The sequence below is a fragment of the Aplidium turbinatum genome, chromosome 15 (genome assembly GCF_918807975.1).
Source record: "Aplidium turbinatum chromosome 15, kaAplTurb1.1, whole genome shotgun sequence".
In the NCBI taxonomy this organism is placed as follows: Eukaryota; Metazoa; Chordata; class Ascidiacea; order Aplousobranchia; family Polyclinidae; genus Aplidium; species Aplidium turbinatum.
The window spans coordinates 7,573,127-7,693,467 of NC_137486.1; the positions used below are offsets into that span (position 1 = coordinate 7,573,127).

Below are 120,341 nucleotides of genomic sequence, written 5' to 3' on the forward strand. Positions count from 1 at the left end.
GCTTTGGCACCAAGAATTGTCGCACATCAACATTATTGTTGCTTGATTCGTCTTCACCATCTGATTGATCAACAAATCCCTCTTTGAAATCACCCATATCCATATTTTCAATTGTGTATTTCGATAAACAACCTCTAATTGATAGAATCTTGTTAACAGCCATCCTCTTCACATCTTCATTTCCATCTGCTAGCTTGCTGAACAGCATGTTTTCAGGATGAGCAAAGAATACATTTCTTTGCACAGCCTTCAGTAAAATTTCCCTGTCTCTCTTATTTGGAAATTTAATAATGCTTTGAACGAGGCCAAACAGATTTGTTGCACCACTTGTAATTCTCTCGCTTAACTTGAAACCAACTTAACTGGAAACATACTTTTACGCAAAATTCAGTCAATAATTAAAGTTTTGCAGATGGCTTTTCGACTTTGAAGACATAATACCACATTATTCTGCAAGCGAGAGTCAACCACCGGAAGTGAAATATTGGCCCAATTTCCAGAAGTTCCAAAACATAGTCCACATGCCCGAGAATAACCGCCCAACATATTTTGTAGGCATAATGCTGATCAGTGCTGAGATTATCCACAATTTCATTTGTAAGCAACGGACAATTTTGGTTTAAAATGGGCTTAAACTTAATAACTGGCCAATCAGATACACTTCCATTTAACTCCTTTTCAATTTTTCTAGAAAAGGTATCTGGGCTTTTTGTCATTCCATCCAAAGCCATAAAAACATGACGTAGTGGCAACTCAAACTATGGATATGGGTGATTTTGAATGTGGATTTGTTGATCAATCAGATGGTGAAGACGAATCAAGCAACGATAATGTTGATGTGCAACAATTCTTGGTGCCAAAGCTAATCTTTAAAGCAGAGGAATATTTTAAAATGGTCAATTTAAACGTGGTTGACATCTATGAACCTCCGGCAATCACACACTTGAATAATGATCAGCTTGAAGAAGTAAGATCCACCCCATTGTGTCTGCTTCGACACCAAGAAACATTTTGCTTCTTAATGGACTAATATTATGATGATTTAAATACCTATATACTATTCTTGTAACACTTTTTTATAGTTTTACTGTACAATTTTTTATATGCATGTATTTCCTCGAAGCTGGCTACTGTTGCTTTAAATTAAACTTCCTGCAGATTGAACAATTGTGGACTGCGGGGGGGATGGTGGCAGGTCAGTCGAATTGTGGCTTAGCTATGGTTTGATTGTGCATTTTTAATTTTAATTTAAATACCTAGATATGTGCTCTTCTAAATATCCTGTTCCATGTGTAAGTAACTCTCTGTAATATTGATGAATGTATAACAATATCAAATTAAAAGATAGTATTCGCTTGCTTCAAAGTCCGCTACAATATGCTAATGCTAAGGACGGTATGGTATAGTAGGCCTGTATACCAACAAACTAGGTAACCAACCATAACCATTCAATTAAAATAGCCAAGTTTCCCATCTGTCCAAATATGTAGACTCCAATAATTGAACAAAGTGTAGTAAAAAAATGTATTTAAGCATCAAATAAATGCAATTTCATCTAAATTTGCCCCGGAAAATGGAAAAAATCTGTTTTTTTGGAATATCTGCCCAATAGATGCATTTAGAACAAAATGTTGTTTTAAAGCATATAGGAACATAGCTGTTCTGCAACTTTTAAGCCTACTCTCAGCTTTCTAGGAGCATTATAAAAAAAGTTACGCTGTTTTTATGGATTTTAACCTTTGCGTGATCCATGGGGCTGGGTGGCACGCTCGATTTTGGGTGCCACGTCAAAAAAATAATTTTAAAGTCAATATTAGACCTTATGACAGTATGACACCCTTTTTTTTTTACTGCTAACCACTCGGCCACTGCTGGACTGGACCAGTCAAGACAGCAACCTTGCAGACTGAGCTTTGTAGACTTTTGCAACTAATAAATGTTTCTCGATAGTCGAGTATAGCCAAAATATACAGCAATAGATAGATTTTTCACTTATAAGGTGTGCAGCAGCAGTTGTTGTAAGCTTTGTTGCACAAATTAGTGGTGCAATACTGATTTTGCAAGTTTCCACAAACATTTTAATACTCCATTCGCACTTTCCACAAACATTTTAAAAGAGTTAGGAGTTAAGGTTGATCGGAGTTTCCGCAAACGTTTTAAAAGTGTTAGGGTTGATCAAAGTTTCCGCAAACATTTTAAAATTTCTGGTAATGATCCTTAGAGTTTTTGTTTGTGTGCGGAAAATTTTAAAATGTTTGTGAAAACTGCGATCAGCGACTTGGGCTTTTTTTAATTTTTTCTCTCGATCTTTTCAAGGTACAAACTGACGGTACGAATTGTTCATGGTACGAATTAGGTTGCATCCATCTATTACTATGGAGATTTTTCATTGACACTATTAGAGCCAAGTGATGTAAAATAAGTTTTTACGGTATGTTGTACCGTACGCCGTCCACTAACCATACCTTAACTATTTTCAGAAAAGAAGGATCAGTTTTAACGAAATCATAAAATTACTTGCACTAAATATAATTGAAGTTGTACAGGTACACAGCTGTTAATAAGATGCTTAAGGACAGACTCAACTAAAACGCTGATTTCTTCCTTGTACCAGTGTGGCTGCATAACAGACAAAATTTATTCTACATTTGCACCCAAAAAAGTTATAAGTATCCATGCCACAATTTATTTTGAAATATGTTACCGGTATGCATAGTGCACATTAGGGTGGTGCTTATTTTTCAATTTTAGAAAGTTTAATGTCTGACCCTGCTAAAATGTGCTACTAGGCACAAAAACACTGTGTGTGAAATATTTTTAAAAAATATTGATGTTTAGAGGTTGCCCAAGACCAATGAAAAATCACCATACACCACCCCAATAGATGGAATGTTGTTCGGTTAATCATATTTAATTTACACCATTATTTTTCATAAATGAATTTCTAACAATGCTTTCTTATTTTCTAAACAGATTGTTAAGCTAAGTAGAAAATAATAGCAAGTGTGTCTAAAATTCGAAAAAAGGTGTACCTTTTAGATCAGTGGTTCTCAACCGGGGGTCCGTGAAGCGATTTCAAGGGGTCCTTGAAAGTTTCCCAGTTTTCAGCATGATTGATAAATTGCAAAATTTAAAAATTGTTTGTGCTTTGTTTCTGTATTAGCCATTTAGCCTACAGAGATTCTTCAACTGTAAGTTGCAATGCACTGGTGCGTCATTTGAAATTGCAAAGGACATTGCACAAAGATTTGGTTTCTTAACTAAAAAATGTCATATCAATGACTTAAATCTTTTAATATTAAGGCTATGTTGGCTATCTCCCACTTAATTCTTTTGAAACAGCGGATTGTTGTTCAATGTTTAACTTAACATATAGCTGATAATTATAGTGCCAAAACATATAGCTCATAAGTTATAACATAGTTTCGTCAATCTCATCAATCGTCAAGTGTGTTGCGTCATCTCACATGGGTGAACTTGTTGAAGCCGCTGAGAGAGATGCAGATTTACAAAAAGTTAAAAACTATTGTAAGAATGGATGAACTACTGTAAGAATGAAGAATCTACGTAAAAGCCTGGATTCTTGCTCCACTTGCCGTTAAGCTCCCAACAGTGACCTGTGTGTTTTGAAGAGCTTGGTTGATTATAAGTGCATCAATAAAGGCATTTCTACATGTATGACATCTTTGATACAAGTTTTTTTTTGTGAAGTCATCAGAAACAAAACTTGTATCAAAGATGTCATAGATGATGATGAAAGGCATTTCAATGGTGACGGCTAAGAAGATGGCTGCCCATTTGCGGTATTTATCGAAAGAGTTAGTGGGTCTTTCCCTGTTTGATGATGACATTCCAACATATCTGAAAGATGAGATGGTGCAAGCAATGTCCAGCAATGCAGGAGAAGGCCTGGTAAAACAGGTTACATTAGTATTGGGTAACCTTGAAGGAAAAATGTTATGATCATTCTTCACAACTAACACAATGTAACAGTAACACATGGTCACTCTTCAAGAAACTGAACATTCCAGACTCTTTCTTTCAACATCCAGCAACAGAGTGGGAGAAAGATGGTATATAATTTTCAAACCGCTAAAGCAACTGCAAAGTCTCTGACTGTTTCAAACAAACATGCTGAAAGAGGAGTAGTTCTTGTGTAAGATTTCTCTGGATGTTGGACAAAAGATGAAGAACATTACAATTCCTCCTCTAAGTCGTTTGTGATCACCGCAAGAAATATCCACAAACCCTCAAAAAGACCTTAATGCAACAATGATTGGTTGGTCACCATGGCACTCTTGGTTGGCATATTGAATACTTTCTAACTAAGGACATGGACATTGTACAGTATAATATCCTAAATTAAGGGTATTAGAAATATAGAATATCGGTATATAACTATATTATTTGCTGTGTTATCAGTACGATTTCTAAACTGAACAAAAACTTGTTGAACACTGTATAGTCAATCAATAAATATTTTGCGTTACTCTGTGATGGTTGATGTTCTTCTGATGAAAATCTATGACGCTAGGACTGTAAAGCATCAATTTATTAATGGTCCTTTGCCAAGCAGTTAGCTTGGCCCCCTCACAGTAAATAAAGAGATGCTAAAGTTAAACATGTTGATTTAGAACAGGTGATGTGACTAGCCTGGCATACTCATTTCCACGAATTTGCTACCTGCCGTTCATCGTTAGCACAGATAGCATGGACTGATGACTGCTATACAATCATGGAATGATGTAAAAAACACTTGTGCTCTATTTCTTTAACATCTAGTATATGCACATCATCATCATCATAATCCATCGTCGGTTTGTTCCCCACTAGTGGGGGTGGCCGATTGTTTCCGCGCAGCAATTGTCTTATCCCTTTTCTCCATTTCACCCTGTCCCTTGCATCCTCCTTCTTCAGTCCGACCTCCCTAAACTCATCCTTCACTTGTTGTTTCCACGTTCTTCTTGGACGACCGCGCTTTCCCTTCCCATCCACCTTTAGATCTAGTGCCTTTCTAAGAAAACTTCCTTCCTCCCTCCTTATCACATGTCCATACCATCTTACTCCACTATTTTACTTACCATCTTACTTACGTCCATACCAACTACATTTTGGCATGGTCAGACCTGAAACTTTTACAAAAAAAAAATTTACCCTCAAATAAGGACCACCCTAGTGCACATTGGATTATTTTTCGATTTGCTTTAGCCTACTTGACAAATTAGCTAAACAAATAAATTAGTACGGTAGTCTAATTAGCAACGTTTACAAGCGCTGAATCAATATAAAATAGATCTGGGTAAAACAATAATTTATTGTAAAATTGTGAGAACCTTAAAATGTAAACATGTCAAACTCTTTTGCAAGTTTTTGCGTTTTTTAATGTTTTATTTCTTTGTGATTTACCCATTTTTTGACTTTCTCAATGTTTTTTTAGTTTGTCACAATTTTTCTTTTTCATAAATTTGTTGATCAGATCTCCTCAAATGAGGAAATTCCCTTGAAAGTGGATTTGCAGCTCCCCTCGCACTAATCGCTAACCGCCATTTGGTTACTTACGACAATCGCAAAGCAATGTAGTTTGTTTCAATCAAAGTACGCCAATGTTTTTCGAAAATCTATAAATCAACATGTTGCATTGGTACAGAAATGGTTGGAAATTGCGAAAAAGTGACATAACAATGAAATCCTGTTAAAAATATGAGCAAGAAAACTGAAAATGTAAAAAAGAGAACATTTGATCATTTTTGGGTGTCCTCGGAGGACAATTTATTTTTCTTCAAAATCCTCTTAAAAGAGGACATATGGTAGCCCTAGAGTTGGGCCCCTCTTGAAATCAATGGAAACATTAGGGGGTATATATTTTTCATGTTTATACTTGAAACATTTGGCCGAGTTTCAGATATGATTTAAAACAGTGGTTCTCAACCTTTTTACAGTCGGGGACCGGCAAAATTTTAAAAAAATGTTGGCGGACCGGCAACCAAAGATCGTAGTGAATAGAATGAATATTTGTAACGTTTTGTTAACCAAAGTTGTCGTTGCGCACCATAATGCAAGGTTTTAGCATATGATTTGTATTCAAAAAGAAAATTGGAATAAAACGGCAATCAACTCAAACAGAAAAATGTCAATTTGTTTGCATACAAAATCAATTTCAGTGGGAAATTTGCTATGTTACGCTGCCAGTAGCCTACGCCGAGGAAAACGAGATATCAAAGAAGTTTCAAAAACACATAGCTCTGTTTCGGCATCCAGGCGATTTCTTTGCTTTGTGTCTTTGCTATTTTAGAGCTAGAGATGAAAAAGAATTGTCGTTTCTAAATAGCTATTTGAAACAATTACCATCAAATCAATTGTTTTGAAAGTTAGGCACGAATTCGTTTGCAAGGAATATCCAGAAGTGTGACAATGATGTTTTTCTAATCTGGACTGCAAAGTAGAAGCACAACATATTGTAATTCAATCAGACTTTCTTTTTCATAAAGATAGATTAAGGTAGCATGTGTTGACATCATTGATGCATGGATTGTTTATCCAAAAGTTTCTATGTCGAGGATCTGCATGTTACGCAAAATGATCGTCAAATTGTCAGCCAACTCTTTCAAGTGTTGACTCACAATGCTCAGCACCTCTTTTTACTTTTTTTCACCACTCCATTTCACAAGCATTTTCCACAACAAATCGGCTTGTCTTCATTCCATTCCGAAGCGCTATTTTCCGCATGGTCTTTGAAAAACGAGATCTTTGCTTTCTCAAACTCCGGTTCTGGCAAATTTTCATTGCAGGCCTGACTTTATCCTGGAACTTCAAATTTATCTAAGTCCAAATTTTCGTCTCCAACGACTTTGAAATTTTCCAAAATCAAGGAAAAAATTCCCCATTTGGTTATGTATTTCTGTGTTTCAAAACTTTTTGAAAACTACACGCAATTTGTCACAAAAACATTATCAACAGCACAGAATTAGGTCATCAAAAAGTTCACCTTTATTATCAAACAATTTTGCGTGGAGATATGTCAGTTTTACAGGTGTGCATGTTTCACAGTGCGATCACAATTTTACAATATGCTAATGATCCACATTAAAATAAGCTTTGTAGAAAGTAAGATCTTCTGCGGACCGGCAAAAAAATTACGCGGACCGGCACCGGTCCGCGGACCGGCGGTTAAGAACCACTGATTTATTAGACACTGAAACAAATCGGCAAAACAAAAATGCAATTTGAAAAACGTGGAATTTATCATTGATCATTAAATGTAGACTATAGATGAATATGCAAAAATAATGAAAAAGGCAATATAACGCAAGAAAAGAACTGCATGCCCAGCAAGCTGGTGCTAGAGAGAGGCCAAATTACGGATCCATAGGATGCACTGCCTGATAATAATATGTTCAAGAAAAATGCACAACGAGTCCAAATTATATCAAGTTATCTTGTTGTGTATCGCGATTTCGAATATTAAACTCTCTTCAGCTCAACTTTTTAACAGGCATAGTAAAATCTTTAGTAGGTCAGTTCAAGAATGCAGCAGTTAAGTTTAGAAAGAAACCAACAATTAGTGTTTTTCCGTTAACAGTATGTATATGTTGTAAATCATTTCTACATTATTTTAAGTTGAGGTTTCATTCTTGTGAAAAAGCTTTTGTTCATGATGTGTATAAAATCTTTTCTTAACCGTATCTGTCACTGTTTCCTTTTGGCGTCAAGAGTTACTGGCCGAGACCATCAGGTCTACGTCTCTCTTATTGCTAATTACTCCGTCGGCTTACATCAAATAACAACGGAAAAAATATGCCGTTGGTCAAAAGCCTTATCTATCACTTCAATCAATTTATTTCGCAAAATATATTCGTGATTGTGTATTTTAGGTAGAAAAGGTGATAAAGACTCGGTTTTTGACCTATTTTCGCCATTTCTTGGTCAAATTTCTCAGTTCGCATTTTATTTTGAAAGTCTTCTAGCATAGAACACAGAATTTCATCAATTTTGTTTTTCCGTTTCTGTGCAAACAGTATTCCATGCACTTTTTGCACTACAAAGCAATTTGCGCGAATAACAAATTACCCCCCTAATTATTGTCTGCCAGCAAAGGATGACTCATCGTCAGCGTGAATGTCTGAACTGTTGTAAAATGCCATATGTGAAAGTAACTAATGGGTTGGTGTCCATATTTACGTCGATTCCACGTCAAGTAATGTCGAATAATTGTACATAACCCTGTAGCAATTATTTTCGACTTGGATAGGCGATAGCGAAATTCTTTAGTCAAAAAATCTCATCTTAGGTAAATTTGACATTAGTAGATGTTAAATCAACGTAACCTCTTCATTGACTTGCATGGCTGAAAGCGTTTTCCGCAAGCTAAGGAAATAAGCTCAATCATTTTGCAATACATGTAGTTTCAACTTCTGTTCATAAACAATACATTATGAAAAACTACTCAAAATTGATGGATTGATTGACTTGGTCAAGGACGTTGTACTTTGGTCAAGACATTTAGCTACTTCAAATAACGCAACGCACATAAACTTCAATCCGAATGAATATTTGTATTTACCTAGATTATAATTCACTCTAATGTAAAAAGTACGTTGTTTTTCGTTTACTTCGTGTTTTTAATATTCTGTATGCTAGAATAGAGCAAGCATGTGATTACGGAAAATATATCATGTTTCCTTACATTGCACTACTCTATTTGCATTGATACAATAAATTTAATCCAAAGTTGAATAAAATCGTGTATATTCGATGTTTCAAAGCGTCAAAACAATTCAATTACATTGCAGTGAAAATCATTTTCTTCTTCGATAACTTGCTAAAATTTGTAATAAAAATGTTATTACTTACCCAGCTAGCAAAATCCCCCAATTTTAAATCCTCCAAGTTGATTCAATGGAAAAAATGGGTGATTTTTCTAGCTGGGCAGGCACCTATCCAGCCAGCAAAATCGGTCGTTGTTACATTGATTCAACGTCGTCGGGCGTTGAATCAACGTAAAAACGGCTGATTTTGCTAGTTGGATAGACATTGCCTGCACTATGGCTAAGCTGAGCAAGCGTTCACTCAACTTTTTTACAGATTGTGTGAATTTGCTTTTTGATCATCGCAGTTAGCTCGAATTCGGCAACTTGTTTATAAACCATAGAGAAAGCAAACTCTCTACCAAAGCTTTGTTTATAAACCAACAAAAACAGGGAAAACACGTCGGAGGGAAGTTTATAATCAAAAGAAAACCTCAATGAAATGAAATCTATTACACACATTAGTTAGAACAGAAGGACTTTTGGAGCATAAAATATGGGATTATATGATATAAAGTAAAACGAATATAAGGGCCAAACTACTTATAAACATTTGAATCTAAATGTTTCAAACAAAGCGGTTTTTATCGTCTGTAGAATAATAGAAATGGACTCCGTTTTAGATCAAATGTTTACCAATATTTTGGCTCATAGATTCCTGTTGGGTAAAAGAAATTTAATGTTATAACAACGTTTCGTATTCTTCAGCCTGGTTGACCCGTTCATTCAAATTACACTCCACTTGGTAACATTAATCGCGTAGGTGTGTTGATACAATGTCTCATGACGTTCCATCAACAAAAAATCAGGCCATTTTGTACACTGGCAATTAGGGATGTGCCGATTACAGAATTTTTGCCGATGCCGATTCCGATGCCGATTCTTAAATATTTGCCGATTCCGATGCCGATACCGATTCCGATGCCGATTCTTTGGTTAAATGATTAAAGCTGCTTTTAGTTGGCGCTTTACAAGTGGTTGCGATTTTGTTACAAGTTGCTGCCTTTGAAGTGTCTAAAAGCGTTCACTTTGTCGCCTACTCTAGACATACGGTAGTTGTTTACTTCTTGCGCGCTACAAAGTGGTGATAGACACGCGTTTTATTTGTCGCGGAAATCAGTGAAAAGGGAAAAATCGCCATTGCTCACACAGTGCAAAATAAACGTAGCTTAATGCAGTATGCAAAATATTATCTTCTGCGGTTTGCAGTATTTTTCTCGCAGAATTCAAGAATCAAGAAGGTGCCAGAAACAACAAGAGAAAAAGACTAGAGTGTAAAAGAAAATGAAAGCAGCAGTATTGAATATACAAAAACCTTTAAAAAAGTAACACACCAGCCTTGCATTCAAAGTGCATCAATAGGCGAAAAAAGAAAAACATCTTGCGAAGAAATTACTATTGTTTTCCAACGCAGAGTTGCAGACAATCTTGTTGCTTAGCAAACACGTGAAGATTACCTGGTAGCTGGTTTGATTACGTTTGCGCAATCACACGATTGTTTGTTGAACGCATTAAGCGTAATAGGCCTATACTTGGAGTTCACTTCTCTCTGCTTAGTAAATTAACATTAAGCAACTTTCAGTGACTACGAATTTTACAACAATTAAACAATAATTACAAAGAACATTTCCGCTTTTTAATATTCAAAATTAAAGGCACGTAAATTAAAATGCAATAACATCAACTTTTCTCCAGTTGCTGGAGTAAGTCTGTTCCGTTGAGGCGTAAAAATATTAAGGTATATTCTACAGATCAAAGAAAACTCCCTAATTTTGCCGAATGCCGACTAGAGCTGGGACAGCATTTGGCTGTAACATAGTCCGTTTCATGGGTTGAACAAACAATCGAATGATTATTGCGCAAACGAGGTAATCTTTTTTCACGTGTTTACTAAGTGAGAAGATTAATTCACTGCAATTCAGCGTCTGAAAAGATATATATAACTTGCAACTTCACACGTTGTTTTCCATTGACGCCCTTTGTTTTTTACTAAAAGCGTTTTGAATCTTTCAGACAGTTGCTCTCATTTTCTTTGCAGTTTATACTCCCTCGCTTTTTCTCTTCTTGCTTTTAGCGCCTCGCATACTGCAAGCTAATAACTATTACGTAATAATCCATTTCTCCTTCAACTTCCAACCGTTGTATAATCATTCAACTTTTATATTTTATCTGGTCTGATTTTCTCTTTGAACATTTTTCGTCATTTCAAAGAAAGAAAGTATTTTGATCTCGTGCCTACTAAACAAGAGTTTACAAAATGGCGGACAATCGTCATAATTTAGACTACCGCTCTCCGAATGCTAGTTGATGCTGATGCGGTTGTTCAAAGAAGCCGTACTTTGATCGGTATTTCCACGCGCTCGCGCTACTTTTGATTAGAAAATTTTGATAAAGAATCGGAAAGAATCGGCAATTTTTTTCCGATGCCGATTCCGATGCCGATTCTCCAAAAATTGCCGATACCTGCCGATTCCGATGCCGATGCCGATTAATCGGCACATCCTTACTGGCAATACAGTGCGCTCAGCTAATTCACGTCGCTTAAATGGCAGACTATAAAGCAGACTTGCAGTATACAGTAATGAAATATTACAAGTGGAGCAAGAGTTTTCTGAATAATATCAAACACTTCTTGGCCCAAATATTTACAACATCACTGCAACTCAGTTCACATAGTTTTGACGACCAGAATGATGAACGACTGACTTGAATAACTTATTTGCACGAGGGGCACAATTGGTATGCGTGTTTTATGCAAAGCGGGCTGGAGCACTTTTCACAACAATACACTGTTTTACCAATTTTCTTTCTTTTTGCTGTATATCCGGTACCTCTGATTCCGTCTAAACATGTAGAGCATTGCTTCTTTGAGGGTTGAGGTTGCTGATCCAACTGCGGAGGATTAGGCCTAATACTTCCTAGGTACGACGCCATCGTCTTCCGTAAGTGATCATTGAGTGTTGGCGTGTTATCTAGACGATGCGACATGTGAGGCTTTATCAACGATAGAGCGAGCTCCCAACCTTCGAGGAAACTTTCGTCTGCTCGTGCATCTGCCAATTGCATCCCTCTATTCATATAGCTAACCGTCATTGCGTTTACTCGAGCTACATCTAATAGATAGGAAAAGGCTGACACCGTCCATTTTGATGATTTTGGTTTAACAGAATAAAATCCCATCTTTTGGTCGACTACATCTGTACCACCTTTCGTAAAATCGTAAAATTTTATGATAGCTGGCTTCCTCTTACCGTCATCTTTAGTTACTCCTAGAATAGGAGTCATGGTTGAAAGTACCAGGACATTTCGCTTTGCGGAAGATTTCGGCTTGACCACGTAAGATGTAGCAGTAAGATGAGGTTTTGATTCTTCCCAATAAACTTTTGTACTGAGCGGTTCTCTATCGATAAGAGAGCTTATATCGCCAACACCTTTCCTGGCGGTTTGCCACGTTCCCACCAACGTGATTCGTTTCATCCACAGCCATTCTGCCAGCTCCAGCGATGTATAGAACCGGTCAAGAGAAATATTACGCCCTTCTAACGAGGTCGCTTGCTCTAAATTATGCACAAGAGTGCGAACATATTCTAAAACATTGCTCAGGTAATGTGGTCCTGGATCTCCAGTTGGTTTTCCAGCATATGCAATGGACGTATATGTGTAGGGTACACGCGCACTGTTGATGCTTCTAAATAGCAATCCGTATTTCGCTGGCTTGTTTCTATTGTACTGACGAAATGCTACTCCCACACGAGTAGCATACAACGTTTCGTCTAAAGACAAAAAATCTTCTGGAGTAACAACTGCCGCACAGTTTGTAATAAAAATTTCTCTCATTGCGGCAAATCGATCGCTCTTCCAACGACGGGTTCTGGATGACTTGTCGTCAAATCTGAGGTTGGCCGACAAGAATTTAAATCGATTCAACGACATTGTTGCAGCAAATATTGGATGGCCATACACATGAGAAAAAGAATGCTGAATTCTGTGAAAGGTATGCTTCAGTAACCCTCTCACGTACCATAGACCAATAAATGCTTCAATCTCTGTCGCATTAGTTTCCATCAAATATGGAGCATGCCAAGATACTCGCTGCTCATCCGATATCTTTGCCAATCGTTCTCGAATGCTTGCATTGGTGCTTGCTACTATAATGTAAATTATTTCCACAGTGAAAAAATTGCGCCAGGCCGCGAATGATGTCATGGCGTTTCTATACGGAAGATTGACTCCAGGAGTGTTATGAATAACATTAGCTGAACTTTGTCTCCCTATTCTTGTAGGACGATTAGTTGTCCACACCACACTTTCTTTAGTTCTCTTATCAATTACAACCGAAATTCGCTCTTCCTCCTGATCAGGACATGGTTGAAAATTGTCTTCGTCTAGCGCATTATCCACCGAATTGACAACATGATGCCTCCGCTGCTGCGATTGCCTCGGTCTTGCAATAATTACCTCCTCATCACTGCTTTCCCCCGACGTTATAGGATCGTTTTCGCCATCACACAACGGCAAATCCTCGTCACTGTCGGAAAAGTCTACTTCATTTTCGTCTTCTATGTTTGCAAGCATATTTGCAGCTTGAATAGCGTTATAAGTTTCATTCGAATTTGAAGCCATTACAAGGTATCTAGTTTTGTCCACCTGGAACATTCAATATTGCTATGACTAAGTACTGCTAATATGCATTTATCTCATTGTAGTTCTAAATGCTGGCATTTCCACAACAATCAAATTTCTAAGCATAATATATTCAAAGAATCGATTTCGCCATAGTAATAGCATCTTCAGCTAGCATAATTATGTAAAAAAAATTATTGGTTAGAGTTGAAAGCACATTTATATTTAAATTTAAAATGCATGAAACAAACAAATAAAGCAAAATGTATTATAATGGTAAATAATTTTTTATCAAACAGTCTAAATAATTTCTGGTGTACATTACTCTGCATGCATATTATTCTATCCTCAAATATAACAGATTATAAATTTTCAAACAAAACACTGTAAACCTGATGTTCTAACTGGATTCTAACAGTGAAATTGAAGTGGCACAAAATTTTGAAAGAAATATATAGGCCAACTGTAATGGTCAGATCATCTATACTAAATCTTCCGTTTATGTTGATTCCACGTTGGTAGATGTTCGATTGTCGGGACAAAAACAAACTGTTCCAGTCAGATACAAGACGAACTTTTATCTCTAATCGTTGTAAGAATTATATATTACATAGTAGGCTAATGTAAAACTGACGTAACACTGGAACAAATGTGATGTCGTAACAATAACAGCATGAATGTATTATGGGTTGAGTTGAGTCATTCTCTGCGGCGTTTATAAAAGTTCAAAATACTTTATACTTCTATCACCACACGTTGAAGAAATGTAACATGAGAAAATGATGCGCATTCTCTTGTGCCAAGCCATGGAGGCAAGACCAAAATATCGCGTCGTTGGTCAGAGACCGACTCCCCATGAAGAATGGAATTTTAGCGCTGTCCCAGTTTGAATGACAAACACAAAATGAAACCGCACGCTAATAGTAAACTGTCAATCAAGCTATTGAATATCGGCAAATCTCTTGCATTTCATAACTGGCTGTGACAAAAGGTTTATTGTGAACTTCACAATTATCCGATACCAACATAATCGGGAGTCACTGCTTCTATGTGAAATTGCTGAATTAGCAGAGGGCGAGACCATAAGGTCTACGCCAGTAACAGATACGGTTAAGTTAATTATTTGAAGCCCATCAGCTGTAGTTCAATTATGTTTTATATTAGTTTGTGCAACATGGAAATGAAAGTCTGTGCTTTCGTTAAAAGTTTGTGTAATATAATGTTACTTTTCAAGATTTCACTATTCGACCATTTGTACTGTTCACCTATATTGAATTTTTCACAGATTTTTTCCTATGTTTCAGGTTGTAGGCTGTTTATCCTGCAATATTTTTCATACTCTGTACGTTAACTGATTTTTTTTCACCATTTCACCTTTTAACATGAATCAAAGTGAAGCAATTCTAGTAAAGCTTGAAGATTGTGAATCATATGGAATCAGCAACCAAGAACAAGTGGTGAAATTGAAAATTCATGAGAGAAGTCACACTGGTGAAAAGCCATGCAAGTGTGATTTATGTGAAAAATCATTTCCGCAAATTAGTAGTTTAAATCAGCATAAGATGATTCACACTGGTAAAAAAACATATAAATGTGACATGTGTGAGAAATCATTTGCACACAATGCACAGTCCAGTCACCTGCAAGATTATATGCGAATTCACTCTGGTGAAACGCCATATAAATGTGACGTGTGTAAGAAATCGTCTGCACAGGTCGGTAGCCTGAAAATTCATATGCGAATTCACGCTGGTGAAAAGCCATGTAAATGTGACGTGTGTAAGAAATCATTTTCACTGGTCGGTAGCCTCAAACGTCATATGCGAATTCACACTGGGGAAAAGCTATATACATGTAATGTTTGTGAGAAATCGTTTGTGCAGGTCAGTCACCTGAAAGGTCATATGCAAATTCACACTGGTGAGAAGCCATACAAATGTGAGTTGTGTGAGAAATCGTTTGCACGGGTCAGTCACCTGAAACGTCATATGCGAATTCACACTGGTGAGAAGCCATATAAATGTGACGAGTGTGAGAAATCGTTTGCACAGGTTGGTGACCTGAAAGGTCATATGCGAATTCACACTGGTGAAAAGCCATATAAATGTGATTTGTGTGCAAAATCTTTTGCATGGGTCAGTCACCTGAAAGATCATATGCGAATTCACACTGGTGAAAAGCCATATAAATGTGACGTGTGTAATAAATCGTTTGCACGGGTCAGTATCCTGAAAGGTCATATGCAAATTCACACTGGTGAAAAGCCCTACAAATGTGATTTGTGTGAGAAATCGTTTGCACGGGTCAGTCACCTGAAAGGTCATATGCGAATTCACACTGGTGAGAAGCCATATAAATGTGACGAGTGTGAGAAATCGTTTGCACAGGTTGGTGACCTGAAAGGTCATATGCGAATTCACACTGGTGAAAAGCCATTTAAATGTGATGTATGTAATAAATCGTTTGCACAGGGTGGTGGCCTGAAACGTCATATGCGAATTCACTTCGGTGAATAACTATATAAATGTGACATGTGTAAGAAATCGTTTGCACTGGTCAGTAACCTGAAAGGTCATGCAAATTCACATTGGTGAAACGCCATATAAATGTGATGTTTGTCAGAAATCGTTTGCACTGGTGAGTAACTTGAAAAGCCATATAAATATGACGTGTGTAAGAAGTCGTTTGCACAGGTCACTGGTCAGTAGCCTGAAAATTAATATGCGAATTCATACCAGGGTTAATCTCTAAGTGGTTTAAACCTGGTTTTAACCGGTGAAAACTGGTCAAGACCCTGACCTGACTGGTCAAAACCCTTAAAACCCTGACCTGACTGCTCAAAAACCTTTAATGAGTTGCTTGATCGTGTTCACCAGAAAATCACTGAAAATGTGAGGGAGAAGGTAGGTGAGGGAGAAGGAAAAGATGAAATTGACTGGTGAATGAAGCATTTGAATATACTGGAGAGACTTGTTAATTCCAATTGTTCAGTTGAGGTGTTCTACATAAAGTAGATAGGCATAAGGCATCACAACTTGTTCCTTTTCCGATAATCCTATCTTGGCTTGACGACGACGTGTAGGCTACTTTGCTTCAAAGAACGAATCATAAACTATCCTGTCTTTAATTTTTAAGACATCTTGAAATATGCATTCGCATTGTTTTATTTTAACTGGATAAAATTTGATGGCAAATGTTTTTCATAAAAAAAAAAATTGTTGGAATAAATTCTTGTACGGTACTTCAGTTGGCTGTGCAAATTGTTCATCGTTCTACCAAGCATTTTTTGGTTCATCAGAAACTTATTTTTAGAATTTGAATTTTCTCAATAAATAACCAACTGATTGAAATATCAAAAATAAGCAGAGAAATTGAATATTTTTTTGTTGCAAATCCAGCATTTAGGTTATTGTTGATCAAAACAAAATATAGTTGAACATCATTACTAAACATGGAGGGTAATATTTTTAATTCAATTGAAAAGCAACTTGATTCATACACTAAAGGGGTTTTGACCAGCAATAGGTGGTCAAAACTGCCCGGTTTAAACCAGCTTTTAACCGGGCGGTTTAAACCGATCAACCCTGATTCATACTGGTGAAAAACCATATAAATGTGACGACCGTGACATGTGTAAGAAACGTGTGTAAGTAAATGTGACATGTTGTCACAATCAATGTGCAAAGCCTCGCGACGGGCTGCTTTGTATTTTGACAGAACGCGCTGTTTTGATTGTGGAATTTTTGAGCGATGTGTTAATATCGGTTACTCACTTGAAGTAACCTCTGATTGCAAAGTCTTTATTATTATGTCTCGTATTTCCAGAACATTCAAAACATTTATTCAGAACAAACCTGGAATGTTCTTTTGTTTTTTTACTATTGCCAAATGTCCTTTGTCATGTTGTCATAAGGATGTTTACCAATAGATCTCTGATTGCGAAATCATTATTATATAATGTATTTTCTAGAGCCTTCTACCCAACGTGGCAATCTGGAAGCTTCTGCTTGTTTACGTTTAATGCAACTTGACAGAATAATGAGTCCTTATGATATAACATTACTTAACCTTCTCGATGTTACTAGACCGAACAACCTTCTATAAATAGTGGTGTAATTTGCGTAATCTTTATTATTATGAATTGATTATGGGAGATCATTATTGTAGATAATTTTTTGAACACGTTGATCGGTATTGTCATTACCATAATTAAAAATGTCATTAATTAATAATCAAAATCGGACTTTGCTATCCGGGTGAAGACACTCTAGGTTAATGAAGTGAAGTATGAAATGGTTTAGTTTCGAGAAGAAAAACTGAAATCAGACCAAAAAGTGACGAAGCCGTTTGAGTTTTCAAAGCAGAAATCTCACCAGTGTGCGCAATGATACGTTGGGAAGAGTGCTCTGATTTCGTAGGCTAACAGTAAGGACTTTGTTGGTTGCTGTAGAATAGATGAACGTGTACTATTAAATGCAAAGCTACAGCTATAAGAGGTTATAAACTACTTACGAGGCCTGCCACTGTGAATGACCAGCCTTTGGTTTGATTAATGTAATTTGAGCGAGTGTAGAAACGATGAAATTTTGTAAGAAAACTGGACACTTTGAATTTTGACCTGATTATTTGACATATTTTTTTGTTATGTTTATTTGCTATTTTACAAGTCAAGCATTATGTTGACAAAATAAATTTACAAAATTGCACCGCATGATTTTCAATTACATTAGTATACATTAGGGTGCGGCTGATGCCCCGACCTGAAGCAAAACACCCTAACTTTTTTTATAGGTGACACTTGGTACAAAAACAATATTTATGAAGTTTAAGACCAATCTATAAATGTTTAGGGGGTCCAGATTTGAATTGAAAATTGAGAAATTTGGTACTTAATTGCCATAATCGTGTAGTTTTACAGTGCCACATAGTCCTTCATTTATCATGGTAAATTCTGTATTTAAGGTCATCTAGGCTCCACACTCCACAGTTGCAATGTTTCACACAGTAGGCTATTATTATGTTCCATACTATTTTTTAACAAGTAGGCTAAGGTTTTGCAAGCAAACAGCCAAACACTAATTTGAGAAGTTACGTGACAACCTATTGCAAAATATGCTTGATATGTAATTGCTGGAGAATGCAAGTATTAAGCAGTAGAACAACATAGTCTGTGTATTACTATTAGCCAGTACAATACAGAACTTTTATTAAATGTGAGTCACTGAAATTTTCCTGGTCACTATTGTCAGCTTTACCTTGAGAATCGCTAAAAGTGAAAACATGCCTATGTGATGTCATAATACCTTCAAAATGACTTACCACTGTTTAGCTCAGTCAAATACCTCCAGTTTCAGTCTAGTAAGTGCAGATCATTTCTAAGGCATTGTTCCCAGGTTCAGAATAAGGTTAAATGTAAGGAGTCGTTACAGAGCACTTCTCCTATATCAAGACAAGGCTCCTAACCATTTTAATTGTGACAACTTAGGAATGGTGAATTACTTTAGACATTTAGTATGCTTTGTGGTGAAACATGCATAGAATCATATTTATCAATTGCAGAATGCAGTCCAGAATCAATACGTGTAGTTTGTATTCAGTTGGTAGGCTATTTAATTGAAAAAAAGTTTGCTAGGCTATGTCTTCTTATTCACAACATGACCCTCGGTATGTTCTACTCGCTACGGTTACCACAAAAGCAGATCAAGGTATCAAACGTAGCAAGTTACCAACCTACAAGCAAGTGATTTTCAAATTAATTCAAACAATTTTATCAAGAAGGCAGGTAATTACAGTACAGTTGAGAAAGTTTTTACGTTTTACTTGTGAGCTAACATTTCTACAGTTGCAAAGCAAAAAATGTCAGAAAAAAATAATTTCTTTTTACAAGCAAGAATTTCAAATGAAGATTAAGAGAGACAAAGGCAAACCACTAAAAATATACAAGAATTTCAGAAAAAGCTTAGCAAAACCTTTCCTTTCTGGCCACGCAATGTAAGGGTAATTCCATGTCAAATCATCCAGGCCAGTTTGGCATAGCCGCCAAATAAGTTGCTACTTTGTATGTTTAAAGAAATCTTCACTTTGATTTCAAGGGTAAAAAGTTTTTTGAAATCGGACCAAATATAACCAAGTTATAGGTGTTTGAATTATGGCTAATTTGGTGTTCGCTCAACCGTGAAATTTCATAAAATATTCCACAACTAACTTTAACCCTTTTTCCTGTGACGTATTTTGGCCAGTTGACTTGCGGACGGGGGGGTCGGTTCGACACTATCACTTTGAGCTCATGTAACTCAAAAACTACGCAAGATAGATCAATCAAATTTTCACATAATGTAGATAATTTATCTGACAACATAACATCGAAACTCTTTTGCAATTTGTTCAACAGCGCAACTTGAAAAATCAAATAATTTGATGGTTGGTCATATTTTTTTATTTGACTTGAGAAATTGCTTCCTAATTAACTTATAATTGAGTGTGACGGGTTAATTCCGTTGTGTAGATTTTAATCTCTTACGCGGAGACGTCGTCCACGCTTCAATGAAATCGTAATTGGCGTCCGACTCGCGTTTGCTTGTTGTTTTGCCGGAGGCATTGCAAAAAAAATTGGTTTGTTTCAACATTTGCAGAGAATGAAACATAATCACCGCAAAAAAACTATTTCAAGTTCTTTTTGAGCCACATGTTTCTAGTCTACACTTTTTCAAACGTACTGTCATTACTTGATATTGGAACTAAATCAAACAATGTTTTTTTCACATTCACACTGTCGAATTTGGTTATGTATGATCAAGAAACACTTTGCATTTCACAGCACATCTCAGGAAGCTATTTATTCGTTTTTAACATTATTTCAACGTCTAAAGAGGTTGAATCGATGTAAAAAGTGTCTGATTTGCTGTCTGGGTAGCGATTGAATACAGAAAAGTAAGGTAGCCTAATGGTGTCACGTGGTATTTGAACAACAACCTATCCAAAGGTAGTGACTTGCTTCGATGGGAGCTTGTTCCATTTTAGGCCATCATGCACTCCAAAAACAAAGAGCGTCTAAAACTCCTGACTGATAAACTATGTCACGATGCATTCCAAAGTGATATGTTTCAATACTTACCAACAATGATCACTTTGAATGAAACAATTTTGCAAACAGTTGTGACAAAATGTGGTGATAATAATCGTTTAGTCAAATCGTGTTGGTACGCTATAGAAGAGGTCGTTTGCCAAATGGAACTCCCGTTCTGCGTAACAAACTCAAAGTCGTGACATAACGATACAAAAAATAGAAAAAAAATTTTTTTCAGGCCGAGTGCTATTGTCGTAAAAAAACAAAAATCACTAAAGTGTTGACTTTTTCCTTGGGAAAAATTGAAGGTTATTGATATTTTAAAAATGCACGTTTGTGTCAAAATGATGGAAGTGTTTTTTTCATGTTGTTAACTAGATTTGCAAAATAACATTTTCTACATTTTTTTCTAATTTGTTGGACATGCATTTTGTGTCAAGTTATTTATTACGCATTAGAAGATTTCTTTCTGTTCAAATTTTGAAATAGCATTTTAGATGCAGTTTGCGGTTGATGGCGTTACTGCAAAAGCCATCTTTTGTAATTGACACAGATCCAAAAACAAAAGACGCATAAACTACTGCTGGCTGATAGACCACGTCACAATACATCATAATGATGTTTTTCCGAACCGAAAACCCAGAAAACCAATTTCGTCGTATATTAGTTTAGACGTCTGCAGACGTTGAAGCAATGACAAAAAGTGATTTGCTGATTTGAAACAAAGTGATTGCTGTTTCCAATGTGCAAACATTTTGATAAAAAGTAATCAAGTTTTGGCCACAGCTTTCTGGTCCATTTAGGCTACTATGGTCAATCAACTCACGTTGCAAATAACTTGTTTTGTGTAAGGTCTTGCTTGTGAAAAAATCGAAGTAAAAACACAAAAATGAAGTAAGCTATATTTACAAAGTGTTATATTCTTGAATGAACCATAGTTTTTAAAAAAAATAGTTTGAACAGGTTTCATCTGATAGAAACTACAATTGATATCATCGCGAAGGATCAAATAGCTGCGAAAATTGCTTCAAGCAATTCTTTGGCTTGATTTTCATTATGCAAACCAAGGTGAACCTCAATATACATATTTTTATGCCAAACGATAAAAATCGTTCTTTCTTTTTATCAAGGATAAGGAAAACGATCCGTATAAAATATAATTCAATTCAATCAAATGTAGTTATTACTATCTAAAGCCTTTACAAATTGTTTCACCTAACAGATCATCAGAAGGTCTTATTCAAATAGATTCTATTTGAATAAGACCTTCTGATGATCCGTTAGGTGAAACAAATTGTAAAGGCTTCAGATAGTAATAACTACGTTTGATTTAATTCGCTCTGCTTTGCCTTTTTGTTTGGCATTGAGCACTTTTTGTAGTATTAATAGTTTTCATTGTTTTAATTCAATTCAACATATTTTCCTTATTTTGTCAGATATGCATTTTGTGTAACATTGCTTTAGAAAAATTGCTGAGTATCGTATAGCGTTTGAGATGCAGTCAGAGAATACAACTTTATGGTTGATGGCGTTACTACAAAAGCCAACCTTTTGTCACGGAAATGTATTCGAAAACAAAAAGGCACAAAAGCGCTGACTGATAGATTACGTTACGACACGTTACAAAAACGAGGCATTGATTTCAGATTCTTTCAACCCAACAAACAACTTTGCTCCAAATGACACAAATGTCCAAATTTATGGAGAAAAAGATATAGGCCTACACCGTTGTGTGAAAATAAGCTTTTGAAGACCAACATTTGAACGAAAAGTTTGAAATTATTGAGTTGGTCCTAATAGTGTTTCTGCTGAGATATATCAAAACTTTTCAATCCTCGTATAAAAAAATAATTTTGTAATGTCTCAAGCAACTGCAAAATTACCATTTAGGTAAAGATTCAGTGATGATACAATATGCACAATGCTTGTCAAAGCACAATAATTTAGCTGCGTGTGTTTTTCCACAAAAGCCAAGCAGTTTAGATAGTCTGTGTCAAGTTCTTTTCAGTATCCTTCAATCTCTTGTTTTCATAAAATATTTTCACAACATCCATAAATATTCATGTGAATATAAGTGCACAGGTACATGCAAAAGTTTATTGGCGGGTCAAGAACGCACTCCTTGCTTTCGGACAAGAAATCAAGAAACTTACCACATCAGTAGGCCTATGTTTGTTTTATGAGATAAACAGAGTTTTGTCAAGAACTTTCCTACTGCTTCTTGTTATAAGTTAGAAACAAAATGTATTCGCCATAAAAAAACAACGTAAAATTACATTTTTTTCAGCATAGCTTATCGGATACTCTCTGATAATTTCAAAGCAACTCAGATGTAATTAAAAGATTAATCAAAGCAACTCAAAACTCGAGTTTGCAAACAAAAGGCGGAATCATTACGGTTGAATGGTTGAATGGTCTACTGCAGATTCATTTATTTATTTATTTAGTGACAGTTTTTAGGTTTTGCTTTCTTATGTTTGCTTTTTAGGCACTAAAGATGCTCTAAAGTTAGAGCGAAATGCATATGCCAATAGGGCTCTGCTGATTTTCCATGTATTTTGTAATAAAGAATGATTAATTGATACTTGATGGAGAATCGCTGGCCTGCTGCTTCTTAGTCAGGAGATCCCCTAGCATATCCTTAATGGAAATCAATATATGTACGGTTGAATGCTTTACAACAAAACCAAATCATGAGATATCTGCGTCGCAGTTCCACGCACGGCGGCGCTCAGTAATCCTATTAATCCGTATAATTTGAAAACAAAAGGGCTAGCTAGTAGCTAGCTAAAATATCAGAGTATGTTATGAAAATCATGCCATATCTCTAAAACTATAGACAATAGCAACGTCATTTAAAGTGGAATAAATACTTGAATAATTTTTAGGAAAAGTCAAGAGATTTCAAAGCTGTGGATCGCGTAGTTCTTTAATAATATTGCTTTGAAAAGTACCAAGTCCCCACCGACCCCCCCCCCACAGGAAATAGGGTTAAACCTTTGTAAGTCAGATTTGATTCAACAAATATCATTTATTTTTGGCAGTTTTATACTTTGACCTGTACTTGACAAGTTAGTATAGTCAAAAAAATATTGAACAACATTAAATCACTTAACCGGAACAAAACATAATGAACGTCGTTGAAAATTACTGAAGCGGAACGGTATGTTTTTTTGCTAATATCACTTGCTGCCAACTCCGATTTTGACAAATGAGGTGTCATATGAAAGATCTTGGTGAGAGGAATCTGAATCCAAAAGATCTTCTTGTTTATAAATGTTTATCTTACAATTATGGCATCTGGAAAAAACATACAGTAAAATGTAAAAATTCTATATATTCCTTATATACTTTTTCATTTTTATATTGGTTTTACAATTTTTGTGCATGTAAGAACTGAAAAATACAGTTACACTACAGCGTTAATATATTATTTTATGTAGAAAACTTCACTCAAATCTTTTAGCATTAAAAAAGGAGCTTGGTTTAGTCCTCCCTCTAAGCACGAAGTGGTGTGCTCTTGGACGTTAGTCAAAATCTTAGAGGAAACATCGGCTTGGTTGAGCAATGTCATAATCAACTTTCGAATTCCTTTACAAATTCCAAGAGTACTAGGATAAAAATTACAACCCTGTATTACACTATCTACCTACACTGCATAATACTATACACAGCTATATTCTTCTTTTCTTGTGTCAAACAATTGATGCCCAAAGCATCACGCAGGCACTTGCTCTGCTGTTGAACTCAACTCTTCCAGGTCTTGTCCACTGCACTTTGATTTCAGGTTTGGGCATTCCAAAAGATGTTCCATAGTTTTACCAAGGGTGTCCGCAGTCACAAGTGAGGGATCATGGGTATAACCCCAGCCTTGCATAGAGAAATGGAAGAGAGGTACATAAAATCAACCACAATAAAAGGTACCTATGGATTTCACTGTTTCCATCCACTGGAAAGAACAAAAAGATTTTAACATCCAATAGACTCCCAATCAAACTGAAATGAAAAATTTTCAACACCTACGTTTTACCAGTCGTGCTGTACGGTCTAGAATGCGTAAATTGGACATCAACAATGAAAAAACTCACTACCTTCCAAAATCACATCATGAGAAGCATGACCAACAAAAGGTTACTTGATCACACGAAAATAGAAGATCTAACTATGACAAAACTACATCCAATTGCAGCAATAATAAAATAAAAAGTTTTAAAACTGTTCGGCCACACTAAAAGATCACAATTAGGAATCAGCAAAGTTTGCACAGAAGGCAAAGTAGAAGGAAAAAGAAAACGTGGCAGACAACAAAAACGATGGCCAGACAACATTCAATCATGGACCGGACTCAACTTGACGACACTGGGCGAGTTGGCTCAAAATCGCCACTCTTGGAAGCAAATAAGCCATGCTGATGCGCAATTTGGTGCAGGCGGAGATAACGACTGATGATGATCTACTGGAAGACTCCAAGATCGGAATGAAGCGAATAAGCAGTGACAACAGATATGCCTTCATTGTTGGACTAAACATTGATTACACTATATCAGAAAAAGCAACAACAAAAATCAAAGTAACAATTGGAAAATATATTGCAGCAACATACGATGATAAATGGTATATTAGAATGGTTGAAGATATGGAAGAGAATCAGGAGGATGCATTTGTTAATTTTATGGTACTCAATGGCCCATCTCGCTCATTCCACTGGCCTCAATCTGCTGACAGAGCATGGGTTCCCTTTGCTCACATTTTGAATGTAATTGACGCACCAATATTATCAACTTCACGAGGCCAGTATCATGCAAGTGAAAGATCAATGGAAAACATAAGAAGGAGTTGGCTTGAATTTAATACAGAAGTATAAATGAGTAGCCTACCTGTGTCTGGCCTGATTCAATATCATTTCAATGTTTTATTTTTTTTATGGCGTACTACTGTTCTTATTTTCATTTTTGGGCTATATCGCCGCTTGAATTCAAAACTGACTTAAGTCCATTTTTAGCGTTTTGAGATAATTGCAAATAACTGCATTTGCCTGTACAACTGAACAAATTTCTTTGACATGGATGTGCACACAGAGACTTACTATTTACCAGTGATAGGCAATATGTTGGTCCACAAAAATCAACGAAGAATTTGCCACTAGGTGGTGCCATCAATTTTTTTTTGTATGTTGTTGGACTTAAGTCTTTCTTGCTCTGAAATATTTTTGATTCATTTTTATGTAAATGGACATAAGTCTTATTTATCCTTAAGGTTGATACCTACATGCTGAAAAACACAAATGAATTGTTTAATTCCAGTGCAGCATCATTCATTTTCATTTGATGAATCACTTTTAGAGGTAAAGTATCATAGCATACAGCAAAATAACGTCATTTTAACTCAAACTTTCATGTTCAAAATTTCTTTATCACAAATTTAATTATTCAATCACACTGACACAAACTCTTCCAAAAAACTCTTCTTCTTAGCAAACTCTCACACTAACTGTGAATTTGCAACATTTTCCCAAAAGAGAGTAAAACTGCTGTGTAGTTGACTAGTTGTGCTGAATTATCTTTCTCTGTTCAATTAACATGTTGCCATTTCATACAGACTACAGTTAGTGCAATTCAACCTGTAGTCACTGTAATTGAATTTAATGTACCGTACTTAAACAACTACCACTGTTAACTCAACTATTGCACATAGTAGCTACTGCACTTAATTTGTTTATTAAATCCCCTGCACTTCATTAATTACCACTATTGCCAACTCGTTACAATTCACCAGCACAATCTCCTTATTAAATTTCCTCAATTTTTTCATATTTGCAAAATTCAATGCGCTTTTATTCACTTCACTTATTAACTGGCACAACAACCTCACTGGCAGATCACGTGCCTCTCGTCGCCAATGCCCCATTTCAGCAAATGCCATCGCCTCACAACTTGTAAAAAATGGAGTGCACAGAACGAGAGACCGTGAATCAGACAAGTCCGTCCTCAAGGAAATGACGGACCTCTGGAAGGTCCCAACACCTGTCGAGGGCAACATCTCTGGTGAGTTTACCCCAGAAGAATTTGCCTCCGCCCTCCAGCACCTAAAGCCAGGCAAATCCCCGGGCCTTGACCACCTATGCCCGGAACTAATACTCCAAGCTGCCCCCTCTATGAGGTCCTGGTTAAAAGACTTCCTTTCCTGCTGCTTGCGTCACCTGCACATCCCAAGAATCTGGAGAAGAGCCCTAGTGGTTGCAGTCCCAAAGCCGAAGAAGCCCCCAGGGGATCCGAAGAGCTACCGTCCCATCTCTCTGCTCTGTATCCCCTTCAAGATACTCGAAAGACTTATCTACGCCCGTGTCGAACCGATAATAGATCCTCAGCTCCCTCGGGAACAAGCCGGCTTTCGCCACGGTAGATCAACTGTAGACCAGGTCACTCTGATGACTCAAGACATCGAGGACAGCTTCTCGGCAAAAAAGAAGGCTGGCGCCGTGTTTGTCGATCTCACGGCTGCCTACGACACTGTATGGCACAGCGGCCTTACCTGCAAACTACTTCGTCTCCTTCCTGACAGGCACATGGTCCATATGATTATGGAACTTGTGCAAAACCGCAGCTTTACCCTTTCCACCGGTAGTGGCCGACGAAGTAGACTACGTCGACTCAGGAACGGCGTCCCACAGGGTTCTGTCCTGGCTCCCCTCCTCTTTAACACTTACATCTATGACCTGCCTGACACCATCTCCAGGAAGTATGCTTACGCAGACGATCTGGCTCTCCTGCATCCAGCCGGAGACTGGCAGTCAATGGAGAGGAACCTAAGCCAGGACATGTCAACTATATCAACATATCTCCAGAAATGGAAGCTACAGCTCAGCAAGGCAAAGACAGTGTCGGCGGCCTTCCATCTAAACAACAAGGAAGCAAAACGTGAGATCAACATTACCACCGATGACGAACACCTCCCCTACTGCGCCGAACCCACCTACCTCGGCGTAACCCTGGACAGGTCACTCACGTACCGACGACACCTGGAGTCACTGCGCAAAAAACTATCGGCGCGCGTTGCACTTTTGAGGCGGCTGGTGGGTTCCGGCTGGGGAGCTGATGCGAAAACACTTCGCACAGCTACCTTGGCTCTCGTCCATTCTACCGCTGAGTACTGCGCACCAGTATGGTGCCGCAGCTCTCACACCCGCCACATTGACACCGCCATCAATGACGCCCTACGCACTGTGACTGGATGCCTGCGTCCCACTCCAACGGACTGCCTTCCCATCCTTGCAGGCATCCAACCTGCTGAGCTTCGCCGTAAAGGAGGCATGATTTCCCTTGCTCGTCGCGCACTGGACCCCGACCACCTCCTCCACAGTACACTCCAGCGCCTACCTGGAGTACAGCAGCGACTGAAATCAAGACGCCCATTTGTGCCCGCCGCACAACAGCTTCTGAACAACGTTGAAGACCTTGGAATAAGTGCGGCACACTGGACGAACTACACATGGAACATGGAGTGGCAAAACAACACCTCCCGACTCCATGATTTCCTACCCGACGTCGATCCCCACCCTCCGGGAATGTCCCTCGCAAGACTTGCGTGGGTCCGGCTTAACCGCCTACGAACCGGCGTCGGTCGCTTTCGTTCAGACATGTGCAGATGGGGCCTGGCTCCCTCACCGGGATGCGAGTGTGGCGCCACAGACCAGACAGTAGATCATGTCGTCCATGACTGCCCAATCCATCAACCACCACATGGAACGCTTGGACTGAAGACCCTGGATGATGAGACTGTCGAGTGGCTGATGACATCATGCCCAAACATAATAGTCCCGAAGAACATCTCATACGACGAAGAAGAAGAACTGGCACAACTTATATATACCACCATACTGCATAATGACAATGACAAGTTCACTGGACGTAACAGAATGATGCGTTATCAATATGCATAACTTTATGTATAACTTCTTTAATCATCAATATGCATAAAGTCTTTAAATCAAAAGTGTCTGCAAAGAAGCGCTATCACTTATTTCTGAGCCTAGTTTATAAAATTATACTTCAATACTGTCTTTGTTGGGAGTGACCGGAAGATTTCGAAAGAAGTCGTGATGTTGAATTGGAATTAAGCCTTTGAGGCAGAGTTTTTTCAAATCATTCTTCTTATCCATTCTTCTTCTTCTTCGTTTGAACCTTCTTCGCCACTCCAAGGGTCGAGGGGCTCTGCCTTTTACCACCCTTGGGCAGTGGCGGCGACGCGGTCTAGATGTTTGGGCAGGTGTCGAGCAGCCATTCAATTGATTTGTCATCCAGTTCACGCAGACCACGCACACCATTTGGCGCATGGTAGATGGCGCAATTACAAATGGTGTGGTCTACGGTTTGTTCCTCCTTGCCACACTCACAAATCGCGGATGGAGCCATCCCCCATTTGTGCATGTTCGAGCGGAATAGTCCGACGCCAGTACGCAGGCGGTTGAGCCACACCCAGGCCTTCCTTGGCAAATGCATTCCGGTTGGGTGGTTGCCGGTGTCGGAGATGAAACTTTGGAGTCTTGAAGAGTTCTTCTTCCACTCCGAGCTCCATTGGTGGTCCGCCCAGGTAGCCGCACTGATGGATTGGTCTTCAGCAGTTTTCATCAGGAGTTGTGCGGCACGTACAAATGGGTGTCTCGATTTCAGTCGCTGAGGTTTCTCGTTCACAGACTCATAGAGACTTGAGTAGAGCAAGTGGTTGGGGTTCGTAGCGCGACGAGAAAGAGACAGGATAGCTTCTTCGCGACGAAGCTCAGCTGGTTGGATGCCTGCAAGGACAGGGAGATTTTCCGATGGTGTAGGTCGCAGGCATCCTGTCACGATACGCAAGGCGTCATTTATGGCAGTGTCAATTTGATGGCAGTGGGCACTGCGACTCCAGACAGGTGCACAGTATTCTGCTGGAGCGTGAACTAGCGCGATGGTGGCAATGCGCAGGGTATCGACTCCGGCTCCCCAGCCTGAGCCGGCCAGACGCCTTAGCAAAGCTGTGCGTGTTGAGATCTTTTTGCGTAGTGACTCCAAATGTTGACGGTAAGTGAGCGACCTGTCCAGGACTACCCCTAGATATTTAGGGTTTGGGCAGAAGGGCAGGGTTTTTCCATCGGTGTTGATCTTGAGCTCACGCTTCGCTTCCCGGTTGTTTAAGTGGAAGGCTGTCGTCACTGTTTTGGTTTCGCTGAGCTTCAGTCTCCATCTCTGGAGGTATGCCGAAAGTGTCGACATGTCCTGGTTTAGAGTCTCTTCCAATGTATCCCATTGATTCGACAAGTGTAAAATGGCCAAATCATCGGCGTAGGCGTATTTTGCGGATACCGTGATTGGCAAGTCGTGGATGTAGATGTTAAACAGAAGGGGGGCCAGGACAGATCCCTGAGGGACGCCATTTTTAAGGTGTCGTAACCTGCTTGGTTTACCACTTCCGGTGGTGAGGGTAAAGCTTCTGTTGTAAACGAGCTCCATGATCATGCGGACCATGTGCCTGTCCGGGAGCAGGCGGAGGAGTTTGCAGGTGAGGCCTTGGTGCCATACGGTGTCGTATGCGGCTGTGAGGTCAAGGAACACAGCACCAGCCTTCTTCTTTGCCTCAAAGCAGTCTTCGATGTCTTGAGTCATGAGAGTGACTTGGTCTACAGTAGATCTTCCACGTCGAAAACCAGCTTGTTCCCGGGGCAAGAGTGGGTCTATAATTGGTTCGACTCTAGTGTAGATAAGACGTTCGAAGATTTTAAAAGGGATACAGAGAAGAGATATAGGTCGATAGCTCTTCGGATCCTCTTGTGGCTTATGAGGCTTAGGGATCGCGACTACTTTGGCTCGTCTCCAAATTTTGGGGACTTTGAGTTGGCATAAGCAGGAGGACAGAAATTTGCGCAGCCAAGACTTCATGGCGGTGCCAGCATGGAGTACAAGTTCGGGGCAGATGTTATCGGGACCAGGGGCCTTACGGTAGGGTGTGACAGCCGCCCCAACCTTTTTAGAATTTGCCTACCTTTTTTTGGTGGTGAGGTTTTACCTGTATAAGATTCCTGTAAAGTTTTAAAAAAATTGGTCAAGGTTTAGAGGTGGCCCGTGGCCACTAAAGTTTTTGGGGGGTGCGCGATGTATTTTTAGGGGTGCTTTTGCTATATCTCGGTTCCTAGACATGATAGAAGGTCGTTCTATAGCTCAATCGATGCAGAATAAGCAAATTTGTATTAGACTTGTGAAGAAACTATTTGCCTAAAATGTTTAGTTTTTGAGTTATTTGAGAAAAACCCGTTTTTTGCACAAATTTTGTGAAAAATTGTTACTTGTGAATTGAATATTTTATCATTTTCACTTTTTTTTCTTCTTAGGAACACCTGGAGAAGTACAGAAGATGTAACTCTTCAAAGTTTAAACCTAATTTACCTCATGTTTTGTTTTGTTAGAAGCATAGAAACTGAACACTAACATTGTGTTTACTGTTAAGGCAATTTTTATGGTGGTAAGTGCTAATTTATATTACATGCTATGTCACAGTTTAAAGATCATCATCATCAACCAATTTTGATTATACAGGCCATGAATTAATCCTCATGTCGAGGGTGTGGCCTGTCTGTCGAGAACGAAGTCTTCCCCTCCACACCTCATTTATTGGGTTGACAGAGTTCATGTTCAGGGCTACAAGGTCATGTTTTACAAGTTCTTCCCAAAAAAGTTTTGGTCTGCCTTGACCCAGCTGTGCTGCGATGTTAACACATCTGACCTGTGAGATCCAGCTTGAGCTGCGCTCAACGAGACCAAGCCATCTCAGTCTGCCTAATTGGAGGACTTCACTGATGTCTTTTATTTTGAGCTTTGATAGAAGTGTCCCAAACTGGATGTTGTCTTCAGGCTTGACTAGGCGAGTCCAAAGTCCATCTTACCATCAGAGCGATGGCCAGCAGATATGAGGATCAAGAAGGGGATGATTGTGAAGATCTGCTATGAAGCCCTAGCACAGGGATTTGTGATGGATGATTATGAGGAGCTAGTCAAACTAGTGCTTTTGCATCTTGGTGAGGGAGCTGAGACCTTTGGAGGTTTTCTACATCCGGGTGCTTGTCACCACGCCAGATGGATGGCCAAGATTTTATACTGCATCAAGATCGTTCTTCTCACTAAAGTTATTACTAGAGATCTTCCTGCAGGTTTTATATGTTCAAAGCAACAGCTAAAGAAAATCAAAAAATTTGTTCAGCTTGTTGTATATTCCTATGTGCCATGGTGGCTAACCACTTTTGTGTCAACTTCTGCTCCTTGCAACGCACCTAGAACTTATCAACGTCAACGAGTATGAATAAATCGAAAGCAGTATGGCCAAAGCAGCTCTTAAAGCTCTAAAGGGGCACATGTGATATCTTAGTGAAGAACTTATCCCCCTTACCCTTTTCGATAGCAGTGTGTCTGACGGGCCAAAGCAGAAAATTGTTCAAAAGCTGACAAGCTTCGAAGATCCTGGACATTCTTTGAAAAGAGAAGCAAGTGATTTTGGCAAACCCTCCTTTCCTTCCGTTGCTACAAAACCAACAGATGACTTGAGCTCCTTTGTTGGAGAAGATTCTTAAAGCTTCTTCGAATCTTGAGGATTGACACAACCTTTTTAAGTGTTGGTGTTGTCGATTGGTGCCAGAACGGCAGCTACTGTGAAGCAAAGAAACGGGTTTCAAATCTTTGTGTTGTTAATGATGCAGCAGAAAGGGGTGTCAAACTGTGCCAAGACTTTATAGACTAAGACAGAAGTTTCATTTCAAAATATTCTTCAAGTAGTTGAGAACAGCAGAAATTCTATGCCCAATCAGCGTAAACAATACTTACATCCATCTCGGTGTTGGTTTCTTACTAAGGATGTGCCGATTAATCGGAATCGGAAGGTATCGGCAATTTTTGGAGAATCGGCATCGGAATCGGCATCGGAAAAAAATTGCCGATTCTTTCCGATTCTTTATCAAAGTTTCCTAATCAAAAGTAGCGCGAGCGCGTGGAAATAACGATCAAAGAACGGCTTCTTTGAACAACCGCATCAGCCTCAACTAGCATTCGGAGAGCGGTAGTCTAAATTATGACGATTGTACGCCATTTTGTAAACTTTCGTTTAGTAGGCACGAGATCAAAATATTTTCTTTCTTTGAAATGACGAAAAACGTTCAAAGAGAAAATCAGACCAGATAAAATATAAAAGTTGAATGATTACACAACGGTTAGAAGTTACAGGAGAAATAGATTATTACGTAATAGTTATTATCTTGCAGTATGCGAGGCGCTAAAAGCAAGAAGAGAAAAAGCGAGGGAGTATAAACTGCTAAGAAAATGAGAGCAACTGTCTGAAAGATTCAAAACGCTTTAGAAAAAAACAAAGGGCGTCAATGGAAAACAACGTGTGAAGTTGCAAGTTATATCTTTTCAGACGCTGAATTGCAGTGAATTAATCTTGTCACTTAGTAAACACGTGAAAAAAGATTACCTCGTTTGCGCAATAATCACTCGATTGTTTGTTCAACCCATGAAACGGACTATGTTACAGCCAAATGCTGTCCCAGCTCTAGTCGGCATTCGGCAAAATTAGGGAGTTTTCTTTGATCTGTAGAATATACCTTAATGCACACATTTTTAGCGCAGCAAAAAGAGAAATGACATCGTGTACAGTTAGAAGTTGTCATTGTTTTTAAACGTTGTAGACGTCAATTTATTATGTTCTTGTGCGATTATTTTCTCCTGTATCAATCACCTGCTTTAAGTTCTGTAACGGAAGGGAATTCTTAATTTATTTCGTCATCCCCGCACTGGCTACATAAATCCATCATTGTTAAAAATTGCAAATAAATTGCTTTCGTCACCACCATCGTCGATCGAAAGCGAACGAACTTTTAGCACAGGTGGCAACATTTTTACGCCTCAACGGACCAGACTTACTGCAGCAACTGGAGAAAAGTTGATGTTATTGCATTTTAATTTACGTGTCTTTAATTTTGAATATTAAAAAGCGGAAATGTTCTTTGAAATTATTGCTTAATCGTTGTAAAATTCGTAGTCACTGAAAGTTGCTTAATGTTAAGTTACTAAGCAGAGAGAAGTGAACTCCAAGTATATTATATAGGCCTATAACGCTTAATGCGTTCAACAAACAATCGTGTGATTGCGCAAACGTAATCAAACCAGCTACCCGGTAATCTTCACGTGTTTGCTAAGCAACAAGATTGGCTGCAACTCTGCATTCGAAAACAATACTAATTTCTTCACAAGATGTTTTTCTTTTTTCGCCTATTGATGCACTTTGAATGCAAGGCTGGTGTGTTACTTTTTTAAAGATTTTTGTGTATTCAATACCGCTGCGTTCATTTTCTTTTACACTCTGGTCTTTTTTTCTTCTTGTTTCTGGCACCTTCTTGAATTCTGCGAGAAAAATACTGCAAACCGCACAAGATAATATTTTGCACACTGCGTTAAGCTACGTTTATTTTGCACTCTGTGAGCGATGGCGATTTTTCTCTTTTGACTGATTTCCGCGACAAATAAAACGCCTGTCTATCAACACTTTGTAGCGCGCAAGAAGTAAAGAACTACGGTACCGTAAAAAATCACGCTGTCTAGAGCAGGCGACAAAGTGAACGCTTTTAGACACTTCAAAGGCAGCAACTTGTAACAAAATCGCAACCACTTGTAAAGCGCCAACTAAAAGCAGCTTTAATCATTTAACCAAAGAATCGGCATCGGAATCGGCATCGGAATCGGCAAATATTTAAGAATCGGCATCGGCAAAAATTCTGTAATCGGCACATCCCTATTTCTTACATTGTGATTTTTATCATCGCTGTTCCTTGCTCTCAAATGTATTTTGTGATTTTGTTTAACATTAACTAAACATGTGAATTCATCATTTCATTGATTTTCCATGTGTTTTAACCCAAGAAGAAAAGGTGCTAAGAACATTTTTCTCATAAATATGCAAAAAACAGGTTTTTCTCAAATAACTCAAAAACTAAACATTTTAGACTGAACATTTGTTCACAAGTTTGATATAAACTTGCCTATACTGCATCGATTGAGCTATAGCATGACCTTCTATCATGTCTACGAGCTGAGATATAGCAAAAACGCCCCTAAAAATGCATCGCTCACCCCCAAAAACTTTAGTGGCCACGGGCCACCTCTAAACCTTGACCAATTTTTTTGAAACTTTACAGGAATCTTATACAGGTAAAACCTCACCACCAAAAAAAAGGTAGGCTTTGTGAAACCAAGTTTTAAAAATCATGGGGCGGCTGTCACACCCTACCTTACGGGTCTTAGTTGATTGTAGGGCAGCGGTGAACTCATCGGACATAAATTCACCAGAAATGCTTTCCTCATCTGGTGTTGGGATTTTCCAGAGATCAGACGTTTCCCTCTTTACAAGTTTGGAGAACTTGCGGTCGCCTATTTTGTACGTCCCGTTTTTCACAAGTTCTGATGCGATGTTATTGGAAGTAACGGGGCATTGGCGGGAAGGGCGTGCTGAACGGCCCGTAAGGTTGTTGACAGTACTCCATGCTATTCGGCTAGAGTGTGTAAAGTCGATAGTGTTGACGGTGTTTTTCCATCGCTCTAGCCTCCGTGAGTCCAGCCGATCAAGCAGTCTTGTTGCGGCTGAGATAGAGGCAGCACCTGGTGAGGCACGAATATAAGAGCGGTATAAAGTTTCGCACTCTGAATCCCAGCACGGCGTGTAGTTCTTTCGGCGGCCACGAGGGATAGCTTGTTTAGCTGCGGATTTGATAGCACGGCAGAAGTCTTGGTAAGCCTCATCCACATTGGCGGTAGAAGGTGAGGGTAGTTCCGCCGCGGTTTGATTGGTTATGAGGCTGTAGCGATTCCAATTGGCCTTTCTGAAGTTCCATCGCTTCACTGGGGCACTTGGGATGGGAGAGACAAGCTTAGGGGCAGTGATAAGCGAAGGTCGGTGTTGGGAACGTGGGAACTTCTCTAGCACACGTCTGTCAGGAAGAGAGCTGTCTGTGTCCATGCTTGCAAAGGCCAGGTCAGGGTTTGTGCCCGTTCCCCAGCGTCCGGACCAGAAGCTGGCTGGATCTTTTGGATTGTAAAGGAGGGCGAGGTTGTTGTTTGCAGCCCAAGCAGCCAGGCATTCTCCGTCGCTGTTGATGTACTTGTAACCCCAGTCGGTGTGCTGGCAGTTAAAGTCACCAGCATAGATACTGGGTGAGGGGAATGCGGGTATAGATGATGGGTTCAGGTGTGAGGAGGGTGGCTTGTATACATTGATGATGTTGTAATTTTCAATGATCACACAAACCCATTCTATTTCCTCATTGGCGGAGGAGTTTGCAAGCGTCCAGTTTAAGCTCTCATGGACAAACGTGGCAAGGCCATGCTTCCTGCTTTGGGTAAACCCAGCTAGTGAGTAGTGTGGAATTACTAGCTTGTCTGCAGAAGTGCAGTGGGTCTCCTGGAGGAGGATGACAAGAGCTCGGTCCTTATGAGCGAGCTGCTCGATCACATCAATCTTGCTGGATGTGATGCCCTCAGCGTTCAGCTGTAAGATGGTGGGACGACGGTACTTGTCGACAGTGGAACTGCCGCGCTCTGAAAAGAGCGGTTCTCGTGGGGTCCTGTACTGAACGTTCCGGGTCGAGGTTCGGTTTTGACAGTCTTCGTTTCGCATTTTTTATGATGCTACTTACAGGGGGGACCGCGTGAAGGTGACTGTTCTTATCCATTGAAGTGCCAGGAAAAGATTTATATAACCTTGGCATAGTGGTAGTGCTCAGCTTCGTCTTTCTGGATTTTCGAACAATTAAGTCTAGTTTTCTGAATGTGCTTTCACTGTAGCTGTATTTTATAAAAAATGTTGTTGGCTCTGCTTTGGTGAATTTTAGTTGCATAATTTTGGACCAGTAGATTCTTTCTCCATTGCCATCATTGACATTGGCTTTCATCATTTTCGAAAACTGAGTGAAATCCTTGCTTTTGAAATCAATCACATCACTATGTTGCAGACATTCAACAATTGGTTGATGCTTTTTGAAGGCAGTCATAATCAAAGTTTCCCATTGTGCAGTAGTGTAAATGGTCATTTTGCTTGCAGCACGTTCTATGATTGAATGGGCTGTATCATTTTCGTTTTGGCTATGCCCAGATACCAAAAAGTTCAAGGTGATTTCATCAAAGCCATAAATCTCGAGAGCAATAGCCAGCATGATATAAACCATACGGTTACTGTTTTGGCCACAGCATCGATCACAAAACAAGTGAATTTTCTTTGCACCATTGGTGTTTGCTTTTGATAAAAAACTTAGAAGACATGATGCTACTTCACAAGAACCTTTTCTTGCATGACATTCGTTCCACAAAAAGCAAGTAGTTTGCATACAGTTCAAATTAGTCACAGTAAAGTTGTAATTTTTCAACCTTAAACTGTAATAAAATGAAGATGCTTTTCCATGAGGTGAAAGCAATGTTTTCTGAAAATCGAATCCTGCAGTAAGAACAGATGCATCGTTAGAAGCTTCCTTCTTCATTTTTTCTTTATGCTCTCTTGCAAGTTGCTTTTCAGCAAGGTGTTTTTGTTGATCAGCCTTCATTTGATCGGTAACAAGATGTTCTGGAGTATTATCAAAAGCAACACAGCTATCACATTGATCCTTCTTCGGTTTGTGAAATTTCAGATTGAATTGTTGGGTTAATACTTGGTAATACATGGAATAGTTTTCTGGTTGAAACTTACGTTCACTGCACCATTCAATATACATTCTATGCATCTCTGCAATATTTAACTGTTCTGGCAAGTATTCACAATTTGATTCTTTTCTGATGTAATGGGATTCAACAGTTTTGAACATCAGAATATGCTGCTTTATAGTGTTGATTCTGCTTTCTTCTATCTTGTTGTGATCCGATGTTTGACCACGCAAGTCTCCTTCAATAGCTCCACTCTTTGATGTTTTCTGGATAACTGTTCTCACCATCTTTTCTGAAACATCAAGTGTATTAAGAAAGAAACTTTGACATACTGGTACTGATGTACTTGTGCCTGAGCTGTTGGGTTTAATCAAGGAGTAGGTTCTTGTGAACTGTCGGTTACGTCTCTTTCCTTTCGGGTTCTTACGCTTCCTTTCTTTCTTCTTTTTTGACACATTAATTAATTTACTTAAAAATGTGCATTTTATGCCTATATTAGATAATTCCCAAAATTCGTCATGGATTAGCTTTCTTTCTTCTTCTGTAATGTTTTCTGCACATTTCTTTTTACAGATTCCAGAGCATGGTTGCTTTACTGCTCTAACAGATTTCATGAAATCTTAACCACATTTTGATTTATAACTGTATTGCTCTCCTGCTTGTCTCTTCTTTTTTAAAACGTTCTTCTTCCACTCTGCTTCATTCCGTTTGCGCTTTCTTTTCTCCAATGGAGTCGGAGGTCTTCCTTCAACTCCATACTTCAAATCACCCTTTGAAACAGCACTTTCATTCCAAAGTATTGCACTTCCCTTGCAGTGTACATCTTCATCAAAACGTTCCCACAAATATGCATCACTTAGCACTTCTGTAATAAAATATTGCCTTTCAAAGGACTGAACTTGTACGCCGTGAACTGTACCACAATCTCTTTCATCTATCATAGCTTTAAATAAATGTTGTCCACTTTCACAAAGAAACACTTCCTCTTCTTCTGTGTTGACATTGGCAATAACTTTCACATCAGTAACAGCATGATTATGGGGCTTTGAAGGTGGCACAAAAGCAGGATCCATATCTAAATCATCATCAATATCGCTTGTTTTTGGAAGAATAAATTTTTGTTGTTGATCACCAAGTCTTTGTTCTGTTATAGCGTATTCTTTGTTGATGGATGTAACATCATTATCTATCAGAAATTTTACCCTCAGTGTGTTACTATATACACTCAACACAATTCCTTTGAGGAGAGACTTTTCTTTGTACAATAAGCCATCTGTATACTTTGGTCCTACATCACTTTTGTTGAATAAATCAGCTTGAACAAATATGCAATCATTCGCTTTTATTTTATCTGTGCTTGACATCCAACTTCTCGTAACTGCACCTTTTGAGCTTTCTGCTATTTCCATTTTCACTGCCCTAAGTTATCATCTTACCATACTCTAAAATACTACAACCTATTTAAAAACAACACATTATTATATTTGCAATCATCAACATAATTCAGGTATAGGCTGCTGTAAATACCATGACCATAGGTAGGGGTAGGCTATAAGTAGAAATGATTGTCAAAAAATGTTAAAGATGTTACAAACAAATGACTGATTCATTCCTGTATCATACTGTCATGAAAGAACGTTTTCCCTGCTAGGAGGTATAGCCAACAACCTTTTCTGATGCTGTATTGGTATAAAATATTTATTACCTAAGAGATCATGGCAAGACTGTGTGGTTTCTGTTTGTATGTTACGTACAGGTGTACAATCTGAAAGTTACTTAAAGCCCCGAACGCATAGATACAATGTGCATACGACTGTTCAATTAAACCGTATTTGCCATGCTGCCAGTTGAAGTGCAGGCCAACTGCTGTAGTTTTGTTGCAAGGCAAAGTGATTGTTATTATGATGTTGATACAATGCAAGCTTAACTAGTTGCCAGTAATTGGTAATGGACTTACAACTAAAATTACACTGATAGTTTTTGGATATAAGTCCACAAAAATATCTTAAGTCCAAATGTTTTATAAAAAAATTTATCTTATGTCCATGCATGGACATAAGTCTATAAATTATTAAAACTTGGAAAAATGTGTGGACATAAGCCTACAGTATCTCTGGTTTTAAGGCAGGTACAGCTTAGCAAATTGCTCATTACATGGGCTTATGTCCAATTAGCAAAAAAATGCAAAAAAGTCAAAATCATGAAAAGTGGACTTAAGTCATTCTTGAATTAAAGCGGCGATATATTGTGTCATGTGCTTTGTCAGTTTTGTTATGCATATCAATAATATAATACAATACCATTATTTAAGCTCTAGTCCACGCAGGGAGGCTTTTTGCCCCTCCCCCCAGTGCACAAACCAATTTTTTGACACTTTTATGTAGATATTTCTGTTTGATTCTCCGTGTAGCTTCCCAACTTTTACTTGGGAAACTTTTTGTGAACAAAATTGTTTGTACTAGAGGTCAAATGGGGTTAAATTTTGTACTTGGGGTCAAATGACGTCATCAAAAATAGTCACTAGCCTACTCTTGAAAATGCACAAAAATCATGTATATATATATATATTTTATTGTGTAAGCCTATGTTCTTTATTGTATTGAAATAAGGTTCTAGATAAGTTTCTTCCAAGGAAACAATATCCTAGAGAATATTCTACAAAGTTTCATGACCTTAAGTTAAGTAGAAATCGAGATATTAAGCTTTTTCCTAAGGGGAGGGCAAAAAATCCCTTCCCCCGCCTTTGGTTGGGTCCAAAAAAAACTTGGAGTAAGGTTAAGACTACTAACCAATTTCTTGAGCTTTAGATTTGCATTTTACTACATTTAATAGTAACATCATAATATTAACTGTGTTTTTTTATACAATGTTAATTTTAATTGTAAAAATGATAATTTTAGTACAATTTTTACTTTTTACTGTATGTTTTTTCCAGATGCCATAATTGTAAGATAAACATTAATAAACAAGAAGATCTTTTGGATTCAGATTCCTCTCACCAAAATCTTTCATATGACACCTCATTTGCCAAAATCGGAGTTGGCAGCAAAGTGATATTAGCAAAAAACCACACCGTTCCGCTTCAGTAATTTTCAACGACATTCATTATGTTTTGTTCCGGTTAAGTGATTTAATGTTGTTCAATATTTTTTTGACTATACTAACTTGTCAAGTACAGGTCAAAGTATAAAACTGCCAAAAATAAATGATTTTTGTTAAACCAAATCTGAGATACCAGGGTTTAAAGTTGACTATGCAGGGTATAAAGTTGACTATTTATGAAATTTCACGGTTGAGCGATCACAAAATAGACCATGTTTCAAACGCTCATAACTTCGTCAAATGTGGTCCAATTTAAAAAACAAAAACATCTCTAACATCAGTGTGTGAATCTCTACAAAACTACAAAAAATCACGAAAATTAATGATCATAGCAAACTTTACAAAATTTTCTGGATGATCTGACATGGAATTACCCGTAATGAAAAAATAGCAGTGAAGAAGACATGCTATTCCTTATCAGCATACAGTAGAATTCGCCTTCAGGTGGTAAATAGCCACTTATTCAGCCACCAAACAGAAAAATAAGAATTTAGTCAAGTAGGCTATGGTGATTTCCCTAACCACAAATATTACCCGAAACACGAATTTCAAAATAAACGGGATAATGTATTTGTGCAAACTTAAAAACTGAAATGGCACAAGTAAGAAAATTGTTATCCCTATTTCTGCACTAAAAATTAGACCAAAACCACTTTCAGACTGCAGTAACCAGCAAATGTTTGACTTAGGCACAAACACCTTTTCCAAATCGAAATGAAAGCTTTCTGACTGTCTGCATTAACTTTGCTGTAAATTCTCTTCTAGTGAGCCTAGTATAACCAGTAAAACATCCATGGAATTGGGAAGTAATACTCTAGCGCCATGTGACAAATAAAAGTTCAAAAAAGCAACCGCTAGATAGAGATAGTAAGTTTTGCTGTCCATGAAATTTTAAGATTTAGCAAGATTTGTTAAATGACTATGCTTAAATGACATCAATAAAAGTTTGTACGGTACACAACTTTATTTTCATAACATTGTCGTTGAAAGGGGCCCAAAAATAAATTGGTACCGTGAAGAGAAATCCTGTCAACGGCCCTGACGTACGCCAGTACGGTAAGTAAGATTCAAATAATAAAGATGTCATATCTCATTGTGGGTCACGCAATAAAACTTGCGTCAAAAGTGGGTCGCGAACTGATAAAGGTTGGGAAGTACTGATTTAGAAGACACTGAAAGGAATCAGAAATACAAAAAGTGCAATTTGAAAAAAGTGGAATTAGGCCCTTTTTGAATTCATGTATTTCCTGACATTCATTTTAATCATAGATCTTTAAATGTAGACTATAGATAAATATGCAAAAATAATAAAAAAGGCATGATACGCAAGAGAAGAACTGCACGCCCAGCAAGCTGGTGCTAGAGAGAGGCCAAATTACGGATCCATAAGATGCACTGCCTGATAATTATATGTTCAAGAAAGATGTACGAGTCCAAATCATATCAAGTTTCGGTTATATTATTGTGTATCGCGATTTCGAATATTAAACTCTCTTTTTGTAAATCATTTCTACATTGTTTTAAGTTGAGGTTTCATTCTTGTGAAAAAGCTTTCGTCTGTGATGTGTGTAAAATCTTTTCTTAAGTTAATTATTTGAACCCCATCAGCTATATATACAGTAGTTCAATTATGCTTTATATTAGTTTGTGCAACATGGAAATAAAAGACTGTGCTTTCGTTAAAAGTTTGTGTAATGTAATATTACTTTTCAAGATTTCACTTTTGTGCGCATTATTTGTGATTTTATGGATATAGAATTTAACTTGAGATATTTTTGGAGATAAGTATTCGACCATTCATACTGTTCACCAATCTTGACTTTTTCACAGTTTTTTTCCTATGTTTCAGGTTATAGGCTGTTTATCCTGCAATATTTTTCATACATTGTAAGTTAACTGATTTTTTTTCACCATTTCACATTTTAACATGAATCGAAGTGAAGCAATTCTAGTAAAGCTTGAAGTGCTTGAAGATTGTGAATCATATGGAATTAGCAACCAAGAACAAGTGGTGAAATTGAAAATTCATGAGAGAACTCACACTGGTGAAAAGCCATGCAAGTGTGATTTATGTGAAAAATCATTTCCACAAATTAGTAGTTTAAATCGGCATAAGATGATTCACACTGGTGAAAAGCCATATAAATGTGACTTGTGTGAGAAATCGTTTGCACAAGTCAGTCACCTGAAACGTCATATCCAAATACACACTGGTGAAAAGTCATATAAATGTGACCAGTGTGAGAAATCGTTTACACGGGTCAGTATTAACCTGAAAGGTCATATGCGAGTTCACACTGGTGAAAAACCATATAAATGTGAGGTATGTAAGAAATTGTTTGCACAGGTCAGTCACCTGAAAGGTCATATGCGAATTCACAGTGGTGAAAGGCCATATAAATGTGACGTGTGTGAGAAATCGTTTGCACAAGTCAGTCACCTGAAACTTCATTTGCAAATTCACACTGGTGAAAAGCCATATAAATGTGACTCGTGTGTAAGAAATCGTTTGCACAGGTCGGTAACCTGAAAATTCATATGCGAATTCACACTGGTGAAAAGCCGTATACATGTAATGTTTGTGAGAAATCGTTTGTGCAGGTCAGTCACCTGAAAAGTCATATGCAAATTCACACTGCTAAAAAGCCATATAAATGTGACGAGTGTAAGAAATCATTTTCATTGGTCGGTCACCTGAAAGATCATTTGCGAATTCACACTGGTGAAAAGCCATATAGGCTAAATGTGATGTAGGCCTATGTTAGGGTGCATCAAGCCCCCCTCATGAAAAAATTTTCTCATGGCAGTATATTAAAGTTGTGCTACCTCTAGAAAAAATCAATTGTGTAAAATATTACCAAATTTGGATGAACTCTACCAGGTCCACATCGAGCTTGAAAAAACGAGAAATAGGGTCATTTCACATGAAAACAGGCAATATAAAGATATCTCGAATATGATACCTCTCGGATTTGGTGAAAAGTTGTCATAATATGCCTTAGACTATCAAATGAAAGAATCCCAAGTTTTAGATCAATATCTCAAAGGGTTTATCCATGGCGGTCATTTAAATTTCGAGAACCACCCTCGCTTTTGACTTGTGGGGGTAGCGTATAGCAAATTTTGCTGTTTTCAGTGCACCATAACTTCTATTGCAAAACGTAATTTGGAAAACTAATAATGCTATGCTTGGTCATTATAGACTATAGGCTACTATACAATTCAACAATAAAAAACAACATTTCTGAATGCATGGGTAGGCCTATTAGGTGGGTCACTAAAATCCTAATATTTTGCCCCGTAAAGGTGTTTTTTTCAATTTTTGAATGCTTCTGACAATCTGACATCCAAACCAATCAGAATATTTTTATAAAACATGATTATTTGTAATACCGTACTTGGAAACTTTGTTTCTGTCAAATCAAGTTTGAGGGTTGTGGTGCCATTATCAGAGATCTTTTGAGGATCTGAAAACCCTATCAGGCAGAAATGGCCCTTTTTAGAGCTCTAAATAACCATGTGGGCATTTTCTAGTCATATGGGCGTCCAACTGCTTGTTGTAGAGTTACACAAGATTAAAGTATTTTATTCACTGCTGGACGATCATGGACACTTTCATCCTTGTCACCCAACATTACAAGGAGCACATCTACATGATGAGCAAGATATGCATTTCTTTGAAGATCCTTAACTTAATAGCAACCTCCCGAACATTATTTCTTGAAAACCACTTCACTCGTTCAACAATATTAAAAACTTCGCTGAATCATCAATAGACCTAATCTTGTTTGATTTGAAACCAGCTGGAAAACAAACTTTATTCCATATTGTGCTAGTGAGTAGTGTAGGCAACTCAAAGCAAATGATGGGCTTTCTTGTGACGTATAAAAACAGATTAGCCTATTTGGCACCCAAGCGTCAACCACTGTAAATGGTTTAATCCGCCCCGATAGCTCAGTTGGTTAGCGCGTAACTTCGTGAACAAAGAAGCTTCAAGATCAAGCGGTGCTGGTTTGACTTTCGAGGTGTGCGCTTGAGCAACACATTCTAATAACTGCTCTCCATTCAGCGGCACCGGCACCGGAATTATTTCTCGTCAACAACACTTCAATAATCGGAAACTTCACTTTGTCAATCTCGGTAACCGGTTCTGCGTCAAAAGCCTCTACAAGTATGTGAAACTACCAGGCATAACCTATCAGGGCTTTGTTAGTTCGAGGATAAAGATTCAAAACCAACCACCAACCTAGCCTTGGGCTACTTTGTTTTTATACGTCACAAGAAAGCCCATCATTTGCTTTGAATTGCTTACGTTAGCAGAATATGCAATAAAGTTTGTTTTCCAGCTGGTTTCAAATCAAAAAAGATTAGGTCTATTGATGGATCAACAAACTTTTTAATATTGTTGAACGAGCGATGTGGTTTTCAAGAAATAATGTTCGGGAGGTTTCTAATAGGCTAAGGATCTTCAAAGAAATGCATATCTTGCTCATCATATAGATGTGTTCTTTGTAATGTTGGGTGACAAGGATGAAAATGTCCATGATCGTCCAGCAGTGAATAAAATACTTTAGTTTTGTGTAACTCTACAACAAGCAGTTGGACGACCATATGACTATAAAATGCCCACATGGTTATTTAGAGCTCTAAACAGGGCCAATTCTGCCTGATAGGGTTTTCAGATTCTCAAAAGATCTCTGTTAATGGCACCACAACCCTCAAACTTGATTTGACAGAAACAAAGTTTCCAAGTACAGTATTACAAATAATCATGTTTTATAAAAATATTCTGATTGGTTTGGATGTCAGAAGCATTCAAAAATTGAAAAAAACACCTTTACGGGGCAAAATATTAGGATTTTAGTGACCCACCTAATAGGCCTACCCATGCATCCAGAAATGCTGTTTTTTATTGTGGAATTGTGTAGTAGCCTATAGTTTATAATGACCTAGCATAGCATTATTAGTTTTCCAAATTACGTTTTGCAATAGAAGTTGTGATGCACTAAAAATAGCAAAATTTGCTATACGCTACCCCCACAAGTCAAAAACGAGGGTGGTTCTCGAAATTTAAATGACCGCCATGGATAAACCCTTTCAGATATTGATCTAAAACTTGGGATTCTTTCATTTGATAGTCTAAGGCATATTATGACAACTTTTCACCAAATCTGAGAGGTATCATATTCGAGATATCTTTATATTGCCTGTTTTCATGTGAAATGACCCTATTTCTCGTTTTTTCAGGCTCGATGTGGACCTGGTAGAGTTCATCCAAATTTGGTAATATTTTACACAATTGATTTTTTCCAGAGGTAGCACAACTTTAATATACTGCCATGAGGGAATTTTTTCATGAGGGGGGCTTGATGCACCCTACCGTACGGTATATGATTATCTTGCAATTTTTTTTTTAAACAGATCAAAATATTATTCTGTAACGGGCAACTACACATAAAAGTAAACCAAAGGAATATAAACAAACTTTGCATTGAAGCAAAATAGAATATTTGGAGCTGGTATACAAGTCCCCCCCCCCCCCCCCCCCCCGGTAACTCATGACAAAGACAGGACTCCACCAAACATATAGGGTGAAACTACTTTACCTTTGCTTTTTTACATACTGTTCATACACTTCAATCCACATGTTTTGGTCAATTCCTCTTTGTCATGAGTTACCAGGGGGGGGGGGGGGGAGGTGGGACTTGTATACCAGCTCTGGGTATTTTTGTTATGTGACGTACGGTGTACATATTGAAAAAAATTCTAATGATATATATTGTATATATTTTCAAGTTTTTGTAACCCTAAGCAATGTCATGGCCTTCCTTGTCTTTGTGCTGTGATAACGTAGCCTAGCCTACTAACTTTGGTCAACACTAAAGGCAGATTTCTAGAATTAAACCTGGCTTAAAATGACACATTGCGGACAGAAGGAACCAATAAGTAACAATGTAAAAGAACTAAAAAACAAGCATCACTTGTTTTACCACAACATCTCACTGGGTTGTAAAAGAACCATACCATACTGGGCCCCATTACTTGTTCAACGTAAGTTCTTTATTTAGATACGGTACCTAACAACGTACGAGGCTGCACCTCTATAGCCAGTGCTGACACTATCCGCTTTGTTATGGTCTGAGAACAACACAAACACATATCTGCAATGGATTGGATATAGCCCTATATGAAAACCTATTTTGTTTTACAAAGTGGCTATTTTTACACACTTGTTGCCATGGCTACAATCAGGTGCTGCCAAAGTTAGGATTAAAGTTAGGAAGGGTTAAGGTAAAAGTAAGAGATAGGAATAACATTAGGGTTTTGATCATGGTTTTGATCTTTGCCCAGGGGCCAGGACTAAAATAAAATTTCTCAAGTTAGAAGTTAGGGCAGAATTCCTTCTATGGCAACGCTATTTGTTTTAATACAAATTGCTTTTCCAGGTTTATGAAACATTTTTGATTAAATAGGCTTTGATTTATTAGGGTATTTTGACGCATATGACACAACAACATCATGGCATTGGATGACATTGATCTCGACAACCAGACAGAGAATGATGAAAGAGTTTTGATGGAACACTTAAGAAAAAATCCCAAACAAGTTAAAACTCTTGATGATATCACACAACTTTTACATGTGGTAAGTTTTGAGAATATAACTTGGATCACCTGTTGTTTTTCGTGGAAATAATTTTAAGGTAATGCCATCAAATGATTACCGGTATTTTTATGGATAAACCATCCAGCCATTTCATTTTGTATAAAGATATTTCAGGGATAAATTGTAGTGATTAACAGCTTCCTTTTGCCAAAGCTCAGCGGGTTGGATGCCTGCAAGGATTGATAGAAACTCTAAGTGATTAATACCTTAGTGTTTCTCAACCTTTTCAATTCACTGACTATTTTTGCAATAGCCCAAACTTTTGCAGACTCATGAACTTGCTTCACCAGTTCATGGAAATTGGGGTTGATGGTCGTTAAGGCACATCTGATGTCGTCTTCTGGTTGTAATTGGTTGCAGTACTTGGTTTCAATGATAGCTAGTGCTGAGAAAGCAGCTTCATAAAGATACGTTGTCGGAAAGGGCAAAAGGGCTCTTGTTGCCTGCAAACAGAGTTCAAATAGATTGGGTTGCATTGCTTCGACGTTGGCCCAAAATTGATTCAGAGAAACATTTTTGTATTTCTCTTTCCACAGTAGACCTCCTCAATCCCCGGACTTTCTTTTGTTTTCATCTATATTGTGACTTTTCTGCATGGTTTTTCAATGCTGATTTCAAAAATATGCATAAAATTTTTTTTCGATCAACGTCTGGGAAGTTATTCGCTGTTGCTTAGCAACAACTTTTCATAAAAATTACAAAACTCCCCTTTAAAACCCCTTTACTTTTAACCTAGTATGCTGATATCTAGATGATCTGAAAGCATTTCTTCTGCTGAAGATTTAAAAAAAAAATTATTAAAATTGAACAATCGGTACCCGAGTTATGATCGTTTAAGTACCCAGATTACGCAGTCACGCATGACTGATTTTTGTTAATTTATTGCCAAATGATACTAGAAAAATGGTGAAAGTTGCTGTCAAGGGGTTTTTGGGGATAAGGAGTTCAAAAAATATATTAAAAAGTGTCTCAGAGCAACAGAAAAAGGTTATTAAAAAATTGATATGAACAGTCATGCATGAATGATTTTGTCGCAGTCGTTTCATTCCTACAACGAGATGTATTCCTTAGGCACCACAAATGTTAAATGCCTGGAGTCATATACAGTATAACGTGGAACCGATCATCTCAATGTAGCTAACATCTGGGTACCCATTGCACTTGATGTTAGAATACACGCTTCATTGCTCGGAAAGAGCTCTGATTAAGTGCAAGATGGTCATGGTCAGCCACAATTTCAATAGCATTTTTAACCCAGCATAATGTAGTCTATGTATCTAAATCATGTGGCAAAAAATAGATTTTAAAGTTAATCTTTTTTTGCACCCTTTGCTGGCAATATTTACTCTAAGATTTAACATAGCTCTGCTTTGTCAAATCCAATCTTTTTCCTCTACCCCTCAAAGCAGGGACGGGCAACATACGGCCCGCGGGCCGGATCCGGCCCGCGACGGGATTTTGAGCGGCCCGCAGACAGTTCCTTCTCTTTACATGATAATGTGGCCCGCGGCCACACTCTGACGCAATCACTCACTACTTGCTTACTACGTCAAATAATACTGACTGTTAGTTATTCTTTAGTCGTTTGTGTTCTTTGACTCTTTGTTTTCGGTTTTTAGTCAAGTGACAAGCATATTATGTTACGTCATAAACGGGCCCTTCCATCCTTTTTCTTTGTCTCTTGTAAGAATCTCCTTCAGTCTCAAACCTCGCCTCAAGCCGGAAAAATAAATCAAACTGAAATTTGGCTAAGTAGTGTAATAATTATACGGAGAACGTATGCAAATAATAGTGACTGTTAATTATTCTTCAGTTCTTTGTGTTTTTAGATTCTTTGTTTTCAGTTAAAATTAGATTATGAATTTACAATAAATATTTTCCCATTGATTTTGCCAAGAAACGTAAGCAGTAGGCCTTATGTTTGCTTTGCAATGAAAGTGTTACTGAAATCGACCACAGATGTCTCACTAACTTCAGCAGCTATTTAAGAACATTACGCTAATTGTTGATAAATTCATTAAATACTGTTTTTGATCTCTATGCTTTAAACTTCAAGTTTACATTACATACGATTTATTTCTTGTCTAAGTAGATAAATACGCGATTAATGTAGCAATTCGTGAATCCGGCCCGCCAAGTACTTCATTTTCCCATATCTGGCCCGCCTACTGGAGATGTTGCCCGCCCCTGCCTCAAAGTAATCTCCAAAGACCACTTAAACAGACACTAAAAAAGTTGAGTGAATATCTACTCATTTTAGATGTGAGATGGTAAGTGTTTTTTTTTACCCCAATAACCCCACTATTTTTTTTTTACCCCACTTGACTATATACCAGACAAACACATACATTTATTCTTTCATTTCATGAAATAAAATCTTTGATTATCAAACTCCTTCACTATAAATTTGATATATGTCTTTAAAATGTAACATTTTGGTCATTTTTGGCAAATAATCTCAAGTCCGTAATGTAGGTCAGAGAAAATTCAACGATTTATCATGAAAACAGTGAAAACAATTAGATAGGCCTACTATGCTTAGTGATCAAAACATTAGAATGCTGACACTGTTTAGTGTTTACCATTAATATATGTTCCAAATGATGCTTTTTTATCTGAATTTGATCTCCACATCATAGCTTATTGATAGCAGGTGGGTACTTTTTCATAGGTGAGAAGGGGTGAAAGCATCATTTTGAACATAAATTAATGGTAAGCAGTGCCAGCATTCCAATGTTTATGATCACTAAGCATAGTAGGCCTATCTAATTGTTGAAGCGACTGCGACAAAATCATTCATGCATGACTGTTCATATCAATTTTTTAATAACCTTTTTCTGTTGCTCTGAGACACTTTTTAATATATTTTTTGAACTCCTTATCCCCAAAAACCCCTTGACAGCAACTTTCACCATTTTTCTAGTATCATTTGGCAATAAATTAACAAAAATCAGTCATGCGTGACTGCGTAATCTGGGTACTTAATTAAACGATCATAACTCGGGTACCGATTGTTCAATTTTAATAATTTTTTTTTTTAAATCTTCAGCAGAAGAAATGCTTTCAGATCATCTAGATATCAGCATACTAGGTTAAAAGTAAAGGGGTTTTAAAGGGGATTTTTGCAATTTTTATAAAAAGTTGTTGCTAAGCAACAGCGAATAACTTCCCAGACGTTAATCGAAAAAAAAATTTTATGCATATTTTTGAAATCAGCATTGAAAACCCATGCAGAAAAGTCACAATATAGATGAAAACAAAAGAAAGTCTGGGGATTGGGGACTGGGGAGGTCTATTCCACAACTGTCGACTTTGCAGCACAACCGTTTGTTTTCCACACTACTGTATTGCTTTTAACCGCTGCGTATTTCTTGATGCTTACAATTAGTTAGCTAGTTACCTTCAAGAAGTTGAAATTTATTGCATTTTATTAATATTTTCAGATTCCTGATGAGGGCTTAGGTTAAGCCGAAAACGTTTGAATGTTAAACTATTTTGTAAATATGTAAAAAATATATATATAATACTGTTGTAATGCTCAACCCTGTGGTATTGTTGTGTCTTGCCTGTCTTTGGTATAATACAAGAGAACAGCATAAAAATATTAAAGAAATACAGATGTCCCGTTAGTTACAAATGCCATGTCCTGTTGGTCATGATGATATGCTTCATTTATGAAGCAGCCACTGACATACTACTGTACTTGATACAGTATTTCAAATTGAACATACGATGACATTTTGATATTTTGGCTGTGACACAATACTAGCAATTCAACAGAATTCATGCAGACAAGTAGTAGACTTTTGAACATGATTTTACCATGTGTAATTTTGATGATTTCTGATTTGTCCTATGTCCTGTTAGCCACCACCAATTTTTCAAAAAATCATAAAAAAAAGTATGAATTTCTCTAGTGGTGCAAATTTTAGGCTTTAGTTAGTAGTCACTAATAACTTACCCCACTTTTTTTTCTATCTTATCTAGTATTTTTTCAATATAATACGTATTTAGTCAAAATGTCCCATTAGTTACATTTGGAATTGCCGATTTGTAAGTTCATTGAAATTCGTTACAGATTGCATCTGATTCAAAGGCTCGCTCCATGCTGTGTTCATGCATGGATAAAGTCCTTATGAATATGAGCGACATTCAATGTTTAAGGGATACGTTGGATAGACTACGTTCTGTAGCGAGAACTAATGGGTATGCGAACAGTATTCACTTGATATATTATTTATTGCTATGGGCAGTGTTAATGGTATTATATTGTTGTAAGATAGATACAAACCATGGTGACCTTTATACACAGGCCATGACAGCGTGCAGCTTAAAATTTGACTGAAGGCCGATCTGTTTGTAGTTAACTCGCTATTATAAGTTGAAAATTTGAGTATTAATTGATACATATATTCTTTGTGTGTAGTTTGTGTGATTTTACTTTACTTCTGCACTGTTGCTACCATTCAAATAACGAAGTAGATTTTGGCACTTGTGCTGGAAATCCAAAAAACGTCTAAGAACACTAGTAACTGGGAGAAATTTGTCATTTTTTTTCGTAATTACAAGAGTTTTGCTGTGTTTTGAGTTTCAGTGATCATATACTGTATATGTATAATTGTATATATACCGGTACTTTATGGCAATTTGAATTCTCAAAACTATCATTTCAAAGAAATATAAAGTAAATTAAGCTTAGATTTTAAAATCAAAATTAGATTGCCCTGCACTTGCAGTCATGCCTCCAGTTTGCACATTGTCAAGGCCTGTGTATATAGATTGCTATAATACAAACGATACACTGCTTGCACACAGGACAGGGTATGATATCACTGGATTTACTTAACAAAAACATTTCATTTTTATGTTATATTTTTGTCATTTTAATTTTTAATGCATAATTGCATATGTACGATGGATAATGCTAAATCATCATCATCACAATCCATCGTCGGTTTGTTCCCCACTAGTGGGGGTGGCCGATTGTTTCCGCGCAGCAATTGTCTTAATCCCTTTTCTCCATTTCACCCTGTCCCTTGCATCTTCCTCCTTCAGTCCGACTTTTTTAAACTCATCCTTCACTTGTTGCTTCCACGTTCTTCTTGGACGACCGCGTTTCCTCTTCCCATCCACCTTTAGATCTAGTGCCTTTCTAAGAAAACTTCCTTCCTCCCTCCTTATCACATGTCCATACCATCTTACTTCATTTTCCCTTGCCAGTTCGTCTATGGTCTCTCTCATCTCTAGCATATCCAACAATTCCTCAGTCCTTTTTTCCTTTCTCGTTTTCACCCCACACATTGCTCTCACCATTGACCTTTCCGTTCTTCTCAGGATTGCCAGTTCACTCTCTCTCAATACCCATGTCTCGCTACCATATAGCATTGCAGGCCGCACACAGCTCCGATATACTTTTCCTTTCATCCTTAGTGAAAATTTTCTGCCATACAACATTTCCCCACATTCCCTGAACTTTGCCCAGCCCAATCTTGCCCTTGTTGTCACCGCTGCTTCACATCCACCACTTCCATTTATCCGATCACCCAGATAACAGAAGTCTGTCACTGTTTCGATGCCATGGCAGAACTCATCATCATGGCCTTCCACTTCATTCCTTCCTTTACTGCATTTCCCACAAACAAAACACTTCGCCAATCTTGTTGCAGCTCTCTTGACATTAGCACATCTTGCATGTACCCACTTTCCACATTCCTTGCATTGCATTGAATTTCTCATCACTTTCTTGCCACATATTCCACAGGGATCTACTTTGCTCTCAACAACTGTTCCTTCTGCTCCACTCACCATCACTTTTGTTTTTTCAAGATTCACCTTCATACCCTTGGTTTCAAATGCTTCTTTCCATTTCTCAAACTTTCTCTCCATTCCCTCCATACTATTACTTGTCAAGACCAGGTCGTGTGCATACAAAATTTCACTCAATAAGCCCTCCCTCACTCCTTCAGTTACAACGTCAACCACAATAGCAAATATCAGAGGTGACAAAACTCGGAATGGCCCGATTCGGTGAGTCCGATCCCTTAACGTCGGATTTTTTCAATTTTTTTTTTAATTATCGGGTACCGTGGCCTAATTATCATTGCCGTTTTAGGTTAGGGGTTAGGAGTTAGGGTTAGAGGTTAGGAACTCACCGAATCAGACTCACCGAATCGGACTCACCGAATCGGACTCACCGAATAGTAGCAGACCCGACAAAACTGATCCCTGGTGTACACCAACCTTCACAGAAAACTCGTTTGAATAATTTGATCCAACTCTCACTTTTGTTCTTGCATTCTCATACATAGACATCACAGCTCTCACTAATACCTCCGGTATACCTCTTTTCCTCATTGCCCATTCCATCACTTTCCTTGGTACTCTGTTAAATGTCTTTTCCAAGTCGACGAAACACATATATAGTTTTCTCTGCTTCTCTCGGTATTCCACCTGCATTCTTGTCAATATAAACAGAGCATCCACTGTACCTTTTCCTGGCATAAATCCAAACTGGATATCATTTAATTTCACCAATGTTCTCAACCTCTTTTCTAGTATTCGCTCCACAATTTTCATTCCATGCTCTAGTAGTTTTACACCTCTATATGCACTGCAACTTCTCACATCCCCTTTTCTCTTGGAACAACAATACTATGCTTCCACTCCTCCGGCATTCCCTCTCCATCTAATACCCTTTGGCTAAGTTGTAGCATTAGCCTACTTCAATTCCCAACTCTCCACTTGCTTTTATCATCTCTACGCTCACTTCTGATGGACCAGCTGCTTTATGCAGTTTCATTTGTCCCATTGCCTCCACCACTTCATCTAGAGTAACCTTTCCCACTGGACCCTCCACCAGATCAACCTCTGTCATATGATCCCATACATTCTCCTTATTCATAACATTTTCCATATGTTCCTTCCACACTTCTCCTCTGCTTTCCGGGCTGAAATGCAACTTCCCATCTCCACTCCTTATACATCTTCCCCCTACAATATCTTTCCCATCCTTTTTCATTTGCTTTATGAGTCTGAATGCTTTGTTTTGGCTTTCCCCCATTTTATTAAGTTCCTCCTCAGCACCATTCTTCATAGCTCTTGCAACAACCCTCTTTGCCTTCTTTTTCATACTCTTATACTTCTTTTTATTCTCTTCTGACCCATTTTTGCGCCACTGCATCTCTTTTCTGTGAAATCGCATGCTTCACCTCCTCATCCCACCACCATGTGTCTCCACGATCCCTCCTCACTTTCTTTTTCCCACATACTTCACATGCTGCTAGGACACCTTTCTTAAATGAAGCCCACAAGTCCTGCGCACTCATGTTTACCAGCTCTTTTGCTCTTTTCACAAACTTAATTCTCGTTTCTTTTTCCTCCAGTTTCCACACATTTCTCACAAAAACTCGTTCTTTCTTCACAATTTTCTTCACTTTTTTCATATTTAAGTCTCCTACTACTAGTCTATGCTGCAACTCCCACGGAATTACTTTCACATTCTTCAAGTACTTTCTCTGTTCCTGCCCAACCACAATAAAATCAATTTCCGACTCATGTCCTCCTGAGCTGTAAGTCACCTTCCTTTTCTCTTTCTTTTTAAACCATGTGTTGGTAATACAAAGTTTCCTTTCATCACAAAATTCAAGTAGCATTCTTCCTTCCATGTTTCTCTCCCCAAAACCATACCCTCCATGAATGCCCTCGAACCCATTTGCTTGTTTTCCAACATGCCCATTAAAATCTCCTAATCCAAACACCAACTCTTTTGAACTCCGTAAATCCCATTCCTCTGCCAAAACATCATAAAAGCTTTCCTTTTCTAAGTAATCCCTACCACTTTGATGTGCAAATGCACAGATTAGCCTCACTACCTCCTCTTCAAAAGCAAGTACCATTGTCATCACTCTGTCACTCCTTCTTCTAACTTCTATTACTTTCTCACATAATTCCTCTTTTACCAAGAAACCAACACCACCGATTCCTGTGTTATTTCCTGACCACCATAACTTATATCTCCTCCCATTGGCACCTAAAAACCGCGCTGACTGTCCCCTCCATCTTACTTCCTCTAGGCCACATATATCCACCCTTCTTTTTCTTAGTTCTTCACATCTAAATGTCTAATCTAAAAAATGTAGCTGGTTATTTCTGCACTTAACCCTGATCCCATGAAGTATTAACCGGTTTTGTTGTTTCTGTTTTCACATATTGATGTTGTACTGGTTTGTTCAGTTGTAATAGGGCAGGGTTAATTGCTGTTCTTGCAGTGAAGATAGAGTCTGCTTATAAAATATATAATATGAATAATCATAAACATCTAGTGAGTATCATCTGTATCGTGTCTGCTGAACAGTGTGAACACGTATTGGGCAGACACTGGAAGTAGTTAATGAATGCGTTTCTTACAGACTGTTACTACATTAGCCTGCTTTTCTTACTGCGGCTATGTTTCAGACTTCGGTTCAAAGTTCAACTGGACAAAGATTCAATAGGTCCTGAAACTTCATACCAAATAGTAGGCGATATGTTCGACATTGAAATTGTTCTAGATGGAAATCATTTTAATGGCCCAGCTGTGCTTGATGTAAAAGTAAACCATTCAGATCAAGTACGAAGTTGTCCGGAATTGGTGGAAATCATCAGGTTAAAAACAAATGCTTTTTAGTTTGTATATTTGCATATTTACATATTTTTATTCAATTTCAAAAGTTCCATCAATACATGAAGTAAATCTAAAAGTAATTGCATAAGCTCTCTTTAATCATACTATAAATAATCATTCTAATCATTCTACATACCGAGTATGCTGAGTAACTTTGATTTGGCGAGAGATATGTCTAGTGATGTTTTATGCCAAATCTTTACTTTGTACTGCTGTGCGGAAAGGCCCGTTTCGGAGAGGCCGATTTGGAGAAATCCCAATTCGGAGTCAGCATTTCTCGGAGAAAACCGATTCGGTGACTTCTTAAATCCAGCGACGGCTTTTGTTTATTTTTAAAGAATTTATAGGGATCACTCGGATAGGCGGTTTTTGTGTTTGCCTTCTCATACCGATGCAAACAAGGAAGTTATTGTTTCAATGAGGTAGATGTAAATTAGCTGATATCTTGTGGGTATAGGCTATATAGCGATAACTAGCAACTTTAGTTGAGATATTTTTGCTGAGACTTCATTTGGTTATAATGGTTAACCACTATTGTTAATCACAAAATTTCGTTTGACAACTGTTATATTTTTTTCACTGAGACTTTAGTTGAGACTTTTTTGTTGAGAGTTTATTTGGATAACATTTTTTATCAGCTATTTCCTTTGAATAAGCAGGTGTTGCTGTGAGATTTTAGAAATCTCCGAAAAAGGCTGTCTCCAAATTGAGATTTTTCCGAATCGGATTCTCCGAATAAGAGCAGACCGTTTGTACTGCATGCAACGTTTTTAACCCAAATGGTTTTACAGAAATGGACGCTTTTTGGCTCTTTCAAAACACTTGAAAGGTCTTATTGACATGTATCCAGGGACAATGGATCGCCAAACAAAAACTCGGGTTTACATGGCATTGCAATCTCTAGAAGTCGACATCAAGAAGATGAATCAGTTGTACATGTAAGTGTCCGGAATGGCCCGTTTCGGTGAGTCCGATCTCTATTCGGTGATTTTTTCAATTTTTTTTTTAAATTATCGGGTACCGTAGCCTAATTATCATTGCCGTTTTAGGGTTAGGGGTTAGAGGTTAGGAACTCACCGAATCGGACTCACCGAATAGTAGCAGACCCGTAAGTGTCATTGAGTTACCCGGCGTACATCATCACTGAGCTGCATTGTGCCCTTTACTTGGAATACTGACTTGCTTATTAACAAGAGTCTGCACTTGGTCGAAGTCTTCGTCTGTATGCAACAGTACCTGGAGTTTCACCTCATGTAATGTAACACCCACTAGCTGAAAAATAAGTGGCATTGTTGCAGTGTAATAATTGCTTGCGTTTTTTTTCTGTGCTCGTGTTTACAGTTATTTAAGACAGGTAAGGTTTTGTCGTTTCGTTAATAAGTTTGTTGTTTATGCAGGGACACCCATAAAGACTCGGATAGTGTTAACACCGTTCTACATGGATTAGTTGGGCTACTAGCGCCGCATGTGACTGGCCGTAGCTGCCGCCTCAGTTACTATCTTACCCCATATGACGTGTTGGATGGAAATGCTGATGATTTCACCAAAGTATTTGACCAGTGTGAGTTGAATAGCATCAGAATTGTGTTACCTGCTTTTGGTTTCCGAAAAATGTTGAGACTTGTGCGGCTGTGCGCTTCTCTCTGATTTTGTGAGAGGAGAATCTCCCGACTGAAATAAAATCCCTCATGATTTCATACCGTAGTTATATATGTTTTGTAACAAATTACTTCATGAAGAGTCTATTACTGCAACCTACCTACCATATCTTCCTGTTCTTTATTCCCTGAACCTGTTGTCTATTTTTTATTTCTCCCACTTCTGGTGATGCCACAGATGCTGATGGTGATCCTCCACTTTGTTGAAATTTTCCTCCTCGCTGATCCTCATCATCTCCGAGTTTTCTGTAACGTTTTTGTTTTCCTTTTAGTTCCCTCTTTTTCATCCAAACTTTCAACTACAGTATATTTTTTCCTGCGATATTTTATTCCATCCCCATCTAGCCTGGCCCTGCTAATCTTTCCTACTTTTTCAAACCCAGAAGAAGTTGAATTAACAACTATATTTGTTCACCTTATTCTGCTCTTATTCTCTATGATGGATTGATGGTCTTCTGAAACAGAATTTTTTAGAGTGTGTGCCACAGTAGGGTGGGCTGAAAAAAACTTTTTTTTGAAATTGAAAAAGTGGCCCCTCCAAAAAGTTGGCAAATTGTCCAAAACCTGGAAATGTGAAGTTTTATGAAATTCTACTGACTTTTTACAAGTTGTCATAGAGAGTTAAATATAATTATGTAATTTTAATGACCTGTTTTAGCCTAATGCTGCGAGTTCGCTGTGGTAATAATGGATTGCACTAGGTTTCAGGACACAGTTCCCTAGTCATGTGCTTGAACGAATGGTGGTTGAAGTCAGTGATTCGTTCTTTTATGCGGCTCTTTTGTTTGGCTTGAGGCTGCTGGCTGTTGATTTTTTGTGTTATTAGGTTTCTGAGTTTGTAAATTTCACAACAATAACACCTAACAACACAGAAACTTAAAGTAATACGTAACAAAACGCATGTAATTGACAAAAACAAGCTTAGACGAGAACGACATAAATATCGAGAACAAATTCGACAAGACCAAACAAAATTTTTGAAATTAATTGATGGTGTATAATAATATGTTGATGGACGGAAAGATGCTACCCTTACAACAATATAATACAACTTGAAAATCATATCAGTCACCCTCCTTGGAAGAACCTCATGTGATAGTCGGAGAACCTGGGGAATACTATCTAACCCATTTTGCTTCTGAAGATGGAAGAGGAAGAACGATTGCTAAATGCATCTACAATACCATCAAGGACACCGATTGTATAGCTAATATGACTGGTGTTAACTTGGGGTGCATAAGGATGCTGGAAGTAGAACTTCAAAGGCCTAAAATGGGTAGTTTGTCTACTACACACAAATGAACTTAGACTACGTCATATTTTTGTTCATCTTGATGGAAACTCAAGAAGCCCAGATTCTTTTTCTGGACCAATAAATTGATAAACAGTTAGACTTGCTGTCAAATCTATTCCCAACTCACACTTGGAAAGTGGAGAGTGTGAGTTGGGAATAGATTTGACAGCAACTACTGGCCATTTGGACACACTAGAGTCTAACTGTTTACCAATTGGTCCAGAAAAAGAATCTGGGCTTCTTGAGTTTCCATCAAGATGAACAAAAATATTAATTTCAAAAATTCAATTTCAATTAATTCATTTCAATTAATTTCAAAAATTTTGCTTGGTATTGTCGAATTTGTTCTCGATATTAATATGTCGTTCTCGTCTAAGCTTGTTTTTGTCAATTACATGCGTTTTATTACGTATTACTTTAAGTTTCTGTGTTGTTAGGCGTTATTGTTGTGAAATTTACAAACTCAGAAACCTAATAACACAAAAAATCAACAGCCAGCAGCCTCAAGCCAAACAAAAGAGCCGCATAAAAGAACGAATCACTGACTTCAACCACCATTCGTTCAAGCACATGACTAGGGAACTGTGTCCTGAAACCTAGTGCAATCCATTATTACCACAGCGAACTCGCAGCATTAGGCTTAAGCAGGTCATTAAAATTACATAATTATATTTAACTCTCTATGACAACTTGTAAAAAGTCAGTAGAATTTCATAAAACTTCACATTTCCATTTTTTTTCACTTCTATAATTTTCATTGTTTTGTTACTTCAACACTAGAGAGAGCTATTGAAAAATCTTGTTGCAACCTTAAAATATTGTCAAATTTGATAGTGGTTACCTGATTACTATGGCTGGTCAAGATCCTATGATTCTTTTCACTTTTGTATGCTTATGGAACCCTTGCCCATTTTGACAATCTGTACTGGTTAACTATAGATAATGCCTCAAAATAAAGTTTTTTGAAAATAACTTCATTTTTAGACATTTTATGGCAAAATGTTCTCTTAAGACAAATAGAAACATGCTTCTTCTGCTTCTTTTGATACCAGTTTTAGTTCTCTATGACCATCGGCTAAAAAGTTAGAGCACTTTCCAAAAATTTGACCTTTTCGCGACCTTTAGTGCGATGTTGCTCGGCCGCTAGAGGGAGCAACTGAAAATTTTTAGTGAAACAGAAGGTTTTGGACAATATGCCAACTTTTTGGAGGGGCCACTTTTTCAATTTAAAAAAAAAGTTTTTTTCAGCCCACCCTAGTGTTACAGCACAATGGTGTTCCGCGAGAGGATCACAAGTGTGCTGCGAATGTGTAGCTTGGTTTGAATGTTGCAGCCACAGCGCAAAGCTGCAGTGTGTCAAAGTAGTTTAGAAACTGAAGCGTTCGCTTTCGTGCTGCAGTAGACCGCCAGTTATAATTGAATTAACCACGTAAATCGCTTGACAATCAGACTACTCCAAACGATGTCAAGCCCCGAATCAAGACTATTTGTGCACAAGAGCAGGCACACTTTTTACATTACCGAAAAGTAAACTTTTTTACAGTTATAGATTGGCTAAAATAAAACTAACTTTAAGTAGGGAACTTCTCTCATGTAGCCTATAGTTTGTTGAACGTACCAGCTTGGATCAAAAAGTGAGTGAAAACCAATATATACTAAAAAAGCATTGACGTAGTAAGTCAATGTGCCGCGAGATTCTGAAATTCTTTGATGTGTCGTAATCCGAAAAATTTTGAAAACCGCTGCTGTAAAATTTGGTTTCATCATTTCTCCCAGTAAGCGACGAGAAAGGTCTCCACGCAGAAGTCCGGATAGAAAAGCATTCTTCTCCTTGCAAGCTTCCAATTGCCCCTCTCATCGCAAACAATCATCCCATTTCAGGAAGCGGGTATGGTTACGGATATGATAAAGAAGATTTTTTTATTAAACTGCAATATTTCACTAACAATTCAATAAAAACGCTTTTAAGTTGGTTTAGGCTTTCTACACCTATTTGTTCGGCACATAGAATAATTGGTACTGTCACAAGTTCATCATACATTGCTTGTTTTTCTTGCTTATAATTTGAAAAAGAAGCTTCAGTTAATTTAAGTAAACACACAGCAAAGATGTCCAAAAACGTTCAGTGATCAGTTGTTTTAGTATTCTCTTGAAACGTAATCAACAAACAAGCCTCAATATTTTCACTGTTATTCAGGCAGCCTCGGTTTTCTGACGTGAACCAACACAACTCTATCCACTTGCCAGCTTGCTTTGTTCTCAAACTGAAACCTCCTGTCATTGTGATGCAAAGCATAGCTGACGACATAGAAGAGGAAACTGGTAAGTTTGTATCATGATTTTTGGCCACTGCACTGGTCTTTTGTTAGTGGTACAAATTGAAATGATACAGATACAGAGAACAATCATTACCTCAGCATAATGGTCCTGATTGCTCGACTAGAGCAATTTCTTCAAACTCTTCTGCGCTTGAATCCGTAAAATAGTTGGTATCAAGTTTAAATGTGTCAGGTAGAAGAACAGCTTTGTTTTATATATAACCTCTGTACAAGTTAAAATCTTCCAGTTGCTGTTCAAGCTCCGAGTCACGTTCCAGCTCACCTCGAACCAAAAATAACTTCTGGTTTAGCTTCAACACAGTTTCGATGCAATTTGCATGACTGCTTTTTGTATAATTTTGTTGATAGGCTATTGCTTTTGCATTTTATCAAACTACTTGCATGCAAAGCACTGAAGCAAATCTCGTTTACAAAGCATGGCTGTTAGGCATGCCTCGAAATTTGTACTTTTTTCCGGCGGTTAAGCATGTCCTACCGGACTGGCCCTTTCAGCAGACATTTAATACCTCAACCGGACATATTTTTTACATGTATATTTTGCACAAAATCACACTACAGTATTGTGTAGTCGTGTTTGTAGAAGAAGATTTTCTACAACAGAATAAATCTGCAATGGTTGATGGCTTAATTAACCGACCCTGAAGTATACTGGAGCAGATTGCTTGCAAATAAATCAGTGCGTTAATGACAGTCGTGTAATGACGCAATAAACACAATTGAAAACAACAATCCAACTTTCCTTATTACAAAAGCAACTACGGTCACTTATTCCGTGGTTTTCGCGTTATAGAATCGTTGTGCCTAGCAATTACTGCCGGCGCGGGGTTGTAAATCTCCATGTCAGGACCGTCCAGACCATGACGGTCCAGACAAATGCGCATTAGTGACTCAATAGTGTTAGCCCTCAATAGTGTTAGTGTTAACTAACTAACACAATAGTGTTAGTCTAACACCCTCCCTTCTGTGCAGAAATTCTATTTCTATCAGTATCAGCGTGAATAAGGTCGCCACATTCGCCTAAGCACGTGCGCAACCCAGCTGAGACTTGCTTCTCTGTGACGTTTCTTTTTAACAAACGATCAATGTAACGCACTAATTCTCATTGTTAAAATTAGAATACATATCCTGCCGAAAAGTTCAGATAACTTTATTTCAAGGCAACATTGCAAGGCGTTGAAATGATGTGAAAATGGCTACTTTTGCCATCAGCTCGTTAACCACGCCACTCTAATGTGATCTTTAAAGCAATTGCCTGTACTATTATTGTTTCAGCTCCGTATTTGTTCGCGTTAAACAAACAATTGTAACAATTCACATTTAAAATATATTTTTGCTGCATTAGCTCTATTTTTGTCAAGAATTTTGCGGCAGTCATTTATGACCGACCAATGAGTCGGCTTCGGCAGACATTCAAGGTCATTCCGGAGGTCATGACCGCCGGAATTTCGAGGCCTGCTGTTAGGCGCTATTCATCATCGTTCCTTTTCTTGTGTATTGCTTTTATATGACATGCAGTTTTATCCAAATTGTTTGGAAACATCTCCGAAAAAGCAGGCATCATTCACAAACTGTTGTTCTCAGGCATGTCCGTATTCAAAGACAGCAATCTTCAGCCATATTTATCTCTGTTACAAAACGAAGACGAAGTTTTAGAGGTAAGGAGAATGAATTTGAGTTTTTATACCCTTCCTTCAACTGGTTGTATTGCATCTACAGTATCTGATATCCTGATTTCGGGATTCCTTTGTTGTGAACTTCTAAAAACTGATGTATTATTTATTACGCCAGTTATACGTTACTGTTTGTTGATATAACCTTCCCATCCCATTTTTTTTTGCATTGATTCAACGTCTGTAAACAATGAGCTTAATACTAGTTAGTTTAATATTCACTTTGATTAGTGACCCTTTTGTTGTTTGATAACTGATGAAACTAAAAAGTTCAACGTTGTGTGGTTGTATCTGTGATAGAAATGTTCATCATGAATTTCTGTTTTCACTTGTCATTTCTGAAGCAAGGCTTAGCGTATGGGATTAACTCAACCAGAAAATCAGTCATTTTTTACATTAATTTAACGTTTTACGTACGTCAAATGGATTTGAAAAACCATTGGTCTGTTGTCTTGAAAACTTACAACTTACATTTTTTGTTTATATTACATTGAACTCCTTTAACATAACAGGTTATCTTTGACGGGCAAAAACACATGTATAGTCTTGATCTGAAGCATTTCAAGGCTGGATTAGTCAAAGAGATATTATTCACACACCCTAGCCACTTGCTAGCCATCTTGAATTTGTTGCGGAAGCAAGCCTACTTGAACACCATTTTTTCGAGCTGCATTCGTCCAAAGAAGATTGATGACACCCACCCAAGTAGGTTAATTTACGCCTGCTATTCCTGCCAGTAGAATACTACATTTCTCTAAGATGCACAACTTCACAATTGCGAAGTAACACTGGTCAATGGATCATTTGCGCAGTGAAATTTTACTCTTGCGTACTTGGATCGCTATAAACTTAAAATTAAATAAAAAATTATTCGAGTCTTAGAATCATAATGCGCAGTGTAAAATTTTCTTAGAGAGAACACTGATTATGTTGATTGGTGGCATTTTGCGCATTCTCCACTGTTCTATTTCATTTTCGCCGTAACAGGCGAGTTTAACATAGCCCCACCCTTTGTGATGGTGAATAATCACCAATCGTTATGTTTGTGTAGTACAATTGTAATTTACTACAGTCAGCTGGTTACTTGAAAAAGGCTAACATGAGTATTGATTATGGCCGAAAACGTTTGCAGTTTTTAGTTGATTCTCATGTTATTATATTATGTTAAATGCCGTCTGGTTGTTAGGTTTTATTTGTGTATGGTTCAAAAAATCACCTTTTTACCAAGATTGTTAAATTGTAGTTTACTATAAAAAATCTGGCAACATCTTTGTGCAGGAAGATCATACAAGGAGTGGTTTATTGATGTGTCCGTAAACAAAGATTTAACTGTTTTGAATCTAACATTCGAGCACCCTTTTTGCCCCAATTCCTCTGTGTTCGGTGAGTCTCAACTATCTTCCGCCATCCGCGACAATATTAATTAATTAGACTCTTTGTTTATGATCTAATTCGAGTACTAACATTATATTTTGCTACCCAAGCAAAGACAGTAGTACGTTTAGTCGTGTATGAGTTGATTATACAAGACAGGTATAATATCGGCCATTTTTTCACGTATTACAGCAGTAGCATCGCTTCCATTTCATGTTAAGCTTAAAGTTTATTCATTCATAGTTTCACTATCTTTCTTTGTTCTGTCCTCGCCATTTTCTTAAATATTTCAGGTGAAATTCACTTCTCCAGCGAAGGATTCCTTTCCTGCCAGCTGTTCACTGGCAGAGGAGATCCATGTCTGTGCAGCGACAAATATGTGACGACAATCTTGCAAAAATCTTTTTCTCTCTCACTGATGATGAGGTAGGTATCTAGGTGGACGTTAGCGCTTCTGATGAGGTTTTCATCGTAAACAAAGTGATGTTTATGCAATTTAGATACCTGAATTATTGTGGGTACTTGTCATTGCAGTGAAAAGTTTTCATATTTCCATACAGTCCATGACTCGTTCATTTTTTCAATATACTATTACTTGTAGCTTTCTTAAGGGTACCCATAACAGTTGTATTTTATTTACCGAAGAAGTAACTTTTTGACTTGAAATCAAATGTTTACCATGCATGCATATAACTCATGTGTTAACCGGTAGTTTATCTTTCTGTTATAGAAATTTAGTTATCCAAACAAAGAGGAACCCACGTAAAGAACCGGACCGGAGTCGAGTTTTCCGCCATTCTACCTTTCACCAACATCCAGCTACGACCGCCACATACAAGAAACAAACCAGTATTAACCATCCCAAACCGGCTTTACATAACCAAGGTAAGCCTGTCAATCAAAATCTTGCTAGACAGACCGGGGCAAACCAGATGAAACCGGTTAACAGAGCAGCCCAACAGGAACAAGTGACTGCCAACTCTGCAATCTCGTCCATGAAAGTGTTCCTAGCAGCAACCAACAGCCAAGAAAAAGGTAAGCTATGTGTGTGCAGAGTGCACGCATAAGATCTTGTTTTTTTGGTTTCTACTGTAGAATGAATTTTGACTAACGAGTAAAAGTGCAATGTGTCAAACTATTTTAAGGTCACGGCTCTATCCTAGACACGGCAAAATCTGTCATTTTGCTGTATGGGGTATCTAATCTATTGCTCCAAACATGTCTGCATCAAGTCTCTTCAAAATAACATTAAGTTTCTTCATGAATTGATCAGAGATCTCTGGTGATCATACCAAAAAAGAAGCCCATCATCCGATGTTGACCCAGCTGCTGAAGCCGCAGGATGGCTCCATGATGCCCGCGCGACAAAATCCCGTGCAGCAGAAAAAGGTGCCCAACCGCTAGAAACAAATGAATACGTGAATTCAAGGAGGGCCCAACTTCCACAATCCACGAAGTTGTTTTCGTGGTGGAACTTCGATAGTGATTATATGCTGAGATATACTGATAAGAAGTATTATACTTGAAAATTTCACTGGGTGGTGATGCTGCGGAGAAACTATGGGCAAGTTAATCCCCGAAAATTGGGCCCTTTACAACTCAACGGGAATGCATGTGCTGCGAACTCTTTGTAAATGGTTTTATTAATAAGAAAATAGGCGCATAGCACGAAAAGATTGATTACAATACAAAAAGCAAGGCAAAACAATAATGCAGCAAGGTTCAAGACGTTTCAAAATCAAATATTTACTCTTCATAGTCAAGAGTCTTCTTCGGGTCCACCATGGGGCTTGTGTGCATTCAAGGCTGTCATATACTATTTTGCTTCTTCTCCAAAATATAGTACCAGTGATTGAACGTCTTTCACTTTCTGAGGAATTATGTAGCACTGGGCCTGTGTAGAGGAGATCAGTGGAGTGCTCAACCAGAGCGTACGTTGGCTTTAAAAGCCGAAAACTTTGCTCCAACAGGACATTCATCTCTGCAGCTTGTTGTTGGATGTATCTGAGGATTTTAAACTGGGTGATTTTCTGGTCATTTAGCTTTAATCTTGTAACTTTTTTAAAAAAATTCACAGTCTTTTATATCACTTCCTTTCATAACGGTCAGCTGAAAGCGCTCACAGATCATGTCGTTCCAGCCGGTGTAAAGCTGGACATGGTGGCGCTTTCTCTTCATTCTCTCTATAATGTCAAACCCTTTGTCACATGGCGGATAACAATGACCGCGTGTGGGCAGATAATGAGTTGTGGAATCCAATCTGCCATGCAATACCAAAGAATGCAGATATTGCACTGTGGTATTATTGTGGTTTTGGCCACGACTCCCATCGATAAATTCGGTGCATTAGCATCCAGGTGTTTGGAAATGTAATCGTGAAAGCAGCTCATCAGCTTATTTACACCCCTTCCAGCTTCTGTTTTAGGCCATGTCAGGAGCCTTGATATGATGTCCAGGGGGTACTTTTGCACCTTCAACGCGCTTCTAAAGAAAATACGCACACATTCTGAAGACATTAATATCACATTCAAGATATCTCCTTTTGTTCCCCTGACCACCATATTGAGTCACCCAGTGTGGAAAATTGATACTGTATGTACAATTGTGCAGTGTAGTATGAGAAATTTTCAGCTTGATGTCATCACCTTCTGAAACCTGTTTGCTTCTTTAGTCTTTTTGTGTGGTTCCTTGTGCTTCCAACTGAGCTATACACCTGGTTTGTTTACCTGACAGAGTCCAACAAGGGCTCAATTTCTGGAGTTGGCTTCTTGAAATCAATGGAAATATTGAGGGGGTATTTTTCATATTAAAAAAGGGGGGGTTTGCGACACTTTTTAACCTTGAATGAGCGTAAAGTCCACAAGGGATCCACGTAAAGCAGATACTTAAAACATCTAAATACAGTGAAAAAAATATTTGAATCAATTTCAAGATATTAACGTCTACCCTTTGAAGTACGTGTTAATTTGAAGAGAAGGAGACATTATTTATGGTCTCTGTTAAAGAAGGTCCTTCTTTAACAGAGACCACAAATAATGTCTCCTTCTCTTCAAATTAACACGTACTTTAAAGGGTAGACGTTAATATCTTGAAATTGATTCAAATATTTTTTTCACGGTATTTTTCATGTTTGGACTTAAACATTTAGCCGAGTTTCAGATATTATTTAGAAGACACTGAAAGGAAAAAATGCAATTTGAAAAAAAAAAAGTCGAATTGGGCCCTTTTTGAATTCACATATTCAAATGCCTCAAATTATGCAGTAGAATTATCCTAAATCGTCACCTCAATAGGATTAAAAAAGTGACAAAGTATGCAAACAGGTCAAAACTATAAGAATTGTGCCGGTACCGGCAAAACAGTGACAAATAAAGCGAACTGAGGAATTAGACGAATACTACTGTAATAATGTGCGTTGCTCTCAACGCTTTACAAAGCAGATAGTGTCAGTGTAGCCGTGTTGAGGCGCAGCCGAATATATTATATTATTGAATTACTAACTTGTTTCTAGAACCATCCTATGCTGATGGATTTGCTTAAGGATACGGACAACAGTGCAAAACCAGTTGTTCAACAACAACAACCACTACCACCAGCACAACAGCAGAGCCAAGTTTCATCTCAACGCCAACAGTTCCAGCAGAACGAAATGCAAATGTCACAACAAGTTCAGTACGCGCAGAACAAACAAATGCAGAGCTCTTATATGCCGCGGCAACAAGGGCAAATGCCGCCGCCTCCAAGTTATTCGGTCTCGCAGATGAAAGGACCGATACAACAACCTTATCAGGTACCGCAATCTTCGATGCTTTCCTTTGTATTCTGCTGTTTGAAAAGAAAATACTTTTTTTGGATGCCGTAAAAGGCTGTTCTAACATCACGTGACGCCCTCTGGGTGAGAACTGTGCCGAAACCGTCATATGACGAAAAAATCTGATAATAGCATTGTACAAGGAGAGGTTACAAAAGCAATAATATCGCGCCATATTATTTTAAAGAGCGTGGAAACCTTTATGGCGGAATGATAGTCACTGTGTTAGTACGAATGGAAGATTGCTGAGTTGTGTGTTGTTTTACTACAGGATAAGTCTTTTCACTCCGCAGATGCATCAACAAATGCAATACTCCAATCCGTCACCCTTGAACTTTGATGATATACCTGGTTCTCTTCCCCCTTCTCTGACTTCTCCATTCAGCAGCCAGTCCTCCATACCTTCTATGACTCCTCCTCTTTATCCGTTGGTGCCGTCTCCCTTGCAATCCCCATCCCTTCCGTCCCCCATGTACGTATCACAGCCCTCTCCTATGCAGCCCCCTATGAACACCCCCCAGCCATTACCTGTCGCGTCTCCCATGCACAACGCCATGACTCCACCGATGGCGTCACCCGTTGCCCGGAAGATGGCGGTAGGGAGGCGGGCATCCAGACAGAAATCTCTTTCCCAAGAAGCTGCGGGATATGATTTGGAGATTGGATTCACTTCACAATTTGAGGTAACTATCTTCATTGCTGCTTAAAGCCGAAGAAGTTGCTGCTAAACTAATATTGAGCTAATGTTTTGATAACTATGCTTTTCATCGTCAGTGCTAGGCTACGAGACGAAGGATCATGCGATCAATTAACTTTAATGATTTTTATTCGAATTCACCATTCAGTTTGTCGTTCTGACGGGAAGGGGAGTAAAATATGCGAAAAGATGGCACCACACGATAACTGAACATCCCCTCAATGATATCTCACCTATATTTGTTATTCACAGATGCTTCCAGAGGGAGAGGCCGGTCAAGTAGTGGACATGTTCAATACTGGTGAGCTTCCCGATAAACTTCACTAGTTGAGCATTTTACTTTTGAAAAGTCAATCACTCACCGCCTCTGTTGCACAACAAAACAGCATTGCTGGATTTACCCACCAACAGTTTTGCTACCACTGTTGGGAGATAATTTTTATTTTATCTCGAAATGTTTAAAATGAAAATACCCCACTGCTATTCTCTTGTATTCCCTAGCTACGTTTCATCAGTGAATATGACTGACCTCTTCAAGGTTATGCAAAAATATTTCTGACATGTTGTGCTGTCTTCTCTGTTTAAACAAATAAACCGTACGTTGTAGGCATGAGTCCAGCCCAGAACCAAAACATGGGACAGCAACGAATGGTGTCTCCTTCCATTAGTCAGGGCAACCAGATGCAACTTCAGCAAGCATACTCCAACGACCGATCAATAAATTTCTCATTCGATTCTGATATTGGAATGGACAACGACTTACAAAGGTGATGCATTTGAACACACTCTTTCTGGAACTGAGATTGGAAAGTCAACATTCATTTTCTGCCACCACCCTTTTTCCAACCAACCGTTAGTTGTCAAGGGTTCTGTTTGTATTTTCTTGAGCCAACTATGTTTTCTTTTTGTTTGTTCTTTGTAAACTCAGGTCATTTCGAACTCGAAACCACAGCTGCATCTTTTGTTATTGTTTAACGCCTCTGATTTTTTTTTTCTTTCGATCTGTAGTATCAGCCAGCAAATCAATTCGTGTTTATTGCTCCAACGTCTACAGACGTAGAAAAGTGTACAAATGGACTGATTTACCAGCAGTGTTGATACTTGCAAGTAGGCTCAGGCTGTCCGTTCAATTGCATTTTGTCGTTCTAGACGAAACTCTTACGGCCGTCGTCATTCCAATCAACCGTTCATGACTCCCTCTCCCGCTCTCTCCCTCAACCAGGATGGCCAGGTACAGGAGCTGGTTGTTTTTAATTATTTTTATTTTTGACATTTGAAATTCGTCAGTAAAGGTTGAGCATACATCTTGTTTCGAAATAAGTAAAATCCATTAATTTCCTTTCAGTTTTGTTTTTTTTCTTTTTTTTATAAAACCTATCTGTCCTGCATGTTATCATAGATATCTTACATATAGATATGCAACTCAGCAATCGTGGAATTATCGTCACGCTCGACTGACTTTATGGACACAATCAACAATCAAGGTTGCCAGCTTGGCTAGCGTATCTATGGTGGGCTATTATTGTACGGTTTGGGCTTGGCGAGTGGCGGCTTTTGAGCTCCTTTGGAATATTTTGTTTGGCGTATATTTCAAGTTTTCACAGAATAGCCTACTATGAAAAATCAAGACAATAATCTTTCTTCACGTAGGTTATGCAACTTCTGTTTCATGATCGTTGGAACTACCATTTAAGCTTATTTCCAGTGACTCATTAAAGCTTGTTGTAGGCAGTTTACAAACCTGAGATAGAGGGGCGCCGGAACGATTTTAGGGTGAGATATACGGTAGCGATAATGCTGGGCAACTCGTTCGTTTTCCCGCTATTAGCCATGAAAGTCGAAATGTGAGACAGATGAATAATTGCAATAACTTGAACAAGAAACAAAAGGTAAATTTCACATTCATAGCATCACAATCTGCTGCAACGTATAAAATGTGTCCACGGGATAATTTGTGTGGGCCTACTGTAGGCTATAGGCCCTATAATTTGGCTAAAAGCGAATAGCAGAAGTTGATAGCCTATATTGCAAAATGTGCAGTAGCTTACATGACCTTAAAAGGGCACCATTGCCCCCATCCAGAGAAAATTTGAGGGCAGGGGGCATCCTCCCCCCTGCTGAGGCAGCTTCATTAGCATCACGGATCCAACCGCCAAACCAAGACAATTTTAATGTTTGGTACACACCATAACTAGGCTACCAAATGCTATAGCACAGCTTTCGGTAGCCAGCAGTAACTTTCATTTTGGTAACACTCAGTAGATTAATTGAATAAAACTTCAGCTTGTCCTGGAACTACAGCTCCAAAAAAGGTCTTTACCTACTTATCAATGGTTGACAGGCTTGTTGTTAGGCATTGTCGGAAATTTTCAAGCATTTTCAGGGGTTGTCAGGCATTGTAGAATAGCTACTTTTAGGCATTGTCTAGGATTTCCAGGCATTGTCGATCATTATCAGTGGTTGACGGGTTGGTTAGGCATTATAGAACATTTTCAGGCATTGCCAAACATTTTCAGGGGTTGTCGAGGATTTTCAGGAGTTGTCAGGCATTGTAGAGTAGCTACTTTCAAGCATTGTCGGGAATTTCCAGGCATTGTCAAGGATTTCCAGGCATTGTTGATCAATATCAGTGGTGGACAGGTTTGGTAGTCATTATGGAACATTTTCAGGCATTGTCGAACATTTTCAGGGGTTGTCGAGCATTTTCGAGGGGGTGTTTGTAGACATCGAGGGGGTGTTTCGCGCCATAGGCGAATTTTTTTTCACGGGGCCCCTGATCTAAAAGTGCCCCGGGCCCCCCATCAGTTAAATCCGGCCCTGTGTGAAAATGAAATCAGTTTTTTATCAGATTATAATCAAAATCAAATATCGTAGTCTGAAAGTGCCGCCCCCAGACGTGCCGCCCGGGGCGGTCCGCCCCTCCCCCCCCTAGCTACGCCACTGATTGTCGGACATCTTCAGGCATTGTCTAGGATTTCCAGGCATTGTCGAACATATTCAGTGGTAGATAGGTTTGTTAGGCATTGTCGAACGTTTTCTTGGGTTGTCGATCATTACCAGGTTTTGACAGGTTTGTCAGGCATTGTCGATACTTATGATAGCCAGGTCATTTAAACGCTGCTGTGTTTGTGTATACCGTAAATACGTTTACAACCTACGCAAAAGAGAAAGGGATCATTCTGCTGCGCATGCAGAGCTGGGAATGAAAATGCATGAAAATGTTCGACAATGCCTTACAAACGTGTCAAAAACCAATAATGATCGACAATGCCTGGAAATCCTAGACAATGCTAGGAAATGCCCAACAATGCCTGAAAGTAGCTTAATCTAGAATGCCTGACTACCCTTGAAAATGCTAGACAACCCCTGAAAATGTTTGACAATGCCTGACAAACCCATCAACCACTAATAATGATCAACAATGCCTGGAAATCCTAGACAATGCCTGGAAATTCCCAACAATGCCTGAAAGTAGCTACTCTACAATGCCTGACAACCCCTGAAAATGCTCGACAACCCCTGAATATGTACGATAATGCCTGAAAATGTTCGACAATGCCTCACAAGCCTGTCAACCACTGATAATGATCGACAATGCCTGTAAATCCTACACAATGCCTAGAAATTCCCAACAATGCCTGAAAGTAGTTAGCCTACTCTACAATACCTGAAACCCCTGAAAATGTTCGACAACCCCTGAAAATGCTCCACAACCTCCCAAAAAGCCGACAATGCCTGACAATGCCCGACAATGCCAGACAATGGGTATTTAGAGGTACCCTCTGTGACTGATTTGTTTTCAATCGCCAGAATCTCCATAAAGCAGTCCATGCGGAACGAGAATGTGACGTCATCACAAGCAATCCATACGTCAACTTGAAAACGAAGAAAGTTTTATTTAAACAAAAACCAAAAAAATATATTAAAAATAAAGTTGTTTTGCTGTGCCAAGTTTGAAGTCAATGCATACAGCCATAGCTACGCTGTTAGCCTTCAAACATCTTTACGCACCACTGAGTTGCATATCTATATATAAGATATCTATGATGTTATGCAGCTGCTCGAATCATTTGTCCAATACATTTTCAATAATATTGTAATTGCAATGTGCGCTGCATTCATCTTAGTTGATTGGCATCTTTTGGGTTATAAGATCTTTCCATATATTTTTGGATTTAATTCCCTGTACATCATTAAATACAAGTGCAAGTTATCACTCTTACCTTTTAAGAAGTAATTCCCATTCAAATTCCAATGGTTTTTGAACTATTCTTTCGTTTGGTGTACATATTTCAAGACAGGTTAAACGTTAAAACAGTATAATGTCAATCTTCCTTGTTTCTCTAGGACGCCGGTTTTCCTCTTCCATCCCCCATCAACATGGCATCTAATGACGGCTTCTCTCAAAGCATGTTTCTCATGCCGGACGTGAAACCATCTGCTGCAGACTTGGTAATCTTGACTAAAATTGAACTTGTTTACTTTCCGGCTGAGTTATTGGCGTACACGAGGAGACCAGGAACGAAGGGTTCTTTGTTGCCGATCACAAAACCCTTGTTCGACTCCCGGTTGAACTAAATGTTGAAAACCTCTTCCCCCGGTTTCCTGGGTTGTATCAAGAAAAGAAAAGACCTTAACCCACCCCCTTTACTCCACGCCTTATGATTTATGTAGCGAAGCTTTGTCCTTATCGAGCTTTGTCCGCTATACGTTCAAGCAAACTTATACCCTAATACTGCCACCTTTTCTTATCTGTAGAAAACATTAGCAACAGGGAGGTTTACTTTATGTCGTTGCTGTTTGTTTGTTGAACAATTTGGGTTTCTTCCCATTTTCAGGGCTAACGTTGAGAGCGTCTTCAATTGCAATCAACTGAATTTTTGAAGTTCTTGTTGTTCGAACGCAATTCTTTCAGCTTGCATGAGAGCGAGTTTATCCTCCGACCTGGGTTTTTTTTTTCGCTGACACTTTTTGGTCATTTGTCCGAAATGACTTGAAAAAATTCGGTCATTTTTTATTTATTTCGGTCATTTTTTCTGATGGAAATATTTCCTTTCAAGTAGCTGATACAAACCAAAATTTGCACTTCCTGACTAGCTACAACATAGGCGCCAACTTTTTATGCTGTATTGATACATAAAACAATAGATGAACTAGCGATCGGCAGCAGGACAACATTTTTTGAATGCAAACCGCAACAGCTTCGCGATAAATAATCACGAGAACGAGTTGCGATGCTACAATCCAACACCAGACAACAAAATCTGTCATTTTTACATTGATTTAACGTCTGCAGACATTGAATCAATGTAAAAATGACTGATTTTGCTGCCTGCGACATAGCAAAAATCTACCATTTTGTGTCGATTCAATGTCATCAGATGTTGAATGCACCCAAAAGCAACATAATTTGCTACGTAGACGGAGCATGCGTTTAGCTTTATGCGCTTGCAAACAGACTCGATGTTGCTTTCGAAAGTCGAAACCTTTACAGTGAATTGTCGCGGCAGTGAATCGCTCGCTGTGAAAATGAACTTGAAGTCTCGGCATGACGTAACCACCAACCAACGCAACAAGGGCTGGTACAAACCGCATTGCGCACATGCGGAATAATCAACGCAACAACGGACTCGCGCAAACTGCATAGCGCACACACGACCGTTGCCATAGAAACCTGATCAAAGGCGGGAATGTGCGCATCTTTTGTTTCATCTGCAACACGAAAACAGGTCAGTCATAAGTTGCGATATTGTAGTGAAAAGGGAGCTATGTCAAGTCGAAAACTTAATCAAACGTCTCTCCGTAACTATTTTTCAAGGGCTGTTTACGGATGTCAGCAACTTTTAAATTTATTCAAGGTAGTCCGGTTGCCAAATCCAATTTTTTGGCTGAACCTGGAAATTTTATGCAAAGTTTTTTTTTTTATTGATTTTGGTAGCCTAGAGTCTACTCTTTCAGGATCTGCCGGGTGCACTCCGCGCACCCTTGAGCGTTTTGAGAAATTCAAGATGGCGTCCAAAATGGCTGCCGTTTTAGATAACTCCCTATAACTCAGTTAGTATTTGACCTAGGATGATAATTTTGGTGTCTAACCATATGTTTTGAGGGGCAAGCAATACATTGAAACTATTTATTTGACTGGTTGGGGATTGCATCATGTAGAAATGCATTAATGCCGCCAATAGGGCTGCCATATTACAAATTTCAAACAAAAACAAACAAATTCACTTGTATTTGGTCTAGAATGATAATTTTGGTGTCTATCCATATGTTTCGTTGACAAGGAATCCATTTAAGGGATTAAAACGTTTGCATATAAATTATATCACAGCAAAATCCAAAATGGCTACTGATACATTTGCCAAATACTTACTGTAAATTTCTTAATCTCAAACTCCCACTATGCTACGTAATCACTTTGCTTTCTGACTGATAAGCGCGAACTTGCGTCTCAGCAGGCTTGTAAGAAATATCGTAAAATAAGTAGCCTATAAGTAAATAAGTATAAGAAAAATAAGTAGAGAAGTAAGAAAGTAAGCAAGTGTTCTTATAACGAGGTATTACGCTTTAAGCGTTCAGTTGTGAAAGCTGCAACAATGGAACGATCCTGTCTTGGCATATCTGATGCATCAGACGGTTTGGTACAAGTAGTTGTCGATACTTTTGATGCTGAAATCTCATCGCAAAATGGAAAACTTTCCACCCACTCGTTAGCTGTTCTGGTTACACATCCTGAATCACCACCTGATGCTGATCAATACCATAGAGAGACAATCCCACGAATTTCAAAGGAGGAGGTGTCGGAGGCAATAGAATATGATGTCACTATACAGAGATACAATGGTTCCAAGAAACCAAAAATGCCCGAGAGTGTTGCTGTTAGAACAGTTCTCTCACTCAAGTTACTTGCGCAACAGGCTACTCTAAAACAAAGAGCGGACGAAACTGACTTCGCCTTCTTTCAGTATGTTCAGAAACAGAATTGTCCCGAGTACAATGGCTACAACACAGCTCTTACACGCAATCAAGGCCAAACAAAACAACCTAAGACTAAGACGGCATACCTGCCTTTGATTGATCCTGTGCCATCCCACCCAGATACAATAATGACAGCAATGGTGAAAGCTCAAAAGGTGACACATAATGCTGACCAAAAGTTTGTGTTATTTACCTGTGACTTACAACTATATAAAGTTGCATTATATGTGAAGTGGGCTTACCAAGAAAGGTTTTCAGATGTCATCCCGCGCTTGGATGATACGCACTTTTTGATGAGTTTCATAGACTGCATCGGGACTCTGATGAAAAACAGTGGACTGGAGGAAGTTCTGAGTGATGTGTTTGGAGGAGTCGCAAAAATGTTGACTGGAAAGAAATTTCCGCAGAACGTTGGAGCATTGAGAATGCTGGCTGAGGAAGTTCTTCGAGGAGTAGGCCTACTTGATTGAAATACACTTGAGTCAAAGGAGGATTTCGTGGAGGTCTTGGAGAACATAGCCAAAAGGAATAAGACTGCCAAGCTATGGGTGGACATGTTGATCAAACCAGTGTTCCTTATCATGAGGTTTGTCCGAGCTGAGCGGGAGGCTGTTGGCTGTTGCATCTTGAGGCATGCAAACAAATGCTTCCCTATTTCTTTGCCGCTGGTCATGTGCATTATGCAAGGTATAGGATGTGCTACCTAAGGGCAATGGAAGCCCTCCCAGAAGAGGTACTAGTCCGGTTCATGAAAGGGGGGCATGTGATGAGGCACCTGCGCGGACTATGCAATGGCCTATGGAGTGATATGTTTATAGAAACTACTTTCATGAGATATGGCCATGCCCCAAATGGCATCATAGGAATAACCTTGAAGCCGGATACGCTCAAGATCTGGGCATTGAGTCTTCATACATGTAGTACTGTGAAGGCTGCTCTGGGCGAAATTCTTGGAGATTCTGGAGACCAGGGAAGTGGGCATAAGGAAGAAAAGAAGGCACGGATAAAGAATGACAACAAGGACCGAGAAGCCATGAGGACGAAGCTTCAAAAATGTATGGATCCACTTGATCCCGAGAAACATCCAGAGGATCTAGTGAACATTGCAACTGGTCAACATGGAACCCCGGCAGTGAATGTGCAGGATGCTGTGCAGAAAGGATTCAAACAGATGTGCGAATTTGAAGAGAATTTACCTGATGGCTTGCATGAAACAATTCACAAGACCGTGACTACCATGGTGGCTACAAAGAAACATGTGAATGTGGGAGGTAGTAAAGTGTACGACATGAATGTCATCTACTCCAGGGTCATAGGCCAACAGGCTAGTGGGCATGATGTTGACATAAAAGATGTCCTATCCTACGAAGTGGCCCCAGTACCAACGTCTATGTTTGACCCCACAGAAGAAATGAGAGCTGCAACATCAAAGTCTTCCTTAAAGCGACAGCTTCAGGTTGAGGTATCTGCTCGGACAACAGCAAGTGACACTTCAGTAGTTGTGATTGACGGTTCAGCCCTACTCTGGGTGATTTCTTGGCCTGCAGAGTGCAGAGGGCACCATTACAGACTACGCAAACAACTTGAAACACGCCATTGCCAAGAGACTAAAAGTTGGGGACGTTCACCTTGTGTTCGATCGGTACTACGATTACAGTAGGCTACTAAGAGTGTCACCAGAAGTGCTAGGGCCACTGGAGTTAGCCGAGTCCACGAGCTGCAGTTGAACACCAAGTTACCACCTCAAAAGACTGTATTGACGGGGACCGAAAACAAGAAGCAGTTGATAAACCTGATTGTCAAACTTCTGATTGAAGACGAGTCATTCCATGAATATACCCAAACTCACAAGTTGATAGTGATTGTTGAGGACGTTGCCCCATTTGAGATCATCCATGGTGGTGTAGTGATCAGAATGGCGGACCTTTCAAGTAGTCATGAGGAAGCGGACAATATCATTGTCCAACAGGTGATGCTGTCTGCTCGAAATGATGAAGTGATATCCAATGACACTGACGTTTTCATTCTCTTGCTTTATTATTATCACGTTGGAAGCATGAAAAATCGTATCACCATGGAATCACCAATTAAGGAACGAACAGTCATTGACATTGGAAAAACCGTAAAGCATGTGTCTTTTGTGAATGAACTCCTGCCAGCCCATGCTCTTACTGGGTGTGAAACGGTAGCATGCTGCTATGGGGTTGGCAAAGGTACTGCATTGAAGGTTCTGAAAGATGGTCACTCACTGTCACTTTTAGGGGTCATTGATTCTCCCATAGAATCAGTGATTGCGCAGGCAACCACATTCATGTCACCCGGTTACGGTCAATATACTACGAGTAAATCAATGTCCGAAGCACGCTGGAGGGTATGGGCATGCAAAACGGGTCGGGCCTCCTCGGTACCACCAAAACTTTGTTCCCTTCCTCCTACAAGTGAGGCCTTTAAAGAGAATGTAAGAAGGGCCCATCACCAAGCCATTGTGTGGCGTTCACTGGAAGACAGCAATACGCCTGAACTTGATGCAGAAATGTACGGATGGGTGAAAGACTCGAAACTCAAAACGCTACAACCGATCCTCCTTCCCGCAAATGTTGAACTCACCCCAGAAACTGTCATGATCAGATGTGGATGCAAGAGTGATAACCTCTGCAGAACGCTTTCTTGCAGCTGCACAAGGGATGGTTTGAAATGTGCAATATTCTGTGCGTGTTATGCTGCAGGTTTCAGCCAGACTCTTACTTAGCATTATAATTCAATTGGACAACATCACAGATTTATGGACTAGGTGACTTAATGACGAGATGATAACCACAACTGACTGTCTTGTGACTGTGAGAGAGGCTTGTACATTACTAATGGTAACATTTGTGAGTGATGTTATATGTTAGATGGTATTTCACAAGCAAAAGTCGCAGAAATGACGATTTTCTATACTGTAAGTATTCAGCAAATATATCAGCAGCCATTTTGGATTTTCCTGCGATGTAATTCATATGCAAATGTTTTAATCCCTTAAATGGATTCCTTGTCAACGAAACATATGGATAGACACCAAAATTATCATTCTAGACCAAATACAAGTGAATTTGTTTGTTTTTGTTTGAAATTTGTAATATGGCAGCCCTATTGGCGGCATTATTGCATTTCTACATGATGCAATCCCCAACCAGTCAAATAAATAGTTTCAATGTATTCCTTGCCCCTCAAAACATATGGTTAGACACCAAAATTATCATCCTAGGTCAAATACTAACTGAGTTATAGGAAGTTATCTGAAACGGCAGCCATTTTGGACGCCATCTTGAATTTCTCAAAACGCTCAAGGGTGCGCGGAGTGCACCCGGCAGATCCTGAAAGAGTAGACTCTAGGCTACCAAAATCAATAAAAAAAAAAACTTTGCATAAAATTTCCAGGTTCAGTCATACTTCTACCGGACTAAGGTGACGTGCTGTTGAATTGATGTAAACGTGAATGATTTTACTTTCAACAGGTACATTTTCAAGCGTATAATCAAGTTAGTATTTGCATTGCATTTTCAAGACATTGTCATTCCATTTACAGTATACCTTTTACTTTTTAGTAAACCTTTTCGTCTCTTGTTTCATGGTAATAAATCTAATTCGTTGCTAAACTTTATGTTGTGCTTAGCTCAAAGAGTCGCAGTCCATCAACCGCTAAGCCTACACAGACACATGGCATGTGTTTGCTTAACCGAAGTGGTCGAGTTTTGTTTATAATAATTAACGGTAGATCGAACGTAGCGATAACTCCGAGTGTGGCAACAAAAGCTAACTTTAATCATTTAACCAAAGAATCGGAATCGGCAAATATTTAAGAATCGGCACATCCCTACTCAGAATCCTATTTTTCCCCTTCTAACTCGTGCGAATGAAATAGAGTCACATCCGGCTATTGTGGCTGCCCTGTCTGTCATCATTGATTTTAAGAAAGATATGTCTGCAGTCCATCAACCGCTAAGCCTACGCAGACGCATGGCATGTGTTTGCTTAACCGAAGTGGTCGAGTTTTGTTTATAATAATTAGTGGTAGGTCGAACGTAGCGATAACTCCGAGTGTGGCAATAAAAGCAATCCTAGTGTGACGACATAATTATGTCATCCATCTGCGTGACATTTTTCTGAATTTACGTTGCTGCTGATGAAACACACTTTCGCCCCCACGGCCAAAAAAATAGTTAGGCGCCTATGAGCTACAACATTAAGTTTCGCTGAGAAACGTTGTCGTGTTTTATCTGAGAAAACTTTCTTCAACGTTCATCAGCGAAACTCAACCTTGCAACACCCGATTTGACTATATATTTTTCGGACATTTTGACCGAATTGACTATATTTTTTTCGGATATTTTGCTAAAAAATCGCTCAATGACCGATAAATGACCGAAAAAAAAAACCCAGCCTCCGACACGTTGTTGTTAACTTATTTTCAAAGCCAGCATTTTGCAATTTCTGTTTTACTTTTCGTACTTGCCAACGCTGTTGCCACTGTGTCCTCATAAGTTTCTGTCTTCACATAATTGACTATAAGCTTTCCTATCATCATAATGACGTTTGACGTACATCATCTCAGCATTCCCATTTGCACTTTTCCTTTCAATATTGCGTTTAGTCATTATGTTTATCAACGCTAATTTCATTTGGCTAAGGTTTCTTTATAGAATTAAGTAGCTAGGCTTTTTGATTTTATCGTCCTCAGCTCAACGCATGATGCCAATTTGTAATTTCAGAATTATCACTTGGGTTTATCCTTTCAGCAAAACTATTCAAAATCTTCGGACATGTTTCCTAACCAAGACCCAAGCGCTGACATTAAACCGCAAATATCCAGGCCGATGCGTGGCAGCCAGTCCGAGCAACTTGACGCTGATCCCTTCAACTTCGACGACAACAAGTATGGCTTTGCGCCAGGGATGTACACTGTACAATACACGAACTACGGGCCCATTTGGTGTACAGTGTACATTTGTACACCTCGTAAAAGTTTAATTTTTTTTTTCTTCAAAAAAGAATCCTCCCTATACGTGGACTGGACATCCTAATTATATAGGTTTTGAAGTCTTCACAAATCAACAGTTTGAAGAACCAAAATAAATAATATAAAAAATACTCTGACTCTCATATTAAGCTAACCTACCCCCTGGTGACCTTGTTTTGTTGCGTTACTTCGCCTTTCAGAACTCTTTAGCTCATGAACTTTACGTTCTATCGCTTACCAAGTTCCCACCCTTCTCAGGAACCCACTGACGATCAGCATGCCTGACAGCACCGGGAGCAGCATTTCCGATCAAAAGAACAAATCCATCTCCCGTATGTCTAGCGTCACCTCCAACCCCGGTAGGTCTCTTGCAGAATTGCTCAGACAGCAACATTGAGCATGGTTACATTGATTCAACGTCTACCGCAGTTGAATCAATGTGAAAAGAGCCGATTTTTCTGTCTGGAAACCAATGTACTGGGCGGTGGTATGCTAGCCTTGAAGTGGCCGTTTAAAGCACGAGTGTATATTAAATGTGCGCGCTATGAATTAACTCAATGCTCAGGAAAGCAGGTCTTTGTTAATCTGTCTTTCATTTCATAAAAATTCTACAATGCAAACCGGATTGTTGTTCTTAACTGATTTGTATTTATGAGATATTTATAAGAATGTTTTAACTTTTTATGGGTGGTCAGGTCTAAGATCTTAGATCCGCAAGTCCAAACTGTACTCTTATGTACCTAGACAGTAGACAGTGAGTTAAACCACTGCCGTTGTGAAACCATCTCGTTAAGTGCAGCCTATTCACCTTAATTGGATCCTGGCGATTTTTATTGAAATAGATTTTTATAGGCATTTTATTTAAAACGACCCTTTCACGACGACATGAAAGTGAAACAGGTTTTAACGAATTCACTTTCTACTTTTATACTCTGGGTTGCATTGGGCACTCTGGTCTCATTGATGTCATCTTCCATATCACGTTACTAACAAATACAAAGCTCTACCTTTTAAGGTTCGTATTGAAACAGTCGCCCAGCGTGTGCTGTGCGTATTCAGATAGAACACAATAACAAAGCAGTTTTTGTTATTTGTTGCACAGTAGTTTTGTTTCATGTGTGTGTCGTATCCAGGCTTACACCTGGTGGTTGAAGATTTAGATTAAGTGGTCGGGAAGGCAAGGAAGCCAATCTTCGTGTCCACCTTCAGGCATGCCTTTAAGTGTCCTGCCAAAGACACAGCCGCATGCTCATGAGAGTTGTCGAACCGGGGCCTTTTCGAACGTCGTTCCAGGCTCTAACCAATCGGCTATGCGGCCGACTCCTTTTGTTTCATATATCTATTTGAATAACCACCCAGCCTGCAAACGCTGCATTTTAACATCGTTCCAAGGTCGCTAGATGATAAACTATGTAAAAAGACAGCTTTGGCCTGTTGCGTATGTGCCTAATGACTCAGTCGCTGAGTAATTCCCAGACAGCAAAATCCGTCATTTTTACATTGATTCAACGTCTGCAGACTGAATCAACGACTAACACATCCTCAATTTAAAAATGACCGATGTTGCTGCCTAGATTACCACCGTTGTCCGCTACTAATGGCCATAAGCATATGCATGGAATATTGTGCTTGGATGTTTTCACAACAGGTGCAGAAGACTCAACACTGAAAGGCCTGCTCTCATCTACCAGCAGCTCTGGAGGAGGGGCGAGCTACCAGGGAAACAAAATTTTAGTGAAACCTGAGAAAATGTCAAACATGCAACTGGCGAAAGGTAAATTAATCGCTTGTTTTAAATGTTACGTGTTGTTCGATGCAATTAGTTGTAATGCTACGGTTACACCACGGCGTTCCGTCCTTTGTTTCTCGTGCATTGCGAGCGTTGGACCTCGCCAACGTTGATCCGACGTGATGGTGGCTCTTGACGCCCTCCTATTCTGGATGTTGGCCGCCACGAGGTCTTTCCATTCGTTGTACGTGGACATCCCAACTGAGTCTTCCCCATTCATCTAGTTGTTGGATGCCAAGTTTTCTTCGCAGCTCTTCACTTCGTACTCTGTCCACCAATTAATTATTATCATTACATTGTCACTGTAGAAACAGCAAAAGTTGATGGATGTTTTTAAAAAAAAATATTGGAATAATAGCTAATGCTTACTTTATTGTGTAGCGAACAGTCTTGCAAGCCAACGCAGAGGATCAGCAGAGAATGCCATGAGATCAGTGGAGCTTCCCATGTCTTTGGGCGGTCATAAACCCTTGGTACGGCAAAATGCGATCGGTAAAGTAAACCAGCCCTTGAGGATGCAATCCTTGCAGGTTTGAGCTGCTGTTCAATTGGTTGAATATCAAGTGATGTTTTTATTGTAGAGTTCTTATCTTGTGATATGTTTACTCCATTGAAGAAATGATGGAGACTTACCTAGATATTTAGTTTGAAGTTTACTTACATAAAATTTATAAAGTTGAACGTGATTAACCGCTTCACTAAGATGCATTATAAAAAGAGTGTGTTTGTTTAAGATCGACCACACTTATAGCTTCACTTGCTGCACTAGATTATATTTAACATATTATATTCATAAAATAACATAGTTTTTTCTGGTTTAAACTAAGCTAAACTATCATTAAGTAGTGGAATTGAAAGCTGAATATTTTAGAGCATTATTGCCATGTTTCATATCAGGGAGATGGCAAAGAAAAAACAAAGAAACGAACTGTGAAAGAAGAAACGCCTAAAGGCCCCCCTAAGCGACGAGGTCGACCCCCCTCTACTGAAAAGAGAGAACACGCAGGTTTGTTGGAATCCTAATGTCTTGGATGTTGTGTAATGTGGCTGCAGTGTCCACGAAGTTGAAGCTTAATCGTGTCAACTTTTAAAATTTCATTTTTTTTGCGATTAAAATTTTTTATCATAGAAATAAGAATAAGTAGTGCACTTCTCTGCATACGCTTTCGTGCATTAAATTTTCAGTGAAGCGTAAGAAGACTGAACCAGCAAGCGACGACTCCGAAGTGCGAGGCAAGATCGTCTTGAACGTGCAAATGAACAAAGGGACGCCAATATCATCGACAACTAAAACAAAGCCGCCGCCGCCTGAGATCCCCTCCGAGAAGAACCAACCGAGTATGTGACAGATCTCACTCTGTTACAAATTATGTGCTATCGTGTGGTCTGGGAAGTATTATTGCATGATAACAATGTCAAAAACAATCGCAATGTAGCCCAGCAGGAATGAAAAGAGTTTTGTAATACATTTTCGTTTTCCTGCAAAATCGAGGTAGCTACTTGCATTTTGTTTCTACGTGTACAAAACGTAACATGTTTTTCAGCATCCGCTGGAGGAGTTTCCAATCCAGGAGGAAATTCTGCATCCTTGGACACTCAATATTCTTCCGAACTCCAACAGTACTTGAACTACCAAGGAGAGCAAGAGAAGAAGAAGAAAGAAAAGAAGTTGGGAGGTGGTTCCACAAGCCTCAATATCGGATCCAACAAGAACGGGAAAGGAGGATTGCAATCTAATTCTGCAGTAAGATCTATTTATGAATTAGTGCATTGCATCTTTGCTCTTCGTTTGAGCTTTTGGGTCTGAGGGTATATCTATATAGCCACTGTCAAGCATTTTAATTTGGAAGAACAAATTCTTACTATGTAGATGCGCGGTGGCCGGTGCGGAATAAGGTTTTTTCTGCCCTGATAGGATAATTGAGCAGTTATAACAACAAAAACTGCGCGGCCTAGTATGAATTATATTATTTGCGTATAGACACCTCCTTAAAGCATTAAGCTATCTGTGCTGTAAGTTTTGTTGCAGACTTTTTTGATTGTGTAAAAAGAATTTGAAAAACAGTTCAGCTACTTTTTATTTGACATCGAAAGCCGATCTAAAGACAAACAAACTCTACAACTTCGCAGATTTCGGGGCCAACGGGATTCCGTGGTCAGCTAAGTTCGAACAAGATCTCGCTGACTGGCGGGAACAAATCCACCGTCTCGGCTCATCAGAAGGGCTCTCAGGTTTCCCAGCAAAGCAAAGGCGCCACCAACAAACCTCGGAAGGCTTCCATCAGTGAACTTGCAGATAAGTTGCTCTTTGATGGCGGCGGAAGGGCAGGATCACTTTTAACTAGCAACCCTTATCGTAAAGTCGCTGGTACGTTTATTCGTGATTGAAAATTTGATTTAAGATCGTCAGTAAAACTTTATCTTATTTTATTTAACACTTCTGTCATCGATTGTGGAGTATATATTTGCAAAAATGTTTGATTTTGAAAATGTCTTTTTATTGCTGAAAAAGTTTAATTTGTAGAAATAAAGCTTGTGTTAGTGAAAGTTTACTGTATCGACTTTCAACATCTTTGGACAGCGTCTCTTAACTGTTTACTGCAGGGGTTTTTAACCAACTGAAGCGCATTTGGTGGATTAAAGCTTCAACAATTACTCCTTACTTCATACGCGTTTATGAATTCAAAGACCTCAAACAATAGCATTTTGTTGAAATAACAACACAATCTTCTATCCTTCTTAATGAGCTTCATTATTTTCAGGTGGTACCGCTACAGCGAAGTCAGTCGACCGTGCACTATCTTCAGACCAGGCCGGTTTGTTAAAAGCGACAGGGATGTCGATGCAAGGAAGCGGTGGCAAGTTACTGTCTGGCCAGTCACCTAAGCTTCTTGGCGGAAAATCCGTCGTTGACGATCGCGGTGTACCTAAGGGATCTCTTCCTGCGAAGCAGGGTCCTTACAACAAATCACAAGCTCACTCGGCCAAGCTCAATACCGGTGTCAACCGGAGTAACCTGGTTACAAAGAAAGACAAGCCTCGGCCGATGACGCCATCGAGAGATAGCAAAAGCAACTTATTGTCAGCGCAAGGGTCTTCGAGTATTTCCAAAACAAGCGACGGGAGTTCGAAACTCCAAGACATAGTTGCCGGAACGGTTGTAAGCAAGCCTACTGCTACGAACACAAGTGCTGATATCACGAAGCGTTTGGCCCAAGGTCGCCCCCCGAGCAATAAATCCCCAAGATCGGTGACCCCACCACAAGGTAGACATCCTTCTTTCGGTGGCTCCGGTCAGTTTAAAACTGAGGGAAGCTTACAAGCGCTGTTGAAGTCTAAAAAGCCACCACCTCATTCATCAGGTCAGTGCTTCTTGAGTAAACAAGAAGGGTTTGTTTAGCTGTACAATACATCCACATTCATTTTGCTGTTTTGCTGAGTTGTTTCATCAATTATGTGTGTAGCACACTGTTATGAGCAATTTTTCTACTTTGATTGCAAAATGATATCATGACTGTCGATCAAGAAAAACAGTTTTAATGCAGCCGAGTATATTATCATCATCACAAAAGAGTTTTTTTCAGATTTGTCCACTCCTCGTCCTTTATCTGCGTCATCAATCGAGTCCAACGACGATAATTCTTCCAATGGAAGCAGCAAGTCCGTCCGTGCCTCTCCTGTCTTGGGGAAACGATCAACTCCAACCTTCATGAATCAAACATTCCTTCATCCTCTTCCTAAGAAGCACACCGGGGATGCTTCGGAGAACAAAGGTAGATGTCCAGCTGAAGTTTTAAATAACGATGAAGAACTTAAGTCTGCTTAATTGCCGTATGTTGCATTCATGTGGACTCTGTGAACAGTAGCACAGCTGTTGTTAACTTTAGTCTTATAAACTTTCAAACAAACATCGTTTCTTATCATTGTAGCTTTGCCCACATCAAAAGAGAGGCCACAAAGTCCTGATGATCGTCTTGTAATAGACGACGGGACCATGCCAAGCAAGCAAGTCAGAGCACAGACACCAACTTCTGTTGTTCCCACACCATCCTTGCCTACTTTCTCTCAGCAGGGTAAGTGCAAGTCGTGTCATCACACAACTAGATACCGTTGTAGTTAATCGCATGGCAGTCATGGCGGTTTGCGCGCAGCAGTCGCGAATGACTTTCCTTTTCCTTGAGGAAGTCAGTCGTCCTGATTGATGAAACGTCGTAAAAAAACTGGCTATTGTTTTCAACAACTTACGGTATCCTGTCGTCGCTAGAACACATGCCTAATAGTGTTAGATGCTGGGTAAGCACAACGGTCATTCAATGTAAACTTTTGTCATGTTTACCCAGACAGCAAATCAGCCATTTTTTTCATTGATTCAACGTCTACAGACAAATTTGCTATAGGCTATGGGTATTCGAATTCACCAGCCAACGAAAGCTGCTGCTTTTACGTTGTTTCAACGTCGCCAAACAATATAAAAATGGAATCTTTCGTGGTTAGGTAACGAGTGCATATGAAGTTCTCAACTTTTGGTTTTATTCTGTCAACCTCGACTTTGAAACAATTTTCTTTCCAGCGCCTAAGCCCCTACCATCATACGGTACCTTGACTTCTCTCAACACTGATTTCACCGCTTCCCCGAAGGTCGGTGAACCGCCCAGTGAAACGGAGGACGCTTTGATGGACATGGCGGTTTCAGGCGACAAGTTATAGCCGTCGGAGTTGCAATGTTTACTTTTATTAATAGTATTTTCTGTTCCACCTTTCCAACCAGTTTCCCGAACAGCAAAATTTGTCATTTTTAAATTGATGCAACGTCTGCAGACGTTGCATCAATGTAAAAACGACGGATTTTGTTATTTGGGTTAATAATTTTTAAGAATTCACTTTTTCAATCTTTCAACAGCTTTTCGTATGCGTAAATGTTGGCGAGTTTGTCATTTATACGAAAATTTATAAATTTTGCTCTTTTGCCGTATCTTTTTCCTACACGTTACGTGGATTTACCATCAGTTGAGCTTAAATCAATTCATTTTATTTACGATCACTGAAAACGTTTTGTCTTGCTCGACTTTGATATTGTCGCCATCATGTCTTCGCTAGCTATCATGTCTGTTCTTGCTCATGAAATTATTCTCATTTAACCTCTGTCAATGTTGTTTGCAGTAAGCCTTAGGTGTTCAATAATCACATAGCTCTGGAATTGTAAGCATAGAAAAGCTTCTGTTGGACTCTGCTGACGGTGAGTAATCTACTTGGCACACAAGATTTTGTTGGAAATCTTTGTTTTTTCCAAGTCCCTTGAGAAAACCGCTCGACCATTTCCATCCACCTTCTGCTTGCTTACAATAATCTTGCCTGAATACTGAAAAGTTTGGGTGTTCATCAGGACAATTATCGTTTCTAGCACTAGTTGCAGCGTTCATCTGATGAAATTGAAAGTAAAAGTAACAACAAAAAAGATGGTTTATTGCTTCGCTGATGTTTCGCGCACCATTCCAATCAGAGGTGGGCAAAGTTACTTTCAAAAGTAACTGAGTTACAGTTACAGTTACTTGGCCAAAATAGTAACTGAGTTACCGTTACAGTTACCGATTTCAAAAATGTAACTAGTTACAGTTACTAGTTTCAGTTACTAGTTACTTTCAGTTACTCATAAATCTCAACATAAACGCTGTAATCCAAATTTAAACAAACAATTATTTGCGGGAGGCGCATCCATTCTCCTCAACATTTATTAGATGTATCACGCACCCTGTGGTGCAAATTCTTTTCTAGTTACGCAGTTGCCTTTTCCTAATGTAGTTTGTTTTCCGTTTGTCTGTTTTCCACACTATTGCTTATAATCGTTGCGTGTTTCTTGATGCTTATAGTCAGTTAGTTATAGTTACTTTCAAAAAGTTTAAATTTATTACAATTTATACATATTTTCAGATTCCTGATGAGGGCTTAAGTTAAGCCGAAAACGTTTGACTGTTAAACTACTTGTAAATATGTAAACTATATTGTTGTAATGCTCAACCCTGTGGTATTGTTGTGTTTTGCCTGTCTTTGGTACAAAAAAGAAAACTCTCTTCCGAAACTATATTCTCTTTAAATTCTCGAAACAAAGGAAATAATTTGTTTTCCCTGCTATGACTCGAAGTTACTTAGACATCGACTTCCAATTTTGAATCGAGAAAACAATGATGTAATAAGGTTGCGAACAGTGAACGTAACACCGAGACTCCGGGTCCTAAATACTCCAAAAATACGACTCCTGTACACCTCTGGCAGCTATACGACAAGCATGAACTGAGCTATCAAGTGTTGCCAAACACTTTTGCTAAACATTGCATAGAAAGTCACATATTGATCAATCACCAAAAGCAATTAATTTAACCAAATCAGTTCTCAAAAAGCGCTAAAAAAGAGCCAAATCGCCAAACCATAAATATGAAGCCAAACGTCTTAAAAAATCGTCAGATTTCTGGATTTTGGCGATAAATTTGCCAATATGGCAATTCTGCTCCATAAGATCACAAAACAAGAGCGCCGCGCATGGGCAGTGCTGCTCCGATACAGCTGCGAGAAGAATGCATTATTGAGCAACGCGTAGCAAACACGCATAAAGCATGACACAAGCATGTGCAGAGTATAATGGACGGCAATTAGAAACATAAATTTCAATACAAAAGTAACTTGTAACTGTAACTGTTGAAAAAGTGCTAAAATAGGAACTAGTTACCGCGTTTCGTTACTTTTGGAAAATAGTAACGAAGTTACCGTTACAGTTACTCAAAAAGTAACTAGTTACAGTAACTAGTTACTTTTGTAACTAGTTACTGCCCACCTCTGATGACAATGCGCATCCTCAGAGCGAATAACATACAAAATAAAATTTCACAAGGTTATACTGCAGTGCGATTAAAGGCAAGAAAAAATAAAACACGCAATATTTTAAAAATTGGCCAATGATGTGTGAGCGGTTGCTTTCCACGTTAAATTATGTAAAAACTTCCAACAATAAACATAAAAATTCGGAGCAGTGGCGATCGTGTTTGTTTTAATCTGTGCGATTAATTTTCTCTTTAAATTTGTTAATTATTCAACTTCGCGATGCATTGAAACAAATGGCGACTACTTGATGACCTTGAACTGACATTGCAGATAAAGAAATCATAACTTAAATAAATTTTTATAAATTATTGGAGGAGATTCTACTCACGCACTCATCATGTTGGTTATATAGTGGCTTGTAGTCTTCATGCCCACTGAATCCACCAAGGACATCTTACAACTTTTTAGACCCCTGTATCCACATTGAAGCCAATTTGCTGGAACTTTTTTGTATTTATAATTATCATTTCGCTCTAGATATATCTCATAGACATTGGGTATCCTTAGCTCTCTCTACTTGTGTGCTCATGCACTGATGTACATAACCTTTTATGAAATAGTTCAGCTTAAAATGTTTTCGTCAACTCCTTAAAAGTTTATTTCTAAAAATAATTTTGTCCATCTGATTAATTTCTGTTTTCTGCCGGTGTTTCTCTCGCTGACCACCATGCAAGCAGAATAGCTTTCTTCGGTCAGCATTGGTGTATTCAAGGATAATTCTACAAAGTTGCTAAAGTTCTGCCTTTATCATATGTTTAATTGTCTATGTTGTTCCGCATTCACGCTACAGAGAAGTGATGTTGCTGTACCTGATGAAATTTGTCGCTTCGGCTAACATTGTTTTTTATTGCTTATTTGGGCTGCTGTAGTAAAAATAATGTCATAGAAATCACATTTTGTGCCATGAGTATTGAGTATTTACTGAAATTAAGGGTCTTTTATAGAAAGAAATTTTTAGCTGATTTAAGGTTAAAGTAAGATATTTAAAAATCAAATTTCTAATTCGATTAATCATGAAAAATAGCTCAAAAGCCTAAGATTTGAAACGCCACATTACCTTAAGTACCGTACAAACAACGTCTCGGTATGTCTCCCACCTGATCTCACAATACTCATCAATTCCCTCTACTTAACTCATATAACCTGAAAATAAATTACAAAATTTGGGAACACAGATCACATTTAGCCAACAGCAGGTGACTGAGATCACAATTTTATAGTCAGCTACTTAACTTATTCACAATAAGGGATCGCACTTCACGTTTGCTTTATGTTTAAAGTTTTGTATAGTTTTAGCAGCCAAGCAAGAAGTGCAAGAAGTGCTCTTTTTATCGATTCTTTTTCAACCTGCATGACTTTAAGTACAGTAGCTGTTGATCTGGGAATTAACACAAAAACGTATAATAGTGTTGCAAAACTGAAGTTGAAACTATGCTAATTCAAAATTACTTTTAAATACTTTTCGCATTGTCATTTAAATCGCATTGATTTTGACACGCAATTACTTTCTTATGCGGTACAAAAATCAAGAAGGATTTTATTTAGATTTCAAAAATATTAATTTAAAGCAAACGATTTGCTCAGAAAAAATTTACAAAGAATGCGGAGAAAGACGTTTATTGGGCTTATGGGCTATGATTCTGATCTAAGTTTACTTTAGATCAATGCAAAGAGGGCATAAACATATTATGATGGGTTTAACATGACAAGACAAAAAAACTTCTAAATGGCTTCGAAATTAAACAAAATTACGGGATATTGTAGGCTAATAACTATTAAAAAGGAAAATGGGCAGATCATAGGCCTACAGCAAGATGTCAGGACAACAGATGGGTTTTAGGTGTGGTCGGATAGTGTACGCTAAGCACTACCGACATGCGACTCCTAGCTCAGAAGGGGCGTTGTTCTAACCTTAACTCTTCTAGAGTGCACTGTCTATTAATACCACACTAAAGTAAGCATTGTAGAAGTAGTATAATAATTCAAAGTAAACACAATAACATTAATTAACAATGGTAGAAGATAATACAAATTAACGTCACCAGGGCAGACCAGGTTACACACACAGTAATACTACTTAATAGAATAAATGTCCTTAATCAATAGTCCGGGTTCAACCTTGTAGCCATGTTCCGATTTCCGAATGTCATTTCTTTATTGTCTTTTGTGCATCGCTTTCCTTCACGTCCGATCGCTGAGTTGTTGTTTTCAAAAGTCCCTGTTTAGTATTCATCCGCGGCGCGAGCCACGTTCCAGCCTTGGCGACCTCTAGCGGACAGAACTATTCAGACGCAGGCAGAATTGTAAAGGGGAACGCCACATCACTTGGCGCCAGATGATTAGATCATGAGTTGATGAAATGATCAAACATCGACATGCTTCTTGGCGTGACTTCTCGATGAAGATGCTGGTGGCTCGGACTGATGCGTTTGCAGGAATCTTTATAACAGTCTTGTTTGTAGCACTAGTTTTCTTTCAAATTATGCGGCCAAAACTATGTGTTGTCGGTTGATCATTAAACGTGCACAAGATAGGTAAACAAATGCAATTATCGACGGGGTTGCTGCCCAAGTCTACCCTGGTAATGACGTAGTAGTTAACTTCGAATGGTTTAAACATAAAACAATGACTTATCATACAATAATAACAATGATGCTCACAAACTTACTCAAAACATAACAGCATGACGGCTGCTGGGTTAACAATAATTGCGGTTGCTTAGAGTGAAAACTACTCCAACACAGAAATGTTGCTAACAATTGCGAACATACAAAAAAATAAACGAATCAACTGCTACAACATGATGTGTTACAGTGTATGTTCCATGGCAAGGAAATGTAGTATGTGTACAATGATTAGGTAATTGTACGTGCGAATAGACAAAAGAAAAACAAGGCAAGATTCTGTCAAGATGAGGTTACTCAGTCAAGATACTTCTGGATGAACGGTTCTCAAACAATCGTCAAAATGGAGTATGGCTTGTATACGAAAAAAAAAAAATGGAAGAAAACAATGTGGAAGGGAGAACTTGATGCCTATTGCAGATCTTAGTACTCTCCAAACGTCGAATAGTACTCCGGATGTACCAAACAACACCACAGACATGCAGAGTGGTACAATTATGCTCAAGTACATGAGTGAGTACAACAGAGGACATAATGATATCATCACTACGAATGGTTGAATGCATTGTGTGCTCCGTTAAAGGGTTTAGGAAAGTTACATGCTTGACTTAGCCCACAGACAGATGTCATGGCTGGGTTGGCCACAATCCTCTGCAAAGAAAACTAGAAATAACATGCATCTATCAGACACAAAGTGTATATAAAACAAGTGAACTGTGTATGCAGTCCTGTTATATACAACACATGTTGAGTCTTTAGAGAATTGGTCATCCAGAATAAATACCTGCTGAAAGAGAATCTACAACTGCCTGAAAAGAAAAGAGCTGATATATTTCCTCGCACTGGTCCTAATCTAGTTCCTACTACAAGCAAAGAAACTATGGTATGTAAGAACATACAGTGAGAGGACAGACTTTACACTTGCACATAATCATTGAGGTGTGCAGGAAGAGTTACATTACGACCACACCTCGTGCGACGAACAGTAGTTGCGGTCGGTGTCACTGAAGTCAGAGGTGGTGAAGATTTAGGTGTAGGCTGATTGTTCAGCTCTGGCATATGTGCAGCTTTTAAGCGATCAATGGATACAGTTTTCCTATTGTCTTTAATGTCTAAAGTAAAATATTTTTCATTTCTAGAGATCACCCGGTAAGGACCTGTGTAACGTGACTGCAGAGGAAATGCAGTTGCATCTCTTCTAATCCATACATACTCACATAACATAAGCTCTGGGTCAATATGGCTTTTGTGTTGTGGGTGGGGTCGAGTTGGTGAAGGCTGAATGTCTTTAAAATGATTTTTCAGCGTCTTTACAAACTCATGCTGAGGAACAGCAGCAGCAGCAGTCCCTTCAACCTGAAAATCTCCTGGCATGGCCACGGAGGCACCATAAAGAAGCTCTGCTGGAGAACATTTCAACTCTTGTTTGACTGTATTGCGCATAGAGAGTAGCACAAGGCGTAGATTATGGTACTAATCACCTGGGTTGTTACAACTACGTAGAGCATCTTTCAGTCATCTATGCATGTTCTCTACTAGGCCATTGCATTGCGGATGGTAGCTAGTAGTTCTATTTCGACGACAACCAAGGAAATTCATGAGCTGACCCCACAAATTTGATTCAAACTGAGCTCCTCTGTCAGAAGTGACAGTTTTGGGCACTCCCATCTGTGAAACAAAACCATACATAAAGGCATCTATTACGGATTCTGTAGAAATGTTCTTCAAGGGTACTGCCACTGGCCAACGAGTAAAACGATCTACTGCTGTAAATAGGTATTTATAGCCGCTTGATTCCGGTAAGGGACCTACCAAGTCAATGTGAATGTGTTCAAACCGTGACTGAGGCATTTTGAAATCCTTTAATGGAGCAATGTTGTGGCGAATGACTTTGCTTCGTTGACAAGACTGACACTCTTTTACCCAGCTGGCAATCTCTTTTCGCATGCCTGGCCACACAAAACGCCGCGAAATAAGATCATGAGTAGCCCTTACTCCAGGATGACTTAATGAATGCAACTGGTCAAAGACCATCTTTCTATATTTTAGTGGAATTACCGGTCGAACCACAGCAGTTGAAGTGTCACACCATATGAGTTTATCTTGAACACCTGGAATAGCATACTGGTCTAAGAACAGCCCAGATGCCTGTGGATTGTTGAGCATGCTCTGAACAGCTTCATCACACTCTTGGGCTGCAGCCACTTTGGAGAAATTAATGCCACTTTGCACATGTAGCACACCATTAATTTCAATTCGAGAAAGAGCATCAGCAGTAAAATTTGCAGACCCTTGAATGTGTTTGATGTTTGAAGTAAATTCTGTGATGTAGCTCATCTGCCTGACTCGCCTCAAGATAGATTGATTAGATTTGGAAAGAAATGCACTTACTAAAGGCTTGTGATCAGTGAAAAGAGTAAAGTCCTTTCCTTCTACATAATGATGGAAATGTTTAAGAGTACTGTAGGCCGCTAATAACTCCCTATCAAAGGCAGAATAAGATTTCTGTGTCTTATCCAGTCGTCTCGAAAAGAAAGCTACAGGAGACCAGGACCCATCAATTTTCACTTGCAACACACCACCTATTGCTGTGTCACTGGCATCAACCATCATACTTAAAGGAGCATTTTCCAGTGGATACACCAAAATTGATGCTTCAGCCAAAACTACTTTGCTGTCGAAAAAAGCTTTTTCTGCCCATTTAGCCCAAACAATCTTTTTATCCGCACGTGTTTTACCAGAAATCAAGTCATTGAGGGGTGCTAAGCATTGAGCTGCATGTGGTATGAATCTGTGGTAGTAGTTTACCATGCCCAGATAACGTCTTAATTGTTTTGTTGTTTCAGGCAAGGGAAATTCAGAAATTGCCTTGACCTTGTCAGGGGTGGGTCGCACACCATCCTTAGACACCAGATGCCCTAAAAACAGTAATTCACTCTTACCAAATTCAGATTTTGTAGGATTGATGATTATTCCATACTCATCCAGCCTGCGGAATAACTTATGTAAATGCATTTTGTGGTCTTCTTCATTTTCAGAAAATATAATTATGTCATCTACATATGCCATTACGTTGGTTAAACCATGACAGACATGATCAATGAAGCGTTGAAAGGTGCTGGAAGCATTTCTTAATCCGAAAGGCATAAAATTATATTCAAACAGACCTAAAGGACATGTGATGGCAGTCTTATGTCTTGACTCGGACGACAAAGGGATTTGGTGGTAAGCTCGAACTAAGTCTATTTTACTGAAGATAGAAGAACCTTGCAATCTGTGCAACAACTGATTGATCGAAGGTGTAGGATACATATCAGGCACTGTTTGGACGTTTAAGGAACGATAGTCTCCACATAGACGAAAAACACCAGAGTTTCCTTTAGGTACCATATGCAGGGCTGAGGAAAAGTTAGAGTTGGACCTACTAATTATGCCTGCTTCAAGGAGCATGTCAATTTCTTCTTTGGCCGCTTTTAATTTTTCAGGTGACAAAGGGCGAACGCGTGCGGAACAAGGATAGCCAGTGGTTTCAATAGTGTGGGTGATATTGTGCTGGATTGGTTTGTCTTTGTTTGGTGGACGCGTTAAATCAGGATATTTTTCTAAAATTTGTAAGAAGGAATTGGTGGCTACAAATGCTTTGGGTGCACCTACATGTGCTACCATTTTTGGGTAAAGTGGCCATGCAATTGACTGGACACTTCTCAGACAAGATTGACTGAAGTCGACGCATAAATTAAAATGTTTGAGAAAATCAGCACCAAGAATATTTTGAGACACTTCGGCCACTACAAAAATCCACCGAAACCTTGAAGTTTTATCACCAAACTGCAAGTTCATGGTTCGATGTCCAAAAGTGGCAATGGAAGTTCCATTCACCCCCACTAAAGAATGACTATGTGTTTTTAAATGTTTTTCAGACTTATACGGCCTAACCAAGCTTATTTCAGCACCACTGTCTATCATGAAGCATAAACCTGACTTGTGATCCCTAATGTGAAGAAGTGGACTGTGACTTTTATGAAATGGAAGTTTTGTTGCACTGGGCACAGTCGATCTCGCAGTGCAACCTACCAGTTTCTCTGGAAAGAGCAAGGAGGGTTACATTTGCGAGCATTTGCACCAAACCGTTGGTGATAGAAACACATTGTATTGTGTGTTCTAGCCACGCGAGAGTAATTTTAGGGTGGAGCTTGTGGTTTTGGTGCAAACCTAGCATGTGATGGACCTGTGTTCTGGGAAAAAGCTTGGCTTGGAAGAGTCCTCATTAATTCTTGCACTGACTTGGTCAATGACTCCAGCTGTAAATTTACCCTAAGCATTTCAGACTGCTGGGGCTCTTTGTTTACAGCACCCACAAAAGATAAAGGGGCAGTAGCCTATGCTTCATAGCATGGTCTGCTGCTATTGCATACTCCTCTAGTGAAGCCTCATGAAGTGGTGCCAATGCAATTTTAACCTCTTGTGGAAGTTTGTCGACCAACATGGACTTCACCACAGAGTCGGACATGTCTGACTCCGAGATATTTACTCTCATGTTAGCCACAAACTCCGAAGGTTTTACATCACCTAACTGCTTGACAGAAACTAACTTTTGGATTTGGTCGCATAAGAGTTCTGTGAATTTGCTTATCAGAAAGCTTTGGATGTCCGGGAATTGCTTTTGTCTTGCCAAAAGTGGTTGCACTGCAATCATAGTTGATGAATCCAGACAAGACATTAAAGCTTCAATCTTGTCTGAATCCTCAACTATGCTCCACTTCTGGCACACTCTATTAAAATTAGCAAACCATGCCTTAGGGGCAGATTTGCAAAATTCTTGGGTGACTCGTTTACCCGGTTTTAAAATGGAAGTTGTTGGGTTGTGCTCTGTCATCACGCTGCTACTAGTGTTTGGTGAGGTATGAGAGTTATTTTGTGTGATGCGTGATTGGTGGCGTGTATTGTAGGTGTGTGTAGCCACAATGATAACAAAAATTGATTAGAAAAAAAAGATTAAGTTAGTCTACACACATTATGGTATATAAATTTACACAAAACACTAACAGGCAATGCACTGCTAGAAAAAGGCTTTGTCGGGGGTCACCAGTTTGGCGTATGGGTTGTAGGTGTGGTCGGATAGTGTACGCTAAGCACTACCGACATGCGACTCCTAGCTCAGAAGGGGCGTTGTTCTAACCTTAACTCTTCTAGAGTGCACTGTCTATTAATACCACACTAAAGTAAGCATTGTAGAAGTAGTATAATAATTCAAAGTAAACACAATAACATTAATTAACAATGGTAGAAGATAATACAAATTAACGTCACCAGGGCAGACCAGGTTACACACACAGTAATACTACTTAATAGAATAAATGTCCTTAATCAATAGTCCGGGTTCAACCTTGTAGCCATGTTCCGATTTCCGAATGTCATTTCTTTATTGTCTTTTGTGCATCGCTTTCCTTCACGTCCGATCGCTGAGTTGTTGTTTTCAAAAGTCCCTGTTTAGTATTCATCCGCGGCGCGAGCCACGTTCCAGCCTTGGCGACCTCTAGCGGACAGAACTATTCAGACGCAGGCAGAATTGTAAAGGGGAACGCCACAGGTTAACAACTTAGACACCCTGGGAACACAAACTAGGAATGCCAAAAATAAGATGGAGACAAAGAATGTGGAGCCACAAATTGGTATATTTTTCGTACCTAATTGTGGAGGCTTTGAACCTCCAATGCCTGTTCGTCGAAATTGACAAACTAGCTGCCGCTGAATAGAAAACTGAACAAAAGTTGAAAGCTATCAGCGTTCTTTGATTGCTTTTATTGTTCGCAAAGATGGGCTACGGCCCACGAGTGCTTATCTAATTCGGCATAAGCTCCCGGAGGTTTGAGCAGTGGCATTATAAACCTATAGGATTTTATTTAAAAAGAGTAGTCTAACTTTAAAGAATTTTACCAAAATACGTGACTGCACTTTCTGACTGGGTTTGGAGTTGTTGGGCACTTGGATAATGATTAGGTTACGCTATATTTAGGCCTTTCTGTGATTTTTATTCCTTGTCGACTGCTGTTATTAATGATTGATTATTTATTGATTGAACTAAATTTTAAATACTCAGTAACGGCTGCCTATAAGTTGATCCTGTGTTCGCTCAGATATACGACAACTCGACGATTAAAAATAGGCATTTGCTGCTTCCAGACACAACTACATTCAGTTAGTCCTGTAGGCTTGCTGCAGACTGCCATTAGCAATTGGACTACTAGCAGCTGAAAAAAACTTGTATAAAAGCAAAAGTTTCAAAAAAATTTTGATAATTGAACAAGACAAATGCGCAGATAGTGCAGGCCGGGTTATGAATTTAAAAAAAATATTTATAGGCTAGAACTTAAACCTAGTTAGTAGCCGAATTTTTATTCTTGTTATAGATTAATAACAAAACTCTGATGAAAAGTAGTTGCCACAATTTTCATCTTAATTTTACTTCAATTTTTCATGGTCAAACAGAAAAAAAACTTGAGCATTAAACTTCCCCCGCATATCACATCCGTGAAAACAGCTCTTTTTAAGGTCTAAATTATAAAATCATTCATGCGTAGCGTGTGTCTACGAACCCAAAGCCGGATGTGCATTGCGGATACGATTTTTATTCAGGTCGTTAAATTTATGGGTAAATGTTGAGCACCGAGTGTTCAACAAAACTGTAGTTAATGTACCTGGTAAAAGGTTTATGCCTGCTGTAAAATGTAGAGGAATTTCCCATTTTAGTGTAATTGCATCAGGTTTGAATATTTTTGATAGCGTAGTCGCAATATATTCTCAACAATTCTGTGAAGTTTTTTTTTATTGTCATCGGAAACTGGAACCTTTCGATATGAAATTGGTATCATCAAACAATAGGTTGATTATTTTTTTGTTTATAAGGTTTCTTTTTGCTAGATTGAAGTTTCAGAGCACATTGATTGGGCGACTAGCCTACAAAGGCCATGAAAATGAAATTGCTTTTTATTAAATTTTTCATAATGTTATATGTATACAGTAGATGCATTTTAGCAGTGCTTTTAGTCTGTGGATTGTTTTTTGTTATGATCTGTGAGACAGTATTTTCTTTCGTGTGAGACAGGGTTCTTCAGATTTCAAGCAGGTGAGTGTAGCTTTGTCCACTTCTGCTATGGCATGTATTCCATTTGAGAACGGCATGCTGGTCAGCAGTTTGTTACTCCGTCTCCATGCTGCACTCGCAGGCTGATGAGGGAACCAAACTCCACTTGTGCATAGTGGAATGGGAATGGCTGACTCCTGTTTGGATTTTATTGAGCTTGACCCAAGTTGGCCGAGGCAGATCCATACCAGGGGATGAGGTATAAAACCATGGAGTTTGGTATCGGTGGCACACCATGCTGTGTTCCAAGTGTTTTTCAATAATGTGCTCCCCTGGTATAATTGTTATATAATTGCTGAATGGTTGTAATAATTTAAAGGCAGCTGCTACAAAGGCTGTCTTCACTTGAATCGCCAGAAAGATTCCTGAGGTGAGACATTGAATTTTGTGTCAAGTAAGTGGTCAGGATTTTCTACCCGGTGAGCACGGTGTATAATGGCACCCTTTCGGCAAAGCTCAGCAGGTTGGATGCTTGTGATTGGTAAGTACTCAGTTGGAGCTGGGCACAGGCATCCAGTCATAGTACGCAGTTAATGGTTGATTGGCCGGTTGACAAGGCAGAGGCGCAGTTGTAAATTCAGAACAGGCAACTCATTTCACAAAATAAAAATAAAAAAAGCAATTAATCAACCACTTACTTTCAGGTTGTGATGGACTTGACAAGGGTTCAGTATTGGTAAAACATATCGTTGCTTTAACTTGCCATCATGAGACTAGAGATCATATATATATCTGTGCTACTATTAAAGCTGGTAGATGGATATGCACAACTTTCTGAAACAATGCATTGTGCTGACCATGAATGTTCAGGTTAGTAGGTCGATATAATACAGAGCAAAGCATTTACATTCTGCCATTTTTATACTTAAACAGCATCAATTCAATTGGTATAGGCTATGTATTTTCTTTAGAGTGCTAAACTGTTGTATGTATTCTAGTTTTTCATAAAATATTAATAGCCTACATAGGTTACTTTAGGTAAGATATGTTTCATTTTATATATATGTGTAGCCGATCAATGGCTGCCTCGAGATATGGCCTGATTTGTAAAATTCTGCAAACTTTTCTAAGTTTGCCAACTTTTGGTAAATATTTAAATGGAATTTTCTAAATAAATCTTAGAAAATTTGATTCAAACAACTGGTAGCAGTTACGATGGTCAAAATATCCAGGTAGCCATGGTGTAGGCCTATGCTAATGTACATTTCTTGGGTTACCACACCACATGCATGTTTGGAAAGTAGCAAGTTTTGGTCCATTGTATTTTATAATTAAATTGTGTGCTGCAGTATAAATTAAACCATGTTTATTTTTTGAGAAATTTAGAAGCTTCAAAACTCCAGAAAGTATTTTTGCATGTTCAGAATTGTTATTTTGACAAGGTTGGTGCTTTTTAATTAAAGAAAAGTGTAGACAGGTAAGCTCCGGTTAAAATAGGCTATTGTAGTTTAAGCAAGAGTGTTAGTAGTTCTTGTTTTAAACTTGGACTTGCAGGAAAAGCATTGCACGAGTATAACAAATACAGGTCTGTGGACATCAGTGCAGCAAAGAAAAAGGTGAAGAATAAGTTTGAATTTGTCTGCTCTAAATTAGTAGCCAAATTATAGTTATGTTGTTGATAAAAGTTGTGGATCTACAGAAACTTATGTTTCATTGCTAAGTTTACAGTGAGCTATTTTAAAAAGTCAATTTAATTTTTTATAGTTAGATTGGTTTGTAGTTTTTTTAATCTGCAAATTAACTTTAAAAAAAATTACAAAATTTGTTGAAAATACAGCTGCAGTATTTTTGTGTTTCTCGGATCGTTTCAGTTTTTGACTAGAATTTCGGATGTAATTATGACTTTGTATATTGAAATGCATTTAAGCTATTTGAAAACAAAGTCTATGCAATAAACTTGCTTTGTAATGTATTATAATATAGTGTAAGTGTAATGGGTAGTGCCGGTAGTGGTGCTACAAATAAGGTGAACTTTGCAATAGATTGAGTATCGTTATTAGCAGCCTAATCACAGCAAGATGCACTTTATTATATTTTGTTGCATCTGATTGTGATGCTAAGGATTTTTGTCGCTTCTAATGCTGTTTTATTTTATCTGATAGGATACGGTAGTCTACTATTCAAAGTGCTCATTAAAAATTTTTTTATAAAAAAGCACTAACTTATTAATCAAAGGCGAGGTCTTAACTTTTCAAAAACAATTCCATTCTTGCCATGCAAAAACCTCTTATTCCACTCCCACAACCAACTCACATATTTTTAATACTTCTAAGTTTCTTTACATCACAACTGGTTGTATGCAACCACTGCTATCAATCTCATTTTCATATTTTCCTTGTTCTGAGTATGTACAGACGTGTATTTCTTTAGGGCAGTTTTACTTGTGTGTTGTACTGAGAACCTTTTATTTTATACTCAGCAGCTTTTGCACAACTAGAGTTATTTCTACTTTGATAGCTTATGGGCTAGTTGTTTTTATTTCATCATAATGAAATGTTTTGTTATTACAGAAACATTGTCAGAAGGAAAAGCCAAACTTGCTTACCAGCCTAAAGACAAAAAGTTTTTGCATTTGAAGAAAGGAGACTTTGTTTTAGTAAAAGGCAAAAGGGCTGGATTAAAGGTTGCTTTATGGGGAGGACAGGTAATTGGAAATACGGTATGTGTTCTTAACTTAAATGAACATTTTTTTGAGAATATTGGAACTAGCTGTCATATATATATTCATTCATTCATTTAAACAATAAATGTTATTAATACTACAAACAGTAATCAATGCCTAGCTGGGCGAATTACATCAAAATTCGTTTCTAGTTCACTAAAAATCTTAACAGCCTGTTTCACTTTAAAAGAATCATCAGAAGGAACTGAAAAACATGCAAAAATAATAAATCGGTAATACTTGAAAAGGTATAGAAAATATTATAACCTTAATGCGGTCTACATAAAAAAAAATAAAAAAACCTAGGAATTTTTAGAGGTCACCAACAGCGGATGCTGCATACACCTCAACCAATACATTCCCAAAAAAACTAAAGTAAATAACAATATTCATGACAACATATTGAAGCAAAATGCACACCACTGAAGGATTCTGTAAAAATAAATTTATGTTATTTTAAAGTATTTGAGTTTAATTTATTGCGATGACGACAGTTACTCACCAACTCAGAACGCTTGTTCAGAAGGTGGCTGCAATCGGCCTTTAGAATTGCCAGCTTTTCAGCAAGACAAAGGCCACAATTATTGCGACCACATTCGTTATATGGGCGAGCATAACTGCGGATCAACTCCCTTGTCCTTGAGGTCCCAAGCTGCCACGAACTATCTAAGGTCCATACACGGTTATGTTCGCCCATATAGCGGAGGTGGTCGCAATAATTTCTTTCTTGTCAAGAAAATTATACAAACACTTTTCAATTAACTCTTTATAGCTTTAAGTTGAACTGCTAGATATTTTATGTTGGTAGACTCCACTATTTTAATGAAAGTTCTGCAAATTAGCTTTTTAGTTTTGCGCGCTACTTTTTTTTCTATTAACACTGAATTGCCGAGATTAATGAACCCTTCTTATAATAAATTTGCATTAGGTTTTAGGCAATGTGCTTGAGTGTTCACTTCAGACTTTCAAAAATCTTAAACATCTTATTTTCATCTCAGGTTTGGGGAAAGAACACTTTTGGATTTTTTCCAAGTGCGTTTGTCAAAGAAACCACAATATTGCAAGAAAAGCCCTCAGTTTTTGTGAATATAAAGGTGATATATTATAATATTTCCCTGTTGTAGTAATCAGGCTAATTTATTAGATAAAGTACCTTGAATCAGATTTGAAATCAGAATGCACCTTAAGATTTTTTTACAAACGATTTCACCTTCACCATTTTTAGTAATGTGGATTTAAGGAACTTGAATCTGTTGTGAATAAATGTGTTTGTCATAAACTGTTGTTTGAAAAATCGATTTTACTTGCTGAAGTGGCTTACTTATAACGATCATTACGACGAATCGTCATCTCTAGCCTTGTCTGATAATGAACAATTACGTTTTGTCTTGGTGGTCATGGTTGATAAACAGTCAACTATCAATCATCACGCAGGAAAAATCTTCGAACGTTTGGTTAGAAACTGAAATGCACCACTTCATAGTTATTGCCTTCAACGTAGGGGTGACTATCACTACCTATGTATTAGAAAGCATCCTTAAAAGCTTAATCCTGGCAATTTCGCATGCTGGTAGTCTAGAGACTTTGACTCAGTCACCGATATACTGAGTGATATTTTGTTAGTTATAAAAATGTCGTTGTCTATGATTATCCATCCACTACGTTCCCCTGAATGGAAATCAGTCCGTAACATGCGAGCTCAAGCGTACATTGCGGCAGTAGAGCCAATGCTGATCTTGCTGTTTTTTCGTGTACAAAGTTGGGCAGTGCAACGACTGCGCCATTGGTATGGCGCGGCCGGTACATTGGTACGGCTTTAGAACGGACATTGTTGTGATAACTTCTCTTAATTTCTGCTTCTACATTACATCACGAGACACATTTTAGCAAATTGTCGATAACTTTGCATATTACACATGTACCGATGTTTGTCAATAAAGCTGTTCAAGTGAAGTCAATTAATTCACCTTTTCTTTTTCAATTAATCCAGGATTTTCTCGATCAAAGTCGTCATGATGAAGAGCTGAACAATTTGTCAAGTAACGATCAGGTAGTAGGCTACCGGTATATAGTTTGTTTGTAAAGCAAATGTCGGTTAGAAGCCTTTTTCATTCAATTCACACAACTGGAACTCCACTATAAGGGAAGAAATGGTCAATAACAAGAAGGGAAGAAATGACCAATAGGCGGTTCACTGTAATCTCATCGCGGTAATTTAATCGTGGTAATTTCATCGCAGTAATTTCATCACATGGTAAATACATCGCATACATTGTCATCGCATTGTAATTACATCGCAAGACACATCCTAACCTTAACCCTAACCTATTTAACCCTAACCTACTTAACCCCAACCTATTTAACTTATTTAATCCTATTTAACCTATTTAACCTAATTAACCCTAACCCTGTGATGTGGTGTCTTGCAATGTAATTACAATGCGATGACAATGTATGCGATGTAATTACCATGCGATGAAATTACCACGATGATATTACCACGATGAAATTACTGCGATGAGATTACCGGACACCCCAATAGGCTAACAAACTAGTTCACTAGTTTTGACAATACTTGAGCTGTTTTAAAAAAAACTGCACTAGATTTTTGGTGAAATTAAAGTGTTTTTTTATTGCAGAAGGCTGAGAAGAAGCATGGCAACAAGATAAAGCAATTTGAATCTTTAAAAGAGCTTGAGCACAAAACGACATCAACACCTTTAGATTTATCAACGCATGTTGTGGAAGAGCATTCTTTCTCTGACATTGATAGCGAGTATGTTTTTCAGCACGCTGATAAGGAAGAAGAAGCAATAATTGAGGACAGTCGTGCTGGAAAGATTAATACTTCTGATTCAGAGTTCGAACCTCCACCTCACTCGGAAAGCAGTATTTCAAACTGCCAGGATAAAAATCTTTCTAATCAAAATGAAGAAGGAATAGAAGTAAGACAGGACAATTTGTTCACGAAAGAAAATAATCTTCCTGTTTCATCAACTGACAGTGAGCTACCTCCAAACGAAGACAACCAGCATGGTGGCGTCAATAAAGATGTTGAAGTCCATATGAATCCACAATTTAATCCTAATGCCAATGAACCAGAATCATATCCAACGCTGACTGTAGACAGTTTAAAATCATCCGATGAAATCTCAAAACTGGACATGGCGTCAGAGTCAAACACAAGTATAAACTATAATATTATGATTCCTCAAGCCAACGTTTCTGAGTATGCTAACACCGATGTATGCTATCATAATGAAAGCAGTGTTTTCTTTTCGAGAAACGTTCATTCAAAAGGTTTGGAGTTGAAACGTTTTTTTAGCGTCTCCGCTAAAACGACGAATAGATTTGATAAAGTACAAGTTGAAGAAGGCATTTGGCTATATGAAAACAACGATGGAACTACAAATACAAGCAACAGTGTGTACAAACGTGGGCAAAGTTATAACAGGGCAACAGCGTCCGACATGTCAAATTCACCAGAGTTTGACTTTGGAATTAATTGTGACACTAAAAATGTTTCGAGCCAAGAAAACAAGTCCAATAAGAAACCTGTATCACACTCACAATCTCAACCTATCCTGACCCATTCTAAGTCAATCACAAGTAAGTTTAAGCATCGGCACGACATAAATGAAATAAAATCTTCACAACCTAAAGACATAATCAATGCATTAAAAAATGAAGCTGAGTTAGATCTGTGTGACAAAGAAAATGTCCTTAAGCTCAAATCAACTGGAAAGCTTGTATCAAACGAACACAATAACTTTAACACAGAACCAGTACTGGAAAATGAAATCGAGCATCAGTCAAATATTTTAACACCAGGGTCAGATGAGCTGCCGCAGGCTTGTAGCACCTACACTTCTACAACTGAAAAGTTATTTCATGAACGACAATTCCATAAAACAATCAAAAAATCGATATACTCATGCAATTCATCAAACGTTTTTCCTTCAGCTATGCTGAGTAGTCTTCCTATGCCTTACAATACTTCCGAATTCAGCACATGTCCAAACAATTCCAAGCATTTTAATAAAAAACTTGACTTTTTATTGAATTTCAACAATTTTAGTAAAACGTGGTTAAACAACACCTTTGAGTCAGATCTCCCTGACAAATGTAATTGTGATTCTGACTATTCTAGCAAAAGTAACTTCCAACGTAATACTTCCTCTAAAAGCGATGCTTTGCTGCAGTTTGACTACAAGTCTGAGTTGCAGGTTAGATCAAAATCGAAAATACTGTCTAAACGAGCTGTCAAGTTTATGTCCGATGCTAAAAATGTGACATATGATAATTCGAAAACAGAATCTAACACTCAGTCTGACATCACTTCAGAATCTAACGCTGAAATCAATCGAATCTTCAACTGGAAAGACAACAATGAACAGAAATCCAATCTTAAAGCTGAATCAAACCATCAATTTCAGTCGAAGAAAGAGAAACGTAATTCGGATCCAACCAAAAAGTTTGAAGTTGAATGTCAGTTTAACGATGCGACTGAAGTAAACACCAAACTTGAACCTCATTTTTTACCGGACGATTACAACAAAAACAACTCTGTGTGCAGAGATGAGCCGAACATTAACACTGATGTTGACACAGACTTTTCTATCTACTCTCATCAAGTGAAGTATCTTCCTGTAACAAACTTTCTTCCTCTTCCCTTGTATTACAATGCATCAGAAGTTACCACATTCCCTATGACTGTGTGTACCTCTGAAAAGAAGCCTTGGCATTCGTTGAAGTCTAACAATCTCAATGACTCGTGGTCAAATAGTACGATCGAATTAGATCTTCCTACTTCCTTCAATAGTAAGCATGAACAATATCCTCGACTTTATGTTGAATCTAAATTTGAATCAAACTTATCATCAATATGTGAATATCAACAATTTAACGCTAAAGTTGCATCAGATGATCTAAACTTGCCAAACGTTACCAAACCCTATCTTACTTCAAGATTTATGATTGGAAATACTCAAGAGAAAGATGTTGAGCTTAAAAAAAGTTGTCAACACAATTCTGGTGGCCATGCACAATCTGATGATAGCTTTAAAGATAACCTTGAGTATGGGAATCGCAACGACTCTATTACCACCATTGACTTTGATTCTAAGATTAAACCTGACTTCAATTTGAAGTTAGGTAAGATGTATAATTCAAGTGTATATTCCAAAAAAAGTGTCAAATTTATACGCAACACTCAAAATATCAAGTCGAGCATTCCTACCTTACCAGAGTTTGATTTTGAAACCAATTCTTCCATAACAGATAAATCTGCCTGCAAAAATAAGTCTGACACAACACCTGAATTGAATTCACAATCTCAACTGACTCAATTAGATTTTGATTTATTTAGGAATCAGTCACTTTGTCCACAAAAGGAACGTACTAAAAATAAATCTTTTCATCGTGAAAATGAAATTGAACTTGAACTGAGGGACAAACAACCTCTTGTCGCCAAGTTTAACTCAAATTCAATGGTTGAGACAGACGTAAAGCATGAACTTCATAAAGATCTTTTGAAAAGAAATGTAACTGATAAAAAGTCGTTTACATCAGCATCCGAATTAGACCTTCAATTTCACTCAGATAAGCTGCCACAGTCCTGTCATGCCAACAGTTCTGGAACTGAACTGCTAACTTCTCCACTAAAATCGTATGGAACAAAGAGAAAATTTAACTTTCGTTTTTCCTCAGATACATTATCAAAGGTTTTTGCTGCAACGAGCAGTCCACCCATGTCTTACAACATCTCTGCAGTCAACACTTGTCTAAATATTGTCAATGATTCTAAAGAGAAACTTAGCTGTTTATCGGATGTTAGAAATTCCAATAAAGCATGGTTGAATGACACTGTAGGTACAGATCTTGGTCTCCAATTTGATTGTGATTCTGCGAATACGAGGGAAACTAACATACAATCTGATGGTTCTGCAGAAGTTGATACATTATTTCTGTTTAATAGCAAATCCGATTTGGAGGTTCGTTCAAAGTCGAAAATAATATGGAGCACAACTTCCAACTTTATGTCAAATATTAAAAATATATCGGATCCCATTTTGAAAACAGCAGCCAAAGTAAAAGACAATACTTCTTTAGAGCGTAACATCAAAAGCAATAGAACCTTTGACAATAACCAGAACAGCGAAAAGATTCATGACCGTAAACCCGAATCCAACTCTCAATTTCAATCAAAGAAAAGCGATCTTGAGTCAAGTCTAAGCTTTCAAGTTAACAATCAGTTTTTAGTTAACATTCAAAGCGAAGCTCCAATGGAACTTGTAAACAACGAACTGAATTTTGCCACTAAACACAAACAAGGAGAATTTTCAAAATTTGAGAATGCGACAAACTCAAACTGTTTGCTTGACAATCACGAGAAACAAATTCTTACATATAATATTTCATCAGAATATCCTTCTCGTGAAATCGTGCAGGAAGATCTGTCGGATAACACAACCACCTGTCTCGTGTATTCAACAGAGGAAAATGGTCTACAGTCATCATCAGGAATTATTTACAAAAGAAATAGAAGTATTGACAATAATAGACAACATTTCAGATTGGAATTAGAAGATCAGATCCATGAAAACCATTTTATTTCACTAATTGATAGTGATAATATTTTGCAAAAAACTAATTTTTTTCCTTATATAAAACAAGACAATGAATTAGTTATAACTGACAAATGCTATTTGATGTTGGACAAGGAAAAAAACTTTACTGAATATGCATTCACAAATAATCAGGATATTGGACATGTTAGACACATATTTTCTCAAAACGTTGTTCAAAAACTTAAAGTTAAATATGGTAATCAGTCTGATTCTGCTAGTCAAGAACAGTCCAGTAATATCTTTGATTTCACATCAAAGAATGGCATTGAGTTCACCAATATCGCCAAGAAAACATTCAATCGAAAACATTCTAACCATCAAAATGTCCAGCTTAATTATAAATGTTCCAATCAATCTCGATTTAAAGAAATGGCCAAACAAAATGAAGCCTTGTCAGATATGCATCCACTTTGGTTTAACCATACGGAACCAGCAGTTGATGAATGTCATTACAAAGAAGATTCTGGAAAAAATAGTTTTGTTACCAAATTAAGAGTTTCAGATTCAGCATTAGATGCGAGTTCTAAAAAATTTGCAAATCAGAGCTTGTCACCAGGAAATACGCTCAATGCAGTGCAATCGATATTCCATATTGGAGAAGGGACTTTTACTTCGGTTGAAAAGTATGAGGTTTCTCTTGATACAAAACAAGACAATGGGTCAAACTTCGATGGTCAGTGTGGTTCACTATTTCATCAATCTGAGTATCACGAAATTGATAAACATTTGGCGCCAGATAACATAACTTTGTCTAAGATTTCTTCTCGTCCCAACGCAAGGTTAGAGCGAAAGCTTCAGCCCCAGAAATATCTGCTCATTCCATCCCAATCGGAATCCCTTCTTCCATCTGATAAGGTTCATGCTAAAGCTGAGCTTAGCGCGTTACCAAACATTATTCTTTCCAAGCCAGATAAAGCTGATGCAATGTTGAATGACAAAACTAAAGAAAACAAAAGCACAAAAGTTAAAGATGATTACAGAAAACTATCAACATCTACCTCGGTTGTAGATGTTGAAAATGTTTTGGATAAGCAAAATTGTGATCCTTCTTCAGAGGAAGGTAGAGAAACCGTTGAAAGCGCTCACTATGCTACAAATGACATTGCTTTAACGAATATACATAATAACGTTTCCAACGTAAATAGTTCTTGTGGTAAAAACAATTATTCAAACCAGATCATGCAAACTAAAACACCAATAGTTCCGCTGACAGTTGATGAAGTAAAAGACTTTCAAAATGAAGATAACAGTAGCTTTGATTTACAAACGCCTCCATTCGCCTACCAGGTTGATAATAACACTATATTAGAATCCAGCGACAAAAACAACTTTTCTGAAATCTATACTCCTTCCCAGCACATTTCTCATATTTCCCCGGCTGTTAAAGATAACACTATCGTAAATGAAAATATCAACGTTGTTGAGAATGACAATGAAAGAAATACCCGAAAGATGAAGACTCTTGAAAAAGAGTACAATTTGCAGATGCAAGAAGACTTATCGATGGCCAACAGTGCTTATAATGATGCTCTTGATCTTAAACATAAGTTAGCACTTGTCCTAAATGAGTTGAAAACCTTGAAAAAGGAAACTGACGAAGCGTCAACAAAACTCATCAATCGTGAAGCCAAAGAAGTTAAACAGCGGCTGAGTGACTTGGAGGAGTTTTTAATTGATTGGAAAATCAAAGAAAGTGCAATAGTGGCTGATGCACGGAAAGAAAAAGACGTTCAAAATCACATTCGAAAGCTAGAAGCCGATCTTGAAAGAAGACACAACAATGATTTGTACCAAGCGAAAAATGTTGTTTTGACTTTGAAGAAACAAATTGATAAATTACAAGGAATCCAACGGAGTTGTAACAAACAACCCGACTTTGATTATAAAGTATTGGTTAAAACACTTCAAACTGAAGTTGAAGATAGAAAAAGAATGGATAACTATGCCATGCTTGCAACCGAGAGAGAATCGCAAATAATGCAGATGAAAATAAAGGAATTGGAAAAACAATTACAAGATCTTGAATCTGAAAACAAACGCTTTCAGTCTTTCAAAATCGAAGCTGGCGGGTTGAAAGCTCGACTGAATGAGCTGGAGAATGAAGCTACCGATCAAAAGCGCAAGGAAGAAAAAATGAACGTCCAGCGACGGATAAAAGAGACGCAGCTACAGGAAAAAATATCTTTTTTGGAAGACGAACTCCAAGCCCTAAGGAAGGAAGAAGATGCCATTCAAACTGCCCATAAAGAAACCACCGCGCTTAAGGAAACTTTCATACAGTTAGATGTACAAATGAAAGATGTAATTTCCAAACGTGATACAGCCATGCATGACCGATTTGCTACTTTAGAAGTGGAACTCCAAGAACGTAAAAACACTGAAAAGGAATTGCTTACCAAAACTCAAGAAGAACTTCAAGAAAAACTTGTGACGTTTGAAAACACTCTTCAAATGAAAACTGTTCAAAATTCTGACAAAAATGCGGCCGAAGTGCAAGATTTAAAAGATCAAATTAAGCGGCTGGAAGCAGATCTCAAACAGAGTTTTATCTCAAATGACGATTTAGCAGCAAGTACCACTAAACGAGAGAGGGATGTTTTTCATAAGATTGCAAGCTTAGAAGATGAACTGAGAATACTTACCAGCAGAGAAAGTAAAAAAATATGTGACCCCCAGGAAACACAGGCCATCGTCAATCGAGTCAATGCACTAGAAGCTCAACTGAAAGAGGAAGAAGAACCTGCAACTACAAAAATTAGTAAAGAAGATATCCTTTTGGTCCTAAAAGAAGCTGTAATGCAACAAGAAGAAGAGAGTAAAGAAACGTTACAAGTAATATGGAACACGTCCAAGTTTCAACAAAAATGCAACGTTAATGTGAATACCAAACCTGATCGCGGACAACAAACTGATTTTTTCAAAGAAAAAGATAATAATCCAGGATCTCCTGAGAGAGGTAAAGCATATTTGATGGATTTTTTATTAATCACAGGATAGCCTATCATGTCGATTTCTTCTCAAATCCTAAACGCATGCAGCGTTGTGGTTTTGTAGTTATATTTAAAAGGTGTGCGTAATTGTTATGTGCGTTTGGTAAAAATGTTATTGGATTGATATTCGAGAAGTAAAGAAATTATATCAAATATTCAAACGTTACTCAAGATGTAGTCTATGTATAATTTTGATGCGGTTTTGCGATAGCAAGCTGCGCCTACGCGACTGCCTTCGGTAACACTCAAAATAGTTGAGTTTTTGAATCTTTACGACAATTTAAGAATTGGTTAAAAAGAAGAAGATGTTTTAGCTTATAATTAACAAAAAAAGGGTTTATTTTATGGTATTATTTATTTTATATCATCATTCATTTATTTATTTGTCATTTATTTTATGTCTTTATGTCATCGGAAAATTGCACTACTTATCTGCAATCATTATTTGTCTACATCCTCATTCCCGTTGTGCTATATCATTCACATTGCGCAACATTTTCTAGCTTCTCAACTGAGCTATAGTAAAGGAATAATGGAAAAATTAAGTTCTGATAGAAATATGAAACATGCCTTTAATGGGGAGCCAACTACGACCCCTGATCAAGACGCAAGCCATCATCTTCCTCATCAAGTAGCTGTGAGTTGGGATGAATCCTTTGAGAAAGAGGAAGAACAGAAATTCTCCTGGGATGAGGAACTGGGTCGTGAGAACGGTACAAAGTCATACTCTAACTACATAACTAAATAATACAAGAATCTGACACGGATTTCAGGAAGTGGCTAAGCAATGTGCATCCACAGCAATCAATTAGGATATAGTTTGAGCCAACATCGTGCTACGGCTAGAGCAACCGATGCATACAAGAGCGTAACAGTTATTTGCCGACATTATTCCACATGCATGTGCACCTGAATTGTTTTTAAGCTTCGGTCTTTCTGTTATTCTAGATAGCCTACATCAAAATATACCTACGTAACGCGTATTTTAATAATGAAAAACACTATTGTGTTATAATGTTTGGATTCTCGTTTTAATTTTATGGCACAAATGTAAAGTAATTTATTACAACATTTACACTTATTTTATCCCCATAAACTTATAATTGGTGTAAACTTATAAATTTTAAAATACTGTAGTGATAAATATGGAAAAAGCTCTACATTCTCTCTGAAAACAGGTCTGCTTGCAGCCAACATAGCCTAACAGCGAACCCTTTATTATCAGGAAACCACATGACTACAGCTAGCAACGTAACACAAGAAAAAGTCCAAGGAAATAAAACAGGCATCGCTTTGGATTCGGAGGCAGAAAAAGTTGAAACAAGAGAACTAAAGTTGGAGAATCTCACTACCAGGTCACCTCTTGTTAACGAAGATCTTATAGCGCAACTTGCGGAAGATATTTCAGAACCCTCAACCATTAATCTTCATTTAAATCAACCAAGTGAAATAAAGGAAAGAAGCGTATATCTAGCCGATGACGTTTCCACTAATTCATCAAAGCATGAAGGTGACTTGAAAATTTAATATGAACAGCAATTAATAGTGTCACGGTTAGGTTAATCTTTTACACAAATGACGTAATAACTCGAAATACTCTATACCAGTCACATGCATGGGCTCCGTTAGAGGGGGGCCGCGGGGGTGATTACCCCCCCACCAATTGGAGTGGGGGGGTAACTAATGCAAAATTACCCCCCCACTAATGTAGAGATAAAAATTAAATTTTTAATATTTTTTCTACGTTTGTGTTTTATTGTCATTTTTTATTTTGTTGCACAACTGTTTAGTTTTTTGCTTGATAACTCCGATTGCAAAACAACGCAAATATGCAATATAGACCTGCATAATGCTGTGGGAATTGTTCAGGAGCTAAGTAGTTTGCAAAATCAGTCTGGCAAGTTCAAAATCGCCTTGCAGGAAGAATCCCACCATAGCTTGCACACTTTGTGCAAAACAAGATGACTGACACGTGTACTGGCCTCACCCACCGCTTCAATGGCGAAGAAATTAAAACTCACCAAAAGCATAAACAAGTTAGTATCTGGCACAGTCAACGACAGTGCTGTTACAGCGTTGGAACGATATGGCTTCGACGTGACAATTTTGGGCTATGATTTAAGCCACTTCCATCAGAAGTTTGGGCCGATTAAGTATTTGTGCGATGTTCGAAACAACTTAATGGGACTTGTTATTGTCAAAGAATTTTATGCCAGTGTGGAAAAACTTGTAAAATTGCTATTGGTCAATGGCCCTTCTTCTGCAGAAGCGGAAAGATCGTTTAGCTCTCTACGCCGCAAAAACATGGCTCCGAAGCACAACGACTGCTTCAAGACTCAATTTCATTGCCATGTGCCATGCGCATCAAGTGTATTTGGATGAAATAGTGTTGATGAAATCTGCAAAGAATTTGTTTTACAATGCACAAAGATTTAAAGTCTTTGGCAACTTCTGACTGTTTTGCTTAGAATAGAAGCAGAGTGCACACAGTGTTTTGTTTGAGTTGAGGTGTTCGTTTTAATCGTTTATAATGTTATTTCTTTGTAGTTTTTGTGAAATTTTGGCACAAGGTATTACCTGGGACTGGGTGTTATGGCATTTTTTGTTTAGTGTTATTTCTTAGACGGCGCAGATGGTAAGCCTTCCTGTAGTATGGATCAAGATGTCTCCTTATTTTCAATTCTTGTAAAAGTTAATGCATTTTAGCTTCTTTTTTTTTCTGAGTTGAATGTAGGCCATGACCCTAGATGCTGAAACGTTTCATGTCACTGTGGATGTTATGGCACAGGTTGTCGTGCTGTATTCATGTAATTGTAAATTAAGTTATAGATTATAGCTTTGACCTTAACGCTTTTGGCCTTTTAAATCTAACCTTTTAGCGTCTGAAGTGCAAAATTTGGAGGACTTGAGCCAAGGAAGAATACAGAGAGGGATTTTGTGTACGTCCCCTCTTCCAGTCAAAATTGTCTCAAAACCTCAAAAAAATGTGGCAAATGTTAAAAGGCTTTTGCTCGTGATTTCAGATTCGTTAAAAGAATTTTTCGATTTTATATCGTGCTGAAAGGCAAAAATGTTGCGCCTTCGGCGCGAAACATGCAGCATAAGACGCTGTATAAGAAACTAAAGCTTTCAGTAATGCAAACGGGGTCTGGGGAGCGACCTTCCAGAAGTATATGTGATGCGATAATAATCCAATAAGTCGTTGTCGATGTCAAAACATCGTTCTCGCCCCTGCTTAAATTACCCCCCCACTCTCAGGAAGTGTCCGGAGCCCCTGGTCACATGTGTAAACTTTAATAATATGAAAATAAAATTTGCACTCAGTTATCAAAGTGTGAGTTAGTTTGACATTGTTCTGTCAAAAACAACCAACAACATCAAGGTTCAACCTTGGAAAATAAATGCTCTAAATCGAGTATCAATCACATTTAATTAAAAAAATCTCCACCCCATTGTAGATTACCTTCAATAATTTAAAGATTGAAAAGAGAAGGTGATTTTTTTGTTTGAGCAATGAACCACTTTCTTTTCGTCATCTTTTAGTTGTGTACCATAAATCAACTCTTCTAATACTGATTACTTCTTGAAAATACATTATTTTTTTCTGAATCAACACACCACTTTAATTTTGCATGCTAGATGACTACACAGAAATGACGGAACAAGATCGCCTAACTCATGGCAGTGATTTGCCTGAAGAATTGAGTAATGAATCCACTTTTGTTGGAGATATGTCATGGGTGCTGTATATCTTTTTTGTTTTTTCAAGACTGTTGCCATATATATTCACTCAAATGATGGTTTAACTGTAGAATATGACTGCATTTTGTGATTGCTATTGCAGGCTCGTGCAAGTGTGCAGTTCAAATGTTCTTTATAATTGACTTTGAAGATTTGACTTTTTAGGCAATGATCGACCAACCTGTCCCCTATTTCACTCTGCCATAATTTGAAATTAGTCGCTTTCCGTACAATTCATACGACATGTTCAAATATCAATTTTTCAGTCGATAAGCTAGTTTGCTTATTTATATGATCAGCATGTCACAAAGTGTTGCGACAATGAACACAGTTGCCTTATAATTTTGGAGAAGGAAGTTCTTAAATGTACAAAATCTATAATGGTTTTAACATTTAATACTTACAACTACGGCCGCCATCGGTAGTCTAAATGTTAAGTGTAAGATAGTAGCTGGAGATTACACCGAATTTGTTTTCTACAGGAAAACCAAAATTTTGTCCACCCAGAGAGCGTCATAACATCCATCATTTTTCTACTTGGCCAGTTGCCTCACGACATCATCTACGCACTTACACCTTTAGGAATACTGGTAAGCACAAGAACACATTTTTATTTAGCATTGTTTTCCGTGAACCACAATCTTACAACGCTTGTTCCATACAGACTAACTAAGATTATACAGCTAGTTTTCCAACGAAAAGGCCAAACAATGTTAAATTTTTTCAAGTTTCCTATAGCTTGAAAGAGTCCCCTCCACTCCTTTCGGCTTTCAATGCTAATCCCAATTAGGAATGTGCTATTTTTAAACATAAATAGGATCGAAAACACTTTTATCGTTTGATAAAAAATCAACCTAACTCTGTGGAGCAACCTAACTCTGTGGAGCATAGTAGCACTTTGTTTTTGTTTTGTTTTATTATCTTTATCCTGCATTGCGGGAAAGCGGACTTGAGCGCTATGCATCGGTGTACGCCTTCCGACGTACACCTGACCCACGCTGCAGCCGACGGCAATGTCTGTTTCCGGTTGTCTACTCTACTTATGACTTAAATTTGGTACTACCCATTACTCGAAATCGATCACTGGGTAGAGGCAATTATCGTAAAGTTTCTTGCCCAGAGAAACAACAGCAAGTGCGGGTGGCTGGAGTCGAACATGTAGGCTCTCGACTGCGAGCCCAACGCGCTAACCACTCGGCCCTTGCTGCCGAAGCCGCTTTAGCACATTTTGTGATGTTGCTTTGTAGCCTATTGGCAGCACTAAACTTGGTTGTTTAATTATTTTAGACCGAAAGCAAAGTTCAACTGTCAGGCATAGGCCACAGGCTAGAATTTAAATTCTAAAGTTACAAACCCAAGCTGCAGTAAAATAACAACTTGATTTTGAAACAGAGGGATGTCTTGAAAATTTATTCATAATAAAAAAAACTCATAGCTTTCAAGTCTTGGAGTTTTGTTCGTTTACTATCGTAAAACATGGAAAAATCATATTTGTGAACAGACATTGGTTCAACCAAACGTAGGATTTACTGTAGCCTAGTTACTGTGCATCACATTTTAAAAGGACATCAAACAATATCCAGCAACCTAGTTGGTTGAGTGATCCACAATAGTCAATACTGTAGAAAACTCAAGTGCATACTAAAATTGGTGAACAAGCTTTTGAAGTGATTTGTTGAGCACTGTTTGATCTATTATCAATAGCATAGAATTCATATTTCAATGAATCGACTTATTTTGAAGTCTGGTCACAGTTGATAGGTTTTTGTCAGAAGTATGTCCCAGGATGAGATTGACTTGATAAATGTTTCTTGCATTTAGGATGAACAAGGCTATAACTTGCTAGCACAGCCTAACAATAGGCTATGCTTACACCACCAGGATATTTTTCACATAGCCTAAACGTTCACATAGAAAATTTAGCTGTCAGACTTGTTCATAAAGTAATCTAAGCCTTTGAGGTTTCCTAAAAGTGCAATAAATGCTTACGAGGTGTACCCTACCCTAACTATCCTTACAAAAGTTTGAATTCAGTGATATTTGTTGCTTTTGTGAACCAGCATAAAGTGAAAGCTGTCTTTGAGAGAAATATGTAGGCTAAGCTTATGAGCCTACAGGTAGCCTAGGCTACAATGAAGTAAAAACACCAAAAAAATGAACAAAAGAAAAACTGTCAAATGATCCAAACTCAATGTTCCAAACGTTGTAGGCCTACCACAAAATACTCTGTGTTGGTTGCATTATACCATAGAAAGATAATTGATAGCAACTTAATAGGATTGAATTGCATAATTCAAAAACAATTCATAAAATGAAAAGATAACTACATAAATTCGAATGTTTTCGGCAAATTTTTCTGCCCTCGTCTGGAAAATAACTTAGTTCATCTAAACAAAAGAACGGATATTCGTAAAATGTTAATAAGGACTGAAGTTAATTACAATCTGCACTGAGTTAGGCTACGTACAAACGCAACTGAAGAACAAACACACAAGATGTTAACATTCTGTTATAAACTATGCGGAAGTGTGATCACAAGGTAAGATAACGAGCGGTAACAACACACTAAGGAAATCAAGAAAAACAACATAAAAAACGTAACTAAACTTAGTACGGTAAGTTACAACTTTAACAAGAAAGACGCCCCACCAGCGAATAATTGCTTGTTGAGCTTAGGGTTGTGCTGTTTTATTTTGAGTGCCTCGCAAATTTTAGTTTTAAACTCTGACAGTTTCAAATTGTTTTGATATCGCTATCTTGTCTTGTGATCACACTCCCGCGTAGTTTATAACAGAATGTTAACACCTTTTGTGTTTGTTCTTCAGTTGTGTTTGTAGCCTACTTAACTCAGTGCAGATTGTAATTAACTTCAGTCATTTATTATTAACATTTTACGAATATCTGTTGTTTTGTTTAGTTGAATCAGGGATCTCTGAAGAAAGGAAAGACTCACTTGAGAATTTTCGGTGTTTTAGTGGACACTAGTAGGGTAAAAAAACACACGATTTTGAGAATTATGAATGTGATTCTTTGAGGTCGGTAGTGGTCTGTTTTTTGCAAGCAAGTCGTGAATCTTCATGATGTGTAATTTTATTACAATAAATACAAAATAGTGAATAGTTACAATAACTGTTTGTGCCTTTTCGAAAATGTCCCAGTAGCCTACCGGTATTGCTATGTTCAGGCTATCCAGTATCCACACCTCCTTACTATTTTAAAGAAATGTGGCCTATTGCACCACAATAGTTGGGTGTGTTAACGTCATTATCAAATCAACATCGTATAGTTTTAATATAGTGGCCCTACCGGTATTTAAAGAAACTTTCCCTTTCACGCATTCACTGTTATATCACTATCTCTGCAAATCGTATTAATCCTTTTGAAGCCCATTTTGCTACCGCTTATTGGTAATACTTATGATAATCTCTAAAATGTGGTCTGACGAAGTGGGTTAAGTTGACCTCAAAACATCAAAAAGAGTGGATCAACGTTATGCATTGAGCTCTTAGAACATTACGTAGCAATTACGTATTGTAACATACGTATTGTAACAACATTACATATTGTAACTATTCACTTTGCTACCGCTTAGGCCTATTGGTAATACTTATGATAATCTCTAAAATGTGGTCTGACTAAGTGGGTTAAGTTGACTTCAAAACATCAAAAAGAGTGGATCAACGTTATGCATTGAGCTCTTAGAACATTAATTTTAAAAAACATTAACAAGTTTGCAGGGTTTTGAAAATCTACCCTACTAGTGTCCGGAGCAAAAACAAGTGAGTCATCCCGTTCTTCAGAGATCCCTGAATTGAATTAAGATATTTTCCTGACGAGGGCAGAAAGTTTTGTCGAAAACGTTCGAATTTAATAGTTTAAAGGCACTTTTCACAAAAATTAAAAGATTAAATGCACGTTTTCAATACTACATCCCCATTTAGGCCTATCTGAAAAGAAAAGAAGACTAATTATAAAGAGGGTTACGCTGTCAAATGTAGGCTAGGCTACATACAGTATGATTTCGTTTTAACATCAAAACGCATGTCTGAAGTTTCAGATTTTTGACATGGTTACTGAGAAAATCTTCATGCAAAAAAATTCTGCACCATTAAAAAAAATATTGCAAAACAAAAGTAGCAAATTAAAAGCTTTCAAAACAAACAGCACAAAAGTAGGCTAACTCAACTTTCATTAACTTTTCATCAGCAACAATGTTTTCATCAGCATCAACGCTTTCATCAGCAACAAGTATAGCTGCATTTTTCGACATTTGACTGTAGGTATAATGGGCTAGACCAGGGGTCACCAAACTTTTTTCTCTGAGGGCCGGATTGCTGCGAGATTAACAGCTGCGGGCGGGATGCAAATTGCGAAAAGATAGGCTACGGTATAGCCTACATTTATAGCCTACAACTATTTAGAATCTCCATTGACTTGAATTGAACACAAATAAATAACAAAGTCAGCTGTGGAAGGAAGGTTGCTGGAAAAGTTATCCCCTGCTGTGATACACTACAGGGCATCGTGCTCTTGAAAAAAACATTAGGCCTACATCTTTCCAAATTTGGCCTAATGATAAACAGCAGCGTCAGTCGTCAGTCCTTTACAAAAAGTTCGGTAACTTTTTTCCTTAACAGTTTTAGTGCAGCTGTTATTTCCGCAGCACGTGGCGGGCCGGATGAAATCAGTTCGCGGGCCGTAGTTTTGTGACCCCTGGGCTAGACGTTCGGAAATTAGTTTTCCAACTAACACAAAAATTCGCAAATTCGAACGTTAACTCGACCATCTGCCTCCACTTTTTAAAATTTTCTGCAACACTTCCTTGTTGGAAGTTTGCTCTCACTTTGTAGCTGGCATCGAGTCCAACTCTGACACAATGTAGCCTACTGTTAGCCTACACAAAATCCTTGACATCTAACTATCTCTTGACGAATTGTCATACTCAGACAGATAATTTTATTTGAATCTCAACCAGTAGCATACTTAGACTTAAACATAAACTAGCAACGTAAACGCCCACATGACTGCAGCACTAAAACGATTCAACTTTTTTAAAACTAGAGTTGGAATTGGAGTGCGCAACGGAAAGATTGACAGATTAAAGTTTCCAATTTTTAAAATGTTGTTACTGAGTAATTATTCCATCCATTAGATGCCGCTGAATGGAGAGCATTCTTCAAAGTGCGTTGTTCAAGCCAAGCGTATGTTTATCTTCATTTCGTTTATATTTTTATTTTCCTGAAATGACTTTTCTTGATACCAGTCTGAGACCTGAACGCTTTAACCTTTTTAGACCTTTTTGCAGTAATGAAAAGAAAACACTGCGGTCGTTGCGCATCACTGGTTAATTACTTTTTCGTAGCAAAGTTGACAGTGACTTGCCACTTCTATGGAATTGGAATTGGATTAGTTTTAATCAAAAAATAAAGAGCCCAAAATGTAGATA

The 120,341-nt window shown here is 38.3% G+C and overlaps 4 protein-coding genes across 4 annotated transcripts; 2 read left to right on the forward strand and 2 right to left on the reverse strand.

Moving 5' to 3' along the window:
- Nucleotides 1-14,809: 14,809 nt before the first annotated feature.
- LOC145783913 (uncharacterized) lies at nucleotides 14,810-43,049 on the forward strand. Its single transcript, XM_082595674.1, has 3 exons — nucleotides 14,810-15,899; nucleotides 42,473-42,726; nucleotides 42,813-43,049. Exons 1-3 carry the CDS (start codon nucleotides 14,810-14,812, stop codon nucleotides 43,047-43,049), a joined length of 1,581 nt encoding a protein of 526 aa, XP_082451800.1.
- A 3,764-nt stretch (nucleotides 43,050-46,813) lies between these two features.
- On the forward strand, nucleotides 46,814-89,991 carry LOC145783914 (uncharacterized). The gene is made up of 31 exons (XM_082595676.1): nucleotides 46,814-46,940; nucleotides 51,040-51,167; nucleotides 55,416-55,604; nucleotides 56,415-56,561; nucleotides 57,021-57,184; nucleotides 60,352-60,463; nucleotides 60,773-60,897; nucleotides 62,496-62,569; nucleotides 63,097-63,289; nucleotides 63,863-63,967; nucleotides 64,252-64,384; nucleotides 64,689-64,993; nucleotides 65,232-65,347; nucleotides 67,470-67,748; nucleotides 68,063-68,452; nucleotides 68,719-68,767; nucleotides 69,074-69,233; nucleotides 69,616-69,697; nucleotides 72,814-72,918; nucleotides 80,223-80,359; nucleotides 80,702-80,802; nucleotides 82,092-82,217; nucleotides 82,614-82,762; nucleotides 83,130-83,238; nucleotides 83,418-83,570; nucleotides 83,777-83,976; nucleotides 84,363-84,600; nucleotides 84,995-85,594; nucleotides 85,817-86,005; nucleotides 86,162-86,305; nucleotides 86,803-89,991. Exons 1-31 carry the CDS (start codon nucleotides 46,815-46,817, stop codon nucleotides 86,937-86,939), a joined length of 5,265 nt encoding a protein of 1,754 aa, XP_082451802.1. The 5' UTR covers nucleotide 46,814; the 3' UTR covers nucleotides 86,940-89,991.
- Nucleotides 89,992-92,644: 2,653 nt separating this feature from the next.
- On the reverse strand, nucleotides 92,645-93,172 carry LOC145783915 (uncharacterized). Its single transcript, XM_082595677.1, has one exon. It carries the CDS (start codon nucleotides 93,170-93,172, stop codon nucleotides 92,645-92,647), a length of 528 nt encoding a protein of 175 aa, XP_082451803.1.
- A 2,902-nt stretch (nucleotides 93,173-96,074) lies between these two features.
- LOC145783916 (uncharacterized) lies at nucleotides 96,075-96,605 on the reverse strand. Its single transcript, XM_082595678.1, has one exon. It carries the CDS (start codon nucleotides 96,603-96,605, stop codon nucleotides 96,075-96,077), a length of 531 nt encoding a protein of 176 aa, XP_082451804.1.
- Nucleotides 96,606-120,341: the final 23,736 nt, after the last annotated feature.

Bases quoted from the DNA above. Each gene is read 5' to 3' on its own strand.
- LOC145783916 (XM_082595678.1), bottom strand. From the start codon at position 96,605: ATGACAGAGCACAACCCAACAACTTCCATTTTAAAACCGGGTAAACGA.
- LOC145783913 (XM_082595674.1), top strand. From the start codon at position 14,810: ATGAATCAAAGTGAAGCAATTCTAGTAAAGCTTGAAGATTGTGAATCA. The intron at 15,900-42,472 runs GTGGTGGCCTGA...CGTTTGCACAAG, and splicing joins TAATAAATCGTTTGCACAGG to TCAGTCACCTGAAACGTCAT. The intron at 42,727-42,812 runs GTCAGTCACCTG...TCGTTTGCACAG, and splicing joins GTGAGAAATCGTTTGCACAA to GTCGGTAACCTGAAAATTCA.
- LOC145783914 (XM_082595676.1), top strand. From the start codon at position 46,815: ATGGCATTGGATGACATTGATCTCGACAACCAGACAGAGAATGATGAA. The intron at 62,570-63,096 runs GTAAGGAGAATG...TTAACATAACAG, and splicing joins ACGAAGACGAAGTTTTAGAG to GTTATCTTTGACGGGCAAAA. The intron at 68,453-68,718 runs GTAACTATCTTC...TGTTATTCACAG, and splicing joins GATTCACTTCACAATTTGAG to ATGCTTCCAGAGGGAGAGGC.
- LOC145783915 (XM_082595677.1), bottom strand. From the start codon at position 93,172: ATGCGCAATACAGTCAAACAAGAGTTGAAATGTTCTCCAGCAGAGCTT.